The sequence below is a fragment of the Saccoglossus kowalevskii genome, chromosome 19, assembly GCF_978046115.1.
Source record: "Saccoglossus kowalevskii chromosome 19, keSacKowa6.1, whole genome shotgun sequence".
Taxonomy (NCBI): domain Eukaryota; kingdom Metazoa; phylum Hemichordata; class Enteropneusta; family Harrimaniidae; genus Saccoglossus; species Saccoglossus kowalevskii.
In genome coordinates, this window is record NC_140659.1 from 9509004 (window position 1) to 9653182 (window position 144179).

General features: G+C 35.6%; 3 protein-coding genes across 6 annotated transcripts in view; 2 read left to right on the plus strand and 1 right to left on the minus strand.

Moving 5' to 3' along the window:
* Positions 1-2924: 2924 nt before the first annotated feature.
* On the plus strand, positions 2925-17687 carry LOC100369181 (mitotic spindle assembly checkpoint protein MAD2A-like). The gene is made up of 5 exons (XM_002735380.4): positions 2925-3022; positions 10210-10356; positions 11292-11412; positions 13857-13960; positions 15904-17687. The coding sequence occupies exons 1-5, from the start codon at positions 2947-2949 to the stop codon at positions 16068-16070; spliced, it is 615 nt and encodes a 204-aa protein (XP_002735426.1). The 5' UTR covers positions 2925-2946; the 3' UTR covers positions 16071-17687.
* A 2628-nt stretch (positions 17688-20315) lies between these two features.
* On the minus strand, positions 20316-66693 carry LOC100369718 (prolyl 4-hydroxylase subunit alpha-1). Of its 4 annotated transcripts, none has more exons than XM_085493818.1 (14): positions 66523-66693; positions 65718-65934; positions 56559-56710; positions 54358-54522; positions 53085-53239; positions 52524-52575; positions 49688-49887; positions 48479-48652; positions 36215-36385; positions 32278-32334; positions 25816-25881; positions 23635-23703; positions 23143-23239; positions 20316-21895 (listed from the first exon to the last, which is right to left on the minus strand). In XM_085493818.1, the coding sequence occupies exons 2-14, from the start codon at positions 65900-65902 to the stop codon at positions 21822-21824; spliced, it is 1617 nt and encodes a 538-aa protein (XP_085349944.1). In that variant the 5' UTR covers positions 65903-65934; positions 66523-66693; the 3' UTR covers positions 20316-21821. The 4 variants fall into 4 exon arrangements, with proteins under 4 accessions (XP_085349944.1, XP_085349946.1, XP_085349945.1 ...); XM_085493820.1 differs by lacking the exon at positions 32278-32334 and adding an exon at positions 32395-32448; XM_085493819.1 differs by having other exon boundaries at positions 66532-66663.
* A 73676-nt stretch (positions 66694-140369) lies between these two features.
* LOC100369870 (RYamide receptor-like) overlaps positions 140370-144179 on the plus strand; it is a 9070-nt gene continuing 5260 nt past the window's right edge. Inside the window, exon 1 of the mRNA XM_078009841.2 lies at positions 140370-140714. Within this exon, the coding sequence (XP_077865967.2) occupies positions 140370-140714 (345 nt within the window). The remainder of the gene's footprint in view (positions 140715-144179) is intronic.

Consider the following 144179-nt stretch of genomic DNA (forward strand, 5'->3'; position numbering starts at 1 on the left):
CAGGGCTCCTCTCCTGCACAGAAATGACGTAGACTACTAGATGGCTAGATACAGTGCCACCCACACGCCAGGGCGTTTTGTAAAAGAATATGAAACCTATAACCTTGAAAAATATCAATCAATGTTGTAATTCTGCATACATTCATGGTCTTAATATGTATCTCTATGAAAACTAATAATCAATAATGATAAAGGTCAGTATTCAGGATAAATATATATTATTAAATGAACCAGTTACGTGAACTTGAAAGAAGTTGTTATTGGAACTCATCGGAAATAGGACTTGTTTAATTTGCGGGTCAATGTAGTCACAAATTTGAATTTCCGACGTCCATTTCTTATGTGAAAATGTCACAGTGTTTCATCATATATTTCGGGTATGCATTGACGAAATATGCCAAAATTATACAGTTACACAATGTAGTAATGCTTGTTCAATACGAATTGTGTATCTGTAGTCATGCATGCGTTTTAGCTTTACCGATTGCCGTCGAATGGGGCTCTTGAATAACACAGAGCGATCGCATCATTCATATAACGCAGAATTAAAACCGTAAAAATGTATTTGGTTCGAAATTTGGATAAATATGAATTAATATAAATAATATGAATTTGAAACCTCGTACAATTGTAAAATACGGCCGCGATGACATTGGCGTGTGTAAATGATATAGCATGCATTGAGGTACGAAGACACGCAGTCAAGACTTATGGAGGGTGGTAGGTCAGGTGGGGGTTGGAAATAAATACACACACATTGTTGATATTTATACATTTATTATTGTCATTATCATGGAGATACGAGCATAATACGTACCTCAACCGTTTTCACGTGTTACAGACGCAGGAAACTGGAGTAGCAGAAAGTGGTAGTGAAAAGGGGCGTTGTCTCAACCTACAAGAATCAACCGCACAGGTAGTAGCCGTGTGTTCACTCATCCATAAACACAAGACAACTGCTTACTATTATGCAAATCTCGTATTGTTCAACAAGACATCAACAAATAAGATATGTCTACAACTTAACATATGAACAACTTGATAAAACTCAACCTACTTTCCAAACGCACTTCATTCCCGACATCACGTGACTCGCACAACGCTACACGATTGGTACGTTTAGATATGAGGCTCCAGCAGAAATACTATTAGACAGCCTGATTTCCGTGGTTGAGACGTAAACAAAAGTCACACAATGCAATGCTCTAAAACGAAGGTCATATCACGACCTTTCTACAAAATACAATTAGTACGTACACACCGCCGATACGTCTTAAAACTCTGCTGCGTCACGTGTTTATGTCCCGAAATCCACCACGATATACAAGATAGCCAAGGTGTATATACTGGATATCCTTGTAACTATCACTTGTCTAGCGCGGTGGCTCCCGGGATCGAATACCCATCCTCAAAGCACTGCCGAGCAGTGATAGCGAGGTCGCTATAGAGTTATTCGCCCCTAGAACCGGTAGTGAGTTCGTAATGGCGAAACATTACGAGTTTACGAAGTAAGCGTTACCTGAAGGGCGGATTTTTGTTAAGATGAGACAACACCCATTTCCAGTCTGCCATTTCTACAAATGTAACACACTGAAAACAGGCCGAGAATGAGACCGCTCGAAGCTCGAAGAGATCTGATTGTTGTGCGACAACATCGTATATTTATATCTGCCATGACGTCATCCGTTGCTATAAATACAAAAACGACGTCATCAGCAGGAGCTCTGATTGGTTAATAGAAATTGCTGACTCAATCGTAGGAAATCGTCTCGGGAGATCACGATTCTGCTTCTTGTGGCCAACAAAAATAAAAGATTGGCCAAAACAGCACTATACAGAGCACAGATGAAACAAACATACGTAGAATAATGTGCTGAAATATAATTAAGGATACGGTCTCTTTATAGCAACTGTGATAGCGGCGAAAATAACTTCGGTCTAAAAAGATTGTCAACTGAATGTTTAACAAAAGTCTATACAACAAAAAATATATTTCTAAACAATCAAAAATAACCAACTTCGGTTTCAAATACTGTGAAAATCACTATTTTGATATTGTGTAGATCATATATCACTGGGTTTGACACTCACTGATGTATCAGTGCTGACGGAATTTAGCAACAAATCAGCGAATAATCAATGCGCTAAAACAGTTGGACCATTTCATATTTAAAAACGCAGTTTCTATTTGCACGCCGCGAGCAAATAGCCAACTTGTCAAAATGAACGAACAGACTTTTAAACTATAAATGCATCATGACTTCCGTCGTCGGACAACAAAACTGAAGCAACCAGTCACTAGAGGGCGATGTGCGTTGAAATTTCACAGAGGCGGCGGCTGGAAATTTTGCATGGGGGTGGGGGGGGTCTGCTGTCCAACCTTGGGCCAAATCTTGGCCAAAAGCACGACCTTACTAGGGGGTCCGGGGCATGCCCCTCTTGAAAATTTGGAAATCTCGACCCTCTGAAACGCTATCTCCTGCATTTTGTTTTGAGGGGCAAATTTTGTGGACACAAGGGGCTTCAGCTTGATTTTGGACGCCCCCGCAACTGATTCATCGTCCCGCTACGCGCCATGAGGAAAGAAAACAATTCTATCTAGCAACCCCTCACCCCATCAGAACTGAAATATAACCAGTAAAATCTCAAATGTAAATATAAAGAGAAGTTGACTCAAAAATGCCGTTTTCAAAACACCAATACAGTTGCGATGAAAAAATATTGTTAATAAATATTATAACATTATTATTATTTTACGCGGTCGTAGTTTATGAAGACCGTATCCTGGTAATGTATATCATAATAGTTACAATGCACAACAATCAGCCCTGCTTGAATTGAAAAGCATGCTAACCAATGGAGTCACCCGTAATGAAAACAGCGCCAGAGTGAGTCCAACTACCAATCAAAATAGCTGTTACAAACCGTTGACACAAATACAAAAAAATGGCGGCTACGAAACAGGCAACAAAAAACAGCATCACGCTAAAAGGTTCGGCCGAAATGGTCACGGAGTTTTTCAGTAAGTATATGCAGCACATGTGAGACGAGTCTCCACATAGATGTTTTAATATAATTGATTTTTGTGCCAGTTGTCAAGCTCGGCATCATCTGTGCAGGAGAATGAAGCCGGTCAGCGACGGGGGTTGGGGGTCATTCCAGTTTTTATCCACCCCCTCCCCTACGGATGGATATTAAGGTTATGACACCCTATGGATTCAAACCCACTATTTAGGTGTCGGATTTTTGTTAACTAACACACCCCCTGGAAACTACTGATTTGACGTATACGGATGGGTATGTGAACAAATTATACCCCTCGGATACACACAAAAACAGAACCCCTCGGAAAAAAGCAGTGTGACTTGCAAGTGGCCTACTTGGGTCTTCTAATTATAAAAAAGAAATTGATGAATTGGGATGGTACCTGTATGTTGCGAAGAGCAGTGCAGTTGGAAGGAGTCAATCATTTTTTTGGAGGGGGGGGGGGGTGCACAACTAGAGTGATGTCATAATATTATGACGTCATCTTGAGGGATGTGTGTGTCCCACATTGTTTTGTGCACCTGATTTGCAAATTGTCCCGAAAATTAGTTGAATGACTTTTGTCATTGGTGTTGATTTTTTTTATTGTGATATGTCTCTACTAATTGCAATGTAGAAGTACGTTCAACTGAATGGTCAGGTAATTTGCAGACTGATTCACAAATCATATGTATGAAGCAATATGGTGCTCAGTGTAAATGCAAAAATATACATCTAGAATGCATATATACATGTAGTGTTATATAATAACATTTTTTTATTGCTCACAATTTGTTTTATACATAAAAGCAAGCAAGGTCTAATGACTATTGGTAAAACTTTAATACACACAGGTTTACTGCTTTGGATTTAATGTCACAAAAACATTAATTTAAAGTTGTATATATTATGTTTTATATTTAGTTGAAAGCCCTTTGTAAATAAGTTAATTTGACCCCTTAACTGAATCCAAAAACAAAATCCAGGACAACATCTATGGGTTTTGCCTGAAAAATTTATTTAAGTTAGGAAAACAACTTAAATCCCATGATGCAACAGTGAGTAACTTACCAACATTGGCCTGTGGAGTCTGGCTGCACATTAAAAGCGTAAACTAAGCGAAACTTAGCGAAAAAGTTTTGTGATAACAGTAGAACATGCCAGCAGTACAAAATTTAATAGTTTATTTACAATGTTGAATTGAGACTCCCTAAGTTGTTGAAAACTCGAACCAACTGGTTCCAGGCCTTATAATGTATGCTGTATAGTAAAACATATTTCTGAAAAGAGGAAATGATCAATTTTCAACAAAAATTAAAATATAATACAACTTTAAAACCTAAATGTTCATATGATATGTCAAAAGTTTGATAATTATAATTGTGAACAGTCCTCAATACTTTTGCCCTGAAATATTGCACCATTTTGGTGTGACAAAAGACACAAGTTAACCAATTAATACATAATGTATGTATTGTCAACTTCAGCTAAGGGTAGGCGTGGGTAGACACACTATGAACGCATGCGTATATGACAATTCTCCCTCTTTAAATGTCAGTGCATGAACTCTGGAGGTCATTGCCCATCGTTGCATGTAATTCAAACATGTGGTTATCAGTTGAAATGTACATGAATAATGTAATCGAAGTGCGATGCCCAGAGTTTATTTTATTATAGAAAATTTAAACATTGCGCATGATATGGTATGTTATTGTATGGTTTAAATTGCATATTCACTTCATTTTGAATAAAATAATTCACAATAGGAACATCGATGAAGTATTTAAAATATTTTCCCCGACATTCAGTAGACACCTGACTACTATCTTTTTCAATGATTTAAATGTGCACATGTGTAAGTTTGCGTAATTATTACGAAAGCAACATTATCAAGTCGGTAATATTGAGATACTCACAGACCCAATACCCCGGGTCAGTGCCCTAACAATTGTAAAAATAACTTGAGTTTGCGTAATTATTATGAAAGCAATTACAATGTTGAAATATTCAGAGCCGGTACAATATTGTAAACAAAATTGCGTAATTAGAAAAGCCAGTACAGAGTTGTGTACAAGTTGCATAATTACAGTACCGTCGGATATCATATCAATTTTACTAGAACGACACATGAGGCAAGAACGAAAGGGGTTGCTAAGGTAACGTGCCAAACTTTGGTCAATATACACTTGATGTCAGCATCGCAGCGCAGCAAGTTTGGCAAAGAAGTACTTGAATTCAATTGCGCCCCAAAATGATGTCGCTGATCACTCAGTTGTCGCAGCGTATGTTGTACCAAATTTTGACTTCGGCTTTTTTTTCTAAATGCATGTTCTTGTTCACGTAAAATGCGACCTCTCATCAATGTATTAAAACACTTTGAATTTATACTTTGCTTGATTATACGCAGAACATTAAAATTTCTAAACATTATCTGAGACCATGCATGATGTATATTCACAAAATCATATTTTATATTATGTACGTCTTTCATTCCAAGGCTCAGGCAAATAAAACAAATATTCTTCGGCCAACTATTATAGACTAGTTTCCAAGCTTTTGACTAAGCCAAATTTATTTAATTTTCCATTGGAAATTTTTGTGATCCTTGTAATTTCCCAGTCTTTTGTGTTCATTCATGGTCTTGACAATAAATGTGAATTGCCGTGCGAGCCTACCATACACGACTGCATATGTAAGGGTGCCTCTACAGGGTAGTTGCCTATGGAAAAGGTGAAATGCAGTTTTGTATATATGCCACTTGCGCGTACGCCGGCCAAATCAGACTTGTGCATGGCATTCTAATGATAACCTGCGCGCAAACCAGACTTGCGCGTGTGAATAAAATAGAGTTGGAATAATGGGAATGAAGGCGAAGCTTTCTAATTATGCCAGCCAGTAAAATACAGAGATTTCAAATATTATAAATAAAATGTATACAAGTGTTGTAATGTCCGATGTAATAGCCACATGTCGAGTTGAGTTTATTTTAATTTATAATGTGAACTATTCCAGTTCATGGATGCCAATGAAATTTGAGAACAACTGAAATGTACAAGTAAGTCAGACTCTTTTAAATGAATGTATCAAGTATACACATGAATTATTTGCCCCAACACATTGGTTTATTCTTTATTCTAAGTTGCGACTGATATGTTTGTGTGGGCTTGATCGGCACAGTCGTAGAATAATAAATAGATTTTCTTGGGTTAAAACAGTTTGCGAGCAGGGGTACAGCCACATATCAAAAATATGACCCCCCTCGGAATTAAATCATCTGTAGGGGTGTGGATATAGAGAAAAAAATGGTCAAAAAATTGGACCGGAAAATCGGAATTGGACCATCCATACTTTTTGTAGAAATATGACCCCTCAGATTTAACCCATCCATAGGGGGGGGGGGGGGGTGGACAAAAACTGGAATGACCCTTGGTCACTGTAGTGGTCGAAAAAGTAAACTAACTTAATTGACTTACCTGATTAACATGTGTTGCATTGAGGTGATTGCCGTGATATGACCGCAGTAACACATAATAATAAAATTAACGTTCTTATTTTGAATCGTGAACTACCGGTATGTTTTAATCTTGTGTCTCAGGGATTGACCATTGCAAACTCGTGGGGGGTGGGAAAACATTTTTTTTTGTCAAGTCAGGAAAATCCAACTACCAAGTCTACTGTTTTGTTTTTTAATTTACTTATTTATTTATTTGCATGCTATTAATTTCCTGAAGGTATTATTTTATTTTATGGACATTAATTAATAGAACATTTACACCAGAAGATGTTACGCAAATTAATTAACATTCAAATCCAAAGATGCTTCCATTGGTTGCAGAAGTTATTTGGTAATGCCCATTACCCATAATTCTTTGCAGGTTTCTCTGAGTCATTGGTCGATTCACAGTCATGCATCCTCACTAAACTGATTGGTCTATTTTTGTAAACATTTATAAATTTATAATATGTTTATAGAAAAACAAATTCGAAAAGAGTTTCTTAAGGCCTCTAACCCATAACCTGAACCCGAACCCTAACACCCCCCCCCCCAATGTAATTCAATTTGTCTCTCCAAATAATTATAAGTGATCCAAAGAGTGGCATATACAATTGAAATGGAGGAGGAGTACTGGAGGGGTTAGGATTAGAGTTATGGGTGAGGGGGCCCTAAGGAACTCTTACCACAAATTCATACCTTCATGAAATGCACAGTGTGCTTACTTAATAGAATATACAATTAATAAACACAAGATGGTCTTAAGACTACACAATACAATCATTGAATGAACTTTGTCCCACAAATAAAAATTTTGATTCACAAATATTACAGTTTTCTTTGTTCATATATTGGTTTAATAAGTTACTAGCGAATTTACAAACATTGCCGTGATTGTTATCAGTTTTGAACCAAAAAACTATATTAGTCAAAGAAAGCATATATTGTACATTGAAAAGTGTTTCAACACTAGGAACTCATTGTAAAATATGCATGTAAAATTATTAAAACCTTCATTAACATATTTACAAAAAGAAATGTCACTTTATCTTCACAGTTTTAATTAATAAAAAAGTCTATCCTATTCTGTAGTCACCGAAATAGACATCAGATACCAGTGTGTTTAGGCGTTGGTTAATGAATCTGCATAAAATAAAACAACTGTATGATATCAAGAATTTAGAAAAAATTAAGAAAGACCAGTTTAAACAAAAAGTGAATGAATATTACAATTATAAATGGAACCAAGATAATCAAAGACCAGATTCAAAACTAATAACTTATACATTACTGAAGAAAAATATAAATACTGAACCATACATTAAAATCCTTGATAATAAAGAAACATTGGTCTATTAGGAAAATTGAAACTGAGTGCCCATAAACTAATGGGAAGATGGGAAGGCACAAAAGACCAAAAATAAAAACAGAAGACAGAAAATGTACTAAATGCAACCTACTTGAGGATGAAATTAATAACATCACAAAATGTAAACTTTACACAGATGAAAGAGAGCTGTTCACATTTTTCAAAGAAAATTAACAATTTTCAACACTGTACAAACAAAGAAAAATTCATTCATATATTGAATACAAACAACAAATATTTACTAACAGAGCTCATCATATTTATAAAAACAGCAAATAACATTAGAGAAAACCACCTAATGGGTCATTAATATTATTTTTTTTACATTATTCCATGTAACTGTATTGTAGTAGATTTTAAATATCTAACTTTATATGTTTATTTTAACACCTTTATTACATTTGATAAACTACAGGTGTCATAATTCAATCGACCTGAAACATGGAGGGATATTTATTTAAAATGAAATTCATGTATTACTCAGCAGGGGTTTTTCTAAGAAAAAAAAGCGCAAGAGGGAGCACTGCAATTCAGTGGTGCCACCAAGTGGGGAAGATAGGGTTCTCCCTACCAGGGTGTGGAGTTTTTGATAATTCTAAGTTAAAATGGAGCATTCTATGGCTTCCTTGGAGCCAAAATTACTATCAGACAGACAGGTCACAGTTGAAGACTGTGGCCACATGTGATCCCTGGTCAATCAGAATTTTATGGTTGACAGAGGATCTGCTCCCCAGGGTAAGGGGATGCATGACCATGGCATGAGGGTGCTATGTCCCTGTTCTCTTGTTTAAAAAAATCTCTGACAGAATAGTACTCTTGTTTGTGAATCATTTCCCGGATTGCAGGCTTAGCGAAGTGACCATGGTGAAATCCCTGTTGTCAAAGACAACATAATCTTCCTCCACCAAAATTAGTTTTCTAAAATCAAGAGCACTGAGTGCTTCAATAAAAAATAACATTTCTAAAAAATTTGAGGGACTGTTAAACTATATCTACTTAATCCCGGAAGCACTGAACAACAGGTTGACTTGCAATCTCAATGTCATGATCCCTTGGATGAGACATACAAACTGCATCTTTTCCGAACACCATAGCAATTTTGCAACATTTAAATAATAGTGCGTACAAAAAAGTACACCGCAAGTGTTTTAAAGGGATCCCGGTGAATTATTCGTAAAGAAACTTGGTCATTCCTTTATATATCAATAAAAGTAAACTAAATTAGAGTAACTGCTTTTTGTCACCAGTGAATTATTTACATACTAGTAGTATTTATGATCATTACAAGCTTGTGAATCCTAATGTAATCATTTTCATAAATTGTAACTTAAAAACAAACAATCAAAACGACCTGTGTTTATACTTAGTCAGTGTACCCTAGGTGTGTCAATTCTATCACTTCCTGATATTAAAGCGAGAGAATCGTTGCCTGCGCATACGTTGGAATTGAGTCCCAAGTGACAATAACAACACATGCTAAAAACACAAAGGCTCATGAGTCATGGACAGACGCTTGTTTGTAAACAATGACACGCTATGGCCATCTGATGTATGCGCAGGTGACGACTCCCCTGCTTTAACTGATGCAGAAAAACTCGCTAACTTGCAAATGTCACCTTCTGTCTGCCTGTCATTTATTTATTTATTTATTATCTTGTGTATCTGACTGACATGGTTTGTAAACATTAATGTCTGATTATCACCATGATACTTTCAATGTATATGATTAGTGTAGAGTAAAATCCTCTGCTATTCTGTACTGTTAAAAACAAATACTATTTGTGTAATATTTACTCTATTAGAGGTGTACACTTATATGGTCATATAGATGATTAAAAAAAAAAATAGATCATAAAGCAGCTATCAATTTACGGTTGTATAACATTCAAACATATAATGTTTTCTGCTTTCAAATGTACTTCCAGGGCTCGAAATTGACTCATAGAATAGCTTAAATTGACTTGTAGAAATCACAAAAAACTTTGTAGATCTTATAAACTTATCTATGTCCTACATGTATTGAGTAATGTTATTATTTATTTGTGTTCATATTTCTGTGCTTGGACTCCCCGTATTTTAAAAACTACTGTAAAATACTTTATTTTTGCTTGGTATTACCAGTAATTTTTGCTATTTTCGCTGAAGGAATGATTCAATGAAAATAAAATCCAACGAATATACCTTTTTTCCTGCATTTTACATTCAACTAAAAAATCAGTGAAAATAAATTCCATACAAAAAGACCCGAAAAGTCTTTTCAGCGAAAATAAATTCCAGCTAAAATAAAGTCTTTTACAGTAACATTTATGTTGTCTTTCTTCAGAATATGGGATTAATAGTATACTGTATCAGCGAGGTATTTACCCGGCAGAAACTTTCACCAGAGAATCCAAGTATGGGTTAACAGTGCTAGTAACAACTGATGAACTGTTGAATACCTATTTATCAGGCGTACTCAAACAATTACGAGGTAGGAATGTGATCTCATGGCGTGTTTTAGTGCCAATCTTTTGTGCTGCCATTCATGAAACTTATTCGACAATCATGTTTTTGACTCTGCAAAGGTCTGGCTTGGACTGTACAAGTCCAAGCAGTGAAATTCATATGGGTTCCTTGCAATATGATCCTGGGTACCCGACTACTGTCCCACTATTTAGAAACTTTCCACTAACATCTGCTGCAAAGATTTGGCATCTACAGTCATTGGGTGTTCATGATGTTGATGGCTGATGAATAAGGCTTGCTGCGAATCTACGCTACCAATGAATGACTGTTCTATGTTTTCCCAAAATGCTATATCAACTGTTAGTCGCCAACGCAATGAAAGTGTGACTGCCCCATTCAGTTTCCCAGAGAGCATACAGGGTAGCAACGGGTATATTTGTAAAAATTAATTCTTCATCAGGCTGAAACTCGGTTAAGCCATCCACGATAAAACTTGATAAAATTAAATCACTGCTCTGGAATTTATTCAACTTGTCTATAAGGATACATTGTAATAATACAAATGTTCACTCTAGGTGGACATACAGTTTTAGAGACCCTCAGAAACTGTATGTCCACCTCTGTTTTGCTGAACATATGTGTCCTCGCGCAAGCAGAACATTCACCTTCGCGTTGGGCAATTGATCTTCTGTGCTCTGACACAAACACCCTTGTTAGTCTGTCCTCCACATCAGTTGACTCTCACCATCTTCATGCATAACACACAGATTCTCAGGATTCTCAGATTCCCACGGATGGTTGGCTTTCTCAAAACTATGCGAAACAAACAATGCCTTAACCATTGTTAATCAATATTTTTAAGATTGTTTACATTGCCGGTGCGCATTGAATTTGGAACACAACTTAATCCAAAACCGTTTTCTTTTTTTCTGGGCCTAATTTATTATCTTTTCCTTTCAGATTGGTTACTCGGAAAGACAGTTCAAAAATTAGTATTAGTGGTAACTGATATTGATACCAATGAAGTGCTTGAAAGATGGCAGTTTAATATTGAATGTGATAAAACAATGACAGAAGATAGGTAATTAAGGGGAGAGTAGGAAATCAAACGGGCGATGCACCGCGGTCATTACCGCGGTGGTGGTGGGTGCTCGCCGGTCGACCGCATTATATGCAAATTTATGCATAGATTCCATTACGCCGACTGAATGCGGTCTTCCGCGGTGGGCTCGCACAGCAATTCACACTTATTGTCAAAACCATTAATGAACACAAAGAACTGGGAAATTGAAAGGATCACAAAGTTCTAATGAAAAATTAAACCAATTTGGCTGAGCCAAAAGCTAGGAAACTAGTCTATAATAGTTGACATTATTTTATTTGCCTGAGCCTTGGAATAAAATCACAAAACGGCTCAGAAAGACGTAGAGATCAACATAATATAAAATATGATCGCATTATTTTGTGAATATATATCATGCATGGTCTCAGAAAATGTTTAGAAAGATCAATATTTCGCGTAGACCAAATATAATCACGCATAAGTATAAATTCTCAAAGTGTTTTAATACATTGGTGAGAGGTCGCATTTACGTGAACAAGATTATGCACTAAGAAGGAAAAGCAAGCCAAAGTCGAAACAGGGTGTATCATGGACTTGGTACAACATGCGCTGCGACAATTGAATGATCGTCGACATCATTTTGGGGCACAATTGAACTTCAAATACGTTGCAAAACTTGCTACGCGGCGATGCTGACATCAAGTGTGTGTTGACCGAAGTTTGACCCCAAGTCACGCACTGAACTGGCGCGTTGCCTTAGCAACCCTTTTCTTTCTTGGTCCGCGCTTCGATCTCGTAAATTTGTTATTATATCCTGCAGTACTGTAATAACACAACTTGTATCCAACTCTGTATTGGCTTTGAATATTTCCACATCGTTTACTTAGTGTGCTGCTTTTCTAATAACGCAAATATGTTTACAGTATTGCACGGGCTCTAAGTATTTCAACTTTGCAATGTATTGCTTTTATAGTAATTACGCAAACTAAGTTATTTTTATTATTGTTTAGGACACTAACCCGGGCTATTAGGTCTGTGAATATTTCAATATTACCGACTTGATAATGCGTTGCATTCGTAATTATTACGCAAATATAAACATGGACGCATTTAAATCATTGAAAAAGATAGTCAGGTCCCGGAGTCAGGTGTCTAACGAAAGTCGAGAAAATATTTTAAATACTTACGACTCATCGGTGAATTATTTTATTCAAAATAAAGTGAATATGTAATATTAACCATACAATAACATACAATATCATGCGTAATGTTAAATTTTTCTATAATAAACTCGGAGCGCACTTCGATCGCATTATTCGCGTACATTTCGACTGAACTCTAATAACCACATGTTTGAATTACATGCGGTAATGGGCAATGACCTCAATGAGTTCACGCACTGACATTTAAATTCGGGCCACCCAGTTTGACGCAAAATGATATAGTTACTTAACATTTGTTCAAAAAAATCGGTAAACTCTCGCGAAGAGTTAACTGAAAGGCAACGTCGTTTTTGACGCCCAAAAAAAACATGTCAATACAAGATTATGTGTGCGAGGTTAGATTTATAGAACGTACATGACCGCTTAACTCAGTTTTTTTTTAATAATCATGTCGCACGTGAAACACAAGAGACATTTTAGTTCGTCCATTTCTTGTTTACCGATCTTGAACTTTTTGTCTGGAATGCGATACAGGCAAAGAATAAACATTAATGATACCCACCGTTGTCAAATCAACAAGAGGCTCGAATCAGGAAGGCTCGGCTATTTAAAACTTTGTAAATAACATTCTTTTCATGTGGTAGACTTTATTCAAGTGTAACAAACGTAAGTGAAATGTATGGACGAGTCATAATACTCGTACCTTCAAAAGTTACGACTTTTACTCTTGGAATTGGTGATAAATACATTGTTTCATGCAACAACAATTCGTATACAGCATTGGACTTATGGATTTTTATATTAATAAAATACGTGGGCCGATATTACCATATGCTTAGTATTTCCATGCCAGCGATGCTCGTAACCTGGTCGATTTAAAAACAGCTATTTGAAACAAAGACTCAAGGAATCACAAAGGAAACTGTTAAGTACGTATTTCACACCTTTCCTAGACCGCGGCTGCAACCGGTACCGATGGCCACCGCGGTAGAGACCCCTAATTATAAGCAGTCCGCGGCTCTGCTCGGTGTACCGCATAGAGCCGCGGTGAACCACCCGTTTGATTTCCTACTCTCCCCTAATTAAGATGTTGTTTCATTGCAATTATTTATTCCTTCATGAGCAGTAAATAAATAAAAACTGAAAAGAAACTATCATTATTTATAGATTGCCTCCTGATCAAGATCAATATTTGTCTTCCAATCTGTTTAATTCTCTAAATTTGGAGTTTCTATTTTGTGGAATAGTGTCTTGCTATCAACATTTTATGTACATGTATAAAACATCTTATTATTACAGTAAACCGAGGAAAGCTGTTGAAGAAGATATTATAAAAGGAATAAAAGCGGTTATCAGACAGATTACAGCGTCGGTTACATTCTTACCATTGTTAGAAGGAGCAAGTAAGTTTTACTCATAACCGATCACTGGTAGCATTCATAGTGGTTGTACCTAGTTTAAAGCTGTATCATAATCTTTATTTTTATTAGAAGCCTTTAAACAAACATGTTTCAATTAATAAATGCAACAGTAGTGTATTCACAGTTTTCTGAGTTAGTTGTGATGCATGACAAAATATATTGTAGTGAATAGCAAAATATGCCCGTTTTTTTTTATCAGGATATGGTATTTTGCGAAAGCTGTATCTTTCTGATTTGCATTGTCTCACTTTATTCAAAATGTTGCTGGCATTACAATTTGAAGAGTCAATCGGCGTGTGCCGAATTCGGTATGGGTCCCATGCAAACGTATACATGTGAAAACTACATTGTTTTTTAATACATAGTTTAAACATGTGCTGTGAATTTATAAATGCTACTCAATTTGTGAATTGAATATCTAAATCACAACAATTGGTACTTCCACTGCTGGAATATTTACAGTTTTCACCATATTCTGTCACTAATCGATAGCAGCAATGACAGCAGTACTCATGGCTCATAATCCTTGTATTTGCATATTGACAAAATCCAACACAATGCATACCCATATCCCAATCAATCAGATCAATCAATCAGATCAATCAGAGCACATCTTGTTTGTGTAAGGGCAACTGAAAAAAATCAAGTTTGGCTTATAAAAAAAACGAATACTGTAAATATCTTTAATTTTTGTGATAAGTAAATGCCTTGGGTTTTGTTCCTGATTTAAAAATATCCTTGCAAGAATGTGCATTTGGTAAAATCACAGCTGTGAATATTCATGTTCTTAAAGTTGTGTCAGCAAAACATAGTTAAAGGCCTTTTCAATTTCAAGTAACATGAACAAAAATCTGAGAGTGCTTGTTTGCAAGTTATACTGGCTGAAACCTGACATTTTTTGCAACAGTGTTAGACGTTTACGACCATCTGGCATCCTCGACACAGAGTCTACAGAGACACCAAGTATGAGCGCAAACTCATTAGCTCTTGCGTCATGGTCCCTCATGCATGTACTGAGGGCAGGCTTCTGGAGAACGCAAAACATCCTTATCGATTATTACCTAAGAGACACAACCCATTGAGGAAGGTCTTTTAGGGTGGGTCCAGTCGTAGTGGGTCAGACTTGGTTTACTGACCTTGCCCAGACAGCCACAGGAATCCCTGCATATAGGTGATAGAGCAGTCTCTGCTACAGATTTGTGCGGAGAAGTTTCTCCCATCAGCGCTCCTTGGAAGTGTCCAGGTCTTGCTTACAGCTCATGCAGAACTGTTTCGACCTCTTTTCTTTTTTTTTGCAATGCTAGTTACCCCCAAATTGGGTTTGGGTCTAGTGTCCTCATGCAATGCCGACTCCGTCACCCCATCAGCAGTATGCTTTAAGTATGGGGACGACATTGGCAAGGTAAGACACCGTTTGTCCCTGGTCTTAGCTAGATGGGAGTCATAAGTTTTGTCCTGGGAGGGGACACCACTTTATTTCGAGCATTCCTTTGTGTTTGTTTTGCTTGAAACCCACCACATTTCATCATCTGACTCTGCCTACAGTTCAAAATAGTCATTCTGACTGACCAGAGTTTATGGTGTGTAATTGAATGTAGTGAATTTAGGCAACCCACCTATTCACATAGTTCATACCCACCATATACTCCAGTTTGCCTAAATCGGATAATGTTAAAAAGTGCAATGTTGCGCTTTCTTTGAAAATGAATCACATTAAATATTGATTTCATATTATATTGTATTCTTCAATTATTAGCTGAGAATCCTGTGTGTGATTCGGTGACAATTCAACTTTAAAAAACAACGAGTGTCTTTTGCGAGGTATTATCTTCACCAACTCCTTGTAAATTCTGCTTTAAACACTTTACAGTATGTTTTTATAATAATAAAAAGTTGTTGTTCAATTATTTATTTTTAATTTTCAGCTGTGTTTGATTTACTGATCTATACTGACAGAGATGCTGAAACACCTTTAGAGTGGGAAGAGTCTGGACCACAGCTCATACCGCAGGGACGAGAAGTTAGACTGAGATCGTTTAGTACTACGATACACAAAGTAGATGCCATGGTCGCTTACAAAGGGGACCAGTAATACACACTGTTGAAATTTACCAAATGTAAATAATAGAATTCTTCTACTGCCAATTTAAATATTAAGATAAATCTAATAACAATTTAAAACTTAATACAATACAAATTTATTAAGTACATAAGAAACTTAAATAAATCAGACTCCTCATACAGGTTTATTTTAATTATAAAAAAAAATTGTCAAAATAAATCAGTCTTCCTGTCGAAAACTCGGCACCCGGCCGTTCATCAAAGCTTCTTTGTGCCCAAGTTCAAATTTTAAACAAACTGCATGAACTATTATTGGTTGAACTATTATTAATGATAGTGATGATCTAAAAATTAGAAAAAATAAATAAATTAACTAAATATCTGTTTAAACTGAACCCTTATTACCACTGTGAGTCAGTGAAATCATTCATATTGTTTTTGTTTTAGGTGTTCAGTTTGAACTTTAATTTTAATCTGTAATGCTATACTATTCAGAGAGGCGCATCTCTGGCGGCCAGTCTTGATGTGTTCTACAGTCGTCGCACTGAATCATGGGAAGATACATAGCTATGTATACCGGTATAATGTGTAAAACCATATTATTTGTTTACACAAAGTTCGTATGGGTGCTGCTCGACGACTGCAGCACCTTAATTGTTTGTGCATCTGTGTCGATTACGATTGACAGATGATGAACAGTCAGCCTCAATTTCTGAAATAAAATATACTTCACTGCCCGATTGGTTTCATATATTTTACAAAGAGCATTGTTTCAAAGACAGAGTTTTTTTCTTCAAACTGGGTCTTTAATATATACTCAAACTAGTACATTGTAATTCTATTCTATTTACATTTCTGTGCAGGGTTGTAATGTAACGACGTCTTCACTGCTTTTTCATGAATGATTGTATATAAGTGTATAGAAGCCTGGCTTAGATAATTTGAGAAGTTTTCTTAACCTCTGTTACTTCAAACTTGTGATCAAAATCCACATTATGCTCCACACCTAATGTAGCTTGTCAAACCAATATATGAACTACTGACCCTATGACCACAGATACTGTATTTATTCTCTTTTCCATTATAGTTTATACTAGTCTGGAACGTATAGTTGTGTTCCACTCATTCTCTTGATCCACTGACACTCAGGTACAATGCTAATATCTCATTATTTAGCCTTGTATCTGTGTTGCACTTGCTTTGCACAATTCTTCTAATGCCTAGGTACAGTGCTAGTAATATCTTTATAGCATAGAATCTATGCAGTGTTCCACTTAGTATACCTAATTACCATTTTAGTAATACATGTATCTACTTTGTCAGTCATACTGTGCATATATATCTGCATGGGTCAATGATGCGTTAGTGGAATGGCGTATAGCAAATACAACACCGCATAGATTCTAGTCATTAGCGTTTGTAATACTGCAAAGATTCTATGTGTTACTGGATTGGTGCTGAGCGAAAGAAATACTGCATGATGTTTATACAAATTCTGCATAGCCAAATGCTGGGAAATGTGGTTATTTGTGCTGAATCTTTCAACTCACTGACACAAAATTATATTTCCTTCTTAGTGTTTTTGTACTGTTGAACAATTTTCTTTTTGTTACTTTTGATATGGATAATAAATGATTCTTTTCGTATACAGTTTGTCTCTCAGTATGGTACCTATATCACAGTCGCTTAGCAACCTATATCACAGTCGCTACTGTTCATTGCCAGCAATTGGAATTGGCTCAATTAGTACTAAAAATGGATTGATAATGTATATATCTTCAACGGATTATGTTCGAAGTTGTTACAAAGACAAAACATAATGGTAAACATGTGCACATTGATTTGTTATTTAGCTCCGCTGCCATGTCATTGTAGATGACAGAGCAGAGCTGTTTATATAGGTGATTGTCCGTCGTTTGTCCATCAACAATTACATTTCCATCTTCAGTAGGCGTGATTAACTGGTATAGTGATATGTATCTATCAATTCATGCAATGAAAGAACAAAAACATGTTTTGTTGTCGGAATTCATGCCCATTAATCAAATAAGTTGTTTTAAAAATAAACGGGTTATTTCAAAAGCGACATGTATGTGAATCAAAAGAAACTCGTACTATAATTTTTCTATTAGTTGCGCATGCATGTAAATTTGTTTCTATTGAGTATAATGCAACATATGCGATAAGGTAAATATGGTCATTTTACCGAGTGAAATACATACTTCACAAATTGATTGAAAATTCGACCTTGACCCGCCCCCAAATTTGGAAATAACTTTACTTTAGAATAATTGCATTGCCAGTATATAAAGGTAAATCGAAGTGCTCACATCGTCCGCCAGCACAGTGTTGTTTTGTTCGGACATTTCTCCCTGCTTCGCCGAACATTCACCATAAAAATTCAAGATGGAGTGCCCCAAAAACTAGAGCCTTCAAGTTGACATGGCTTCCTAGCTCATCAGTTCAAATTTTACAGAAGCCCTGGGGGCTGAAGAGACTAGGACGAAGTGACGGAAGGCAGATGGTCCAAAATTGGTCGATTTCACAACGAAAACCGTGTGAAATGGGAAAACTATGACGCATCGTGGCGTCACGATAACTTATTCAAGATGGTGGCAAACACGGGGATTTCGCAGTAGTTTTTCGCCGTTTTCATCTTGAAATCGACCAATATTCATACATGTTATCACACAGAGTGATCGGAAAATGAAAGAGCTGGTATTTTGCTCCTCCTTTGGTCAGATGCAAGGGAGAGCAGGAAATTTTTTTTATAAGGTTAAACATTCAAGTGTTGCTGAGTTTAGTTACTTAAGAATATAGTGTCAGTGAAAGTTTACTCTCACTCATATTATGCATCTCGAGAGGAAATCCGAATTCATTTGCAACCAGACTCACTTATGTTATTCTAAATGATCTTATGTAAAAAAAAAAAAAAATATTTGTAATTTTCATTTTTCGACATTTAATACAATTTTTGGAAGATATTCCTACGAATAAACATATGCATGTATTATAATAAAAATATGAGGTTGTAGATGGGTATTAGTGATATACTTGTATGGCTAAAAAGGAAGATTACTAACAGTAGACCATCTTTGATCCGATCATGGAACGATTTATCGTGCACATGTACATGCACAAGCCAGACGGCGCGGCCATCTTTAATCAAAACGCCAAATGAACATGCATCCATTTGTGGCACGTGCTAAATATCAATTAAAACAGTACATATGTGAAATATTTTAAATCTGATTGTAAAACAAATCGTCATGGAAATGTATTCAAACATGGATAATATATTAACCAACAAAAACTGACAAAGCACGTCTAATATACCACATTTGAAAATGTGGTAAAAATCTCCCTGATCAGTCTTTATGGTAAGTTTTATGGTTGGGTGGTCAATCTGGCAATCTTGTAAATAGCTTTGCAATGACCCTGAGATTTTGGGTTATATTCATGGGGTCAGCTGTCAAATCTGCAGTGAATAATACTTTGCAGGTGTTTCACTTTTCTCACCAACTCAGGAACATGCTTGCTTCCTTCTTGCTACCTTATCAAGCATGAACAATTATGTCACGAGATGTCTCTTGAACTCCAGAGGGCGCTATGCACCTGAATGGAACATGAAGTTTATTGAATACAGACTTCCTTACAGTGATTCACAGGCTACATTTACTTTTTTTTTTTTCTCCTCTCAAATTGAACTAAATTTTCAAGTAAATCTGAGACTCATTCAGGTATTCATTATAAATATTACTTGCAATCTGCACAATAACATTCAAAGTTGTATATTACCAAGAAAGCTAATGTTTTCAATTTCCTAAATATAGAACTATACGGGACGTGAGCTGAATATTGACATAACGGTCGCCTTTTTTTTCCTAGGTTCATTATACAGTTAGTCAGGAGGATAACTAATCAATTACAAAATTAGATTGTCTGGATAGGAAACAAACCCTGTATGAATTGTATGTCATAATGCCAGAGGTATAAACAGTTTGTGCTACCTGCCAGATGAGATTGTAAAGCAGACGCTTTGATTTCATTTGAGATTTTGTGTATTGCTAATAATAATGAACAACTAACACAACCAGATCATGTAGTACTGAATGACACCGATTTCACTAATCCCCATAATCGCTGCTAGAGAGCGCCACATTCCGAATATTCGCACGAGGTAAATATTTCAAGTGTTTTACAGAGCGCCCTCTGTAGGTTGAGTGTCAGATGGCAGAACAGTCTTACCTGCTCCATCTCATGACAGACACACACATATTGTAAAAAATGTTTTTTAATGAGTATAAAAAGAACTGAAAAATGACAAGATACAACCAAAACAAGAACTGTCTTATTTACATCTATAATGCTATTATTCATAGACAAACAAAACATGTCTTGTGTACATTGTAGTTTGTACATGAATTCATATATTATTGCTAGAGGGAAATTACATCATAAAATACTGATTTCCTTGAAACATACAAAAAAATTTTGTCTATTGAAAATCTCATGCACTTTTACCGTAATATACATGGAAAATGGCTCAGCGACAAATTGAAACAGAAAATTAAAACTTTTCAATTACAATTTCAATTAATGTAACTGCCTTTACCAAAAGACAACAAATATAGGATCATTTCCATGCAGACTAATCCCATGGAAACATTAATTCACAAATTATGCCGTATTTTTGACTGTGATATTCGAAGTTTCTTTAAAAATAGATAAATTTGAAATTAAAATTACAGAATTCAATCTACAATGTGTGTACAGATTTGATAAAAACAATGATTTTAAGAATTAGGATTATTCAGTCACCCCGAGGGATGCCAAAACAGAATATTCTCATAAACAATAGAAACTTGTTAATTTCAACACAATTTTATGGTGTAAAAGTTCAGATATTGGAATCATCCCCTCCCCCTAATCAAATCATGATTTCTGAACTTATGGAACAATTTGAGACAGACCCTTAATATTCCACCCATGTGAAATTAATTCTATTTAAACAAACAATTTTTTTGGTTAGATAATGAGAAAGCATGAATTGTTTTATCAAGACAGTACCATAAGCAACCACCTCATATAGTGAGAATAAAATAATAGTTGCTCTTTTGGGTCACTGTTTATTTATAGTAGTACCACAATTTGGGCAAAAAAAAAAAGAATAATTTTCTGATTTACTAGTGGTACAACTTCTTTGTTGTCTTCAGTTTCTAAATTAGGCACTATTGATGATTTTTCTCATAAGAAATTAGGTGGAAAATCAGAAATTATTACATGATCATTTTGAAAACTGAAAATAACGAATAAATATTTTTGCAGATAAAAATAGCACCATAGTATAAATCCAAATTTGTGAAAATTCTGTTTTTTTAAGTAGCATGATTAGTATGTGCTATAATAAAACATAGCACATTTTTGAAGAATAGAAAAAACTATTATTCTTGATTTTGCACGAAACACAAATCTTATGTAAATTGCTGTAAGTATATTTGTTCTTATTTTTCTTTTTAAAAACAAATCTTATACGTCACATTTTTATCAGATTGACTGTCACTAATACACTGATTTCTGCGAAAACTAATTTCCATTTTTTTGATAATGTTCTTGACAGCAATGTTTTTTTTGTTTTTTTTTTAGGTTGCAATGTTCTTGTAAGAAATATAGAAAGAATACAACGGTTTGTGTGGAAGACAAATTGGAACTGAAATTGTGTATGTCGATGATAAATCACAGATGGATACAGAGATCATTATTCCCGAGCTGACGACTTCATCTACACTTCCTCTTCTGTAGCTCCACACTTGTGTCGAAATTCCTGACCCCTTTCATGGATCCATTTATTTGAAACTTGAAATTAAAAAAAAAAAAAAAAAAAAACATAACTATTACAATCTTGCCACTGCTTTAAAATATGGGAACAATACTGACTGTATACCATGATAATTGGTTAATGCATTGCCAGAAAGGGCACTCTTCCCAAAACAGATAAAGCCATACTATAACTAGTTTCTTTAACATACCATAGTGCTGCTTTTAAGAAATAAACGTGGCTACTTGATTGGTTGAAATATTAATTTCCTCAGCATTATTCAACATGCTTGTTCGTTTGAATGGGATATAGCAAATATGATCAGTGTTTTGAATAAGTGATTTTCTGTTCAACTGCAAGATCGTGCGAGATGTGTGAAAGACTAGCACTGAACTTCTGCCACAAAAATAAAACAGTTTCTTTATTTTGTAGCTCACATCAAAAGGTTGATATTTGCATGGAGAACATTGCGTTTGATTACCCTTACTTGATCGAAATTGACCATCATCAAATGTGTACAGCACATTATTAAACATGGAACTATTTCCCAAAATACTTCAGTGTTTGTCAAAACCCATGCGATGTTTGTCGTCACTATGACACTATGACCTTTGTTTGTCCTGTTTTTAGGCTTGATCTCGCATAACGCGGGATCTTGCGTGAGCGGAAAATGGTCTATTAAAGGTGGCATGCCTGTGACTTTACTATAATGCACCTAGTCTCTGGATAAAGGAGAAATTTGCAACATTACTTGAATATACGTGGTGCTGATGGTTGTGTTAAAAATGAAACAGAGTATCCCGCATGTATGAACAACAATGACATTTAACTTGCCATATTCCAAATACGGTCACCTAATTATTCACTAATCTATTGTGAGTAGAATGCAGTGTGCTCTTTAAAGAGCAGTAGTCGTCACGTCATGCATGCGAGAGATATATGGGTCTCATATATACAAAGATGGCGACTTTGACTGTTGCGCAGATTAACGAGTACAAACCGATACGTTCCTAAGCTTTAATTAGGTAATTTTTAGGTGATTGGAAAGGTATCGAAAGGAGTTACCAGTGATAAAATCAATGTTTATCAACACAAATGTCGCACATGCGCAGCGCTATGACCTCCGCCTTTTAAGCCATTATGATACACAGATTATTGAGGAGGCAACTTAAGTAAGCCCAGACGGTGTTTGTACTTTTTCTATATTCTCTTGCAAGTGACACCTGCAGAAATTATTCAGCATTTGAATTAGAGGACTTCGTGTCTGTCCACAACTTCAACTTACCCCATTTAGATCCAACCAGTACAGGGCACGCTGCGTGTCGAGTAGAGTAATCACCTTCGCCATTTTTTAATAAGTTATACCAAAATGCAGCAGAACCCTAGAAATAAAAAAAACATACATATTACTTAATCAGCGAAACCTACACAGTGACGGTAGATATGAACATACAACTTTTACTACTGACTGTTTTATTTAAAACTGTTAAAAACGAGGAATGAGGATAATTTTCTGACCAAACTAATACACATACATCAACCATTAATGTACTAATCAGAATTAAAAGGATACTAGCAGCCTATAAAAATAAAATAATAAATGACTGTTTTTGAACATAAATGAATTGTCAGAAACATATTATAATATATTGGTAACCACATGTGTTCTCCCCATATTCAAGTATTCTGAGAGTGCTTTATTCATATTCAGTTTACAGCAAATGTTTAATATTTAATATTTTCGTAGAAATAGACTTATAAAGATGCACCAACTTACTTTTTCTGGTATAAGCCTCGCACCGACCTGTGGAAATACGGTCGCTCCTCCAGCTTCCACATCACTCATCTACTCGAAGAGAAACACATATTATCAATAAAGACAACAAGTCATTGAAAATGACACAGTCCCCGTTAAATTTTTGAAAGTTCTCTTTGTGCTCGTCATATTAAAGCGGAGGGGTTGTCGCGAGTGTGTCCTTGAAACTTGAGTTCCAAGTGGCGTATACAACAGATTGTTTATTTACATCAAAACACGTATTCCGTGTAGTAGTAATATGGCTAAAAAAACAAACAACCGTTATTCAGCCATCTTTGATCTGATTATGAAATACACTGATATGTATGATGTATGTGCCAAATACGAATGAAAATGGTACATAAATTGTGGAAATATAGTAGTAAGGCCAAAAAGTAGGGTGGCTGTCAATCGGCCATCCTTGCCCAGATTTTGAAACAAATTGTCATGGACATGCATCCTAACATGTATACCGTAAAGTACATGTATGTGCCAAATTTGAATGAAAACTGACAGAGCACGCGTCCAAGATACCGCATAAAAAAAACAACAAGATGCCTGCCAGTCGACCATCTTTGATCCAATTGCGAAATAAATCGTATTGGACATGTATCCTAACATGTATAATCTATGAACCAAGTTTGAATGACAACTGACAAAGCATGTCCAAAATACAACATTTTCAAAAAACAAGATGGCTGCCAGTCGGCCATTTTGAATCGAATCACTAAACCACTGCATGTGCATATGTCCCACATAAAGTACTAGGCACATGCAAAGAATGAACAGAATTGATCCAAGGGATTCTGAGATATGACTCTGGACAGGCGCACGGAGACCGAATTATAAGTCCCCGTTTTCGGACTTTGTATGAACGGGGACTGATAAAGAGCACATTACAAAGCAGTGTTTCCTTGATCTCATCAAGATGCACAGTGACATTTTCTCAACTCTACACTCATGTTAATGTTATACATTAATATTTTAATTTTCTCAGCTCACTGACAAATTTGCACAGAGGAATACTGATCACAAGTCCTAAAATACCAATTTACCATGCAGATGTCAAAATTTTTGAAAAAAATTACACAGGTTTTTTATTTTGAAAATGCTATTCAAATTATTTATCAGTAATTTTAAACCTAATTAATCTTTGCATGCTACTGGTATAATTGACATAGTCGTCAGATTTCAGTTTATAATACAGCATATTGTCAGATTTTAGTTTATAATACAGCATATTGTCAGATTTTAGTTTATAATACAGCATATTGTCAGATTTCAGTTTATAATACAGCATATTGTCAGATTTCAGTTTATAATACAGCATATTGTCAGATTTCAGTTTATAATACAGCATATTGTCAGATTTCAGTTTATAATACAGCATATTGTCAGATTTCAGTTTATAATACAGCATATTGTCAGATTTCAGTTTATAATACAGCATATTGTCAGATTTCAGTTTATAATACAGCATATTGTCAGATTGACAAATGAAAATAGAGAATGGACGGGGCAAATCCATACATTGTGCCAAAATGAGATGTTAAAAACGTATTCCTAGGCATACATGGAGTACTACAAACAAACATGAAATACTCAACAGATTTGGGTAGCCTAACACCAAATTGGTTGATAAGAGCTAAAGGGAAGGTTCAAGACTCTTGTTATTGCTCTATTAGTTGAACCATCTGATGTTTATTAAAACTATATACAAGTTTCTATGTTTCACATTTTTTCTGATTGAACTGACTTCCACTGAAATCTTTCATTCTACAGATATTTAAACCCCCCCACTCCCAACTACTCAAAAAATATATTTAATTTAAATTCTAATAATTAAACCACCTCAAAAGATAATTATATAATAATAATTATTTATTCATGATTCAGTCAACACTCATATTATTTAAATTACAGCAGCTATAACCATTCCTCTGTGCAGGTCAGAAGCCACATCTAATTTTATGCTCTGCTGCCCTCTACAGTCTGAAACGGTAAATTACGGAACAAATTGAGCACTGAGGGCGCTCTTCCTAACACACGCCACTTGTGATCTCAGGAAGGTTAAAGTTGGGAACTGTCTAGACAACGCCTACAACAAAGACACAGAAACAAGATAAGAAACCGTATAAATAATGAAAAAGAATATTAACTTACATAAAATAAAAATGTGGCAATCCTGTTTCCAGTATTTAAACTTTTGAAGGCATTTATCTCTTCTTTCTGTGAAAGTAAGTAGTCATGATACAGAGTGAAAATATACTGAAGGTCAGTGACCCTTGGAGAAGGCGAATGGAGCACATGTTTAGCATTAACTGCTATGGTACAAACAGCAGCAGTTATGAATAAAACTGTATACTGATCCCACGAGATTGATACAACATACACGTATATACACACAGGGCAGCAACCCTTTAACCTGTCTGCACACTTTTACAAGCATTCTCTATGGTTGTCGGCAAACCCCTACAATATAGGTTTCACACCACAATAATAAAATGCAATGTAAAGCTGTCTAATGTGAACAGTGTGTAAACCTGTCCAATGTGAACAGCGTGTAAACGTGTCTAATGTGAACAGTGTAAACGTGTCTAATGTGAACAGTGTAAACGTGTGTAATGTGAACAGTGTAAACCTGTCTAATGTGAACAGTGTAAACGTGTTTAATGTGAACAGTGTAAACATGTTTAATGTGAACAGTGTAAACCTGTCTAATGTGAACTGTGTAAACCTGTTTAATGTGAACAGTGTAAACCTGTTTAATGTGAACAGTGTAAACCTGTCCAATGTGAGCAGTGTAAACCTGTCCAATGTGAGCAGTGTAAACCTGTCCAATGTGAGCAGTGTAAACCTGTCCAATGTTAACAGTGTAAACGTGTTTAATGTTAACAGTGTAAACATGTCTAATGTGAACAGTGTAAACGTGTCTAATGTGAACAGTGTAAACGTGTCCAATGTGAACAGTGTAAACGTGTCCAATGTGAGCAGTGTAAACGTGTCTAATGTTAACAGTGTAAACATGTTTAATGTGAACAGTGTAAACGTGTTTAATGTTAACAGTGTAAACATGTCCAATGTGAACAGTGTAAACATGTCCAATGTGAGCATACTGTAAACCTGTCCAATGAGAGCATACTGTAAACTTGTCTAATGTGAACAGTGTAAACCTGTCTAATGTGAACAGTGTAAACCTGTCTAATGTGAACAGTGTAAACCTGTCTAATGTGAACATACAGAAAACCTAGCTATTTTTATACATTTCAACGGCAGTTGAATACAACCTGCCAGTCAACGGTGCAGCATACAACAACAACATCATTTGAAAACGATAAGACCCTATCATCTCAGTATGGGCCAATATTTATGATCAACTGTGAATTTGAATTTTTCAAAAGTGACATACTAAAATTTCTTTATCTCTTGTACTAAACTCACAATGCCTACATCTACTACCAGCATTTTTGTTAAATACAGTTTACATAGCAATATACCCAATCAATATTTACTGAACAAGATCTATGAAATGTTACAGGTACCAGTGTTTGTACTATTTACTATATGAATGCAGCTAGCATAACAATATTCTCCTTGTCTTGTATGCAGCATGTGACAACTTTCAACAACAAATTTGCTATTCAAAAATACCAAATGCACCTTGTTTTGTTGATGTGTAGAAATTGAGGGAAAGTAATACAGGATACATAAAGTTGTTTTATACTTTCTTATTTTTTAAAATTTTGTTAATTATTATTCTAGTGAGGGCTGTTCTTCATTTGATGCAAATGATGTCTGTATGCACAGTCAGTTGGCGCACAAGTGATAATAAAATAAATGCAATATTTAATATATGGGGGCCGCCATCTTGAATCTTAGGTAATATTGAGCCAACCGCTAACAAATTACGACCGAATTCGTCATTTTTGTGTGGAAAATCCCTTAAATACAAACACCTAATTACAAGATTAACATAGAACAGTTTCCTGGGGTATTTGAAACCAAAAAATGTCAATCCAACTCAGCAGCCAATCAGTGATGGCCTTACAGTTAGATGACAATTTTAATTCTTCGTGTAATTAGGTGTTCGTACGCAAAGGAACAAGCCTCAAACATTTAAGATGCAAACTATATATCTAATGAAACACGCAATGTAGTATTATAGAAATGCATAGCAACTAGTAAATTTGGAACAAATCTAATATTGACACTTGTTATGAGTTAGTAATTGTTCAACAAACTGACAGATCCATAATTTTTAGATCAGTTTGGATGGCGCCGGACAGAATTATGTACTAATAATTTTTGAGTTAGTTTGTCATAAATCACATGACAAAGTTTATTGGTTCACAATCATGAAGATTGATCACCATGGTAACCTGTAAAAACACTTTTTGTGTGTTACAGTACTACTGTAGAATACTTTATTTTCGCTTGGAATTTATTTTCGCTAAAGGGATGATTCCGTGAAAATAAAATCCAGCGAATATACTTTTTTTCCTATATTTCACATTCAACTCATCAAAAATCAGTGAAAATAAATTCCATAAAGAATGCCTAAAAAGCCTTTTCAGCGAAAATTAATTCCAGCGAAAATAAAGTATTCCACAGTATATTTTCAGAATAATGGTTTGATATTTGTCAAACATCCATAATTTCATAAAATGCAATATTAAAGAAATAGTTATAGTTTTAGTAAATTCTTGAAACCTATATTTTTGAAATAATGCAGAATAACATGAATTAGCTATCAATCATAATGTATGATCACAATTTATGCCATGCCACCTGTGAATAATTAGAAATAAAGCATCATCATTACCATGGGAACCAATGGTAAAAACGTTATAAAATCTACACTGACACAATGGCCACTTTTCGTATTGACTGAAAGTACAATTCATTGCAAAATTTATGAATAGGTTTCTACCTTAAAAATATTGTTCCTGGTCACCATGCTATGCTAATGTTATGGCCAAAATAAGCTGCATCTCAAAAGATTTCCCATTGAAATTAGAAAATAGAACTTTACAGTTGACATTAATCACACATTGCTGTATCAGTTTTGAAAACAATTCTATCAGATACTTATTGTTAGAGGCCTCAGGTTCAAATGTCAGTACTCTTTTTGAAACGGGTGACTTGTGTTTTGTGTGTGCTTTCATTCTTGCCATCCAGCGTTTTACAAACATTGCACCCATTGCATTCATCGAGGTGTGAACATATTCCAACAATGAAAACAACTATTTCTATAGAAAGCATGTGGGTTGGAGCTATTAGGACAGCCATTTGGTTCAAGAGATATTTTTAAAAGTAGAGGAATTCAACAAAGCGTTACACTGTTATTTATAGGTTCCACACTACAATTAGATTATTCTTGGACTACAATAAACAGCTGAGCAGAATTGAATCTCTAGTTTTTATTCAACCATCTTTTTTTTGATACAAATTTTTGCACAATGTTCTGCATATTTTTCTGTAGTGACTTTGTTAATTTTGAACCGAATATAATTAGATTGTATACAATATCATCACATCAGAGTTTCCTGAATAAATCACCCACATACGGTAATAGACTTCAACTTTGAAAACGTTGCTCACTATTGGTGACGTGGTTGACTGTTTCTAAAATAAATTGTCTTGTAATCCTGCTAAAACATGTGTAGGCCTTAGTTAGAACAGTCTTAACATGTACCATATAAAAAAATTAAATTAGTGGGCTTTTCTTGTCTTGATACAAGTTAAAATTGTAACATGAAACAAATCATCTTTAACTTCTTGGCTTACATTAGGTTAGGCAATAAAGTTTTCATTTTATTTGCGATACTCTCATGACAAGCGTAGATACTAATAGCTGATATCATTTTTACTATGAATACCTCCCACCATGGGGTGCCAAGCTGCGCACATATGAAAACTGAAGACAATCAATTGCTATTCTACTTGTGAGAAATCAGTATACGTCCCGGCGAGTCTCAGTCACACGTCATAGTTCAATAAGCTACACACCCAAAAATGTAATAACATAATATCAATATTGACCAGCTGCAGTCCGGTAATAATTTTGATTGATAGTCTATATCTCCATATCAGCATCAAAATTGTTAAAGACAGCTAATACATAACTTTTGACCCTCGCCATACCTTGTCCTTCCCTCATTAACGTCACTGACGTGCCTATAAAACTAGACAAGTAAATCATTTCAGAGCACATAACACACCCAATATTTCATATTACTGTATTCATTCATCAGTCCATCGCATAGTTTTCATCTTACACACCTTTTTTTAAAGCGGGGAGTCGTCACCTGCGCATGCGTTAGATGGCCATAGCGTGTCATTATTTACAAACAAGTGTCTACTCATGAGCCTTTGCGTTTTTAGCGTGTGTTGTCGACCCTCCCGCTTTAATGAAAAAACTTGTGCAACTATAAATCCCAATATAGGTAATATTCAAATAGGCAAAAATGCAATTTTTAGCTGATTTAAATTTAAAAACTGGCACCTGGTATTATTTTACATATAAACAATGTAGCATCTCCTGCAAAGTGATTAAAGACAATTTTCAAACCTCTAGGCTACAGGAGTAATTGCGAGTAATACATGACAGTATACATAGATGCTAGAAAAAACAGGGATGTGCAACTGTGGTATTTTATTTTCTGTCTGGGCAAAATTTATTATCTTATATATAAACCTACATTTGATTTGTCAGACATTTTTAAACACGCACACTTGCATGGCATGAATTGACAAATACACGATGCTTGCAACAAGAATCCTTGAAAGCCATCACTTTCCCCGCCAAAATGTTGGTGCTACATTCTGTCAAATTTTATGTAATATTTTTAATTTCTTCAATAATTTTGGTTCAAGTGGACATCTTTTCCTATTGTCTGGGAAAAATACAGAAAACTTTATTCAGGTTTGATTTGTGAAAAAATACAAAAGTTAACTTGAATAAAAAAGATAAAATTTGGGCAATACACTGTTTTAAATTCCTATAAATATTTTCAATGTAACATTTGGCATAAACTTCTTTATTCTCAATAAACAAGCAGCCTATCGGCTGAGATAGCTCCGCTGTTAGCAATGCACATTTCAATTAAAGAACTGGAGACATCATTAGAAAATGAACAATATGAATAGTATTAAAGCAATCAGACTTACAGTTTTTAACAAGAAGTCGAAAATATCACTTTTTACCAAAAATTACAAAAATATTCACCAAAATAAATTAATTAGAGAATTGAAGATATCATCACAAAATAAACAAATCTGAGAGAGTTCCACATGTAGTACCTATATATGTAATATCAAAGCAATCGGACTTGCGGTTTTTAACAAGAAGTCGAAAATATCACTTTTTACCAAAAATTACAAAAATATTCACCAAAATAAATTAATTAGAGAATTGAAGATATCATCACAAAATAAACAAATCTGAGAGAGTTCCACATGTAGTACCTATATATGTAATATCAAAGCAATCGGACTTGCGGTTTTTAACAAGAAGTCGAAAATATCACTTTTTACCAAAAATGGCAAAAATATTCACCAAAATTAGAGAACTGAAGATATCATCACAAAATGAACAAATCTGAGAAAGGTCTACATGTAGTATCTATATATGTAATATCAAAGCAATTGAACTATTGATTTTTAACAAGAAGTCAAAAATATCACTTTTTACCAAAAATTACAAAAATATTCACCAAAATTAGAGAATTGAAAATATCATCACAAAATGAACAAATCTGAGAAAGGTCCACATGTAGTACCTATATATGTAATATCAAAGCAATCGGACTTGCGGTTTTTAACAAGAAGTCGAAAATATCACTTTTTACCAAAAATGACAAAAATATTCACCAAAATTAGAGAATTGAAGATATCATCACGAAATGAACAAATCTGAGAGAGGTCCACATGTAGTACCTATATATGTAGTATCAAAGCAATTGGACTTGCGGTTTTTAACAAGAAGTCGAAAATATCACTTTTTACCAAAAATGACAAAAATACATGTATTCACCAAAATTAGAGAATTAAAGATATCATTACAAAATGAACAAATCTGAGAGAGGTCCACATGTAGTACATATATATGTAATATCAAAGTAATTGCACTTGCGGTTTTTAACAAGAAGTCGAAAATATCACTTTTTACCAAAAATGACAAAAATATTCACCAAAATTAGAGAATTGAAGATATCAACATGAAATGAACAAACCTAAGAGAGGTCTACCCAAGGTACATATACACCAAGTATCAAAGCATTCAGGCTTGAAGTTTTCAAGAAGAAGTCGAAAAAGTAAAACATTGACACGGACGACGACGACGCACAAACACTCATATGATAAGCTCCGCTCGACAAAGTCGACAGCGGAGCTAAAAAAGCCTGAAATTTTATTAATAAGATCCTGATTATATTGTAATGTTATGTTACAATTACTAAGACACAAAGCCATGTTGGAACGGTTGCATAGATCGAACACAGGTGTTGCACATCACATGTGATCACAAGTCTGTCTATCTACCAGTACTTTAAGGTTTGCCACAGTTGCAGGTCCCTGTTTTATCTAGTTTCTATGGCAACAAATACCTTGATTTACCAAACTTACCCTGCGAGAGAAATCAAAGTGTGGTTCATAATGACCACCGATGCCGTAATTGGCAACCTGAAAGAAACATCATATAAAATATCGAGTTAACAATACTGACCTGACAGCGTAACTTACCCTCGCAAAATCAAAGTGTGGCTCATAATGACCACCCAGACCATAATTGGCGACCTGAGGGGGTTTAATGAGAAAAATTGGTCAGTTTCTAACACAAATTTGCATATAATTACTATATCGTTCTATATTCTCAGTACCTCTAATACTCAAAATGCAGCATTTACACGACTTTTGAATGATGTTTGAAGTTCTACAATATAAAATGCACCCTGTTTTTTTGGAAAAAGTGTGTGAAATTACAGGGAATGTAATATTCAGCCACAATAAAAGTGGAGTTATGTCTGCCATTTATTATACTGTAAAATACTTTATTTTAGCTGGAATTAATTTTCGCTGAAAAGGTTTTGTGGGTGTTTTGTTGTATATGGAATTTATTTTCACTTATTTTTGACAAACAGAATGTAAAACAAGCCATGCATGGCACAGTCCCAGTTAGTTAGTTATCGAATTTAAGATATATAGTTTTGTTTATAGTAATATAGCTGGAATATAAACATGTCAGGAATATGATTATGATGATTGTTTAACATTTAAATGATTGACATTTGTATCTCATCGTCCAACAAGTATTGAGAGATATTGCTCGGGGACAGCATTAATTAAAACAAAATCAGCCATTTTGAATACATGTATAATGAATATATAAAATGTGAACATAATCAATCAAAGCATGTCAGAGATATGGCTCTAGAAGCCCGTTCATTAAAACAAAATGGCCACTAGTCAGCCATTCTAAATCAGATCTAAAAAATAAAATAACGTGCATCAGGAACCCGTAATGTCTAATGTATGTACCAAGTTTGAACAAAATCCATCCAGAAATGCTTGATATTTGATGATTTTTTAGCACAAAAATGGCCATTTCTAATAGGATTGTCAAACCAATATATCTGTATATCTATGACATGATGTATAATGAATATTTAAAATTTGAACATAATCAGTCAGAGATATAGCACTAGAACCACATTCATTAAAACAAAATGGCTGCCAGTCGGCCATTTTGACTATTATCTGAAAAAAAATGTTGTGCACACCAAGTTTGAACAAAATCCATCAGTAAACAGCCGAGAAATGTTTGATTTTGATGATTTTTAGAACAAAAATGGCCGCCATTCGGCCATCTTGAATCAGATCGTGAAACAAATTGATGTGCATATGTATAATATCATGTATGATGTAAGTGTGAAGGTTGATTGTGATTGGTCCAGGCATTTCTAAGATACAGGTCCGGACACATGCACGGACGTCAAAACAAGTCCCCGTTTTCGGACTGCGTCCGAACAGGGACTAAATATAGAGAAAAAGATATATGTGCTAGATTTTATTTTCACTGAATCATTTTTTTAACGAAAATTAATTCCAAGCAAAAATTAATTTTGTTGTCAAATGTTGTTGTTTTTTCCATGATGCAATAGCTAAAAGTATTTAAAATTGCACATGCTTGTATTTGAGGCACTAAGAATTGCAGGACGGCTGCTGAAGAAACTGGAATACCATTATTTATACTATAATCCCAGAATTTGTGATCATGAATTTTTAGCCATGAACTGGATGCTTATAGAATATTTGGTAAGAGTTGAAAGAGAGAATGGCTCATATTGGTAGTTAATGTTATTATCACTGATAATGCTCATAATTACTAAGTACCATAATAAACATGCTTCAGAAAAAAAAAAATGCTCTTTTCACTGACCCCTAGTTATCCTACATGAGCAGTATTTGTTGAAAGTATTGAACTTAAATTTGTTGTAAGTGTTGAACCGGAATTTATAATATTGTTGAACAGAATTTGTTGAAAGTTAGAGCTGAATTTACTGATATTGTTCAACAGAATCAAAATGTTTTTTTTGAATTGTTGATTTGAATTTAGTGAAGTTTGTCAAAGTGTTGAACATAATTTGTTGAAAGTGTTGGGCAAAATTTGAGTGTTAAGTCAATTTTGTATCAGTACTGGTACTGAATTTGCTGCAAATGTTGAGCACAATATGTAGAAAGTGTTAAGTCAATTTTGTACAAAATGTTGAGCAAAATTTAAGTGTTGAGACAAGCTTGTGTAAGTACTGAACTTAATTTGTTGAAAGTGTTTAAATGAATTTGTTGTCAAGGTTTTACTAGCATTTGTTTATTTATGTGTAAGAGTGTTGTATGAAAAAAAAGTCAATGAGTATGTCCATATATAATATGTACTTAATATACCTCAATTTCAAATTGTCATCAAGATGCTGCTGAGAGTGAGAAATTCAATCACCAAACTCATGAAAATTTTAAGTAATTTACAGTAGTATTTATCTACAGTAATGATAGATATATACCTGCATCTACAGTAATGATAGATGTATACCTGCATCTACAGTAATGATAGATGTATACCTGCATCTACAGTAATGATAGATATATACCTGCATCTACAGTAATGATAGATATATACCTGCATCTACAGTAATGATTGATATATACCTGCATCTACAGTAATGATTGATATATACCTGCATCTACAGTAATGATAGATATATACCTGCATCTGCCGTAATGATAGATATATACCTGCATCTGCCGTAATGATAGATATATACCTGCATCTGCAGTAATGATAGATATATACCTGCATCTGCCATAATGATAGATATATACCTGCATCTGCCGTAATGATAGATATATACCTGTATCTACACTAATGATAGATATATACCTGCATCTGCAGTAGTGATCGATATATAGCTGCATCTGCAGTAATGATCCATATATACCTGCATCTACAGTAGTGATCGATATATACCTGCATCTACAGTAGTGATCAATATATACCTGCATCTGCAGTAGTTATCGATATATACCTGCATTTACAGTAGTGATCGATATATACCTGCATTTACAGTAGTGATCGTTGTATATACTTGCATCTACAGTAGTGATCGATATATACCTGCATCTACAGTAATGATCGATATACACCTTCACCTGCAGTAGTGATCGATATATACCTGCATTTACAGTAGTGATCGATATATACCTGCATTTACAGTAGTGATCGTTATATACCTGCATCTACAGAAGTGATCATTATATATACTTGCATCTACAGTAGTGATCAATATATACCTGCATCTACAGTAGTGATCGATATAGGCCAGCATCTACAGTAATGATCGATATACACTTTCACCTACAGTAGTGATCGATATACACCTTCACCTACAGTAGTGATCGATATACACCTTCACCTGCAGTAGTGATCAATATACATGTATACCTGCATCTACAGTAGTGATCGATATATACCTGCATCTGCAGTAGTGATTGATATATACCTGCATCTGCAGTAGTGATTGATATATACCTGCATCTGCAGTAGTGATTGATATATACCTGCATCTACAGTAGTGATTGATATATACCTGCATCTACAGTAGTGATTGATATATACCTGCATCTGCAGTAGTGATTGATATATACCTGCATCTGCAGTAGTGATTGATATATACCTGCATCTGCAGTAGTGATTGATATATACCTGCATCTACAGTAGTGATCGATATATACCTGCATCTGCAGTAGTGATTGACATGCAGCAACAGGTACTTTAATGTTAGCTACCTGCAGTTACAGTAATAGTAGGTACCTGTACTTGCATAGTAACAGCAGGTATGTGTAGTTACATGGTTACGGTAGGTACCTGAAGTTACAGTAATGACTGCTACATGTAGTAACAGTAAAACCTACAGTAACCCAAAGTACAAGTATCTACAATAACACTACTAATGTAGCTCCTAGATGCCAGTTAAATCCAAGATGCAAAGGTTATTCAATGTATCCTCACCTGTAACTCCTCTGCAGTATCCATGGTTAATCCTGTGTATTGCTCAATGCGGTGGTTTAATCTATGCACCACATCGCCGTCATCTTCACTTAACCAAGCACTTTTACTTATGCGGTATTCAGCGAATTCAAGATTGCCTGTCACTGAATTCTGAATGGTGGCCCGCCTCAACTAGAACAAGAAACACACACACTTACAGATTTCTATACAGGGTGCTTTTTAAGGAGTGTGGTGGGTTGAATCTCTTTTAGTAACCTTGATGGCACAACAGCCCTAATAACATGGCAAGATTAAGCATTAATATCAACTGAGCTATGCATTTAATGCATTAAATATTTTGAATTGATTGTCAATGAATTCTCGAGTTACGAATTAAAAAAAACAAGGATATTGTTTGGCTTTGACATTTTCCTTTGAAATTACATTTGAAATAAAAAAAAAAATCTTTTCGTAAAACCAATATGAACTGAAACTATTTAGACAAAACAAATTCTTATTATTGGTACAGAATGGTATACTATACTGGTCACAATTATACTACAATGATTTTGTTTAAACATAGTTTCTGACTAATAATCAAATATGGACAAAGCTTGCAGGATAGTACTTACTTATATCAAGAATTCTAATAAAAAGAGTGACTCTGCACCACATGTTATTATGGGAATTGCAACTTTAATTACATTCATCACATTAATGCCAGTCAAGTTTTAAGTTAATCATTGTTCTGCATTATTCTGTAGCAGAGCTTCAGTTTTGAGGATGGTTTAGTGTCAAATATATTTGAACCACCAGGTTCTAGAAGCATTTGCAAGCATGCCCTTTTCTCCTGCATTATTATCAGGTATGTAATTTTGGGTCACATGGACCAATGAATGGACAGGAAAAGTCCTTAGTTTACAGGCTAAGATGCTATAGTGTAGTTTACTTTATTTTCATTCTTTATCTTTTAGAAGAACATTTATTTTGGGTGAGTTCATAGTGCATTGACTTCACTTCCATTTTTTAGTTTGTGCCTCGCTGTCTGCACATGGTTGCTGTCAGTGTAATGTGCATTTTTAAAGTTGGAAGTTCACTCTAATTCAGCTAGTTCAAGATTTTCTTTTTTTGCCGACTCTTTCAGTTTGTGCACTCTTATTTTACATGTTTTGCACATAGTACTGTATGCCATCCCTCTTGTTTACTGACACCTATGATGTGACGTTTTGGGACTACTTTATTACATGCGTCAAATTACATACTTTTTTAATGGCGTTCTATGTCACCTGATCACCCAAGTGTATTGATATATAAAAAGTAGTGCCATGAGTGTAACTGAAAATGGCGGAATAAACAAGAAGTTAAACTTGAAAGCTTTCTGGTTTTTTTGATATCTTGTGGTAATGTGCATACCTGGAATAGAGGTTGAATGTGAGCTTCAAGAGAAGCAAGCAGGCTTGTTTTGAAGCTAGAAAACTTTTTTTCACATGTGTTCAAACCTGGAATTGTCCTGTATCTTTATAATGGGAAATTTCGATGACTTTTTGTATTGCTACCAAGAAAAACCTCACACATCAAATAATGTATCAAATAGTAACATATGGGCCAAGTTGTCACAGCTATTGTCTTTGGATCATTGAGTGCTAACTTCCTGCCAGCTATAGGGCTGTTCAATTTTGGGTTAGATAGATGTGTCTTGACGTTGTAGATTGATCGTCACATGTTAGTTCAGGGTTCTGATGCCTTGGATGTGGTCTTGTTTTGCTAGTTCATTCAGTTCATCTCCAGATTGAACAGAACAATGCCCATGTAAACGTACACATCCGACTGAAATCAGGTATTGCAGACTTTCACACTAGCACTTCAATAGTGGGTATGTACATATGCTTTGCAAACTACTCATGATCCTTGCAGGCTCTATGTTGTGTTCCATACAATTGTAGGTACTCCATGAGGACTACATTCATAGCGTGGGGTTCGTATGCATTTATATAGTCCATGTGAACAGATTCCAATGGGTTCTTTGTGACTTCTGATTGAGCTTACAACCTGTATAGAGTATGGGTTCTGGTATTCTGATACAGATCCTGTATGGGCAGTGATTTGTATATGCTTCAGTACAGATTCTGAATGACCAGTGGAATGATTCTTTTTTTATGTGAAGTGGAAAGATCAGTATTTCTGTAGTTATATGTTGCATAATTTGTTATGGTTTATGTATGACCCTTTTCCAATCCAATAGTTTTTCGGAATTTGTGAGACAATTTTATGGCAGCTTTTGGTGTACATTATAACACACACCATATAAGAATGTACCCAGTTATAGTCTTGTTAGCAGATCTTTGGGTTTCCAGAGTCAATCTTTGGCTAGGATTCTGTATTATCTTATTTCTGGAAGCTAGCCATGAACAAAAGGTCTAGCAATAATAACTACACCAAAAAGGTACTGGAAGCTAGGAGTGAGCAAAGAAGCTAGCACTAACAACTACCCCAGAAGGTACTGGGAGCTAGTAGTGAACAAAGTGGCTAGCACTAACATTTTCTCCAAATAGGTACAGGGAGCTAGCAGTGAACATAGAGACTAGCACTAACATCTTCTCCAGATAGGTACAGGGAGCTAGCAGTGAACATAGAGACTAGCACTAACATCTTCTCCAGATAGGTACAGGGAGCTAGCAGTGAACATAGAGACTAGCACTAACATCTTCTCCAGATAGGTAATGGGAGCTAGCAGTGAACATAGAGACTAGCACTAACATCTTCTCCAGATAGGTACTGGGAGCTAGCAGTGAACAAAGAGACTAGCACTAACATCTTCTCCAGATAGGTACAGGGAGCTATCAGTGAACATAGAGACTAGCACTAACATCTTCTCCAGATAGGTACAGGGAGCTAGCAGTGAACATAGAGACTAGCACTAACATCTTCTCCAGATAGGTACAGGGAGCTAGCAGTGAACATAGAGACTAGCACTAACAACTTTCCAGACAGGTACTGGGAGCTAGCAGTGAACATAGAGGCTAGCACTAACAACTTTCCAGACAGGTACTGGGAGCTAGCAGTGAACAAAGAGACTAGCACTAACATCTTCTCCAGATAGGTACAGGGAGCTAGCAGTGAACATAGAGACTAGCACTAACATCTTCTCCAGATAGGTACAGGGAGCTAGCAGTGAACATAGAGACTAGCACTAACAACTTTCCAGATAGGTACTGGGAGCTAGCAGTGAACAAAGAGACTAGCACTAACATCTTCTCCAGATAGGTACAGGGAGCTAGCAGTGAACATAGAGACTAGCACTAACAACTTTCCAGACAGGTACAGGGAGCTAGCAGTGAACATAGAGGCTAGCACTAACAACTTTCCAGACAGGTACTGGGAGCTAGCAGTGAACAAAGAGACTAGCACTAACATCTTCTCCAGATAGGTACAGGGAGCTAGCAGTGAACATAGAGACTAGCACTAACATCTTCTCCAGATAGGTACAGGGAGCTAGCAGTGAACATAGAGACTAGCACTAACAACTTTCCAGATAGGTACTGGGAGCTAGCAGTGAACAAAGAGACTAGCACTAACATCTTTTCCAGATAGGTACAGGGAGCTAGCAGTGAACATAGAGACTAGCACTAACATCTTCCCCAGATAGGTACAGGGAGCTAGCAGTGAACATAGAGACTAGCACTAACATCTTCTCCAGATAGGTACAGGGAGCTAGCAGTGAACAAAGAGACTAGCACTAACATCTTTCCAGACAGGTACTGGAAGCTAGGAGTGAGCGAAGAAGCTAGCACTAACAACAACCCCAGATAGGTACTGGGAGCTAGCAGTGAACATAGAGACTAGCACTAACATCTTCTCCAGATAGGTACTGGGAGCTAGCAGTGAACAAAGAGACTAGCACTAACATCTTCTCCAGATAGGTACTGGGAGCTATCAGTGAACATAGAGACTAGCACTAACATCTTCTCCAGATAGGTACAGGGAGCTATCAGTGAACATAGAGACTAGCACTAACATCTTCTCCAGATAGGTACTGGGAGCTAGCAGTGAACATAGAGACTAGCACTAACATCTTCTCCAGATAGGTACAGGGAGCTATCAGTGAACATAGAGACTAGCACTAACATCTTCTCCAGATAGGTACAGGAAGCTATCAGTGAACATAGAGACTAGCACTAACATCTTCTCCAGATAGGTACTGGGAGCTAGCAGTGAACAAAGAGACTAGCACTGACATCTTCTCCAAATAGGTACAGGGAGCTAGCAGTGAACATAGAGACTAGCACTAACATCTTCTCCAGATAGGTACAGGAAGCTATCAGTGAACATAGAGACTAGCACTAACAGCTTCTCCAGATAGGTACAGGGAGCTATCAGTGAACATAGAGACTAGCACTAACATCTTCTCCAGATAGGTACAGGGAGCTAGCAGTGAACAAAGATACTAGCACTAACATCTTCTCCAGATAGGTACAGGGAGCTAGCAGTGAACATAGAGACTAGCACTAACATCATCTCCAGACAGGTACAGGGAGCTAGCAGTGAACAACGAGGCTAGCACTAACATCTTCTCCAGATAGGTACTGGGAGCTAGCAGTGAACATAGAGACTAGCACTAACAGCTTCTCCAGACAGGTACAGGGAGCTAGCAGTGAACAAAGATACTAGCACTAACATCTTCCCCAGATAGGTACAGGGAGCTATCAGTGAACATAGAGACTAGCACTAACATTTTCTCCAGATAGGTACTGGGAGCTAGCAGTGAACATAGAGGCTAGCACTAACATCTTCACAAGATAGGTACTGGGAGCTAGCAGTGAACATAGAGACTAGCACTAACATCTTCTCCAGATAGGTACAGGGAGCTAGCAGTGAACATAGAGACTAGCACTAACATCTTCCCCAGATAGGTACAGGGAGCTAGCAGTGAACAAAGAGACTAGCACTAACATCTTCTCCAGATAGGTACAGGGAGCTATCAGTGAACATAGAGACTAGCACTAACATCTTCTCCAGATAGGTACAGGGAGCTAGCAGTGAACATAGAGACTAGCACTAACATCTTCTCCAGATAGGTACAGGGAGCTAGCAGTGAACATAGAGACTAGCACTAACATCTTCACAAGATAGGTACTGGGAGCTAGCAGTGAACATAGAGACTAGCACTAACATCTTCTCCAGATAGGTACAGGGAGCTAGCAGTGAACATAGAGACTAGCACTAACATCTTCTCCAGATAGGTACAGGGAGCTAGCAGTGAACATAGAGACTAGCACTAACATCTTCTCCAGATAGGTACTGGGAGCTATCAGTGAACATAGAGACTAGCACTAACATCTTCTCCAGATAGGTAATGGGAGCTAGCAGTGAACATAGAGACTAGCACTAACATCTTCTCCAGATAGGTACAGGGAGCTATCAGTGAACAAAGAGACTAGCACTAACATCTTCACAAGATAGGTACTGGGAGCTAGCAGTGAACATAGAGACTAGCACTAACATCTTCTCCAGATAGGTACAGGGAGCTAGCAGTGAACATAGAGACTAGCACTAACATCTTCTCCAGATAGGTACAGGGAGCTAGCAGTGAACATAGAGACTAGCACTAACATCTTCTCCAGATAGGTACTGGGAGCTATCAGTGAACATAGAGACTAGCACTAACATCTTCTCCAGATAGGTAATGGGAGCTAGCAGTGAACATAGAGACTAGCACTAACATCTTCTCCAGATAGGTACAGGGAGCTAGCAGTGAACATAGAGACTAGCACTAACATCTTCTCCAGATAGGTACAGGGAGCTAGCAGTGAACATAGAGACTAGCACTAACATCTTCTCCAGATAGGTACTGGGAGCTATCAGTGAACATAGAGACTAGCACTAACATCTTCTCCAGATAGGTAATGGGAGCTAGCAGTGAACAAAGAGACTAGCACTAACATCTTCTCCAGATAGGTACAGGGAGCTAGCAGTGAACATAGAGACTAGCACTAACATCTTCTCCAGATAGGTACAGGGAGCTATCAGTGAACATAGAGACTAGCACTAACATCATCTCCAGATAGGTACAGGGAGCTAGCAGTGAACATAGAGACTAGCACTAACATCTTCTCCAGATAGGTACTGGGAGCTATCAGTGAACATAGAGACTAGCACTAACATCTTCTCCAGATAGGTACAGGAAGCTATCAGTGAACATAGAGACTAGCACTAACATCTTCTCCAGATAGGTACAGGAAGCTATCAGTGAACATAGAGACTAGCACTAACATCTTCTCCAGATAGGTACAGGGAGCTAGCAGTGAACAAAGAGACTAGCACTAACATCTTCTCCAGATAGGTACTGGGAGCTATCAGTGAACATAGAGACTAGCACTAACATCTTCTCCAGATAGGTACAGGGAGCTATCAGTGAACATAGAGACTAGCACTAACATCTTCTCCAAATAGGTACAGGGAGCTAGCAGTGAACATAGAGACTAGCACTAACATCTTCTCCAGATAGGTACAGGGAGCTATCAGTGAACATAGAGACTAGCACTAACATCTTCACAAGAAAGGTACTGGGAACTATCAGTGAACAAACATCTTCTCCAAATAGGTACTGGGAGCTAGCAGTGAATGAAGAGGCTAGCACTAACATCTTCACCAGATAGATACTGCTTGGCTGGCATAGTCATGTGTATGTCAATGCCCTGTCCTCACTGTAGGTTTGAACATGCATACACCTCATGCCATTGCAAGTCCTTACAGCACCTTGTAACCTTGTGGTTTCTTCCTAAAACCTTACATCCATATCACATATACCAATAGTGATCCATTCAGCAGTCAAATTCACATGTGTAGGAGTATGAATATCGCATACATTTCAATGGGCAATAATCAGTGCTATTCAGACCATTACCAAGGGACCTGGCATAGGCAAAGGTCATCTGGAGAGTTAGTGACCTTGTTTGGCGAAGAACGAAATCACCATATGCCCAGCAACCCCATCCACTCATTTTGGTTCTAAAGGAGTCAATTTGAGGTCATTCAGGTCGGTCATCCCACACTGTAACAATGTTTAGGCCAGCTTTTGATTTGACAGATGCATTCTTATCCATCCTAGAAGTCAACCTCCAGCAAAAAATGGCAAACAATTTCAAGCACTCCTGTTCGGTCTCTGCTTGGGTCTCCAGGTTTTGATTCAGTTAGGCATGGCAGTAGTCAGTTGACTTCACACCAGTAACACTCATTCACTGTCAGAGCTTCTTCAGTTTAAACTTCTCTCCTGAGGTCTCTTAGCTGTGTTCTCCACATAGAGATATCTCAGTTACAAATGAATTGACTCAACATATATGGAGGGTAAGGAACTCGCAAAGGTGTCAGACAAATACAACAACAGTTTAAGACAGTACAATTCTGTCTTGTTTCAGCAAAACTCCACATATACACAAGATCATTTGTATGTTGGAGGGGAGGGCATCTTTTGAGAGTTCTGGTTCTAACAAAACACTGCTGCACTCAAGAACTCTCCAGCACTGCAATTGGTTGCAGAGGCTCCTGAGGTGAAGGTTTTCATGCAGAAAATGCCTCCTCTCCAGTGTACTTTTTACCAACCAGGTGCCAAGAGTCCAAACTGTGTGAAATATCCCTGATCATTTGTTGATCATGGTTTCCCTCATTCCACCCTGCTGACAGTCATGATCTTTCAGATGCATCGGGACCGAGGTGGACAGCTTGTATGATGAATCAGCAGACACAATATCTCTATAATGCCTCAAAGTGAAATGCAGGAGCCTTTTCTGTCAAAAATCGATTTCAGTGAGAAATGACTGTTACATATCTCAACAAAAGGTCACCATCTTACAACAACATTGCAGTAACCATTCTATCCTGGTGCATTCAATAAGCTCTACCAGGACTAGTCACACAATTCTGGTCTGTCATTCTTGTCAGGGTCTCTTAACCGTGTCCTCTATGAGCAGCACTATGCAGCATCACTTGTCCACTTTGTTTTTAGCTTCTTTTACATCAGGCAGAAAATGCAGTGAATTGCAAGCTCTAGCTTTTAAGCTGACCCACAAGGGAGGGGAGCTTTCCATCTGTGCACACTCTGCAATCATTGTTGATGAACCCTGGTTCTTGGGATTAATCAATCTCATATGTTCATTTGCTTTTTCAGTTTAGTTGTGTTATGACTTTCAGGGGCGGATCTAGGATTCTGGAAATGGGGGGGGGGGATAAGTTGGCCGAAGGCCAAGTTCACGAGTGCCGATGACGCAAAGCCCTGTTGGTTGTTAAAAATAGGAAGGCCGCGGCCCCTCTCTAAATCCGCCCATGACATTTAGTTGGGACTCAGTTAGACTTGCTCTTAACAATGGCCCTGACTATTATGAAATCCTGTCACTTATGAATGGAAGAAGCACACATGATTTTGACAAGAAATTTCCTGTGACCGGTTATTTGAAGTCAGAAAAATACACTTAGGTACCCAAAGCATTTTTTTGAATTACGAGCCTCAGATGTAAGGATTGTAACTAATTAATAATTCAATCTCGTCCACATCACTTTTTGCATAATTTGCATAAAAAGTCTTTTACCCTACACTTTGGAACCAAAAAGGTCATTCTGGTTTATTCCGGGGTAAAAATTTTTAAATAAATTTGGGAAAATCACAGCCCTATAATATTTCCCTATTATTAAATCTTGCCATGTTCTTATAGACTTTTCCATTTACAACATCTGAAAGAGAATACACCAACCACAGCAAAAACACAGATCATCCCTATATTTCTCTGTATAATGGTATAATCCTGGTGTCTCTTCCTGTTGGGTCATACCACTATGCAGATAAATTGGGGAATAGGAAATGATCTACACAGGGAATGGGCAAAAAAAAATCTCACTCCCAGAATTCATCTGAACTTTTGAAACCATTACAAATTTGGAATTAGAACATTTGGTACATAAACGTGTTCTAAATTGAAAAGCAGGTTGCGATACCAAAGTGAAAATTACACATTTCCGGGGCATTTTGACCAATTTCAGGGTCTTTTTATGATGATATATATGAATGTCCCCAAAATGCATCAAACAATTAAATTATATTAATGACCCAGATTGCGAGAGAGTGAATTCTGGGAAGAAATTAATACCCAAGGGAAAAACAGATAAAGCATCAAATGTGCAAAGAAATGTGCACAAAAATACTGGCCTCTTATCACCATTTTTGGATGAATTTTTAGAAAACTTTAATTTCCATTATATTTTCCTAACTTTTTACCAAATACAGATCGATTTTGATTAACATAAATGGCACGGCGGCTTTCACCCTTTGTTTAAATCATGATTGTAAATAAAAAGGTTGATCAGGATTTGAATTTTTTGATCAAAAAACCTGTGGTTCAACATTAGTGAAAAAATTAGTATTTGCACTAACATTTTGCCATTTTATGCCATTCAAAAAGTTGGATAGCAAATAAAGAAATAATCAGCAATGATGGTTGAAGACTAAGAATTCAAGTGAAAATGATGAAAAAAAGAGATATTTTATCTAAAAAGATCATGCAATTAATAAAGGTGATTGGAATAAAAAAGGCATCAATAATATGACAACACCTGTGAAGTAAATAGTGTGAAACAGTTGCAAGAAATGCCATGGCTGCGGGTTGAGAAAACAAACCACAGACACAGCGGCAAATGCATATTATTAAAGAATATAATACAGGGTACACACATACATTTGTAGTTTGAAAGGCAGATCAAAGCAATGCATTATGGGTACATGATCAAACACTGTCAAAAGCAAAGCAATTACCATATTCATAGTCATTACAGGAATGTTTGTTATAATGTATTCATACAGTGAAGGCAAAAAAGTGGTTCAAATAGCCTTGGAAAGTGAAGAACCTAACACTATTACCGATTATGTCCAAAATATGATAAACATTGTTAATATTGCAAGACACATTTTTTTATAAAATTGCAAAGATCAGAGACAATTTTGTAGCAGTGAATATTTCACCTGTATTCTAAATAGGACGAAGTGGCAGTTACAATATGCCAAATTTTACAAGTTCACAATTACCTGTTTTAGATTTAAAAATACATTTTTACTATCCTAATAAATTGAGAGTCAAAGAAAATTTTGAAATTCGTGTTCAGTCAGTGAAAATATAATAACGTTTTCAGTCAAATTTTGAAAATCAAGTCTGGTCAGTTTGAAATTAAAACATACAAAACACGACTTTATTTCAAAAATGATTTTAAAAATATTTGTTTCCCTAAATTTCGAAATTACAATGTTCTTCACATTCCATGAACTATACAGCGCATATTGCTATCATTAAAATTTATAAAAGCAGATATCATCATTAAAACTATCAAGTGCATCATCTTGAAACTGTCCAGGTGCTTTTCTACGACAAAAAAAAAAAAGAATCCTCTCCCAACAAGAAAGTACTGTTTTGTTATAATTTATGGTGAGAAACAATTTATTTAATTATACATTAAAATTAATTATTAATATCGAAAGAAAAAAAAATCCAAATTAATTATTATTATTCCTTTAAATAAATATTATTAGTTAAGTACAAAATATCACCTAAAAACCCATAAATAATATTTGACATTTTTATTACGTAATAATAGAAATCAAAATTTAGTCAAAAAGTGTAAATTCACATTCCTTACTGCACTGATAAAAATATAACTTTGATAAGATCATTTACCGATTAGTAAATGTTAATTTGTTAGGAAATTATTTTATATGTTATCAGTTAAAAAAATAAATTATAATATAAATATTAACAGCAAACACAGATAAAACACAGAGACACAAACGAATGGCCAATTATTGGGGGTGAGTTTTGGGTCATATGATTGTGAGGTACGGTAGTCCAAAATGGTGAAATCAGCTGGCCGGAGACTGGACAAAAAACAAACAGACAACAGCAACAAGAAAACAAACAGACAACAATGTGGCTCTGATAAATGTACACATCGTTTTAGAGTTTAAAACACCCGTAACTGCAGCCAAAATGGGTGTAACTTCTCATCCAAAAACATTACCAATTATAGAAGTTATCGGTTATACTTAAACTCTAACCCATACAGAACACAAAAATCTGCTTTTGTAAGAATGCTTACGAAAACTTGCTACCCACGACCATGCACCGCATCCATAAAATTAATATTTTAGCTGAAATTGTTGAAAATGGACATATGGAGGGAGTGCTCATCCTTAACAAGGTCACCTTGATTAACAAAATACGTAGATATGTTTTTTGTTCACTCCTGAAATTGATAGGAACTGAGCTTATAAGATAGAGCAGAAGCAGCGGCCAGGATAGAAATTCTTGCTTTGTTATTTATTTGTCACAAATATGCCAATCATAGAAGAAATTTTATGAGCCAATACAACAATTAAAACAAAACAAAAAACAGGATAACAAAAGCAAACACAGCCAACAAGAGTGAGATATTCGGAAAGCAATTGTCACAGGGGCCGGGAAGTCACAGGAGGTCACAACAGGTAGCAGTTGATGACAAACACCGTTCGGGACGTAGTGACAGGCAACCTTGTGTTGAGAAAAGCACTAGCTGGAGAGAATCCATCGGCATGAACATTATCACATAACAACGAATGGAATAATAAGTATATGCAGCAAAGCGAGAAACAAACGTGATAGAAAGCTTTTGTCTGAACTTGTTATGATTCGTAAACTGGTCCTGTACATTACCATGAACATGTTAAAGTAATACAATGCAGTGGTGAATCATGTTTTAAATTTGAACGATGTCTTTCTAAATAAAAATCTCCAGAATAAAATTCAATACACAACACACCATGAAATTTGGAATAATACATTCAGGACCCCGATGAACTTGTAATTTCTTGGCGAGTACAATTATTTTTTGTTAGATATGCAAATGAGACACCACTGCTATATGTTGAAAGAGCCTGAACATTCACATGAATATTCATCGGCTTCTTTGAGTCATAAAATATTCATAAATTTTTCCAAAATCGCAAAGATTTATATTTCCCCACATTATCTACTATTTAATCTTGAACAGACTATGTCTGTATACCTAAACCATGCACCATACTGACTTATTATTACACAATATTACCATGAACAGTAATTTGAATAAAAAAATTTGTTGAGACAAACAGACAAAAGCTTTCAATCACATGACCCTAGCATCAATTTAAACTTTATAGATTATGACAGCCAACCTGAGCATGCTCAGAACAATTAATGAATAATTAATTAATGAATATTCATGAGTTTGACTTACCCGAGGTGAAGCTAATGCTTTGACTTTTCTGATTTCATTGGTGAGTATAGCATCATGAAAGATTATGAGCTTAGGTTTATCAAACACAACTTCTTCCTTCGCTGGTTGCAGTATTAAAAACGGGCGATTATAATCTCGCAGTCTACATTTCAGTTTTTTTTGCCTTTGTGGTGACTGTAAAATACAAAATACATGCAAGTGTGGAAACTGATATACATTGTTACGTATTGGAAAATAGAAAAGAGTTACTAAGGCTAAATTCAAATTTTGCACTACTGAGCATGTTACTGCACATATATGCAATGAATTATGGGAGACAACTTCATAGTTTGCACTACTGAGCATGTTACTGCACATATATGCACAATGAATTATGGGAGACAACTTCATATTTTGCACTACTGAGCATGTTACTGCACATATATGCAATGCATTATGGGAGACAACTTATTTTGCACTACAGAGCATGTTACTGCACATATATACAATGCATTATGGGAGAAAACTTATTTTGCACTACTGAGCATGTTACTGCACCTATATACAATGCATTCATGTTGGTTACAATATATGACTTTTTCACCTCATGTCAAACAAAATTTTGAGATATGAAGAAATAACCTCACCATAGAAACCAGTAACAATTCCAGTTTTGACCATTTTTCATGATATATCAGACCAGAGGTACATTACTTGGGGTTTGCAACTACGGTGACATGATACTAAGATCCAGTTACAATCACGCTCTCGCAATAGCGTTCCAACTTAGAAAAATGCGCATGCCCGAGGTAATTAGGATACTGGGATGTCCAGATGGGTCAAAATAGCTGCTCACGATATGACAGATTACGATAACTATATTTTCTGTACATTTTCAATGTATTACATTTTTTCACTATGAATGTGGTAATACATGTTTTATTGTTTTATTACAAACCGCCTATGTCATGTCAGAAGGTAGTAGCATCAGTCTCGCTATCTACGAGATGAGACTTGAATGGGATCTTGGCATGATGTCACCATACAGTAACAATGTGCGTTGCAAACCCCAAGTAATGTACCTCTGATTAGACTTTTATTTTGTAAATTGATGATTTTCGATCAAATCGACATAATTACCTACTTGCTTTTGAAAAATTGTGAAAAAAATTATATAGGTTTGAAATGTGTGTTCATGGTGACAAAAGTTGACACTGGCAGCCAACATACCATTTTGACTTGCTCTCCTCGACACAATGCTTCATATGCTTCTCTTTCTGGTAGGTAATCATTTAGGGGTTTGTGACTTTCTAGAAATTCTTTTTCTTCTTCTCCGGGTACGTCTGCATCATCACCTCTTTGTCTGTTATACTTAGCTAATTCTTGCTCAAAATATGCTTTGTTTCCGAGTCCCCTAACATGCTCTGGATCTAATAAGAATACAATGTTTGAACCAATTAGAATGGCTAAAATGGTAAAACATCACAGAAAGATCATTCTTTACAATGTTTGCTCTATCATTATCAAATGTGCTTATGAAAATAATAGAGTTGTGTCTACGATCAAAATAATATTATACTTAGACACCAGTAGTACATAATTTCAAAACAGTATAGTTTTGTTATCTTTAAACTTTTAGTTAAGCTAAAACAATACTATTGTTCTATGGTCAATGTAATCATCAAAACAATACTATTATTTTATGGTCAATATCATCATCAAAACAATACCATTATTCTACGGTCAATATCATCATCATCAAAACAATACCATTATTCTACGGTCAATATCATCATCAAAACAATACCATTATTCTACGGTCAATATCATCATCAAAACAATACCATTATTCTATGGTCAATATCATCATCAAAACAATACTATTATTCTACAGTCAATATCATCATCAAAACAATACCATTATTCTATGGTCAATATCATCATCAAAACAATACCATTATTCTACAGTCAATATCATCATCAAAACAATACTATTATTCTATGGTCAATATCATCATCAAAACAATACCATTATTCTACTGTCAATATCATCATCAAAACAATACCATTATTCTATGGTCAATATCATCATCAAAACAATACCATTATTCTATGGTCAATATCATCATCAAAACAATACCATTATTCTACAGTCAATATCATCATCAAAACAATACTATTATTCTATGGTCAATATCATCATCAAAACAATACCATTATTCTATGGTCAATATCATCATCAAAACAATACTATTATTCTACAGTCAATATCATCATCAAAACAATACCATTATTCTATGGTCAATATCATCATCAAAACAATACCATTATTCTACAGTCAATATCATCATCAAAACAATACTATTATTCTATGGTCAATATCATCATCAAAACAATACCATTATTCTACTGTCAATATCATCATCAAAACAATACCATTATTCTATGGTCAATATCATCAAAACAATACCATTATTCTATGGTCAATATCATCATCAAAACAATACCATTATTCTACAGTCAATATCATCATCAAAACAATACCATTATTCTATGGTCAATATCATCATCAAAACAATACCATTATTCTATGGTCAATATCATCATCAAAACAATACCATTATTCTATGGTCAATATCATCATCAAAACAATACCATTATTCTATGGTCAATATCATCATCAAAACAATACCATTATTCCATGGTCAATATCATCATCAAAACAATACCATTATTCTATGGTCAATATCATCATCAAAACAATACCATTATTCTATGGTCAATATCATCATCAAAACAATACCATTATTCTATGGTCAATATCATCATCAAAACAATACCATTATTCTATGGTCAATATCATCATCAAAACAATACTATTATTATATGGTCAATATCATCATCAAAACAATACCATTATTCTATGGTCAATATCATCATCAAAACAATACTATTATTATATGGTCAATATCATCATCAAAACAATACCATTATTCTATGGTCAATATCATCATCAAAACAATACCATTATTCTATGGTCAATATCATCATCAAAACAATACCATTATTCTATGGTCAATATCATCATCAAAACAATAGCATTATTCTATGGTCAATATCATCATCAAAACAATACCATTATTCTACAGTCAATATCATCATCAAAACAATACCATTATTCTATGGTCAATATCATCATCAAAACAATACTATTATTCTACAGTCAATATCATCATCAAAACAATACCATTATTCTACGGTCAATATCATCATCAAAACAATACCATTATTCTACAGTCAATATCATCATCAAAACAATACCATTATTCTACAGTCAATATCATCATCAAAACAATACCATTATTCTATGGTCAATATCATCATCAAAACAATACCATTATTCTATGGTCAATATCATCATCAAAACAATACCATTATTCTACAGTCAATATCATCATCAAAACAATACCATTATTCTACAGTCAATATCATCATCAAAACAATACCATTATTCTATGGTCAATATCATCATCAAAACAATACCATTATTCTATGGTCAATATCATCAAAACAATACCATTATTCTATGGTCAATATCATCATCAAAACAATACCATTATTCTATGGTCAATATCATCATCAAAACAATACCATTATTCTATGGTCAATATCATCATCAAAACAATACCATTATTCTACAGTCAATATCATCATCAAAACAATACCATTATTCTATGGTCAATATCATCATCAAAACAATACTATTATTCTACAGTCAATATCATCATCAAAACAATACTATTATTCTACAGTCAATATCATCATCAAAACAATACTATTATTCTATGGTCAATATCATCATCAAAACAATACTATTATTCTACAGTCAATATCATCATCAAAACAATACCATTATTCTATGGTCAATATCATCATCAAAACAATACCATTATTCTATGGTCAATATCATCATCAAAACAATACTATTGCTCTAAGGTCAATAGAGTTATCAAAACAAAACTAAAATTGTCCTATCACAATTCTATTGACCACATCACGTACTTACCAATTGCAAGTAAACTATTCGTAAGACGAAGAGCCTCCTTGATATTGCCGATCTAAAAGTAAAAAAATATTCCAGAATTAAATTGTATCAGTCATAAAGGTCTGTCACTTACCAATCATTATTCTTATACCCCAGTAAGTACAAACAGTGTATTGTTCATTATAGGTACTTGATGAAACTAAATTTTAAATATTTAAGTTCAGTAATGTGAGTACACTGTATTTTCAATGGGTGTGTATTTTGGGTGAATGTTGTTGTTTTTCAAGTATTTACATCCAAATCAACAATGTTTTGTATGTTGAAGACTTAGTTCAATCTAAAATGGGTTATATATTTGGGTTTTCATCTTGCCAAGCACCAAAAACAAAACACTGGCTAGAAAGCAGATTGAAATGGGGTTTGGAAATGGCATCATGTATGGCTGTAAACCTTGTATCAAATTTCAAAGAATGTAACAATCCCTGGGACATGCTATAGATGAATACAGCATTGGCAGTGATACACACAGTATCACGATGCTACTCAAAAGTTCAAGTCCAAGTCCATAAAACTATTGCCTACCATGTAGGTAGAATACGATAGGTAATCTAGTATAGTGGCTTCATCAGAAGAATTGTTTGTTGTTAACTGTCGTAACGCTTCCTTCATCCATATTACAGTATGGTAGTTATCGCCGGCCACGTATGCAACACGACCCAACTCAAAACATTCTTGGGCTGAAAGAGAAATTCAAAACTAATTGTTAATAAAGTTGATTTGTGAGGTAAAACCCATGACCAGTATGTACACTACCAAATATTGATACTATCAAAGAGTAATTAGAAATTGGGAGCAAAATTTGAATTAAGGCAGGCCTCCTAAAATAAATAAACAATAGACACTCACTGAGTTAGAAGGCTTTGTTTGTCTGTGAGGGTCATTTACATTGTAGGTACGTTTGTCCAAGAGATGAGAGCCTCCAGTACTCTCGAAACGAAATGTGTGGAAATGTCATAGCATGATATCTACTTCAAATATTCCATGTTTTTTTAAGTTTAAACAGTATCATTTTAATGTATTTTTTGTTTATATGGAAGTTTTTTATGGATTGCTAACTCGTACATTTGACATACTGGTAATTTTAGTCCATAATATAATGCCATGTTAGTGTTGCAATCTAGAATCAGAATCAAATAACTTTGACATAAGAAAACTAAAAATTGTTTTATTAAAGAAATGCTAATTATTATTTTTGTGGTTGCTCATACGATTACATGTATGTCCTAGAAATGTCTGAAAGTAGCCACTATAGGCATATGTTTGAGCTCTTTGTGTTGAGTCAGAGGCAGGGATTGAGTTTACCCACCATTCTGCTTCCTGGCCACTTTATACCAGAGAAGGTCCCTTATTTTTGTACAAGAAGGAGATAGTCTCATTTATAACAAAGACGCACAACATATATTGTTAAATTATTTTTTTTTTCGCACTGGGAGTTACTTACAAGATTGTGCCTGATTGGCTACCCTTACTGACCAATCAGTGAACAGCTTGTTTTGTTGACAGGTTTCTGCATTGTATGTATGCCTCGATTCAAAATGCTAACATAAACACTGGTCGGAGGATAAAATTTTGTGCTGAAATTTCAGATTTTAAAAACCTCACTTATTTCAGACTTTTTCAAGGTTTTAGAAAAGACAAACCTTTTTAGGACTTTTAGGATCTGACATCAAAAATATTGCTGATTGAAACCCACAATAACATTGAACTTGTAAAAGAAAACATCACATTTTGGTCAAAATTGACAAAACGTTTGGAAGATGTTTCTTGATAGAATAAAAGCTACAGTGCTACTCACCGTTGAGTGTGGGACTATCGGTCGCCCCGATGATTCGTCCCTCTGCAATATCAGACGAATCCAGTTTATACGTGTCCTGAAGTCGGAAGAGTGCATTCACTGCACCTGTTAGATCTTCAGTGCCTGGAAACCATTCTTGATGGTCGGATATATTACGTACATATTCTAAAAAAAATAAAAATATGTAATGTTTATTAATAACATTGAATAGCAATCTCACAATGTATTTTTACTTCATAAATGAACATGCATGCTTTGAAAGAGACAGACATTTGTAAATTTCACAGTCTGTAAAAATCATGAAGTTTTGTAGCAGAGAAAATTCTACAACATTAAGTGTCAGTGACTAGAGCAAAATTTTGTCCTCATGAATGCCATAAACTCCTCAAATCCTGAAAATCTCTAGAATAAAAAATAAATTGTTTACAATATACATACAATGTATAACAATTAATAATTTATGAATGTTTTCCAGGCATTGTTTTAACAGTAACCCAAACACTGTGTCACCACTGATCTCCAAAAGTTTTTTTTAATAGTTCTTTGTGCCAGGCAAAAATTCCGGACATTGAATGTCACTGTTGTCTCTCCTGACTTTATTTTGGTGTAAATTGTGTAAATTGCAAGTGCTAGTGCTGACACAAAAAAGTCATATTCATGTTTGGGACTACATGACAGGGTCGTGTGACCATCTCTCTATCAACTGAGAATTTAAATGCACTATCCTGGAGTCAACCAGGCTTGGTCGAACACAAACACCTGCGGACCTTAACCAAGGTTCCCCCAAAATCGCATTAGTTAGTGAATGAATCTCGGCCAGTGGAATTGGCCTTCTCATTGAGTCTGTGGAACACTCACCCAGGGTAGGGGTCGACCCTTTTGATGTTCAGCCTAAGGTAGGATTTGAACTTGGGTCTACCAGTCATGAGTCTGATGCGACAAACACTAGGCTACCAGAGACCGGTATGACCTCCAATGGTTATTGTACTTTACACTGTAATTATTTATATTTGCATGATTTTATGTTGGGCAGTCACCTCCCATTTACGAAAAATGTAAACTCAATTTGTTTCTATAGTAACACTATTTTCATAAGTTGATATAGAAAGAATATGTCAGTGTTTCGACCGGCGATCTTCATAATGTTTCACATGCGCATGGAAAGTTAAGCACAAACTAGTCATACACACTCAGAGACAATATAATAGCATTGATGGCTTTTAAATATACCTTATGCAAAACAATGTCACAGCAGATTGAGAGATAGAACTGATCAGGGGGAAGATATTTATTAGACATTTTCATGCTGGTTTTGCGAAATGTAAACAAATAATGCTGTCACAGAGGGCCTGGCCTACGTGTATAAACCACCTCCACTGATTTTAGCCATTAATTCCAAACATTGCAAAAACAGTATACCGGTTAGTCATGGCCAGAGATTTCCAAGTGCAGTCTATATGAATGCACTTCATTTTTAGTCAACTTAATTAGTTGGCTACTCTGTGTGGATATGACAAGATATCTGACTGGCACAGTCATACAGCTAACTGAGAATTTCAAGTCAATACAATTTCATAGTGCTTAAACAGAATAATATCAGACAGATGCATTGATTACATGTTCATGCTGCTATAAAACGTCTTTAAATCACAGTCAGCTGACATACAAGTGATAATGAAATAAGTGCAATTACCCTACAGATAGATATTTACTGTAAGGGGGTAGCAATCTTTAATGCAACAATAATGTTACCAGTGACTGAATAGTGCTCATAGAAAATAATTTCAACTTTTCTTTTAACAATCCTTCCAAATATAATTATTTTGTTAATGGTCCAATTACTAGATTGATTATGGTAACAATATTGATTGTAATGGCTATGTCATTTTTAATAAGTTTTAATACGCTACTATGGTAATTTACCCAAGTTACACTTTCTTTAATTCAAGATGAAATTTATTCTCATGATAAAGAAGTCATAACATTTGATAATGTGGCACTTATCTATTCCAACAAGTTTTACCATATTCATCGCGAGAGAGACTGTTGAGAAACTGTTCAAATTTTATTTTCGCTGCTAAAATGGACGATTTATTTAATAAAGTTTTTGTGAAAAAGTCACTGTGACTGTAGTGAATTTACGACGCCAGTGAAATTGATAATTTTCACTGACCTGTAAATCGGTTTAATCGCGTACTCACCGTCTGCATGACTATACTTTACGGTCTCTTCTATTGTATTCCAATCGCTTAAAAGTCGCTTAACAAGTAAGAACGCATTGACGGGGTGATGAAGGTATTCCTCAGGATCCTTACTTGCTTTCAGTGACATAACTTCTAATTCACTCGCCATTCTGGAAATGAAGAAAGAGAGAAATTCGGTAAACATTATCAATCAACGACACAGAAGTCGGCAACTCCAACATTTTAGTGTTTATTTCTTAACATACAGCTTCTAAAATAAAAAAAAAACTATTTATGCTAATGAATTATAATTATCTCAGGTATATGTATAATGAACTATTTCTTGTTTTCAATTTTCTTTTTCTGGATGCATTTGTTTAAATATTTTTAGATACGACTCCGGAAAGACCTATATTTGTAAATGCATATTTAAGTTAAAATTTTGCATGTATTTGCATATATTCATGTTAAACAATTTTATTATGTTTTGTCACAAAACTACTAAACACTAGTTACCAACAGAACATACAAGCACCATATTTGTTCTATTAGTACAGCATAAGCTTACATAAAAGACAGATGTGTGCAAAGTCAAAATAAGTCATAATCCAGCATATAATACAATGTAAATGCATTTTTGGCTTAGGTATACACTTCTAATAAAAGAGGCACACCTAATAAAGACAAGCAGCCTATCGGCTGAGATAGCTCCGCTGTTAGCAATGCACATTTCAATTAAAGAACTGAAGACATCATTAGAAAATGAACAATATGTATAGTATCAAAGCAATCTGACTTACAGTTTTTAACAAGAAGTCGAAAATATCACTTTTTACCAAAAATGACAAAAATATTCACCAAAATTAGAGAACTGAAGATATCATCACAAAATGAACAAATCTGTGAAAGGTCTACATGTAGTATCTATATATGTAATATTAAAGCAATTGATCTATTGGTTTTTAACAAGAAGTCGACAATATCACTTTTTACCAAAAATTACAAAAATATTCACCAAAATTAGATAATTGAAGATATCATCACGAAATGAACAAACCTGAGAGAGGTCCACATGTAGTACCAATATATATAATATCAAAGCAATTGGGACTTGCGGTTTTTAACAAGAAGTTGAAAATATCACTTTTTACCAAAAATGACAAAAATATTCACCAAAATTAGAGAATTGAAGATATCATCATGAAATGAACAAATCTGAGAGAGATCTACCCAAGGTACATATACACAAAGTATCAAAGCATTCAGGCTTGTAGTTTTCAAGAAGAAATCGAAGAAGTAAAACATTGACACGGACGACACCGGACAATCACTCATATGATAAGCTCCGCTTGACAAAGTCGTCAGCGGAGCTAAAAAGTTAACACGGGCGACAACGGACGCCAACAGACAATCACTCAAATTGTTGTCAATAGTCAGTATGGGCAAAAATGCCAAAGTTATCTATCAGGTTTACAAACATATGTACAGTATATACACTTCTGTATTCATCTACAGTTAAGCCTGTGTTGAGTAGGGTGTACAGTATAGTAGCATTCTTAGTAACTTGTAGAAAATGTCTGAATCACAGATAAATTTTCAACATATTTTTTTTTCCTTTGTTGCTACCTTGAATAAGTATTCATTTTAGACAAGATTCACTGGACTGACTCCAGACAGCTGTTATGCCTCATCTAAACCTAAGGAACCAACAGTTGACACCAACAGGGACCAACTATGCCTGCTGTTTACAAGTAATGTAAATTGGGTCACATCTGACTGAACATACCATTTATACCATAGTTAAACTGCCTTCAGGCAGGACAGCAGCCATCCTTATCAAAGTTGATTGAGACCACAATTTTTTAAATGAATGAATGATTATTTGCGCAAGAGGAGGGTACATTTTTTTCTGGTCAATGGATTTAAGACAATTACGTCCAAGGCCAGTAAAGCTATGTCTGCTGAATTTGTAATACATGGATACAAGTTTCAAGTTCATTGACATGCTACTGATTGCTTACAGACAGTTACTGAGCAAACTCCCAACAAAAAAGACAAGGTTGATTTTATAACTGATTTGCCAGTTTCTCACAAGTTGTATAGACTTGTTAGTATTTTTATCTCCAAATATTTCAAAAATCACAAAATGTCATGAATTATATTTTTTGTTCAACCTCATTGAGTGTATATGATCGAAAAACATGGTTTCTATATTTTCCACAAAAAAAAAATCATCAATTTTCAAAGTTAAACGTGAAAGCGTACAAAACAGAATCAAAAAGTTTGAAACAAAACTGAAGTTACTACAGCAAATAACTGCCTAATACTTTTTTTATGCTGATTGCTATAAATCTATGTCAGTTCGACCCTACTTCCAAGCACATGGTACTGGTAGTAGCAACCACAGAAACTCGTATATTGATGTGATTGGCTCATTAAAAGTCCTAACAGAACAGAACACCAAAACAACAACAGTAACGTGTTTACAACACCAGTTGTTGTGCAGCACCGGATTTTGAATGTAAACAAAGATGTAATTCACACATGTATTTCACATAGAAGCCATTTCAAACACGCAGCGGGACATGATACTTACATATTTATTGGTCTTTTGAAATGGGTATGTGACATAAATAAAAGGAAAGTTTGTCAGTTATGTACGTCATCCAATGCCAAACTAGAATGTTATAGTTGATAAGACACCAATATTCAGTGTCAAATTTGGACTTTGCATTATAGGAATTACATAGGGAATACATGAATGAAAAAACACCAAGATAAACTTGATGGCCAGCAGGGTAATTGTCTTCAATACCTCCGTTTCGCTAAAGCCCTGTAAATGGTTGGTATTGATACAATATCCATTGGTTAATCAGACACTGTACACCATCAAATACTTCAAATATTTTCAGCAAACCGTCTTCAGCCACTGTAGTGTATTCAATTTTGCATGCCTGTACTAGTTTACGTAGTTTTAACATTAAACTAAAATATTGTAGACCTTATATTTTTGATAATAAAAATATTTGTTTTGTACTTTAAAACCATTTATTTTCATTTAATTTCACTATGTTGATGCTTTTTGAATAATTTTACTGGGTTTTTTAGTATATAAACTTAAAACAATGAGTTCTATTGTTATTGTGTTCATACGAATTTATTTAGCAAATTTTACTGTGTCCATTGTGACAAAATTTTACAAAAGTCTTTTCCTGAAAACCCTAATGTAATCTACACTTCAATGTTTCGTGACTTTCCTAAACTCACAAAATTAAAGAGGTTTACACTATTATATCAGTGTAAACTCATGCCCAAACTAATTGTTAGAGTAATAATTGTTGGGACTATAAAGGTGTTAGTTGATAAAGTCATTTAGGGAATTTGAAATACTGTATTTGTTCTATTAGTAGTGCATGTAATTATGTAAAAGAAAGGTTTATGTCTATGGTTGAAATATATCATATTATATAATGATTTAGCACACAGTATATGAAATGTTTGGTGTATGTACGCTTCTAATAGATCAAATACAATACGTAGTGACTTTTACAAGGCACCTAAACTGTAGCAGTGCTCGAAGTTCTCACCTAGTCTAGGCTGACGTCATTCATGGTAACCATTACAAACTACTCATTGTTTCTAGACTATAGGCATGTACGTGTATGCCATCACTGGTTCGCCATTGTCCGGTTTTACTGTTTTTTGTTGTTACTTGCCAGAATGATTTCTTATGCAGAGAAAAGTTCAAAATATTTTTTCCCATTGGTTTTGTCACAGTACCTGGTATCTATGTTATAAGTAGTTACCAAACCAACCTTATTACATGTATAAAGACAGCAATGCAGTCTGACTTACTCAACATGTACACAGCTTTAAAGCAATTTATAGCAGCCATTACAACTACTACATTTTGAATGCCAGGATTTGTTTTCGCTTAAAAGTGCAGTATTTTCAACCAAATGTTTCTATGAAATCGCATTTATATTCAAATAGTTATATCGCCACAATGAAGCAAGGTTTTACTGCAACCTTTCAGCACAGTTGGACTACAAGTAGTACCTTCTGGTGCTCATATCCTGGACAGCAATTTTGAATCCAATACAAAAAATAAAATGGTTTCATTATGTTCTAAGCACCATGTTTGAACAAAATCCGCACACGCATGATTGAGATCCATTTGGGAAAGTTGAATATGTGTGATTTTGATACATTTTTGGCCTTATAAAAATAGTTTCCATCATTCAAACATCTTGAATTGGATCATGAAACAAAAGCATGTGCATATACTGTGGAATACTTTATTTTTGCTTGAATTAATTTTCGCTGAAAAGGCTTTTGGGGTGTTTTGTATGTAATTTATTTTCCCTGATTTTTGATGAGTTGAATGTGAAATATAGGAAAAAAAAGTATATTCGTTGGATTTTATTTTCACGAAATCATCCCTTCAGCGAAAATAAATTCCAAGCGAAAATAATGTATTCTACAGTATCTGATATGATGCAAGACAGAGAAGTGAGAAGAATGTTGTACAGTAGCGTTTTTTTTTTTCAAAGTTGCTAAAAATAGAAATTCACATACTTTTACAACTTGATCAAGATTAAGGTAATGGGACACAAGAATTTTAGCTAAAAAAACATGGAGTTCAAAAGTTTCAACATTGTATTAGGACATGCCATTTGAGGATAGCCATACATCCTTTCTCCTATCACTCTCACAAATAAAGACCCATCAGAGCTAATGAACTCCACTGTAGAACATTTGTATAAATTTTAATAGCATAGCTCGCATAATGACTCATTGTGGGACCCATTTTTAAATCTCGCCAACCATTTTCAAAAGACAAGGCCTGCTGTATGATGCGTCTCACTGTCAATTTTACAACCGAAATGTTGACTGATATGAGGAAGTAAAACAGTCAGGATCCAGTCTGTAGTGATAACAGAAATCATTTATAAGTTTATAAACAACCACATGTACATAGCTGTGGCATGTGCAGTGAACTGAACACAGAACATGCTACATTAGCAAATTACCGATCTCGCAGCACAGTGGGGATGGTCATCAAGCTACATACCACTAGAATTAAAAGCCAAATGCAGGTTTTCCAGTGAGAGAAAATTTTGCCTACTGTAGAATGCTTTATTTTTGCTTGGAATTTATTTTCGCTATTTTCGCTGAAGGGATGTTTCAGTGAAAATAAAATCCAGCAAATATACTTTTTTTCCTATATTTCACATTCAACTCATCAAAAATCAGTGAAAATATAATTCCAAACAAAACACCCAAAAAGCCCTTTCAGGGGAAATTAATTCGAGCTAAAATAAAGTATTCTACAGTATATTGAAGATGACTTGACAGCGTTCAACGCGAGTTGGCACTTGTGTATATTTTAGTTGTATGACGTGTTTGGATGCTAGGTCACTTCAAAACAGAAGGTCATCTGGAAAGTTTTTTACTTTACTAGTAATTGAATGAATGCCATTGATCAGTGTCAAGAAGAGTCATATTGATACATTAGGTACACTGAGTAAAGGCAGGCATCACAGGCTTCAGTGTTTTCCATACAAAAGAAATGCATCTACAATTTTCTTTGATTATTCCACTCCGTGAACCGTATACCATTATGTTTGGTCGTCTGCGTTCTCATACAAGTGGCCATGTTTTTCCTCACTTTCCAGTCACATGGTAGTAAAACTATACATGCATGCTAATATACCAGTACTGTTAAAGTTCTCTTTTATGGCCAAGCACATAATTTTAGCTAGAGTGCATTACCGCTACACAAATAAGTAGCTAATCATCAAAAATTGTTTTGTTGGTCAAAAGCCAAATTGATGTTCTTCAATCTAATAATTATAAAATGTGTTTTACTGTAGCATACAGTATTTCGATCAACTTGCAACATACATCTGAAAAATAACAATCATTTTATCCACTGGTACTTCCTGTTTGTTAGCCCAGTGGCTGTACAGGTTGATATCTAACAAAACAACATAGTACTGGGTATTAGTGTAAGACAACATGGCTAGACAACTATTTTACCCTTGTGCATTAGCCCAGACATTCAAAAAAAACCAAGAATAAACAGAACTACTAGCAATTCAATAAACAAGTTCACATGCACAAGTTCTTGTTCACTCAGCAGGATCTCGTTATCTTTAATTGAGGTTAAAGACAGCAAAGCAACCACATATGGCCATTTTCCCCTTGTGGGGTACAGGTCAAAGGTCATTAAGGAAGGAGAAAAGTTGGCATTGAAGTATGTATTAATACTGGGTCCTGGGGCCAATCCACAACTACTGTTGAGAAGACTGGAAGCAGAATTAATTTTGTGTTGTGTGTCAGACACATTTTTTTCAGGGAATCTGGTTGCTGTAAATATTTTATTGTGGTTTTTAAGACACAGGGAATCAAAATTAACTTCATGCATACATAACATTTTCAAAATAAGCACTGAGGAAGACTCAAGTTTAATTGTGTGTGTTAACCTGTGAAATCATCATTTCAATTGGCATACACACTTCTGTTTACTACTATAATTTGATTTAATTGATTTTAGATATATTGAAACAAATATTTCTTAGTTTTATTTCTTTAAATAAATCACAAACTGTATTAATCATCCAGGTTCTGATATTAAAGTCCCATGTGTCAATTGAAAATGTGGAGATTTGTACTAGATTACAAACTGTCTACAGTCTGTTTTAAATTACTGTAATTCATTATGGCAAATGATACATGCAATAATGGGATCTGATAGCTACATAACATTTTTAATTATGTTAGGTCTGAGGAGGGATAAACTGATTGCAGAGGGTCTTGATAACCAAACCTAACAACGTTATTTAATTAAATTTAGTTTCTGCACAATGAAGGTTCCAGCAAAAAAAAAACTCTCCAATTCATAAACCAGAGCCATTCAGCACATCTAAGTTGACTGTTTGAGGAGAAGTACACTTTTATAATCCATCCTCTCAAATATGATACAGTTATAACCATGGTTACTAAACTGTAATACATATAACTAATTCGTTGATCCATTTTTTTTAAATTTTAAAACGAGTCTTAAAGCTAAAATATAACCATAGATAGTATAGTAGGATACTGTCTATGACTTAACTAACCTGATTTTTATGTGAGAATACTAAATTACTTTTAAAGCCATTCACTATGCTGGAAGTGAACCAGCAAGTTTAAAGAAAAGACCAGGGCATGGTCAAAGAAACTCCCCGGAACCTGATCCACTGGTGAACAAAACTAACACTGACCAGAGAAATGTGTTGTTCCATCAGCTTAGCTTACAATTGCAATTCGATCCCAATTCCTTTATAACACAAGGACATTTACTTATAATTTATGCACTTCTTGAAGCCAGGACTGTGCCTCTGTTGATGTCAACATCAGTTTACAAAATGATTAGAAGGCGTTCCAATTATTTTCGGAATTGCTTTTCTGAAACAAGATACTGAAATTATTGTTTACATACAATTCATTGGGTTGAAAGGTTGGAAACTGGAAATGGAAGACTTGGATCCAATGACAACATTCTGCCACATGGGACAAGAATTGTAGTTCAGTGAAAAAATGGGTCAATTAAGGCTCAATAACGTGTCCAACCTTATTGAGCCATAATTGACCTTATTTTTTTAGTGTGTGAGAAAAAGACTAAACATAACAATACACACAATTATGTTATTATAATATTTATATTAATATTACAAACTAGTGTTGCTGACTTTCAGATATACTGCAAAATACTTTATTTTTGCTTGGAATTATTTTTCGCTAATGAAATGATTCAGTGAAGAAAATAAAATCCAGCGAATATACCTTTTTCCTATCATTTTACATTCAACTCGTCAAAAACCAGTGAAAATAAATTCCATACAAAACATTCAAAAAGTCTTTTCAGTGAAAATTAATTCTAGCTAAAAGTAAAAGTATTTTACAGTACTTTAATTTGTAAATATTATTTTCACACAAGAATTGGAACTGTTGACGAGTATTTGTTTACAGTGCCTTAGTATTTATCTTTATTTTTTTATCAATGAATATTTCGGAAAGCCGCATTTCATCAGAAAAGGTTTTTTTACGGATTTCAAGACAAAAATACTGCAAACCGTTAAATTGTTGTTGGTGTGGAGAAATTTTGCAAAGTGAAAATAAATTTCAAAATTTCCCAAAATTACCTTGTTACAGTAACAGCCATAGTTTTTCTATAATTTGAGATTAAATGTACATTACTGCCTATTGCTCTTGACTAAAAGTTAGAAAAAGTATGAAGAAAATGAAAATGATGTGACTCGTTTCATGAGAGGTGACAAAAGTGTTGATGGAAAAGTAAATAGTTAACTATAACTTCTGACTAAATGGTGACTGTTTGAAATTCAAATTGACAGGAACAAGACTTCGAAGGCCAGTAAACATGCACACCTGAGCAATTAATGAACAGGTTTACACACATGTGTCAGTGAAAAAAAAAACCTACCATGCAAAACTGAAAAGTACACAACAAACAAATGTTACATTTCAATTTTGATTTATGACTTAATTCAGCTAAGGGCCAACCCAAAAAATCTTGCTCCGTAGATTTATCAAGATTTTTTTTTTAAGTCATAGTCAAATAAAGATTTTTTTGAATAATGCTTTAAAAACTTCAGCTGTTACTGCTCCTAATGTAATTTTAACAACAAATCTTTAAAAACAACATGTACAATAAAATCAAATGAGAAAATCCAGCTCTGTAAAAGAACTGCATATACTCAAATCTTATATTACTGCATCTCCCAACAGCACCACTATGACCAGATGTTAGCAGAATGCTGGCCCATGATCTCAGTTGTGAGTCCAAATAACTCCAAAAGATTGTTCCTAACTGGCTAAACAACCCTGACAGTCAAGCCAATCAAAACACAGCTTGTTTTCTGACAGATTCTGTCAACAAATCAAATATCTCTTGTATAAAAGTTTCAACTCAAAAATTTCATTAATTCTAATTTTCTATTTCATTCATAATGCAGATTTTCTGTTTTGATTGTTACAATAAAGGCTGGTAGATATATTCACCAGATAATTTAATGCAATCTGGGTGGTCATAATCAGTTGTACTGTACTGTATACATCAAGATATTTTACCATGTTGTAAATAATGTGCTACTGCTAGTATATTCTCCATACCTGTTTAATTCATCCAGCTTTGCCTGTTCCATTAGAATATACTGTTTTAATGACTGAACCATCTCGGATTCTTTGTGTACAAGCCGTTCCAAGTCAGACAGAGCGGTGAAAAACTCGCAACACCCGACAGAAAAGCACAGCAGCAGAACACTGCATGCGAGAATCCCTTTACTAGTCGATGCCATCTTTGTGACTTCCTACGTGCACTAGTTCAGTCCTACGGGAGGAAGTCAGCACGACACAGTTATGTGACGTTAATCGAGATGTAAACAATACATTTCAGAAGTGGGTTTTAATACAATCATTGAATGGATAAGAACGCGGCGAGGAGTCGCTTAGAAATGTTATATTATTTCAATTCTAGACACTTCCCGTGTGCCAGACATCATTTGAGTGGGTGTCTCAAGTTCAATTGTGTCGCAGGTAGCGTGTATCGTACAACACTGACTTTGCATATAATATAATCAGCACACAAAGTCCGCGTAGGGTCAACGTAGCGACAGTTTCCGACAAAGTTAAGTAGCGACACCGTGAGGGACGGTGGTAGCGATCACAGAACAACAACATACCTCAAACCAATAATTATTTTATGATATTAGTGAAACACCAATCACAACTACGTGGAATACGTGTCCGGTGATTTGTGCCAAGACCTTGAAGTGGTCATTGAAGTCGGCAATGAAATGGACACCACATCGCGGTCATCTTGACGAAAGAGAAATACAATCAGCTGATCAAATTGTAAGATGTGGCAGTTCGCCATCTACATCGTGACGCCATCGCGCATGTTCTTTAATAAACTTACCACTTTTACCTTGTCAAATTCCACACGACTGACAGTCCACTATCCACTTTGTCGTAACACACGGTCATACACGACAGACAGCACTGGGTAGAGCGACCGGAAATGATGTGCCTTCCACAAGCGTTCGTTCAGAAATGGGGTACTTCGAGAAGTCTCGATTATGAAGTCTCGCCAAGTTTAAACTGTTGTCGACAGAGGGCGGCATGACACAGAAAACGAAAACTGCGGGAAGCGTTTCCTGCAACTTAATAATATTGTAATTCACGCGTCATTGAATGCATACGAGACAAACATAATTTATTTAAGCTTCAATGTGGATACTATTCCTGAGCATGCTTGTTCGCGATGTTATATTTATTTATCGCCATTTTCAGTGACAAGAAGCGTTCTACAAGAGCTGTCACTGTAGTGTTGTTTACATGCGGTTGACAAGAAAATATACATGTATACGGTATTAAGCCGCGCAATACGCAGGAAGTAAATCTTCAATGTAATCATCATCCAGTGAAATTAAGAAATATTCCTCAAATATTTGTATACATACCTAATTTTAATGAATACATCGTAAACAAATCTGTAACAAGTTCTGTCAAAGCATGGCGGCATAATAAAATCTGTTTATACCCCGATGGTCAAAATGACTGTATTTTTACGCTTTCTGTGTTTCTTTGGTGGTAGCATTTGGATAGTATATCGCGCCATGACGTACTGGTGCAATCCCTGGGATTGCGGAAACGCGCTTTAAGTAATTGTTTTGATACAATGTCAAAGTTATGCATCAGAGTGGTCCCTAAATACAACCACCAACAACATTAACAATGGAATATACATAATTCGTAAAATATTTTATAAGGTTAGAGTCTGAAGCATTTAAGGATGTAGTAGACTTTCGTTGGGTAAAACAGAAAAAGCTTGATACAAATAATAAAAATTAATGACTACCAATTTTTACATGTTATTGCAGCCCTTGCAAAACTCTATCCAAAAAATATGATAACACTAATGTTAACGTTAATTACGTCACATGACTGCTAAATAAACAAAATCGGATGTTCTGCTATTTTTACTGTTACTAGAAAACGAAAACAGTTAGCCAACATATTTTTATGAGAAAAGGAAGACTACAATGTTCTCAACAATAATGTAAAGGAGATAGTTTCTGAATTGTTTGGTTCTTTTACAAAGTGGTGGAGAAGAATTCTGTAATAAATTAGAGTGCTCTGTTTTCACAGGTCAATTAGTAATGAAATATTACTGATACTTGACAAAGAGTTTACATTTTGTTTTCAATTGATCTTGAGTTCAATCTCTGAAAAAGTCAATGAAATCGGACAAGAACTGTTCGTGTAATCGCGATTTTTGTGGTTTTAGACACGTTACTTTTCAAATGCCTGAAAAGACAAAAGTAGCACAATCGAGAGGATATTTTCTGCTCAGCGCATCGTATTCAGTTATTTGTTGATGTTTAAGATAGCTATTGTGTTTGGTTTTGTAATGGCCGGTAAAGTTATGAAAAAATCGATAATTTGAAAAAAAACAACAACGTGAAAACGAAGTATGGTCGCCCTTGAATAAACAGTGTAATCACGTTATTTGCTTGACAAGCTTAGTTTCGAATGTTATCCCATATCACAACAAAATGTACAAAACGTGATATGTGACCGTTAAACTTGAACACTGTCGTGTCTACGCTCTTCTCGCCACTTTCTCGTAAGCCACGACACCAAGCGAAAATGTCATCAGAGCAGAACTACATAATGAGATGCGAGTACTCGGTTAAGCTACGCTTTTTTTATTTTTACTAAATACCGGCGATGAAAGTTTTGTTGTTGAATATTAATTACAAATCGGGCCTACTATTTGCTGACTAAATCCGCTTGAAAGCAAGTCAGTCAAGCTTGCCGACAGCACTGTCGTAAATTACAGGTCGTCGTTTTTGCTCTATAACTCGTTACAATCGAAGCTTCGTTTAGTTTATTTGTTTGTCGACTTGCAGTACGATTGCTATGCAATTATTACTGGCACAAAACAGTTTTTATTTCCAAAAGCTACGAATGTACCTGTAACTGCAGTGACAGTATAGAGGTGGCATCATAATACATACATTTATCAAATAATAGACTTATTTATTTTATTGGTGTTTTTTTTCTTCTTCAATACAATAATATATCTTGGGAGTGTGTAAATGGCAAAAGCCGGGTTACCGCGAACATTTTAAGAGTCGGTGTGTGACAATCGTCGCCAGTGTTTTTCAACCCTCGTCGACCCGATGTCTTCGACATTTAACACGCGTTGTTCAGTCAGTTACTCTTTAACGGCTGGTTAAATATATGGTACAACGAGTTTTTGTTATTTAGTCGCATCTGTGCTTCATTGTATTTATTCAAATTCGATTTATCGCCCATTTATCAATAAACGACAAAGTTAAAGTTTGTGTTTGTTTCGTTTTTCAAATATAAAAATGACGTTCTAATTTGTTGGGGCCGCCCGTCGGATATCAAGTTCTCCTCAGGAGTGTCCAACATCTCGCACTCCAGTCACGTAACTGACGTGATTATTGAAGATGCATCCATACGTCGTGTTTCAGGGGGATAGAAGGACACATTTCAATGGTTAATAATGGATTTATAATCAACAAATGTGACAAACGCTACACCAATGATCAAATAATTAGTAAAATCACCTCAACGTTGAGGGTCGGTGGTAAAATGATGGAATACCTAAAGCGGGAGGGTCGTCACCTGCGCACGCATATTTGAGCGACAATTGTCCGGTCTGTCTGTTCTCGATTTTTTGCTTGGACCCCGACACCCGCGACGTAACAAGGGGTGACCATATGTCAATACCGTAATGCGATGTATCCCATTCAAGGCACACATATTTACTCAGATCACAGTGATGCAAAAACTCAAGCAAAATAATTCAATAACTCGTATGGATTCTTGAAGGCACTAACAATTTTGTTGTCAGTTCAGTATAAATGAAGGAGGGTTTTGCACGATAGACAGGTTACCTTCAACACGACCATAGTAACTGAGCATACCGAACTATGAGTGTAATCAGTCCCGTAACACAATGTGGAATCTGTCCTTCCCTCAATGCTGCATCTACGGTATCCTACTTCTCGAACGTGAGAAACAGTTTGTTCCTTTCTTGCTTGTATATCTTCTTCAGACAGCTTACACATACATATTTCTAAATTCTAGTTTCTGCCCGTATAATCAGGTTATTATCAATGTATACAAAAACACGTGGTATACCTTAATGACTGTCCATATTGTTTGCCATATTACAGGTGATGATGAAACTCCTATTGAATGACAATTTTACTAGAAGAGATCATGGTGTGTATTTATTGGGATATATTTCTTAGAATGTCCATCCAATGGCAGATGAAAGGTAGGTACTGTTTACATCAAGCTTGGTAAAACTTTGTCCTCCTGATAATGTAGCATATCAATCTTAATGAGTATACTGGCTCTTAACATGTGGTGTATTGTTACCTAGCAACCCCCGCAAATAAATACATTTCCATTAACAGGAACAGTAGATGTGACCGGGGTCTGAGAACTCTACTGGCTCAATGATACAATCACTGAGAAGTCTCCACAACTCCACACCCACCTTTGCCTTTATTATATATTTTACTTGGCGAGGCTTGACGAATTTTGGTTGAGCATTTGGGTCTACATTTGCATATTTGCCAACCAGTGAGCCTGTAAACCTATGATTTGACAAATCTCGGGCCACTTTAATTAAACTATATTTAACCAATTGCTATCTATTATATTATATCCATATCCTCCAACCATTAGAAGTGGAACATTAACACTCTGTCTAATATGTCTCAGCACGTACATGCATTTTACCCAATATATTGATTTCCCCGCCAGTATATGAGCACAGACGTAGACTTACTTATAATTTTTCTGAAAATCAGCCTTTAGATGGCGCACTGTCTCGCGGCATTGAGACGACTATCAAGCGTCATGTTGTGAATACATTTAGCTCAGTCACGTTGTCGGGCTTATCTCTGAACGTTGGAAAAATAGAGGGCCTTTGGATTGGGCCACGTCACAAACGACCCGATGATTTTGCTTGTTTAAGATGTCAATAACATCTCTAGGCACCTTTTTCTCTTATGACACTCGTGAGGGTATTTTTCTCTCGCTCTAAACAAAAAAGTGAACGCCATACATCATATCCTATCTCTATGGTCACACTGAAATATCACTTAATATGGTAAAATTGTTGTAATTAAGTCACTGGCGTCTGCGAAAATAGCCTACCTTCTTAATGTTTGTATCGTGCCAGATTTTTGTAAGTGATGTCATTGATGACCATGGTAATGTAAATTAAACCTACTGCGAAATTTAAAATGTAAAAGAAACTGGGTGAAAGAAACATTCATGTTAATCAATGCGTTGCCGAACCACTGGGAAACCGAATGTCAGATACTTCGAGGCAAACTTCGGTTTCTGTAATGTTAAACAATCACAACAATCTGAAAGATGTTCATCTCGTAACTACACGGGACTCTTATTGGTCATTTGTGAGCGTGGAATTTGGCACACCTTGGATAACAAATAAATGTGACAGGATTTTTGGTATCACAGAAAGTAATTGGTCAAAATTATGGCTAAGTCGAACTATTAAACTTACTTCAGAAAGAAAATTGTGCAGTTTTATGCATAAATTTCATACAAGAGGAAAATAAATGATGACAAATTTGTGTTCGTTATGTAATGTAAACAATGATGGTGAACATCTCTTCATTAATTGGGAAAGAGTAAAAAGTTTCTGGAAGCAAATAGAAACTTGTGTGACAATAACTATGCCGACACTTATATATGGAATGAATGGTTACATTCAGCGTGAACATATGTTGATTGTAATTGCAATGTTCACAATGTATAAGTCATGGATGCTTCACAAGGGTAGTGAAAATTTCAATACAGTCAATTTGTACCAAATGTTTTTTTCTGAGCTCAAATTGAGATCGTAACAAAAAACAAAAATGTGAAATGTATTTTTTTTTACCTTGTGTTTTTTTCTCTCTCAGTAATGTAAACACGTATATGAAAAAATAATATATATTGTAAAAAAGAAACCAAGAATTTCTCATCCTTCGAATTGCACGGTTTCGCTGAAGCCGAAAAAATGGTCCTTGGCAGGCGACGATGAGAGTTTCTAAACTGATGTCACGTTGTAAGAGATTTGTTCCACGTTGACCCTCCTTACACGTCCATGTTTATTAACTACGCTGTTTACTCCTACGTAGCAATATGTCTTGTCATGTTACATCTTCTGATCGACACATACCTTGTGAATTGCATTTCCCTAGACATTGATAACATGGTTTTGTATTACTATATCTGTAACCACTGTGGTTGTCATGACTACTAGAATCCCTCTGTTAATTCTGATATTTTTCTTTGGTTAAACCTCAAGAACTATTTTGACGGTTTTAGACAATGCTTGTGTTAGCGTGAGTTGGCGGCGTTTGTTTGACATGATACAAGTATATACCGTAGGAAGATTTTATCTAACGATAGTTTAACGCGAGTAATTGACCTCATGCGAACCTAACCGAATGTAAGTATTTGAGCAAATGGTTACCATTAAGGTAGCGAGAAGGTTTTGTGACGTTTTTAAATAAAACATTCTCTGTCTGTTGTCTCGTTCAGAACAGTAATTTAGATTATATATATATCAAAAGACTAAGTATAGAGGTGCAAGTTCGCACAAACTGGACAGACATTGTTTACATAATTATCACGTGACATCAAAAATGGCGAACCTTGTAAAAATGACTAAGTACGCGATTGCGAGAGCACACTGCGGAATTTCCTGGTGAAATTTAAGTTATGCATTGTCCGTAATCAAGTCCATTGAAATGCGTCTCCGATAATCAAAAGACCTATTATTCCGATTTCTATGCAGGTTTGTTTTAGGTCCCCAAATTATTTCATACTTGGCACCTTTAACAGACTATTATTCTGTGACAAAGCATTTTCTTTAAAAACCCAGACATATTTCGCACCATCATTATCTTTTGAACGATAACTGCGAGTTTGAATGTCCTAGTCCGAACGCACTTGATTTGGCGGCGGTCCCAATGAGTCATTCTCGATCAAAACTTCAACTCGAGAAAAACGCGAAAAACAGTTTTGGTTAATAAAACACTGTAGATTTGCTGCATTATTATAAATATACACTGAAATGGCCAAACATATTAACCACTGATATCATAGAACTCATAAAGAGTGTCAGATAATGAATAATTTCAAGCTCGAGCGTGAAAAATGAAGAAAACTGCTGGCATTTGAGTCCGTACTCCAGGAACGTTCGGGTTTTCCATTGTTATGCAAACGAACAACGAGGGATAATCCTCTGACAAACATTACTGTCCCACTGTACACGCTGACAGTTTACAAACAAGCTAATCCTTCAAGTGTCTCAGATAAGACATCTAATAAAACGGTTTCATGGTGAAACAAAATGGCCGATGTTTGAAAAAAAATTGCTGTGTCAGAGTGCGACACTGAGTGGCAGATTTTTCTTTGCCTCGTCTGTCAACGCTTTCTTTCTTTTCTTCGCCATTGCGTTAGAAAAAAAATGTATTAGTCAAATAGAATATTGACTTGGAAAATAAAACGATTTAAAAGAAAGTTGTGCAAAGTTACAGTACTCCTTTCGCACAACTTCCCGCCCGCTTCCGCTTTCCAATCACCTTTTTCTCTCGCTTTTGCGACCGCTTGTTGAATTCAACCGGACAATTTCCGCTTTTTTTTCGACCGCGCAAACCCCGAAATATCACCGCCCACCTGCTCGCTCGCGCGCATTTAAAATTCGGACTAACAGAATAATTTCCGAGGTTCACATTGTCCTTTAATTGTCTTTCTGGTTTTTATAGATGTTGAGCAGCTGACAAAAGTTCAAATACTTTTTGTTTTAACTGTATACAATTATATGCACGCAATCTGACCCTTTGACCTCGATTTGGCGTGGACTGAATATTTTATTTTAAACAATATTCTGACGTGAAATACAAAATGTAATTTTGACATATTGAATTCGGAAAGTGACCTCCAGAGGTCGCCGTTGATAGGTGCAAACAAATACATTCGTTCGCCACGTCAGTTGCACAAATCCGGTGACGTCATTTAATAATGTCAACGGAAGCGACAGCAATGATTCAATAGTGCAACTTTAGAGGGCAGGGTTTATGTCAGAATCTTCTAGGAATTATAACGTTATGTGTTATTGTTGCGGTGTTGTTGAATAAAGGGGGAGAGTTTGCGACGGGCGTTGCTGGGAGATTCGGTTCATAGCTCTGCCCGGAGCAGGCATTGGACTTAACCTATTGCGTTGCGTGTGGCTGCTGGAATAAGCTGGTTGTTATGCTTCTTTATAACGTGATCAGCGATAGGTTTTTAAATCTGGTGTTGAACTTACATCGTTGAATAATGGGCGATGGCCTCGGGTGATAATATTCTTGCATTAACGCACACAATTCAGTGTACGTCTTTTCAGACGCTTTGCCAGACTTCATCGAGGTACACATTAAACAATACGTGTTAGCTCCACGGACACCCAACACATTGAATACGTTTTTCACACGTATACTAGTACATTGTGTATACTAGTACTTGAAAACGACACAATGTATACATTTTTGGAATACATGTGTTTTTTTGTATTCATCAAATCCACACGCCGGGTATTTTAGTCGCTCCAAGCAATTGAAGCAAATGTACATCGTCGCTTGATACACCATGTTTGTAATCTTGATGTATAGACGAATCATACAATACACGTATACACTAGTACCAGTATGATACACGTAGATTTCATTGTAAGTAATTGACCAATACCATACTAGAAACATGTCAGAAATGTAGCTTCTCATCAGCTCTACTTAGACTAATTTGCATATATAGAAAATATTAAAATATTTATTTATTGTTTGGCTTCAAATTGAAATGCAAAGTGATATGTCATATATTTATTTCATAAATTATAGCAACATAATGAAAGACAATATTATTTGTGCAACTTGTAAATTCCAGCACAGTTTGTACTATATTAAAAAATAAATTAGGAAATAGTATAATTCTCTGACCACAACCTAATTAGTTTTACATTTATATTTATTTATTTATTTATTTATTTATTTATTTATTTATTTATTTATTTATTTATTTATTTATTTATTTATTTATTTATTTATTTATTTATTTATTTATTTATTTATTCATTTATTTATTTATTTATTTATTTATTTATTTATTTATTTGAGATACCAATAGGTTTCCCCAATTACAGGCACTCAGCTCAAATACAAAAATATTTACAAAAATAATATAAAATAAAATGAAAGACCCAAAGCTCAACTTATGACATTAAAACAGATGTCTTAAAAGACGACAGACTCGTAAAAATGTCTACTGGACCATCAATATAAATACAATTTAAAAAGTCAAGACATCAAGAGATAAAAGAATATTTTCTGACATTACTGTGACAAAGAGGTTGTTTGAAGGGATATACGAAGCGGAGATTTCAGGAGGGAGCATGAAAAGGAATGTTGGAAATAGTGTAGGGAGAATCAAAAATATTATTAAGACATTTATACAAAAAAGACGGAGTCAAGGAAATTTCTACGATTCTCAAGTGACAATAAATTAAAACGAAGGCATAGTTCATGATACTGTGATGATCCAAATGGGCGAGAAGTAAGATAACATAAGTGTTTGACAAACTTTTGTTGAACCCGCTCAACTTTACCAACCAGGTATTTTTGATGTGGTGACCATATTTGAGTACAGTATTCAAGACGACTTCTAGTTAGCGAAATATACAAACTGCGGAGATATGTAAACCATCTAAAACCATCTATCTTACAATTGTGATAGAGAGTCGAGCGTTTCTAAGTGAACGAGATAACGTTACACTTCTGGGGTTTTAGCTTGAGAAACCAAGCCTTACACCAATCATGGAGCCTATTTAAATCATTATGGAGGGTGAAACAGTCTGCAATATTTATGATTGATTTATAAAGTTTTGTATCATCGGCATAGGCTGAGCAGTGTGATGAACTTACGTGATCGGGGAGTTGGTTCACATACATAATAGACAGTACTGGTCCCAAAATGGAGCCCTGTGGTACTCCAGATGTAATACCTGCCCAGGCAGCTGATTGCGCGCCTCCAATAACAACACGCGCTGTATACGGTAACATAAATATGAGCATATCCAATTGTGAATTGGTCCACTGATATCATAATATTACAATTTGTACGTCAGCAATGAATGGTTAATACTGTTGAATGCCTTGGAAAAATCGACATAGACAGAACCTGTCTACCATAATCGATTTCCTTGGTGGTATAGTCGACTTACTCAACCAAATTCGTTGCAGTCGAACGGCTAGTATTTATAGTGTTTTCATGTAACCATGCAGTGTGTTGTATACTATTTTCTCAAAAACTTTGCTGACAAGTGACATCAAACATATTGGTCGACAGTTGCATACATCAGTTTGTCATCCCGACTTAAAAACGGGAACAACGTGTGCTCTCTTAACAATAGAAGGAAACTGTCCTGTACTGACAGAAAAAGTAAATAAAATTGACAATGGAGCACATAATTCAATGGCGCATTTGATAAGAATAGACCAAGATATGCCATCTGGACTAGACGCCTTACATGGGTCAATGCTATAAATAGCTTTTAACACTTGATCACTCGTTATTGTTAGTGTTCAAAACATTGTCAGTAAATAATCGGCATTTGGGGAAATGTTGGACACTGTAATTTGTAAATGTACTTTGGAAAAACCTATTAAATAAATTGGCAATGCCATCAGAGGAGTCGGCCATGTGATCAAGGTATGAGACGCTACTAGGAAAGCTACGATTATTATTTTTACTGTTAACATATGTCCTCAAACGTTTAGTATTCGTATGTATAACTTCTTGAATTTTTACAATATAGTCTTCAAATACCTTTTTTTGCGGAGATTTAAATTCAGCACTAAGACTGGAGTACTCGGTGTAGTCAGCTACACTACCAGAAATACAATAACTACGTCCTGCTTGTTCGTTTAAAGTTAATAATACCACCATACAGTACTATACATGGTACTTACGCTTCTTTACCTTTACTTTCGGTATACTGTCGTTGATGGCGCCAAATAACAAATCATAAAATAAATCTGCACACTCATCAACGTCAGATGCATTTGGGAGTATATTCCATGGCAACACACTTAATTGCTTATTCAGGTGTGCAAAGTCGGCACGTTTAAAGTTATAAACAAATGTTTCCTGCATAATTACACATTTGTCAACTGAGTGGGCCAGGCAACATTCCAACGCTGAGTGGACACACATGAATCCACCTGACACACTGACATTCCAATATCATTACGGCAAATAAGATCCAATGTTTTGAAATTGCAGGTTTTAAAAATATTAAATTGAAATAAATAGTGTTCTGACAGGATTTCAATAAAGCGGTCCGACTTGGTGGAGTTCCATCCTGTAGGTTTAGGGATCGAATTCTTTTCCGGACAATACCAAGTTAAATCTGGAAGGTTGAAATCGCCACACATTAAAATAACATCACCAATATTGGTAGCGGCAGATACCCGATCAAGAGAATTACAGTCTCGTACTTACAATTGGTTCACAATGTACAATCCAACGAGCGACAACAACTTTGCAACAGCGATTTTCAAGTCAATAATTAAATAATAACACATGCTTGTGAGGGTAATATCACGATTTGTTGCCTGCCCAAGGGATGATGGTCATGACCATAATATTGATGATGCCAGAGCCGAATGATATTGCCCGAATAACCATGTGTTATTTATTTTATCACATCGAACAGACATCCACCATGACAATCACAGCTACCATAGATCACTCACACCCGCTCTCCAAAAAAATAACAACACTTATATTAAAGTATGCAATATTTTATTTTATCTATTATAACAAGTTTCACATTACTCAATAACATACATACATTGTTTGCTGAAAAACAACGAAATACACTCAGTAAATGTTATTTTCAGCCATGGATAGTCTTTTTATTTGAACCGTGTTTCAGCAGTGTGGATCACTCAAGAATTACATTTTTGAAATGAATTGAGAAATTCTTAAACGCAAGTTATTTGATCACTCTACAGATAAAAATGTCAGAGTGCCGTGGAAGTGACTGAAATTACTTTCTCACTAACGTACCACACCTATTCACAAGCCACACAGCTTTGTTTAGAGCGTTTTCGGTTAGCAACGGCGTGGAACGCGTAGAAATGCTCACAGCGTAGAACGCGCTGCAGCGACCCCGGCTGCGACCTTTCAGTGGCGGCTTTGCCGTACATTTTTGCCCCATATAAAAAATACCCTATACATCAAAACAGAGTATCTTACTTAATATCCATTCTGGCACGTTCACTGTCTATTTCGGATGGCTAAAGTTCCTTCAAAACCCTAAAAGCAACCCCGAAAGCAACAGCGGCCAGAGCAGCACCAGTGCGGCGAACGACAATTTGTTATGCGCAGTATCGTTGCGCAGTAGTTTCAGTGACGTCATCCATGTGATATACCCATGTAAAATCCACTTGGCGGGCAATATACCATGTAATATCCATTTTTATTCCATGTCATGTGACCGAGTCTCAACCAATCATAGCATGCGTAACAGCAGTGAGATGTGATAAACTACAATATTCTACAGTTAGAAAATATGAAAAGATCGATGATTTAAAACTCTGAAGCATTATACAATATAAAAATAGACGATATAAAAACAAAGTCATGAAATACATGTGTACTCGTGAACGCAAGGAATATATTGTAAAGATGTTTATATGTTATATACAATAGAAAATCAATATATTGACATTTCTATAAATTGATGAAGTCGCCTCTAGGGCATGTCGCTGCTTGATATATATATATATATATATATATATATATATATATATATATATATATATATATATATATATATATATATATATATATATATATATATATTCACTGGTATAACATCCATGTATACATAAAGCCTACCTTGTATATAATGTGTGTGGTATTAACGTATACATCGTGTACTGTATATGTACGGTCATTTTAGAAGGGGTAGTGACATTTTCTTCGTCTTCAACATTGAACATGAAACGAGTCTTTGAGTGATTGCAAGTTTTCTTCGTCAAGTGATTTATTCATACAATTGCTACCAGTGAGGCAGAAACAGCTTTTTTCACTCTCACGAGGCGATTCTTACAGGTCACCATTATACTAAAAATAGCATATATCACATGTTAGAGACTATCTCCAGTGACCTACAAGTTAGGGGCAAGTCATAAAGCAATTACCAACGTGCCAGAACGTCATCGAGGGATTATGAATGACGACCTGTTCAATACCTGCTACTCAACTCTTGTGAATATGGTTGACATTAAATGACATTACTAAAATTATTAAATCAACTTGGGGATTTACCTTTAACCCTACCTTTGACTCACTCAAAATACGAAGTTTATTTCATTTGACGGATTCCTTATCTGGCACCAGTATGAGAGCAATGTTAACAGATTTTAAAGGGCGGTGGTCGTCGCGCCGAGCCCGTTTCAATATGGCACTTATAGCGACGTATCCTCCTGGCGGACATCCGGGCATTTTCACCGCATGGCAACCGGCATCACGGTGAAAACAAAGGTCAAAAACTCGCAGAAAACGGTACTTTGGGATGGTTGTTGAGACTCCCCTGAACAGTGTAACAAGATTAGCCCTGCGTATGTAACGCATAAAAATTTGATTGTTCAGGATTACTTCAAAGTTGAGTTCCCGGAAGTGTTGTTTTCTCCAGTTTTCACCGGCTCTTCGCTCGGCGTTCCACGTTCCTCAGCAGCGCGCCCAGAGTCCGTAGAAATACGTGGTACAGTGGTGCGCGTCTTAACAACGTGGAACGTCGTGTGACGTAGCTCCGCCTCGAGGATACGATGCTAGTAAGATACATTGTTTACATGAACTTCGAACACGCGCTTCGTGACGACTGTAGCACTTTTTATCTGTACATGTATATATTAATCTGAACTACAGATACAACAAGACCACATGAACTGACTTCCGGTACAATAATTCAACTGTTGCTTCATTTCGTTGTCCGTCACCGTAGCTCTAATTTGTTAATCTATGTAATTTTCAAAGTTACTTCCGGAGTACTAAATGGGTAAATACGCGTAACATGCCGTATATGTGTATGATAGTAGCCTAGGCAATGTCTCATTTACCAACTGTCTAGGTGTTGTTTACATATGCATTGCCTGAACATCCTTGCATTTTATCTTAATTTACATTGTCAGGCTGCCCAATTTACGTCATCTCGATTGACATGTATATTTTATCGAGTCTACATCCCCTGATTGAACTTCTGGTTTCAACCGACATCCTCAGTAAATCATACGCAATGCAATTGCTGGAACTTCCCGTTTTCTCTATCTATCACCATGACAACAAAATTCCCTGATTAATAACTTTGCCACATTGTGATATGATTATCTGCAAATTGTGTAGGGTCATGGTCAATCTCATAAAAATCCAAACATTTTGTAATTTCCTTTTTTTTTTGTTTACGTATATCTTATTTTGTATAGTCATATTCGAGATTACCAAAACTTTTAAAAAACAGCCAGCAAATAAGTAATATCATAAAATAAAATAGATTAAAGTATATGAACAATTAGATAATTAATTGTATATTAAAAAAAATCTAAACTAGGATCTTAGTTTAATCAGATTGGATCAAGGTTATTAAACCGGAGATTCATTAGTCCAAATTCTGAACTAAGCTTGTTAAAAAGATTCGTTCGGTAACTAGATTTATACACTGGTTATTGGCAGTGCGAGTAGTCGAATCGGCGACAGCGTTGTAGCTGACAATTTCCCCCAGTAATAGTGGACAAGTCATGGTTTCAAGAACCATAATTCGCCACTCCAAACTTTAAGCAGGTGGTCCAAAGGTTCCAATGTTGTTGTTGAGGGGGTGGAGATATTTAAAGCGGGAGGATCGTCACCTGCGCACGCGCGATAATTGAGTCCCACGCGACAAAACAACACACGCTAAAAACGCAAAGGCTCATGGGTAGACACTTGTTTGTAAACAATGACACGCTATGGCAATCTGACGAATGCGCAAGTGACAACCCCCCCCCCCCCCCGCTTTAAGGCAGTGAAGTAACGAAACAAGTGTGTCTAGGGTCTAGGCTGTTGAGTGGTCAGTATCAACAGGTGGTAGAAAGTGTTTGGGATGTAAATAGAAGTATTATTTTGTTCCATCTACTTCATTAATAAGTTACAGATGTGCTTTGTGGCTAGAGGGCGTCACTCATTGGGATAGGCGTATTGGAACTGTACTTGCAATACTATTTACTAGTTACATGTATACGTCACAGATGCGTACAGTGTTCGGCATCGCATGCCGATATAAACACTCGACCATGATTGGCCTTGAACTAAAGAGGGGAGCAGGGTGGGTTCTAGACTGGCAAAGTCGGGACTTCTTTTTTGTTTTACTAAAAAAATATAATTGTCAATTTATCTTTTTTAACGTGATCGCGAAAACTAGCTATTTCTTTAGCGGTCAGGCTAGTTTTCGCGATCACGCTAAAGGGACTAAAAGATACTTATTTCTTTTTGTAAAACAAAAAAAGAAGTCCCGACTTTGCCAGTCTAGGTGGGTTCTTTTACTGGAAAGCTATACAAACGTGTCTGGAATGAGTACAATCTCTTGGGTCAAATTATCTGGAAAGGATTCAGCAGTTTCATGATTAGTTCAGAACTGTTGAAATCGTTTTTTTCTTCCACACAAATCGCTTAAATGTATTGTTCAATACTAAAAAAAAAACGTGAATACATGCTGTTGCCCACAATACAAAGGTAAAACTATTTAAACAAATATGGTCATCGAAATATCTTTGCATAGAAATGGACATCTACGGAATCTGCGATTTTTAACCTAGTTTGAACTGACCCAGTAGTAAAATCGCCTCATCATATTCAAACATTTTGTTTGGTAACATATGGCGAAAATTTGCATTTGTTCAAATGTACACTAAAAGATAGCAGATACTCTATGTCCCATCATGCAGTGCATCGAACCTTGAGAGAGTGTGACGATACATTTCCATACATATGAATCGCAAAACGACGAAAGCGTATTGATTTGGTGGTTAATACGCCACGATGTGTTATTACACATAGGAGTGAAATTTGAGTACTTTTCTAGTCACTTGCCATAGTATAATAATTGCCTCGAATCATTGTAGATTATAATTGAGACTCAGCAACATGCGTTGCATATGAATTGTCTGTTTTTGTTGATCATAAAAACAAACAAACATTGGAACAATCATATTAGACACAGCGCACACCACTGCAGTGTACAAATAAACTATTAGTATAACCGGTAACATATTATTGATCATGTCCTTCTCAATCGAACAAAACAGCTGTGTTCGGAAATGACAATGTGACGATTTAATATACCAGATTTATTTGCACGGTCTCAAAATTCTGAATAGGAAATCAGAATCCTCAGTCTTCGTCCCCGTTATTATTGCTATGTGAACATATATATTACATATAATATTTTTATTAAAATGAAATAAAATTGCAAAGGCATACATAGATAGTGACCATCATCAATTCACACTCATATCACGTGCCACAACTATGCAGGGAAATCTCGCACTAGTACATTTCAGCGCTGAATGAATGACACATTTCATTCGAATGTACTGCAAGAACCTTCGATGTATTGGATTAAAATGTTACTGCACTGCGATGGCAATATAATGTTGGCAGGCCACAACTGTTCACCATGTCAAACATTATTCAGCAATATTTCATGTGCCTTATCTTTTTTTGGAGTGAATCATATCTGTGCATCGGCGAATCCATACATTCGTTTGTTTCCACTTCTGTTCTTTGGTCTTTGAATAATGTGATATATGAAGGGTGTTATTGTTTATCCTGATACCCTCTATTCTCTGTAATCTTCAGTCAGTATGGTATATATGCGATGCACAATTCACCTTACTGACATTTAATAACTGTTAAATAGTGCATGTGAAAATAGATATGATTGAACATTTTTAAATTAATGATCTGTTTGTCATTAATTATAAATGTGCAAAAAATGCGACACAGCACTCATCTAATCACCTTTCCCCTCCTTCCCTCACACCCCCCATCTCCCCCTCTTGCGTTTAATCGTACATATCACGAGCGATATCACCTCGTTCTGTCACCCCATCCCTCTGTTGTCCCTTTATCGCGTAGTTTAATAATGTTAATCAGTACGCGGTGTATATGTACGTGGGTATCAGGTGTGCGTACACGATGATTACTCTACAAAACCTGATCACATAAATCAACCGATTACATCGACCTAATCGAACACATTAGGGGATATTGATGTAGATTTATCGTTTTATTAACTTTAACAATTTATTAGCTCCTTCGGCACAAATGTACCAGAAGTGTTCATCATTTGCATATACGTTCACACATGTGTACAGTGACAAAGGACTTCATTAAAACTGTATAAACAGGTGGTATTTATACTAAGGTTGGATTGTGTTTTTTTTGGGCGGGGGGGTCACCAATTCATACATTTGACATAATACACAGTGTGAATTTGAAGAAAGTAGTAAAATTAAGAACATAAGCAGAGCATAGTGGGTATTTCCTAGTTAATTGCTTACAAACTAGAAAAAGACGAATAGCTTTGTTACATTGAAAGCCCCTTTCATCCAGCCTCCAGCGCAATACTATTTATAGCACACGTAATGCCAAGTACATATGTTCCATCACAAATCTCAGTATTTATTCCATTACAAAGAAGTTATAGCTGGATTGTTTTTGAAAACTGAAATTTGTAGTTTTCACGATATCAAGATATAGTAGAATTAGTTGTCAGGACTACGCTTATACCCCAGACTCATCGGGGTTATAGTTGAATTGTACTTATCCGATTCAATTGGATGCAATGCTTCGATTGTGATTTATGGTACTTGTATTGACATGCTGTAATTATGTTAATTTACCTTACAATAAACCTTTGTTGTGAAAACTTCAAACGGTAATTGACGTACTGAAAACAAATCCCATTTCTCAATGTATAAAAAAAAACAGTGTCCGACTGAATTCGTGTATAAGACACATCCTTGTGGTGACCCGACTTCAGATCTTTCGATGTCAAATGGCATTTTTTTTATTCTTTCCTTTCTGTCAAGATAAGGATAAGAGTCATTGTTCATCCTACATAGCCGTGAAACTGTACTTATCAACCGTGTGACGAAAGTAATGCTATGTAATAGAGTATAATATATAGACCAGGAAATTGTCACACCCTTAAACCACCATTTATGCGCATGTATTTACAAGGCACATATACTCAGAACGCCTGGGTTTGGAGAACACATACGCATATTATTTTCTCAGCCGATTTTCTCAGAATCGCATCGATATGTGTGAAACAAAAAGACAATCCACAGGACACTCAAATGATTATAATACTATAAGGAAGTAACAGATTACCACTCAATATTATGGTGCCTACATTCTTCTTGAAATTTGAAATCGTGAAAGTTTACAATATTCTTTTAAAATGTTTTCAAAAACACAAAACTATAGACACTGTAACACTGGGAATAGATTTGCTAGATTATAATTTTTCAAAAAAAACATTAAATCAACATTCCAGCAATATTCAGTGTGTACACATCGTGTTTGGACACATGCAGTAAAGCACAATAAACATCACCCGTTGCATAATCCTTTCAGTTTTGCGTAAATTAAAGACAGAAACATTACCGACGCACATAAGCTGATAACTGTTATGTAATAAAACTCTATTTCGCAGGTAGTTACTGTTTTATTTTTAAGAATGCATCAATACAGCATCGTGCTCACATTATAAACACGCAAATCTGAAAAGAAAACTGAACCAAATACGCAACATATTATGTTGCACGAATTTATAAATCATACATATAATTATATCATTTTATTCTGTTATTATAATTGTGTAAATAATTATTATAACACAATAAGATAAATTCATCTTGTTGATCATAGACGCCTTTTGATGTATCTCAGTATATACGAGCATCATCCGCATTTTGACAGCCCTCAACTGTTTATTTAATCCATTAACTCATTCCCGTGGGCTCTCATTAATGAAAAAAGCTGAACAAAATGTAAAATGATATACTTGAAGCGTACTAAGCTCGCAAATATGAGATTGTTAATAGCTTTGTCGATTACAATATTACGATTTATATCCAAATCGTCTGTAATTCTGGTCTACGTATCTGCGGGGTTATTAACAATTTGCCAGTCCCACTGTACGCATGCGCCGCACCTGTCCGCTATAGGCGTGACGCCTACATTTGCGGTATACAACAATAAGGAACATGACATGAATATGTATATTATAACATAACATAATTCAAAATGTCTAAATATGTTCCATCTTGACATGCCCTACCATACCACATCAACAAACAAATTTCTACGGATATCCGTATTGTAATTAGCGTAATACCACGAATAGAATTACCACAGGCGACAGTGCTTGGCTATAGTTCGAAAATCAACTATCGTTGAGTTAAATGGCCACTGGTCGCGTGTAGTCTAGTTATTTATTTTCTGTCGCACACGAGCTAAAAACCAAAATGGTCCACAGTACTGTTCTGACGAAATTCAAAGATGGCTGCCGCTGCATTACGAAGGCGGACACAGGAAGGTGAAAAATAGAAGAAGAAAACTTCGCAAAAAAAAAAAACACACTTGTTGAGTTAACCGAAACTACTTTTGACGGTGACCGGAACTGAAATTGATTAGTGGCCTCGTTCCAGTTCTATGACTCGCTACGTATCTATTAGTGATACGTCGATACGTTGCCTATGACAACACAGGCCACCGACAACATTGTCCAACATTGAATAAGTGTTCTCACATTATTCTATTTTTTGGACAAAGATACAATCATAAATTAATGTTCCAACAATGTTTGCTCGTCAATGCGCCGCTGAATAACAGAATATGTGGGTGATAACGTCTAAATACTGTATTAGTAATGAATGAAATGACAGCGTGAAGTAGATAGCGTGTGTTTTTATGAACATGTTATATGTCATATTTTTTTTTACAAATTCAGACAGATTGGATAGCAATCGATCGGACAAACATGCTACACATCCACGCACGTATATATTTACGTACATGAGGGTCGCCAATGTCAATATTTTAGTACGAAGAAAAATAATATTAATTATGAAAATGGATCTGAAATTTGAAGAAAAAAAACACACACACATACAGATTAGTTATCACCCCAAGTGACAGGGGACTATTATTTATGGCTTTCATACAGATAGTCGAGGATCCTTCAAACGATTTAATTATATTTTAACGAGCGAATAGCGCAAAGAACACACATTGCATGTAGATATTATATTTCCACCGAAGCAATCAATATACTATAAACAATAATTCCAGCGTCTTTTCATCGAACGCACCTGGAAATAGATGCAAAACTATCTATTGCCCGAATATGTCAATGTGGGTTTTATTTCAGTCTGTGGCTCATGAATATCGCTGCATGTATCGATGGGGTTTATGGCCTATGAGCCGAAACTTTGTGGTTCATGAACCACAACAGTGGGTTAGGAGTTTGACAGTTTAAGGGTGCGTCTATAATGGAACACTCATTGAAGACAATTTATCCCCACCTTGCATTATAATTATAATAAATTGATAAGATAAATATTTGAGATTAAACAGAGACTTAAAGCGTCCTCACAATAACTATATTAATGTATTATTATCAATAATTCATTACCATTACACTAATGCATGGCTAATGCCCTCTGGAAAAATAATTCACTATGGCCGGCTTTATTTGTACTATTTTTACGATTGCTAAATGCGTACTAATCAACCGCCTTGTTCCTCAAAGGAAGACGACTGTCTCGGTAAAATGGTAATATTTGTTCACGTCAAACAGTAACGCACTAACCTTGTATTACGTAATTGGCAGTATCCTGGTTACTGGATTGTCTAGATTTAAAACATGCTTCGCTCTCTATGTTTTGAAATGAGAAGCTTATTTGATTAAACTGTTACTTTGAAAACAATTCCGTTTTTAGAGGAAGCGGCTGTCAAATTGTGATAACAAGAATATATCCCATTAATCAATGTATAAATGAGAGAGATTCGTTTTTACATCGCAACACCACGCGTAATTATATATATTCTGAAGGGCGCAACACTCCCACACATTTTCTGAAGAATGCAGTCAAAAAACGGCGACAGTATGAAACGGACACTACTAAAACGAAGAATATTCGCATTATTTTTTTTTCTCGAATTTTAAGAACATAACGCGCATGATATTGTATTATAACGCACAAATAAATACACCTATCTATTCACTCGTTCAAAATACCATCATCATGGAAAAAGCACTTAGTCGCTAGACTTGCTGTGATTACGACTCGCACCGTGCGAAAATTGCCAACGCGCACCAAAGCACGTATATTGAGACACATTAAAGAAAATAGTAACAACATCCATTTCATGCAGTTACTTTTTATTGAGTGTAAATCTCGAGCTCAGCGTATTCTAGATTCATTTCATAATACAATTAAAGTATTGAGGAAAGACTGTTGCCTTTACTTGTCATCTGTCTAAAATTACGGAGATGAACTGGTCAAGAAGCGGCCAACACCGTAATGCTGTTAGTGTGCGCGGGATATGATTGGTTTAAAATGAGTCAACCTCGTCACCGACGTTTGCAGATATAATGACGGGTGGTGTATTTGAGGTATATGAATCATTTTCACATTCACAAAAAAGAACGGACCAGTTGATGCTTCAATACCTACAATTTAGTTCAACTATTCTTATCTATTTGAATATCTACCATTCCAGCTGAAACCACCATTATAAAGTGACTATATGGTTCATAGTATACGAGGAGATACATGTGAATGAATTGTTTGCCTTCGACACCCGAGAGTGAAAAATATTTCCAACGAGTCGGCCTTTTTCAAAAACAAAACTCGCCGAAAAGTATCTGCTGTACTTAAACTATTGCAGATTAATCGATAAATTAATCTTCTGTTTGATACACAATTCATATAAATGATTGGTTCATGTAGTATTATAAAACATGCCATCGCTCAATAAGAGCGACATATTCGGAATGCTAGCATAATATAAATAATAATAGATATATTACGTCATAACGTTCAGTAGGTTTACATATATTAGGTTACCTGACATGGCTGGTTATGTTTTTAAATACGTGCTGCACGTGACTGTAAGTTGCTACCGCAATATAATGACATTAGTGCAATGGCATATATAGAAAAACAGATTCAACCTGTTCAGTTTATGATATACACACATTTCAGACAGGAAACGCACAATTGAGCAGCACATGGCAAATCTCACACAATTAACAGTCAATCTGACTGTGTTACGTAAGTTACTTCTGAAACATGGGGATTAGTGCGGTTCATATACACTATATTCAACATGTTCCAGTTATGATTGTTAACAAACGGACATGCAATTGGAGAATGTTAGGAAATACACATTCAAGCTAAAACATTGTGTGATTCAGATACTTTAATCGAGAATGGCAAACCCTTCTGTTGTGAACCTTCTTGTACAACTTTGGTTTTTTTGTAACCTTTTTGTCCTTGGGTTTCCTGTCTTTCAGTGGTGGCTTCTTGGTCGACGTTTTCTTTGGTACAGCTTTCCTCGTTACTGCCTTCTTTTTTAGCTTCTCTGGGAGCTTGCCGATTCTGAGACGACCATTTACGCCATTAGCATTAGCATCTTTGGGACGAACTAACAACCCAGATTCGATGCCGGATTTAAATTGCACGGCATAGACTGGATGTGATATGAGCCGGGCTGACATTAGAATGTCAAAATGTAAGATTTGATTGCTTGTACTGATGTCTTTTTCCGGTCTTTTAGTGCCTGAATAGCTTCAACTATCATATCCATTGTCTTGGGATGACTAGCTATAACATTCGTCTTCCTCAAAGACTTGTCTGAAGTTCATTCAACCGTGGTGCAGGTTTAAGAATCTTTGCTATTGACGAGATACAAGCAGAATACGAAAACAGAGTGACGAGAATTGTCTTTTAATACAGCGCCGATAGCAATCAAACGTCAGAGGGAACTTCTTGAATGAAGCGTAGACATGTTTTATGTATAATATCGCAATTATGAAAAATAAGATTGATGTACAAGGTTTTTACACAATCATACTATTAGGAAAAAAACATCAAAATAGACAAGACAAGAGTGCATGATGATTCCGCTGCAATGACTGATATGTAAAATTAATCAACCATATAGTCTACTGATACCTTCACAAACCAGTGCATTTAAAATCTAGTAATCATCCCCGCAACAGCAAATCCTCTAGAAAATAAACCCAGTGAACATCTCTCTTGGTACAGTGTCACCACTTTCCTAATGAAACTCGACAACACGGAAGTAGGACCGTGGTTCATTTCACTTATTATTCATTAATATTCCTGTCGTGAAAGGAAATGGAATAGCGCACTGTTAGATTAACAATGTGCCGTCCCTCTATCCAGGAAAATAGTGCCTATATCGTTTGTTCGGGTAAAATGAACCATAAAACACAGAACTTCATAAATAAAGTAGTGACATTTGGATTGATTTCCTTCAAATTACAGTTACCTTTACCCTTCAAATACTGCAATGTTTTCTTCTAGCGGAAGGTTTCACATATACTTGCTGTTAGATAATGTTTATTTTAAACATCATTATTCAATGACTACTCTAAGACTGCAATACATAAATATTAGAAAATTACACTTTTCTCTTAAGACATAAATAAGTATAGGACGGAGCATACAATATATGCTGACTGTTTTCCGAGATGTTAAGACAACTGTATTATGGTCAACAATTTTAATTACATTATTAACAGATATGTTTATTGGCATGTGACGTTATAAGTGCTGCACCACGTGACCGTTCTACAGGTGAGTAGCATAGCGAGCTATTGAATCAGTAAGGCCACCAATATCTAGGCACCGACGTGTACGAAATACGGAACGTACAGAGGTACTAAAAGAGCAAGAATTATTCATTGGTTTGTGGTGCATATAAGCTTCTGCTCGAGTGTGATAGCAACCTGTGGGCTTGTAGGTACGCTAAACCTCCAGTTCATGCATAGACCTTGGAAATAGAGTTCTATATGGTTCATGCATATCCAAATTTGCCTCAAGGGATTACTTTTCTTCCTCAACATTTCGCGTTACTTCAAATTGAACATGTTGTGGTGACATAGATATTTGTTTTCATTATAACACAGTTCGTGAACAAAATGTTGAATTGCATTGGTTGGTTGGCAGGTTATTCTAAAAATATTGTACAGTTAAAACACCCTATTACGTGGAAAATGTTGTCCTCTGCTGTCTACTTAAAATCTGTTAATTTGTTAATCCTATTATAGTCCACCACCCACCCATTTACATCAGTTTCCCTATTTATTGCACTAAACATGCATTTAAAATAATACACAATGCAGTCAATTCCGAATAGTACGAGTTCATATGTAAGGCTAAAATGTTACCGTAACAACGTATACATTAAGGACGATATTCCATAAATTAAGTGTTTCCTATATATGAAAAGAAAACTGCACGTTCAAATAAGTTCCCTCAGATTATACAGTCTTTAGACTGTCAACAACAATGCATCTAAACAGCAAATAACTTTAAAGCGCGGTGGTTGTCGCGCAGCGCGTGTTCGAATTTCATGTAAATAAACAATGTATTTTACACGCGTTGTATACGTCGCTATGAGTCCCATATCGAACAGGACGCGACACGACGACTACTGCCCTTTAAACATGAATAAACCCAAAAGGATGCGTTAATAAGGGATGCAGTAATAATAAATAATCTTTTACAAGAAAAAGATATTACACTATATCAACGACATAACAATGCGTTACAATGGCAAACTTAGATACGGATGGTATATTTGACCAAATAGCATTAGCCCACAAATATTTTAACATTAACCATTCGTCAGTATTTGAAGATTTAATATAGAATCATATTCTGACTCCAAAAGTAAACCAACGTTTTTAAGTTATTATTTTCTGTCCTTTTCCAAGAACTAATTATTAAGTAATGTCACCAAATCTCATAAAATAAATTAATGTAGTCATTATTAATAACAAGAGTCTATTAGTATTTCGTTAAATTGTTAAACACCAAGCGAAATATGATGTCACTTTGTCAGTTTCGATATACATAGAAAGGTAAGCTGCATTTACATAATACTATTTTCTAAAATAATATATTGCCAGTTCTCACAAAACAATCAGTCATATTAATCACACAAACATGGTTGCCATGGAAATTATCAGTAACAGTTTTGTTCTTTTAAATACATCGACGTCCATCATAAAACATAATAGCGCACATCTCGAGTTATAGCAGTTCAAGACACATAACACTTTGATTTTTGTTCACAATTTGTCATGAACCTTTGCTTCGTGGGGAATACTGCAATTACAACTCGCTGTAAGTAGCACGGCTGTATTCTCCAGCGTGGTTATTGTCTGATGACGAAAAGCGCAACAAAGTATCACGTTATTCAAATATGCGTCCCGTATTCGGCTGTGCTAACGTTACCCAATGAGTCTATAATGATTTCTTCTAATTCGGTGAACCCTCCAGGAGATGAAAACCTGAGCAGTAATCATAGATGAAGAATCCCAGTTATCGATTAGTGAAGATTATTATCGCGCCATAATTACTTCGAACGTGTTTATTTCCTCGCGACGGCAACTTTGAAGTTTAATACTTGGCTGAAGCAGGTACCGTAACCACGTCTACATACGCCATTTGTAAGAACATAGCGTGGAGAGTGACTCTGTCGTAGCCAAGCAACAAACAACAAGCTTTACTAGTATAATTAAAGAAATGTAAGTGCATCTCAACAAATTTTGCCAACTCTTAAATCCATTGGATTCGCGTTCGTTGTTATGACAATTAATATCGCTGAGAAGTGTAAACACTTAACATTCAGTTTCTTCGGAATCCATGGTTTCATCTGCAATACTGCGCACAGTACTCTCTGCAGGATGTCAGCGTTGTCGAGCATTCTGGAAGCCGACAATAACCACAGTTCGGAAATAATACTTTCTCCCTTTTCTGCGTACCATTTACATCCGGTTTCATATTGAATAATGCGTTATTTTTTACTCCAACGTCTGGCACAACCGATCGACGGATTGAACGATGAGAGGAATTCTGGAACGTGATTGCCAAAAGACCAAATATTGCAATAACTGCTGCCACCAATGTGACAATGGACCGATGACGAACCATCCTGTCATATGAAATGAAATGCAATCATTGGAAAGCAGAACAACAAATGATATGAGTTGTCGCAATTCAAATATATTGCAAAAAAAAACAGTATTTAGCCCTGGGCCTCACTAACCTGTTAGCGACTGCTAGTTGTCGTAGTCCTGCCTCGTACGACGTATACCTTATAATTTGAACGTCGAGACAATATATTTAGTGAGTACAATAATCGTACATTAGTTAACATCGGAAGACTGTGCTATTGCATAATCAAGCTGAGGCAAGAACACAGTCTAGCACTTCGTACAAAATGAATACTCAGACTGGGAGACTCTTTGTAGATATCTTGACAGTTGAGTGGTTCATTACGAGCGTATCTCTCAATTACGGCAGCTTATTCGTGCGAGCCAAGATGTCAGGTTATGTTGAAGTTATCAAATTATAATTATTTCATCATCTCAGTGGTTACTGCCGCAAGTAATGATCCTAATTTGCATATAGCTATGGCGGCTGCGAGATTCTCTCGGGATTACACGTCTAGTATCAATTGCTGTATACGCACATGTCGTTATATGTATCCTCATTAGATGCGACTCGGTGGCGATTAGAAGCTTAAATTAGAAAATACTCGCCAGTATAGCGGAACTCATAAACTAGTGCAAACGTTTCTTTCCGGTTCATGTGACGATAATGATAAAATACAGCGCAACTACACGTTCTCGTCGCCATAACATAAGTCGATTTAAGAGTAGTGAATTTCGGGTACGGGGTATGTTGAATACAGTATTCTGACATGTTTACGCTTACGCATTTGTGACTTTAGTGTAAATTGCAAAAATTACTTCCTGACTCACCTCATCCATCCGTGTTGCTACCGGCTCGCACTCGCTTCCTAGCCTATGTATAATGTTTCGGTTAACTGTCGCTATATTGAGAGAGGGGTGAATGGGTATGAAACCGTGCGAGCGGACGATTTCATCGAGTATTCTGAAGCACAGCTGTATATTTGTAGTATGGTTGGTATGACTCGAAGTAGTTTTGCACCAATCAGTTGCAACCCAAGCGGGAATAGTGCACAAAACCGCCTTACAATCTCAACAGTTCTAAAGGAAGCGACTAAGCGAAACTATTACATAATATATAAGTGTCTAACATTCTCATTCCTATGTGCAAACAACGATGTCGTTTTCCGCTGTATGTCGCTGAGGTGTGCAAACCTGTAATACCCATTACAGTAATGCAACATGTACTATCCTTATGACAGACCGGCACGATAAAAGAAAAGTGCTGGGCTTGGAGATGACTGGAGAATTATTCCGATTGGAGAACAGGAACCTAAAGAAACTTACATGTATTCGTCAATGTCGGATCAACGCATGCTGCGGTCATGCAATTGTTTCCACGGCAAATCTATTTATTACGGTTCCACGAACAGTTGAAAGAGCGTGTGTTTTTTTGAAGCCTAGCAATATTTTCGAACGGGTGCTGCCAAAGAAGGTTATACATTACTGCATTAAATTTCTGTTATTGCCGCCCTTATTGTGGCCTTAAATATGGTTACATCTGTTATGAATTGCTCATTTGGCTCAAATTAAATCGAATTTGAATATGGATACAGTGGAGCAACTGGTTGTGTCTCAAGATCTCACTGGTATGAACCCGGTCTATTGTCAACACTTGGGCTTACATTGGGTGAAGCCACGGTCATTTTACAGACATCGTATTGTGGTATGACTTATGGAAAATATTTGAGACTACCCAATAGTGGATCACCTAATATGGAGACAGCTGTTAAGGTGACATAATCAGAACAACGTAACATCAATATAGCCGAATAATAACCCGGTAATCTTGAAATAATGGTCAAACAACTGAACGATAATGTAATATTAACGACGTAATATCCAAATTATACCATAATAATATTGATCTAACATTCACTCTCCATTAATTGTTCTTCTCATACGCTTTTAACAACGAAATACAGAAAATGTAATAGTTGTATGTTCAACCATATAACCTTTTGGAAGTATATCTCAAGAGGGAATCAAATTGCACGAATAAACATAATTCATCTTTGATTGGAAACCTTGCAAGACATCCTTGTAGTGTAATCCCAGTATGATATATTACGAATTCACTGTGATGACGTCAATAGCGCATTCATTATGTCATGTCTGACTTAATAATTATCAAGATGAAATTGATTAGTGAGACGGAAATGAACAACACCCTCACATTTATAGATGCATATGCTTCATATTATTTAACTTACCTAATTAAACTATTAATACAACTTTATTTAGTTCTAAAGTCATCTTGTATGCATATATGCGGAATATTAGCATTACTGCAAATTGAATAGGTTCTTCTGCTGTATTAATAAAAAAATAATCTGATTTATAATAATCATTTTTGTTTCCTTTTTTCACTTTAATTTAGCGATATTACAAAAAATTAACAAAACCAATACATGTGCCAAGCATGTAGTTACAATACGTAATATAAGTTATTAAGTAATATAAAAAAAAAACGGCAATATACAAACAAAAAATCACACATATTCTGTTCAATGCGGAATTCATACAAACTGACCAGACAATAAAATAAATAATGACCAAGTCGTTAGATTACAACTTACGTTTTATTATTATCCATTGTATATAAAGAAAACAAACTCCACTGGTACAGGTAAAGATGATCTTTGAAGCCTGTAATTATTGCAGAATATTTTAGGTTATTACTTGACAATCCTGTGACATCGCGTCGTATTTACATGTGATCTTGTTTTGTTTTTTTAACAAACGACTTTTTAAAATACCAGTATCACAAAAATAATACTTTATCATGCATTGTTTTTTTAAGATGTGTATCGGATGTGGAACAAATACAGAATCGCAGTAAATATTGTTATTTACACTGAACGTATGTGTACATGTGATAGTTTGCGCAGTTCAGATTTCAAACCTTGAAAACTGCCTAGATTTCTGTTCGATTACTCGTTCTCAACCTTGGGACGCCAGCTAGAATATTCCAATAGAGAAACATAAAAAGTGGTAATAAACAAATGTAAAAACAACACTGACGTGCTACATGCAGTAAATAACAAACTAATAGTTCGTAGAATATAAGTAAATACATTGCACTAACTGTTTGATTTAATGAACCATACAATATATTATAATTATCGGATATTCAGTAATTTGATCTGCCTAGCTCTTCCTTGATATTGCAGCATGGTAATCATTTGCAGTATTTACATTTTCTCTAAATCGTATTTGTCAAATGAGAATGATCTGGATTTTATATTAGAGCAGTGAATTAAGACTATACAATTTTATTGAAGAAGAGTTGATCTTAAACATAGATTCCATCATTAGTAGTTTTAGCTCAGTAAAGTATACTGTAAAGTATATAACTCGTATATATATATCGAATAGCACTGATATTTTTACCGTGTACTTGATTAGAGTATTGTGTTCCTGAAATCCGTATTTATGATTCTCTAGGAATTTACTCGCAAAAAATCGGATAACGTATATTCTTTGTAAATTATAATAAACAGGATACGCGATGTAATCGACCAAGGAAACTGCGTAATTCCCTGATTGAAATTTATATCTCTGTGTCTGTACTTTGATTTGGTTATTGTCCCCGTTAACGGAGTATATGGAAATAGAAACAAGACGATCAGTGTATCCATGGCAACCGTCCACGTTGCAGCCATGAGTAGTAACCATCAAATAAAAGTATGTTACATTTTTGATTTTTTATCCTAAAAAAACACAGCCGAAGAACCATGTGAATAGGTTTACCAGTAAAACTTGGTTAATGTTTTCATCATATTTGCTTTCTTCATGTGGTTGCAATCAACGCGATATTTAGCTATGCGAGAACTAAACTGCGTCAATTCCAAAACATAATAAAATCAGAATATATTCAATCTCTGTACGAATCTAATAAAAGGAAGCTTCGGGACTACAGTTGCAAGGCAATGATTGAATAATTTGAGATGTGGGTGTAAGGAGGGCTTACGTAATTATTCAAATATGAATTTATTTGTTAGATTGGCAATTATTAGAATTAATCATTTAAAATTTGTAAAGATCTAAGGGTTACGTGTATATACATTTGTAAATGCGAGAAATCAAAATTACTGGCACACTAAGACGGCTAATTACTGTTATCAATATCAGACAAGTTAATCTGATATGAACAGAATTATTAATGATAATTTGTTTACTCTCAAGTGAAATCAGAACATTAGGATCATTGCATGATATTTGGCTGTCGTAGCGTCAAGATTTAATTTATACGAAACGAATTACGTGTTGTACATGAGAGATTTAATTATGTCTTTATTTATTATAACGAATTACGTGTTGTATACGAGAGATTTATTTTATGTATTAAACTATTATAATCTAAACTTATAACAGCTAACATTCGGAGGTAGGATTTATAGCCCAGAGTTAGGCGCAATTGACATGACAAGTACAAGTGGTATATAATATCATATGCTCTATTATCACGGTTGAATAAAATAAGTCTATGCACGCCAGGATCCAATCCCGGCATGTAGACACATTTTATGTAACATCATTTTCAGCAATGAATTTGATTTCCGGTTATTAGTTCCCAAATTGAATGCGATCATTTCACAAGCGAGGTACATATCTGTCATTACATTAACAAGTGTCTAAGACGGGCTCGCATATACACATGCATAGTAGGGGGGCATGACTGAGCCGGAACTTCACACACAAACAAATAGACGATAATTCACACAATCATAGATTGACAACACTAATACGCACTCTTTATTGAAATTGAATACTATTATTGTCAAGCTTCGAGATCTGTCAGTAGCTTGTGAATTTGGGTTCGTCGGATGCATACAACTTAATTAGTAAGTATTCTTTCAACCGGATTAACAACTTATATGAATTGTGTGTGCTGGATTTATGTATCACCAGTCTCAACGTCAGTCGTGAGTTTGGGGCTTGTATGTTCGATGCGGAAATCAGATCCAATTTTAGTTATCAAGCCTAAAACCAACAAGACTGCGCCGCATATATTAATCACAGAATCGTCAATTCTGTGTTGAATCTCAACCTTCGTTATAGACGCATCTGTGCGCCCTCTTACGCCAGCTACACCCTCACGCAGGGTGGTAGACGGAAGGTGGAAACTAGAATCAAACCAGTGTTTCCAGTTTGGTGTAAGTATAACAACTAAACATTTAATTTTTTAAAAGATGTTTTTTTTTTCCAAATGTTTTTAATTTCAAATTCATTAAATTTGTTTTTAACATCTTTTTTTATAAAATCCACTTTGTTTTTAAAAATCAGTTTTAAAAATCTTATTTAAAAAAGTCAATATTCAAACTTTATCATCTATATAACCTTTACCCTTATCAATCTATATATTTTTTCGAAATTGTTGTTTGTTGTTATTCTTTTCAGGATAACATTGAGAAATCACAGCGCCTCATACGGTGACTCTGACGTATGCCTCGTATTTAACCCTTCAAACTTCATACGTATATATGTTATTTTGACTTTGAAGTCAATTTTGACTGATTAATCTCTAATTTTTCTATGTTAATCGATGGAATTCCCATTTAATTCTAATGTGTTGATCAAATTTTCTGTCTTCAATTCCAAAACCATTTCACTTTATGACTCATATCGACTGCGTTATAAGACACAGGTAATATCCATAGACGACGTACTAAGATTGTTAATATGACCATATCGATATAATGTCGCATTCGAACATGCTGGAAGATCTAATAACAAGCTGCCTTGAGCTTAATAGTGTTGTCAGTCATGAGATGTACATTGCCTACACCCGATGATATTACTACTAGAGGTTCTAGTAGTAATTCAAAATTCAACTGTTTTAACCTCTTTTGAAAAAAACAGTAACGTTAGTTGTAAGTTTAGGAAAAAATGACAGAAACAACGTGCAACAAAATCGCCCATTGTATCTGTATTACACACAGTTATTATATACTTGTTTTCTTTTGCGTTTTTTGGCTTAGACCATTAGCGTATATGCCATCGCCAAACTCAGTACAAGCACTGGAAATCGACGGAATACACTGAGAACCCAATGAGGCCTATTTCACAACCACACACCATCGATTTATCCACATTTCTTTTATTGAATGCAGTATAATAAATATTTTAAAATACAAGTTTAAAATAAATTTTAATATAAAGAAGCGATTTTGGTTTTCAAAACGAAATATATATTCTTATGGTGATAATGAAATGACACTGTCATACATCGTATTGTGGAAAGACGGGTATGACGGATCTTAGAGTGAGTAAAACACGAACCACACTTGATAATACTCAGTATCATCTCAGTGGAATGGTAACATTTTCTGTGCTTTCATGTTTTATTATATTTTATGAAGAACAGCCCAAATAAGGAGATATAAAATGACTATAATAAATACTATAGCATTTTACTGTAAAAGTGGTCAGCTTGACTAGATTGCCTAGTATAAGAAATGCATTAGATTGCATTTCGCTCAGACAACCAAACACGTTTGTGTGTGTGTGTGTGTGTGTGTGTGTGTGTGTGTGTGTGTGTGTGTGTGTGTGTGTGTGTGTGTGTGTGTGTGTGTGTGTGTGTGTGTGTGTGTGTGTGTTCTGGTGGTTGGTGTTTGTGGGCGGAAATTTGTCGATTGGGGATAACAACAACTCGGATGTGGTGTGTCAGTGCATGTTGAATACCACCATGTACCACCACCAGCGTCAACACCAGCATCACCACTGCGACTACCGCCGCCATCACCACCACGAGCGCCATCGCCAATACCACCGCCACCACTGTGACTACCGCCGCCACTTCCACCGCCGCCACCAACACGCCGTCGCCAATACCACCAACACCACTGCAACTACTGCCACCACTTCCACCACCACCAGCGCCATCGCCAACACCACTGCCACCACTGCGACTACTTCCGCTACTTCCACCACCGCCACTACTACCAGCGCCATTGCCAACACCAGAACCACTGCAACTACTGCCGCCACTTCCACCACCACCAGTGCCATTGCCAACACCACCGCCACCCTTGCCACTGCCGCTGCCACTTCCACCACCACCACCACTACCAGCACCATCGCCAATACCACCGCCACCACTACGACTACTGCCGCCACTTCCAAAAACACCGCTATCGCCAACACCACCACCACCACTGCAACTACTGCCGCCACTTCCACCAACAACACCATCAGCACTATCGCCAACACCACCGCCACCACTGCGACTACTTCCACTGCCACCACCGCCATCGCCAACACTACTGCCACCACTGTAACTATTGCCACCACCATCAGCGCCATCACCAACACCACCACCACCACTGCGACTACTGCCACCATTCCAACGCCATCGCCAACACCACTGTGACTACCGCCACCATTTCCACTGCCACCACCATCGGCACCATCGTCAACACCACCGCCACCACTGCAACCACTTCCACCACCGCCACCACCAGCGGATTTGTGCTGGATGTTTGGCATAGAAAGATTACTCTCATTATAAGCCCCTGTGAACGGTAGATTAACTTCAATTGGGTTCTTTGCTTCATAAATCTTCTCACCGTGTCTACATTTGGTTATAACGGCTACTAAAACCCGTTGTTTATGAAATGCAAAATTGGCTTTATTGATATATTTGATCTATAGCTAATCAATACTTTTCCCAAACTCACCATTACCCAACTACCAGTCCTAGTTGAACACAAACGGAATGATGGCTGAGAAGTAGATGACAATATTAGTTTACAATCAATATTCTTGCGTATAGTCTCTCTGTTTAAATCGATATGAGTCGTTAGGTGGCGCTATTTTATGACACATTATTTATTTCAATCATTGATACAGGATAATGAGGAGTACTATTTGTGTGTTTGGTAACAATATGAGATCTTTACAAATCGGATAACATTATCAGCGAAGTCATTATTCTCATTCTACCTTGTTGCCATGACAACTATATTTCCTGATTATTCAAGGTAGAAAATGTAAACACAATTAGTCCTGACATGTCAAAGATACGACAGAACAAACGTAGTCAGGCCATGCATGCCTACAATCGTATTTAAGAAAGGAAATGATGATGTAAATCTGGAGATATCTACTAGTATGTCCGTCTGAGTAAGGCATACACCTTTGCCGAGCTGGTAAATTATATCAAATGTGCAGCAGAAGCAGAAGGTGTATAATTATTGTTCTTGTTTCAAATATATCTGACCCAGGGAATATTATTGAAGGTCTTAAATCAGCAATAGGTGTAATTATTTTTTTACATTTGTAATAAAATATTTCCTGTGAAGTGTATAGAGGGCGCCTTTCAATGAAATATACAGGGATACATATAATGACAACTTACCGCGGTCCTGGAAGAAATGGCCACATTGATTTCCAATAATGGTGTACGTCTCAATTTCCCACAGTCGTCGTCACGTGACTGTTTTCAACTAAATAGTGACTACTCGACATTTAGTTTCGCATCGGATTTTATGTGATTGTAGCCTTGTGTAGAGTTACTTTTCTCACGAAACTGGGGCATATTTTTGGAATTATATTTGAACAACACAATTTTTAAAATCACACCTTTTGTCGCTTTAATAGATACGTTAATACAAACAGTGGAATACAGAACAATTATTCTTGGTTGCCGTGTCTGCAAAATGTTTCAGAGGATGATTATTTGTCTTTCATTGTATCTCGGTCTACAAATACGTGGAGAACTTTTTAGACAACTTCCTACCTGATTTTCATAATAACCACACTGTACCATTGAAAACTTCATTGCATTCTTCGCTACTTGACAGCAGACATACACTGAACTGAACTGATCATTAAAGCGTGGGAATCGCCACCTGCGCACGCATCAGATGGCTATAGCGTGTCATTGTTTACAAATAAGCGTCTACCCACGATTCTTTGCGTTTTAAGCGTGTATTGTTGTTATTGTCGCTTGAGACTCAATTCCCGCGCATGCGCAGGTGACGACCCTCCCGCTTTAACCAGTTTGTGCCATTTTTGCTTTGGGTATACTTAGCCGTATTCTTAGTGATTCTGATTCCACGTATATTTACGGAGAGTTTTATCTAGTTGCAATCAAGTAATCTGGAACTAGTTTTATCTACGTATCTTTAGCATATATTTGAAATTAACAGTTAGTTGCAAAAATATTCACAGAAAAAGTATTTCAATAGTTTTAATAAACGTCTATGTATTATAGTCACTCTCACTTGTGTACTATCGTTAGCGTGTTCTTGAGATCATCCACTGTATACATGTATATGTATTGGCAAAGACTGGAGAGAGGATCGGGGGTCATCGATTGTTGTACATTTATTGTAGATTCAATTTGTTGATAATTATATTCAAATGAATTTGAGATACTAACACATTCAAGTTGTCCCCATTGACTTTTCTTAATAATAACAAATGTTACATTCTTATAAAGAAAAAAGAACGTTTGTATATGGTCAATACCACTTTAAGATTCCCCATCTGAGATTATGTTTTACCAACTAAATGAAGTCAACATCGTTCACAACTTGCTTCAGTTTTTAAAAAGACAAGTCGTTATACCAATTAAATGAAAAGAAGATGATCGATTCAAAATATTTTAAAATAAAAAAGAACAAACGAATAATCTTATTTATGGCGAGTGCTTGCAATACATTCAAATCCACGCAAACACTAGTAGCGACTGTACGTCTGTGAGTGCATTTACAGTTTAGAAGTACAAGACTTGTAAATTGTGCATTTTTTCCCTTTCTTCAATTTCCTACAACAAAGTTTATGCAAATATTTATTATGTTTTATATTAATGAAATCCGAGAATGTGGAGTTGCGACACAGACGCATTATTCGGCAACAGATCTAATGAGAGCCTGGAACAATATACAGCAACTCAACTCAACTCAACGTGTTTCTTAATTTTACTTAGTACGTTGAACACAAACTGAGCTAGGCGGACATAACCACGTCAATCATCTACAAAAAAATAATTCGTCCTTCAATGTATCTTTCAATATTCCACAGCTTCCATAATAAACATATTTGTATCTGTAACTTGCTGTCACTTACATAGTATAAAAACATATAAAGTCGTCTTATCACTTAGCATCCGGCCTTTCCCGAAACTACATGGTAATCACCGGACACGTGTCTCAATTTAGATGTGAAACGAAGACCCCGTGCCACCTGTAGCTATATAGACCCCAATTATTCGGGATTTATCGACTGTAAGCCATGATTGCCGCGTATACACGTCACACCTGCGCTTTAATGAACACTCGTCTTCGTATATTTGTCGTTGGCTGCATATCGTGGAAACATTAATGCGCACGCCAAATGGACCCAGCTGTCAGGATGTGTACTTCCTTCTTGAACAAAACTATATATATATATATAGGTATGTTCGATATTCTACACATATTTTGTATTGTAATTTCTCATAAACTAATATTTTGTTTTGTTTTACTATCTGTATGATAACTACAGAATTGAAGAACTACGTAAATACGCATGCGCGTTGGATTACTGGTACGTAGCATGAATTCAAAAATGTCCATTTGCTTGAATAATTGTTATATATGTTTTTACTTCACCATAAATCATAATTTAATGTGGACAGCAAAATTAAATATAGAAAATAATGTTACCCTCAATGTCAATTGATTATACAAGCGGCGCCACTCAGGTATGAATTTTCGAACACAGCCACATACAATTAAAGCGTGGTAGTCGTTGCGCTGCGCATGTTCGACATTTGTGTTGATAAACATTGATTTTCCCACAATCCAATGCGCTCTTCAAATAGAAATCACAAGTATGAGGTTTGACCTAGGCGCGACTTGCACTTATTACCGCCGGAGACTCCTTCGATACCTTCCAATCACATGAAAATTACCTAATTAAAGCTTAGAAACGTCAGTTCGTACTCGTTGATCTGCGCAACAGTCAAAGTCGCCATCTTTGTTTATATGAGACCGATATATCTCGCACATGCGCAGCGCGATGACTACCGCGCTTTAAGTTGAACGCGCCGAGCAAAGAACCAATCAAAGGCTCTCACAATTTTTAGGCAAAATCGACATTACTCTAGACCGTTTACTAGTACAAAGTGTACTGACATTTTGCTTACATTAGATAGGACCGGTAGAGAATACCAAAATGGAAACCCGTTAAATGACGACCGTCGTTCTCTTTCTGTCGAAAGTATAAATAGAGCAGGGAGTGATGAAATATGTGGCCAAACTCAGCGTAGAGTCTTCGCTTTGGTTAGTCAAAGTTCAAACTGCGACTTCAAACACTTTGGAACATTTGGCGGCACTACGTAGAAAGTGGCCCAGTGAAGCGCCGAACACATACTATGTACACACATGTCTACAAAGATTCTATGTATAATGCTGGTTCAAGGCGCCGAAAGTTCATTTCTGAGCCATCCATCGTACGGCCATTCTCTGGTAGGAACGCGAGGCATTCAACTCTGAATTTTCACTATAAATAAACCCACTTCCTAGTATAAAATCTTTAGTCCGCTTGTACAGATATATCTTGTTTATAATGAACGCGCAGTGTACTCCTGTACTGTACAACTTGAGACGCGGTGCTTTTGATTGTTGTCAGTTTTTCAAAACGTTACTCCGGTAGTAAATTCAGAACTAGCAACCTTTATTTTAACCCAAACTAGTTGCTGTATATTTACATGCGGACCCCAGGCACGTCCGTTGCATCATATGACCACAGCATGGAGCTCCAGAAAGCATTTTATTTTGAGTACGTCTAACCCATAGACGAGACTTCGGCCGGCGTGAAACGAATAAATATCCAAAATAGGATATATCTCAATTTTCTATAACGCAGTATCTCCTACAATTGGTATAAATGAACATCATCGAATGGGAAATGCTATTATTTACAACTAGTACTAGTATGGGATGAGATCGCGTGGAGAGGGGGGGGGGTTGTCTCGTATGACAAATATCTAAATATCCACAAAATGTATTTAGTATGCGAATTCGTACTGAGATGATTGTATTGATCACGTATAACGCGTATATTTTAATACAGTTTAACATCAATGTACATGATATGGTTCTGTGTAATAACAACTTTAAATTGTAACACGTGACTTTATGATATGACCCGAGGTCTACATAAAATGATGTTGAGCATTACTCGGCAATCAACCAAACGCAATGGGTATTCGAAGTACATATGTCTCAACCGATGATAAATTTTATATATTATAAACAGTTTGAGTAAATGTATAAAACAATGACAGGCGTACAGAGAAATGGCCGAAATAGGCTTGCCAATAACTATTTTAATTAAAAACTTGTGCTTCATACAGCGATATAGTCCTTGCCCTTGTAACTGATGTATATTAGAGTAGTTGGAATAGGTTCCACTTTAATTAAATATAAAATACGACGCACATCATGCAATAACTAATTTGATGTGTGTATTCGCTGGGTACGTGGTGGAACTATCTACACGTGCGCAGTGTAAATTATCTGATCAGCAAACGTTGTAGTGAATTACAGTGACCGTTGCTGGTTGGTAAGTACTCCGGAACATTCATTTAGTGCTCTTGGAAATGTTCATTTCTTCATTATGAATATGGACTGGATGTGATGTGATTTATGTTTCCATTTATGTTAAGTTTCCAAGTTGCTATTTTATATACGATCTTTATTTAATAGTTAACTAATACAAAACTGTTATAATTGTAGTAAGTTAGTTGTACTACAACTGTATAATGGTAAAACACTAGTCTCTTCCAAAAATTGCAATTAACGCCACCATGAAATTTAAATGTCGTACCTTACGTTTCGTTTCGTTTCGTTTCGTACCATTTCCATATTCACAACGTACCATAATTAGATTTACTTTCCAGGTTAATGGTTTATAGTAATAAAAAAAAAACTCAGATCCCGGCGGAATGACTTTTGCATAAATATTGATGTATTTAGCTATGTACATGCATTTCTGTAATTTAATTCTGATTTATGTTGACATTGTGATTTACCTTGGTACACAGGCATATCCCTGTATTTCGGTATTTGGACCATAATGTGTATCAACTTTATTACTATTTACACTATGTGTAAATAACTTTGAAGACAGACGCGAATAGGTAGGATATCTATTCCGTAAACAGAAGATTCAATGACGTGAATGTTAAACATATTTTCAATTGTCGTTCAATGCTACTGGTGATTAATGTAAACTGTTTTTTTTTAATTATTTTAATTATTTAAATGTTATGGATGAATGAGCATTTTGTCTAACAATATGTCCTCCACAGTGTTTATTTAATGTTCTATTGCGTGTGTGAACCATTCCGCTTGACTGGCGTCGGACAGCTGCAAGGATACCATCGCACTCTCAAGGGTCGTGGTAAGTAATGTCATGTGCGTTAGTCTCCATTTGATAATGATCCGTGCCCATGTGTATTCATGTATGAATTTTCGCGATGTTTATCGTGTTTTACCATTATTTAATCTGTGTTAGTGCTGAATTATTTCAATATCAGACAGCTGTTTGGTAGAGAGTCTCGCATACAAATTACGATAAGTATCTTCACCGAATGGATCTGTCTTTCAAAGATGTTTTCATCACATTTTTGTCATTAGGGATTCAAGCACAGAACGCGAGGATCTTATGAGATTTTCCGCCACAGTTTGCACGCTAAGCATCATTTGAACCGTTTTTGTATCAAACTGCCTACTATAATTATATTCTCACTTTTCTTGAAGAAGTTGAAATGAAGAAGGTTAGAAGATGTCCCACATTTTAAGTCAAATTAAGATTTGTTTTGGGAGAAAAAGAATAAAATATTCTACAATGTAAACAATATAAATTATACATTATGACCTGAATTTATTATTAATGCAGTATGTTTTAGTAGAATATATCAACGAGCAGAAATTATATTTAATATTTTTTCCAAACAATAGACGCGTTTTAACATCCATTTGGAATTCCTGACCAACTACAAGCAACATTTTACCACATTTGCCAAAAAAATACCAATTATCTTGCAATATATCAGTGAATAAGTTGCAATAAGCTGTGATAATCAACTCGTCACATTAAATTCAAACCCGAATATATGCAGTGTGGTCTAGTCTAATAGTTGATAACAGTATAATAGTGCCGTAGACAATAATGTAGCTCGTAAAAAAATAATTATCACCGTTAAGCTATTATCTTATGTTTTAGAATTCGTATTCCCATCGATTCACTCTTTTTCGTCTTTCGATGTATTGCTTTCTTTCAATTCAATGGCGATACATACGTTTGCTATTCTCCAATGATGTACGTCCCATCAATGTGTACGATTTCACACCATCAATTTTCCATACATTGACAGCAGTACCCCTCACTCGGTATGCCCGGGCCTGTATAGTATATGCAGATCTAATTTTTTCTTTAATGTATTACAACAATGTTTTTGCAGAGAACAACAGATATAATGACAGTGTAGTTAAATAGATAACAACCTATCCCAAATTGCATTAATACCACTTATTTGGTTGTACCCCTAAAGTTTGTTTCTAAGAGAAATTATTTGATTATTTCTCAAAGTTGATCGAAGTTCTCATTATTTTTTCGAAACATCTGACATCAACTCTTGGTTTTGTTGATTTGCTCTTTAAAATCGTTACAGTCAAAGCATGGTCTAGCCAAAAAGAGCAGTATGGTTTTCAGAAAATTAAATGGTACAATGAATTGTTCAATGCTGATTTAAGCATACATGTACATGTGTCATTCAGTCTGTGAATGCGAATCTTTCTTATAATCTGCATTCAGATCAGCGAATGTTAATACGTCTCAAGTATTGTTAAATATTAGCAAGTGGCTCGCCAAATCGAGAATTATAAGATCTGATGAGTACTTTCATTGTACAATCACACAGAACGAATAAATAATAATAGAAGGACGAATAGAAGAATAATTTATCTTTTATCACGTAACAAAAATTGTTTGACTGAGACAACGAATGATCAGTCTAGCAATGATGAGCTTTTTTGCTACTTATCGACCATCAGTCACCATGTCGGAATAGTCAACGAAAACCTGAAGAACCCCACTCGAGCGGAGCGTAATGTTAGACAGCTATAAGAGCATTGATGGAAATCACGGAAATCGTGAGAAATCAATTGACGGTGGTTATATTTACTGCATATATGCTCCTCAACAAATATTCCATTTCCCGTCAATTTATGACTCATTTGAGGACATTGCTCTAAATATTCCGTGCGAAATATTTATAACTAATCCCTCTATCAAACATCGATTTGTTGTTTACTAAATAGAAAGACAATGATTACTGTTTGTATATCATATAGGTAAAAACAACACCCATGTTTCCCCCACTCTTTGAGAGCGCGGCGTTAATTAAACTATTCCCGATAATTCGTGAACATGTAGCTCTAGAGATGTATACACTTTATAAAGAAATAGAAATAGGGTAATAGGAATGTGAATACTTGGAATTATTATCTTTGCAAGCATTTTGTTATGTTATGGATAACAACCGCCAAATCGGAGGTCGTTTCACGGGATTGTTATGTCTTTTATTCATTCAGCCCACATGATCGAAATTTCTATAGTTTTTTTTTGCAATACAGGGAGACAATGATTTATGTCGGTGATTGTTAACTGTCGGAAATTGTGCAGACTCTACACAATGTGCGTGGTTCTTATGCCTCAAACAGTGTAATTTAGCGTCACTGGTCTGAAGGTTTCCAATCTCATTCGTTTTTCCCTGTGACATAACAACTTTACAAAACAAGTATGGTTAATATTATACCCAGTGTTATTCCATGCGTTATAATTGTCATTTTAACGATAGTCGCTTTAGGCCGCAGGAATAATGAATTTTTGTATTGCTTCAATAATCTATATCTTAGATTTAGATTACGATTTCATCGGAGAACGTTTTACATGTTTTCACTAAACATTATAATGCATTCTCGTTGAACTTGATTACTTGCTAGTTCGAAGTACATCCACAAATAGGATTGATGTTGTACTTTACTAACTGAACACAATCATCACACGAGTACATTGTCAAGTACATTGTCTCCTGGTGATCATATCTACAAAAACAATTACACGCATAAGATACTAGATTCAATTCCTTTTGTTTCTGTCGCCTCTTTAAAACTCTACACCGACTTATGTCTTTAGTCTATTTCAGTTTAGACTAACGTAAAATAAAAGTCGCATACAAAAATGATTATGAGACGAAATGAGAAAATTTTAGGTATCAATGCCGCATTTAAATGTAAACACGCCAATTACGACTCTTATAATTTGACGACAGGTTCTGCTTACCAAAATCAAAACACTAATAATTGTCAGTCACTTTTATTATGTTAGTCCATTCAAGAGTAATGTGCGTGCAATGGATCAGGCATTCGAAATGTCAACATAATAAATGAAATGCTCGCAGGTGTTACTTAGCATTGTACAGTCATTCAACAGTGTTCATGCACGGTCGATAATACTGCTGAAGATTAGGGTTTATCAGTTGTAATATAGTTTTACAATTGTGATAAGAAGTTGCCTTTTATGACAACAACACATCTGGACAAAATATCTGTTTTGCAAGAAACTAATCAATTGCACTTCATTGCCATTTTCAATGAATGGATTTCATTTCCTGGATTGCTGATGGCTTATGTACCTTGCAATCAGGTACTGGCAATACGATCCTTGTGTACACACATCTAATATAATGTATTTTTTAGTAAAGTATTGTAAATTCGTGGTAGAAAAATTGCAATACTTGCTAAGCAGATATTCGTTCAATATAGTTAACCTCACAATCAAGGTACAAAAGATGGGAAAACTGAGAATCGTCCATTCATGTTTTAATAACTGGCAATAGACCCCAATGCTAGACATGTAGTCCCTAACGAGACTGCTCTAAGAGGAAATCACTACCAACGCCTACCCTTGAAGAGTTGGGTAATAGGTGGGACTAGGATTGACATTGGCTGATTTATACATATCGTAGTAAGTGATTATCCAAAAATCATTTTTAAGTTGGGAATTATGAATGGCGTGAGTATACTAAGTATAGTGCCCAGCTCTCACCAACAATGGAACATTTTTTAGAGAAAACCTTGCTCAAGCAGAGCTAGAAGATATATAGAGACTGACGCAGAAAGTTCACATTACAGATTGGGTTGGATATATATGACTATGACTGATACTAGAAGTGTGCCTATACAGGTAGCAAATTTCATTTACTCTGACGTGTAATGAGCACTTTGCACCAAAGTGGGATTTGCCAAGTTTGTTTATTGAAAGTCACGCATTAGATTCTATGCTGCAAATGTAAATAAAATGTAGAAGACTGAAACACCAGGAAGTGATGTCACAGCTCGGTTTGTGCGAGGATGTGTGTAATTATGTAGTTGTCTAGTGTTTTGAGAAGAAGAACATGCAACAAAACACAAACAAAAATTTATTCTTTATTCATTTATATCATTGAGATTGAATTTTTTGTCTGAAACTTCTGATTAAATTGAATAATTGCAATATATATCAACTCCTTTTTTACATTAAAATGAATTTGGGTGACAAACTTCTAATTATCAATTTCTATTTTTGAACTATTATATTTCACATTACTCTGTTAATTCGCATTCCAAATGGTGTAAATGTTGTAATATTTATAGTTACAATTTTATATTTAGATATCTATATAATGCATATATATATATATAATCTCTATAGTATTGATATTTTTGACGATATATATATATTGAAAAAAATGTAATATTGACATTATTGCGAGGTATCTATCAGCAAAAAAAAATTGAATCATATGTATACACAAACATGTATTTGTAATTAAACACATATGTCACGTGATATGTAAACCTCTGCTAATCCAAAAGACAGTCAGGCACAGGCATAATGAACAAATGTCTGTGAAAGATGTTGAACTTGTCATTAAACCCTCTGTCAATTCAATCTGATGCCTTATCCATTGCTATGGGGCTACTCAATAAATATACACTATTTTAAAAACATCCAAATACAGTGCACCTTTATGCAAAGTGGCATTCAAATAGTATTGCAGCCGAGGCTACCACCCCTTGAATTAAAATGGTGCTCAGCTATTTTGAAATTGAAGATAATTCAGATGACTTTGTTTAGATTCGAGTCAAACTTGTTGGCAACCGTTTCCACCATCATCAAGGCATTCGGTTAATCAGTTTACTTAGAGATTCAAAGATTACTAAAAAATGATCAATTATTATAAGTACGTTTTTCTACACCGCATCAGCTATTCTATCATTCGACCCACCAGTATGACGCTCATACAATCAATCACCATCTCAAACGAGATCTAAATCGTGTTTTTCCAACACCTCTGTTAAAACGATATTATTGTCAGGATTTTCAATCTTCCCATTAAACATGGAACTGTGATATCCATCACATGACCCAGAACAGCTCTAAAACTACAAATATTAGCTTCATCTCCATTATTCTCCAAAAATAATCTCACCAATCTCACTAACTAAACCTGTATATTCGATAAACAGCTTTACGATATTAAAACAATTTTCACACCTGCACTTGATGCAGCTAATGAATCATTCTCTTCTTTTTTATTTATCCGCTGTAATTTTTAAAATATTCACCGTAACATACTACTTGTTATACTGAACGCAATTGAGTCAGCTTCTAGGAATCGCCAATTCTCAATTGAAAGTAGCCTACCTGGCGTCAAGAATTGGACGACTTACCAAATTACGAATTACCTTTAAATAACGGCAATTTATTTTTCAATTAATGTTCTGCAGTTATTAACAGAGTTAAAAATGCCTGAAACATATTTCACAACACATTCTTTATACATATATCGCAACTGTATGTTGTTTATGATTAGTACCACTTAGTCTTACATTATCTACAGTCATAGCCAATCACTAATATTTTAAATACATAACAATATATATCTATCTATCTATATATATATATACATACGTGGACAGAGAAATTAAGTCACGACTACATGAGTAAAGTTGACTCTACAGTACTGTCGTAAGGTACATGGAGTACCTCACTCACCAGGAGACTTATATATATATATATATATACACACATTGGGATATTATAATACATGACGTAAGTATGGCATCACGCCACGTTTTTGGGTATAATACCTTCAATAATTAGCATTCCCTGCTATATTTGTTTTCAAAAATACACAATCATAATGAGTTTTCAAAGGTGATTTGGCGTATTATAAGAATAATAATAATGAGAATAATGGGTGGTGCAGTGTTGAACATTCACGCCAGCTAGATAACGAACATGTAACGACACGGAGTTTTACAACACTAAGAAGACGCGCCCTTGGGTTAAATGATATTGTATACACCTAGTTCTAGGATACATGTAGAATCACATTAACTTTAGACGTTTAATGATCAAAGTTGGATCATGAGTATTGTTATTTCATACACCTATCCCCGAGATGCATGTACTTTTTCCCACCAGGAATTGGATTGATTTCGTATAATGATGAAATTTCGATAGGAGTATTACTCAGTGTGATGAATATTAATTGTCTGCGTAAACTTCAAGTTCAATATTTGAAGGGGCGTAATATATTGCTAGCTATCTATTTTTCTCCGTGGATGTGCAAGATGTGTAAGAACAAAAAAATTCCCCTAAATTTTTTTATAAATATTTTGGTCACAGAAATATGGCGGTGACCGTCGCGCCGCGTCTTATTTGATCTGTGACTCAAAGCGCCGTATACAACGCGTGTAATATACATTGCTCATGTATATGAAATTCGATCACCGCACTTTAAATTAATTGTTGCGTTTGGGGAACATAGCATGGCATGGTGTAATTCAGGTCTTTCTAGATTAGGGTAATGGGTAGGTTTAATATACACTATTTTAATGGAGGAAAGTATCAAGTTATAACTACTAATGAGGCTCTCAATAAATAAATAAAGATAATAAGCGCGAAAGAATACCGAGTTCGACAAATCAGATGTAAACACAAAGCTCCTTGATTTTTATTAATGACAAAAATGTGTTATATCAACTCTATGAAGTAATTAAAACACGTTGAACATTCTATTTGATTTAGTATACCCTCCTCTAATCACTCTTATGTTTATTGAATAACCCTTTCCAGAGTGCCGATGTGTTTCCTGTATGTAACAAGATATACCTGATATTTCTCACATATAATAAAGCTATATACATTGAGTTCCGATGTCGCAATTCTTAGCTAGATTTGCAAAACTAGATAGGATGACAGCGCCAGGTCAAGCTACACGTTCATAGTGACGCGATACACACCGAGCATATTACAATTGCGTACTGAAGTATTCCGACAGATGTGACTAGGCGTAGAATAATTATTGATGAGACGCCGCGATCGTCCCAGGTGTTACTACATATAAATATATAGTTTATTACTGAGCGACAAAAATATGACATACTATTTTCTCTGTTAATGAGAAGGAAATTACTAAAAATGTGTCGGTCGGTTATGCGTAAACAACATCAATAATCTCAACCTACGCATTTTGACGTTTTTTGAAAGTCTAGCTCAATCTCAAATATCAATGTCTCTAAATTGTTGGTATAAAACGATACACTCTTTGCTCGCTATCGGCGCTCCACTTTCCCTACTATTCAATTAGATAGGCAGCTCAACATCGATGCTTCTGAAAGGATGTATGAACAGATGGTAATGCAGAAGATCAAAGTCATTATTCGAGAAGATAATCTCCCACAGGATGCAATTACCGAACCATATTGCTACAGATTTGACCAAGGTATTTATAGCTTGGCCTTAAATCTGTTGTACAACCTGTTCCAATTTGCTCATGGAGTATTCCATTTGAGAAATGTGACGTAAGGTTAGTTATTTCAACACAAGCAAAGTAATTCTGTAATGTATTTTTTTCTATGTACTGTTTATAAATTTCAATCCTTGACACGCATTATAAATACTATATGCAAAATCTCACTAAACGTGCTAGGTGTCCCGCCGCCTCATAACAAATTTACAAGCTGTCTGGGACTAAAACCTATATTTATTTCACACCATTCTAACTCAACTGGTAGACTTTTTTATCATACACCTACCTCAAGTTCAATCGTCTGTGCGTCTTTCATTCAACACTCCATATTCCGGTAATTGACATTCTACGCAGCATTCACCATTGATATTTTTCAATAACGTTAATCGTCTTATTTTGATTTTCGACGAGATTAGCATAATATCTTTTGTTAAGCTTATTGGTTATTGTTTTTCGATATGTTCATAGTGTATAGAAAGGATAGTTAAATCCAGAGCTTAGATTTCGATTAATATTTAGAAGTGTTTTTTGTATAAACCCCTTCTAATAAAGTATGTTACGGTGAATAGTTTAAAATCAAAACCAGATCCTACGATATTTCCGGATTCAACTCAATGTCAAGTTGGAAACGTACACATATGGCTATATATAAGATGTGTATGTGTTTGTTTGTGATGATAACAGATCATAACAGACTTTTTCTTACCGTATTAAAATATTCATCGCAGGTAACTGTTTATATTTGAGCATATATACTTTATTTCGATGTCTATAAGCGTTTATATGTAACGACATAAAGAAGCCGAGCCGACATGTTAGTTGGAATAGCAAACTGAGTTTATGCTACTTTTGTCGAGCTCTATGGCACGTATGTTCTTTCTCGTGCAAAACAATATATATAATCGAGATCATGTTCGAACTATCAACGATGCATGACATGTCCACAATTTGTACTTTCGTGCGAACAAGAGTTGCCCGAATTTATTTTACTATTATACAAAAATATTACATTGTTATCGAACAGGTCGAATTATGGCTATTTAGTCGTGGCTCTTACACACGCTTACGACAAACCGATGATGTATTCTGTGGGGTCTAATATAACCGTTTTTTTAATGTACCCGAAGATTGTACATATTTTGTGCTGCTTTCCGCGAGTTTTGAAGTAAACATTTAATTTGAATTACCAAATATTTGTCGGACTAGTGTCATGATGTATTATTGTTTCTGTGCGCTTGCAAAATTTGAGGGAAATACATCGTTTTTTGAGTGACTAAAATTACCTAGGGCTATTAGACGTATGTTATCGACTCATAACCAATCAATATGTGTTCATTGTTTAGCAGTTAATATAGCAGTATACACTTGAACTACGTATATGTAAATCATGAGCGCATGCGCATCTGTGTTTTTCAATGTTTCGTCGAACGGATATTATTGTGTTGCTGCTGCAAACGCAACCAAAATGTTACTACCAAGATTTACAATCAAGCAAAAATATTCAAACATTCGGAGGAATACTGAATTATATCCATATTGTCTTTTGAATGTTCATGGAAGAAACATGACATGACCTTCACGAATGTTATTCTCACACGCTGACATGAATAAATCATCAAAGTTACTGAAGCGCGCATCCTGAATATAATCGCTGCTTTCCGCAAACACGTCATCGTATGATTGAGTTGATATATATCTAAATATTGAGTGAATTGCAAAAGTTATAGTCGTTATTGTTTAGTAACATGCATAGGAAGCGAGTTCTAGCGTCACCACAACTAATGCGGATTTCGGTGAATGTCAAAGCTTCCTGTAAATTCCTGCCTTCTTGTAGATAATTACATTACCTGGAATTAGATGGAAACTCAAAGCTCGCGTTCTTGATGTTTATTATCCATACTAGTAACTTTGAAAAAGGTGTAGCCTACATAATTTATACATTATGTTGTTTTAACAAATAATCGTTCTCTGTAAAAGTACACACATTAAATATGTCGGTTGTATTGAATAACTATCGATGACTACGATAATTACTACCGTTTTTATCCATTTTATTCAACATAAGCTCTATGATACATATACATTTGTTTAATTGCATAGGTATAACACAATACAATGATCTACAATGAAACAATTTCCAGTCGAAGCTACACAACAATGCACATGATTCTATATCTTACTTACTCACATATATACGAGAGGCGTTCAATAAGTAATGCCTCTGACCCGTTTCCCATAGCAGGAGATCAATGAAACGTGGCACAGTTATTAATCTTGCTCTACATTTCTCCCATCGTTTGAAGCAGCTCTGGGCACCGTTTTTGTAGAACACCCCAGGTTGGTCCTCCAACCACGTCGTAACTTCAGAAATCAAGGCTGTATCATCTGTGAAACGCTTTCTTTTCAAAAACAACTTCATGGCTGGAAAGAGATGAAGTCAGAGGGTGCAAGGTCAGAAGAGTAAGGGAGATGGAGGAGGATTTCATAGCCTCACGCCCGTGATTCTGATCTGACGACATGCGAGTTGTGGACCGGAGCATTATCCTGCAGGAGGAGGATACCTTTGCTGATCTTGCCCCGCCTCTTGATTTTGATAGCTTCTCTTAATTTCATCAAAGTGAAGCGTAATATGCTTCTGTAATTGTGGTACCCTTTGCCAGGAAATCTGTCATCACTACTCCGTCCTGGTCCCAGAAGACTGTGAGCATGACATTGCCTTCTTTGGAGGTGGTGAGTCTAAGTGCTTCCACTGCATTGACTGGGCTTTGGTCTCTGGATCATAGTGATAACCCAAGTTTCATCCTGTGTAATCAGTCTTTTGAAAAAACTTTGACTCATCTTCGTGGCACATCTCCAAATTCATCCTCGAGCATTCGACGCGTTCTTGCTTCTGGAAAGGTGTGAGCAACCTAGAAATCCATCTGTCAGATACCTTATGCATATGCAAATGGTCGATCTTCCAAAATGGCTGCCTCAACTTGACGGACCTGGGAGCTGTTTCCACAGACTTCCGGCCATGTCTGAATTCACGATGCCAGCGTTTTACAAGGTCATATGATGGGGCATCATCACCATAAGTTTCTTTCATTTCATCAGAAGTTTCTTTTGGTGTGCGCCCTTTCAAATACAAAAAAAACCGGATAACTGCGCGACACTCAACTGGCTCCATTTCACACCTGCCTCAGTTCAAACACCTGTAAATCAGAAACTACAATTAGTTCAGAGCTGTTTTTGCAACATAACCCATTACACATGCAAAATTTCATCTAGATCAGACAACTGAAAGTGGGTCAGGTGTATTACTTATTGAACGCCCCTCGTATGAATGACTGAATCAATTAAATTTATTTCACAAAAGGTAAAGTAGTATAATTGCCTCACATATTCCACCAGATTTCTGCTTTCGTATAAAAAAACGTATCCCGACACTAATGGTAATTTTTGACATGTTAAACGTATAGTGTAGTGTTTATTTACAAATGATAATATAACATATTTGTGCTACAATGTGAATTAGTTATTACAAACAGACGCCCGGCAAAGCAATGGGTGATGGGTAATGGACATGGTTTCGTTTTTCTGTGTTATTGTGAACCTATAAGGTATTCTATACGAAATTGGTTATTCCACATTAATCTACGAATGTAGTATGATCTGCAGATTTCCGTTGCAAGTTCAATATCGCAATTACTTAATCCGTCGTGAACAACTCCTATACTACACGTATGAGTATAATCGTTCAGTTCCCTGTCTTCTTTAACGCACTGTTGCATCGACAAAGTAAACCATTTCTTAAATTCACTATAACACTATATTTAATGTCGCATATAGAATACGGTCATTAGTTCTCAACTTACAACATATTAATATGGCTTTTAGTAAATGACAAAACCTCTAGATAACACTTTGTAGATCTTTACGTTGTGACATTGCTTTGCCGAACGATCACTTGAAAAACAACATATATTCATTTCTTAGAGTGAAAAAATCGCCTCAAAGAAAACATGAATGTTTTCTTTGAGGCGATATCGTTATCCCAGCCTGATGGATTATGATAGAAGAATATCAAATGTATAAATACATACGGTGACAATTGAGACAGTTTTAAACATAAAGTAAAACAAATATAAATTATGTCGAAGTCACAGCTGGCCATTTAGGTTAACGAACTCTTTCATTAGACAATTTATCAAATGCAACTATACAGCTAATAGGGCATTGAGTAGAGACATTTTTATGATTTAATTATTAGGCTGTGTAATTCACTTCAAACTAGTTCCCATGGTTACTTGTCTCACATATTTTAATCACGAAAGAATGCAAGATGTACATTTTGTTCCAAATCGGGACATAAAATACCATATTTAGTTCTCATTAATGCGATATTTGGATACAGTCGGAATCACATGGACAATGTCTGCATATTTTTCATAATTATATATCACCTTGGAATTATATTCCTTTATGGCTGTTCTGTATCTTTCTCCTTCTATACTTCAGAATATCAAAATCTCTACCTTAACTGACAGAGAGTTAGATAGTGATTATAGGCCAAACGTTCCTTAGGGTCCTTTTACCCAAAACTCTAACCCTTTTTTCCAGTTCCCCTCTCCCATTTCAAATGTATATGCCCCTCTTATAGATGCATGTTATCTGAAGGGTCAAATACAATAACTTTTGGGGGATAAAGTGTTAGGATTCAGGTCAGGAGCCTCTATAAACTCTTTCCATTTATAAAACATAGATTGGATTTGAGTGGCGATTATGGTTTGTCCGTATATGTTGGCAGTGCTATTAATGACTGGATGGAAAGTGGTTACGTTTTTTGTAATATAATTTTCATCTCGTCAAAACGTACTCACTGAACGCAACAATTCAAATCATTTTTATTATTAGGTTCATTACTCGAAAAATATTCATTGTGTTTTGACTGTGCATGAACCCGTGTTACCTTGTGTCATATCTGTTTTTGGAAATTATCCAGTCACAGTTTTGTAGATATATATATTTTCTCCATATGAAAATCCTGGACTAGTGAGTAAACTAACCAGACGTGTATTAATAACGGCTCTCTTCCATGTGCAGCGCAAGCGAGTGCTTTAGGCAACGATCAGTCTTAGAGACTTCCCAATGCGGTTGCAGCTGGTTTGTATTTTCGCCTGGGGTTTACATTGATGTTCTTCTGACATGGTCGAAAGCAAACTGCTGTTCAATTTTATTCTGTATACTTATCCTTAGCATTCAGCAGTTTTGTTTCTCTGTGCCATCTTCTTAAGATTCAAGTGTGAAATTATCTTTCATGTTCGACTTCATTCTTGCCATAAGTATCACTACAAGATAACATGTATACTCAGAATAGAAACATTCCAACATAAATTCATTAACGTGTAGAACAATTTATCATCAACAGCGGTTATGACAACGTCTGCTTTTTCTACTTAAATACAGAGACAGTCATGTCAGTCACCTCTTCATTCTGTACGTTTTTTTCAAACGAGGAATTCGTATGAAGATAACCTTGGGGTCACTGTGTATAGATGTATAGATGTGCTGATCCAAACTTCGCGAATGTCGGATCCACCCACTGATGCGCGTGATCACGTATGTATAGATGACAGTTTTGTACGTGGAGGTAGTGTACATCTGAAATTGATTCTACTTTCGGTATCCAATGATGACATTCTCGTTAATACATTCAACTCTGCCATTTGAATTGTTAAATCGAATGTTAAAATAACGTTGGATCAGCGTCTTGGGACGCAACGTTCAAAAATAGCATCTACATAATGCATTTGATGTAATAAATATTCACATGTTTTTGTTCAAGAAGATATTGACGCTTGTAGATAAGCATGCATAACAACTTAGAATAACAACTAAAAGCAAAAAGAAATTAAGTGTTCGTAAGCATAAGATGAGTTGTATCAGATTGTATCACATATAAATTTGTTTCAGACACAGCCGACTAAAAGTGATATTATCACAATGCGTATTTGCATATAACTCGCTTCCTAAGTGTTGCTTGCAGATTCCTAATACAGTTCGATCACTTTGCCTAAATTAAATACAATCTTTCCCTGGTAATAAACTTGCATATAGATATACTTATGTACAAATACTTTATAGTTACATCGTTGCGTTGCCAATGGAATTTAACAATGATCTTGTAAGCATTTGTGCACCTCACCATGCCATACTAACCGTCGAACGAACACAGCCACGTCAATGCTGGTGTTATCATCCTTATATTTATTATTACAGTACTGTGCACATGGTGTATGAATATTGACACCTGGGATTATAATAGTCAGATTAGTATCAATTATGCCCGCAGCTCGATTGGATACCCCACTGTGATTGGTGTATTCTGCTTAACGAGTAAATGTTACAAAGACAAATACTAATATATAAATGTTGTTTTTTTTGCTTTCGGCATTGAAAGAAATCTCACTGTTCCATTGCATTAATATAATGTATATTAAAGATTGGCCAGACAGAAATGTCATTTAGCATGAAAGCAGTTGTCTTTATGAAATTCAGATTATATTTTACAGAGAGATTTATGGTGGGTTTATACTAATACGTACAAATATGCTGGCAGTGTTATTAATGTCTGGAAGGAAAGTGGTTATCCGGTCTACACGATGTCAAGAAAAAACAAACAGATGATATCTCAATTCGACATCACTGATGAGTATGAATCACAATTGTCCCAAAATAGATTAATGAATGTAGTATCTGTTGCTAATGCAGTTCCAACGTGCATTTCAAGTCAGTATTAGTGACGCTTAATCGAAGTCAGAGCAATACTCGCGAGTAATTCGATGCTTCTCCTGTTGTATAAGTATGAACTAGCCTGAGCAGCCAGACAGACCAAAAATCTATTATCGTATTTGTTCTAATGTGTGACTTTTCCTGCTAAATGTGGCATTTTTTCAGTGATGTTAATTAAGCCGTGTATTCCCACTTAAACATGTACTCAATCAAATCACGTCACATGGCATACTACGTCGTTACGCCTGATTCACCAAAGAAATATAGTAGAATTTATTGAATTCAAAGATTTCAACAGTGGGCGCTCAACCTCAAGATGTCTACTACCCATGAGCATTTCATCATCAACGCGACAGATCTCTCGGATGTTGAAAGATAGTAGTATGGGGTCCGATAAGCATGTATTAAATATTAAATATTGAAGTGTACAATTTGAACGCTCACATACCTGAACAGATAACACTATACTAGAACCATATCAACTTGTTTCCTGCAGAAAATATTTTGAAACTGTTCTGCTTGTCTAATTTGGTTTGGTGAAAAGGTAATCAGAAAATAGTTCAGGGCTAGTCTAGTCTAATTTTCCGTGAATCAATTCAGAGGGCAAATCGTGGGGTTTGTATCATAATTGTTACGAGAAGTAGTGGAAATCTGACCTCCTGGTGTTCTTTTAGCCACCAGGTATGATTTATACTAATTCGATTCTGTATGGCTTGAGCTAACACATAATAAATACAGTTAACAAAAAAATAAAAGGCAAACTCAATTGTCAATTATATTCTACCTGTTTTTTGCAATACTATTCTTATCACTCAAAGACGATACACTCAAAAGCACTTGTCACAAACCTGTCTGCCTTTTACACTTGAAAGCACATTCGATTCAGCCACCTTCCTTGTACGCGATTTGCATTCCAAACTAGCGAATGCTAATCAGAAAAAAAAACTCATTACCAATTATCTTGGTGTCACTATGATATGTAGGCTTGATAAGTGAAACTTAGTGAATATGGAACCCACCCACGAATTCGCGTATATTTAGTTGGAGTTGTATTATGTTATCATGAGTGAAGACATAAACAAAGATGACAGTTATAGGTAGGGTAGTGCATACCCAAAGGAAAAAATAAGTGCAGCATGTTTTGCTTCTACTTTAGGCAGCAAATAAGCCGATGATATAACATCCTCGCTAATACATTCAAGAAGTTGATATCTCTTTACATGCATTTGTAATGTTCTCATCATGTATCCAGCTGACGTTGCTATACTATGTTCAATAGTTTAGTATTGCCTCTAAAAACATATCAGCTTAAAAAACAGTTCCACAGCCAGGTTGCTGGGTGTATATTTACATTTATGCTCCAATCACTGTTTGTAGGTATATATACTGTAATATATATACCTCGTTGCGGTTTCTGACATAATTATTATGTATTATCGTGACATAAAGCCTCGTCATACTTTTTAACGATCAAAGAAAGGGTAATTTATGTCAGTGTCGAGTGTACGTTATTTGTATGATGGCTTGTATCAAATTGAAACTGGTTTATTCAGAGTATATGTATCTAAATGTTATCGTTATCATTAGTCTATGTGATACTGCTTCATGTTTCAAATTGTTAACTTTTGCTAATACATATAGATTATTACTATTATTTTAATATCATTGAAATATAACTTTTTGTCATACGGAGACTATGTTTCATCGACAGTGACTAGTCTCTGTTTTAGTCAGCACGTGTTCATACATAAGTAAACTTGTATATTCACGCATTTACCTTTTGTTATCGGTATAAATAATCGTTATCGTGAACAAGACTAAGAATCATAGTCAAATACTGACTGAATCTATTCTATTCACAATATTGTGCCACCTAATAGGGATCTTCTATACTTTGAGAAACACACACAAAGGAACTTTTTTGGCAGCGAAATTATGACACTAGTTGCGCGGTTACTTCTTGTCTGCATAATACATTGAAGCAGCTTAGGACAAATATTTAGCATGCAGATGAAGATGAAATATTATTGGCAATTGGTTTTCCATACAAAAATAATCGGATTTCAGAATTTCGTACGTTTACCCAATCAATTTTATTTCCAGAGTGTGACCAAGCGATAGACAGATAATTGCGAAATAAATTACATGAACCAGCACGTCAGATTATATCATTGATAAAACAGGCATCAACTACTTTAACTTGGGGCTATATGCAGTACAGAGAGAAAGGGTATTTCACGTGGATCATTTATTCCAGGTGATTTTATGGGTGGCTGAGATATGAACGATTCAAACATGGCTTAACAAGGATATCACATCGTCGTGTAAGGCAATCAACAATATTTATAATGGACTTTAAAGATGAGTTGAATAACTTGTGGGGAGGACATTTTGTTCGAATTGTAGTCATAGTCGCACGTATTCAGGCTAGCATTCTGTATATGTCATTGTTGTGTTACTGCTATTAACAATAGCGAAGTGAATTCGACATATAATCGACAAAGATGAATTTGAAACATACACCAGTGATTGTAGACATGATATATTCTTGTTATAAATGACATGACTTTCCGTGTTATATCCTATACACATTGATGTTGAAAAAGTTGTACTGTTATAATGTCCATTGTACTTTGATGCAATTCTTATACGACTATTGAGTTTAGATTAGAGTAGAGAATTGCTATGTAAATGCTTCTTTTTTAAATGAATATCACGATTGGCTGAGAACCTAATAGTTTCTTTTTTGTTGTTCCATGAATTACTTTTTTTTTTCAAAAAACAAAGTTGCGTCACATATAATTTATTCTCCAACATAGTATCATTTTATTCCTGCTGGAATCCTTGTTTTAACAGTTGTACTGTGTCATGATAATCGAATTTATTCTGGTTTCATCAAAATGCCAAATCATATTTTTTTTTCAGAATTCCCGGAATTGATCTGTAATATGATTGTTAGTACATATAATGGAAAAGCTGTATAGCATCCTCTTTCAAATACTCTTTTAAATACATTGTTGTAAGCAATGTTGTTACCTTGAAAATATAGACTTTTAGATTAAGATGGCCGGCGAGATCCCGTTGAGTGCGAGAGTGCCACGACACTTAGTTTCCTCTCAAACAGTGTTCCATTCCCTTCTGTCATTGCGTGCACTGTTCCAAATAACTTCGTTACATGAATCAGTGGGTGCCGTAGAGAAAGAGAAATGAACAATATTTGAATAGCAAAAACAAGTCTCATGGCTCCCTCGAGCGCAATAAGTTGTCCAATACAAAAGTGCTCTTGGTGAATAATCTACAAGGTTCAACTGCAACATGGGGGCAACTCACTGTGGTGGAACTTCATCAATAGTGGTGATATCTCGAGATGCACCAGGGGATTGCCGCCACATTTTAGGAATTCGTCAATAAAGTAGTGATATTTTGAGATGCACAATGGAAGTAACGCCATTATGTCGCAACTCATCGATAAAGCAGTCGTAGCTTGTGATCTACTCATGCCATTCTACAATGTTTTCTTTTTGTGTATTTCTAAATTAAAAATCGCCAAAGCGGGTGAAATCACCATCAATTTATGGCTAGTATTACACAATAAAAACATTGTATATCCATTGAAGTGAAACAAATTGAAAACAAAGTCAAATTTCACATCTCCACGACAACGAGTCAACCCATTATCCACGCATCTCTGACATCAATATATGATGTATATTGCATATATGATTTATATTGCATATATGATGTATATTGCATATATGATGTATATTGCATATATGATGTATATTGCATATATGATGTATATTGCATATACGTTTAATAGCGATTGCAATTGACACAACCTGTGTACTGGAATCCAACATGACATTACAGAACGTTATCGATTCCTATCAAGAATTAATTAATACCAAATTTAAATGCAGTCTCAAATAACTCAAATCTGTAAGAGAACCCAGCAACGTGCCAGCTATACACATTTAGTGTATGTAAATGAAGCATGACAAAGCCTCCAAAACTGTGATAATCCAAATACCCAACGTGTTTCCAAACATTCTTTTTACATTAGTTCTACCTGATAAGTTACTATGTGTATTGGTGCTGTGAATGTGCATACTTAATTTTGGTGCAATAATTGTGTATGAATATTTCAGTATTGCCTATCAACACGTCGTTTTGCACGAGAATTCCTGTTTTAAGTTTGTAAATATTCGTCTGGTGTAAAACAAAAAACCCAACTGTTTATAGAACCGACCTTCGCATTCACTATGATATTATCTGTTGTTATATATACATGAACTAGTCTATGGCGATTATCTCTTGTTTATTACAATCACAAATCTCACCTACACGCCATTAAAGTGGGCGGAAATACTTACCATATGTGTCGACCAGTATTTCCAATCCGAGAGTTCAAACAATTAACAAATTGTATTTTGTTATGTTAAAGAATACATTCATTGACATTACAGGAACATTTATACTAGGTGAACAATGTTGAATGGAATGTGCTTCGCGGATATCGTCGCATTTCAGGGATGAACGGTTATGTATATAGAAGAGCGTAAGTATGGAAGCTCTCATTTGCATACACAATTGTATGTATGTTAAATTATTCACGCTGTATTATTTTGTGACCTCTTACTATCTCATAGTTTTATGTTTCGGGGCAATTATTAGTCGAAGTTGCAATAGCTTCCATTATACTTATTGACACATGTCATTTATTTATTAAGCAGCCTGGATTACTTCGTTAAACTTCGTTAAGTGGGGTCATCCCTAGAGGACTCTTGTCAGCTCTACACAGTGTTAGTAAAATATATATCTATAGTGATCATGCTACGCTTCAAACCATATACATCTTACTAGTAATTTACATCTTACTTATGGGCAAATATAATGAAGCATAATACGGTTAGGAAAACAGCATGATCTAATTTCAGTATGGTCTCAAATTATATATAATAACTTAAATTGTTGAAATTTCGAAACCCATCTACAGCATATACTCATTAACATTAACCATGAAAATGTAAATGTAAGCGTTATGGCAACGTTATTATTTTCAAACACGATATTGTCGTCTAAAACCAAAGCTTTTGTAGAAAATGGCTGGCCTTAACATTTAAAAGGTTTGTTATAGTGATGTTATAATGAGTGTTTAAAAAATAACACTGTCAGATATATGATCTCAGATTTCACTTGTCGGAATGTAGATATCAGGTTTCATACTAACACCATTTGATAACAGGGTGTACTAGCTTCATGTATAGAGTTCATATGTCTTTCATTTACTGATTTGATGTTAATATACTGTAGTGTGCCATGGTTTTTGTTCCAGTTTATTAATAACACCTTCTAAATAGTATTATTCAGTACTTACAATAAATGTTTGTGTTTTATAGTCAGTATGAACTACAGACAACTCAAGGGTTGCATTACCTGAAACGGACTGCGACACACAAAATGTATCATTATACATAGCCCAAAGTACTCAAATATGTTGTCACACTGAAGACATTTTCACAGAAACGTGGTAGCATTTTCATTCATTTTTGTAGAGTTTTCGAGTTCATGTGAAACATAAAATAAACGAATCTATGCCGCTTTGCATTTTAGTGACGTCTTTGTATAAGAGCAAGATATATATAGAGAACCAAGACAATATTTCGTAGATAAACGCACCATCTATAATCAATTTAAATCTTTTAAACATGTGTAGCGTGATGCCGCGTAGACCACAAAATTTGGCATTGAGGGTTTATAAACATGCAATTATACCTCAAACTCCTATTACTTTTTTAGTTAACACTAACGAACACTTACATTGTACATACAATACAACCGCACATCTGTTTAAACATTAAAACATAGTATACAGTAATCCTGCAATCACGTGGTAATAAAGATTTTGGACAGAAAGATATTCTACAAATAATGATAGAGTTGTTGATTGGTGATATTATTGGAGGATAAACATTTCATTTAAGCTTCTTGTTGACCGATTTGTGTCTTTATTCGTAGAGGCAAACTTTTATTTAAAACAAAATGTAGAAGACAGATGAGTTGATGATGTGCTTTCCATGAAAAGAATCAAATGGTTTAATTGTTACCATTACATCAATACATGCACTATTTAACTCTATATATATATATATATATATATATATATATATATATATATATATATCTTACTAATCTTACTAAAATAATCACTGTCACTACTGTCTGACGTATACTAACATGTTAAAGCTGTATGATTCATTCAAGGAGTATAACAGAGCAAATATTACCTATATTGCCGTCATTTAGCTGTTCAGTTGCATCTATCTCAGCTGTGGCTATTCTCGCATGGGAATATTCAGTCAAATAATTAAATATAGATTGGTCTAGGTTCTAATGAATGAACAATCACCAGTCTGGGAGCACATATGTGTCAATTATATCAACTTAGATTCAACTGTCTCTGTTGACACATTAAGATCGGGGAAAAAGTTCATTCTCCGCACAGGATATGTTTGAAATAGCAACTTGATAAAGTAAAGCTTATCATAGCAAATTATGCTATGAGGAAGTCAAGTATGTGAATTAGTGAATAATTTATTTGATTATTCTTCACGTATGGTTGATTGCATTATTCATACAGTGAGTTCTGAACGTAGTTCCTGTTATTTAATCCCATGATCTGTTTGTTTTGTTTCACGTGCACTGAAATATTCATAAACAGGCTTCTTTCCGGCCATATTTCTACGACTGTTTTACAATGATGTTATATCAGCGTTTATAGAACGCCAATGAACTGTACATTTTAGTAATGTTTGACGTCAGCAGACACAAGTAAATACAGCAGGAGTGCGTAACATTGGCGAAAATTGATGTTTGTTACAAAAAATACGGGGTTTAGGTGCTCAGTATAGTATTTATGTCATTGGTGAAGGTTTATGACTAACATTTATTTGATGCAACTCTGCTTTGGGGGAAATCGGCAATAAGCTCTCCAAGGTTACTCATCCAAGATAAAGTAGGTAACAAAACCAACAAAAGTGACACATATAACAGAAATAAGGTAAAACGCATTCTGCGTGTTTCAATTTATGTCAATGTTTGCATAAATCAAAATCTGCTCATTTGTTCACGTAGTTCAACATTTTTTAATTTGGTCATTTTTTTTTCTAGTTTTATGTAATGTTTCAAATTTCTGTTGTTTTTTAAAATTTATTCATGACATCTGATTGATGTGTAATTGATTATAGTATTAACCAGTCTTGAATTGAAATAGTGAAATAAGATTATTCAACTATATGATGACACTGATTACAAAAAAAATAACTTTAGTGTTCATAATCTAGTAAAACAATAATTTTCAAACCATGATTTGCTTGATCCTGGATTTAGAAGTTTAGGCAAACATATAATAAATATCCTATCGATTCAGTCCTCAGGGGAAAACTTATCGAGATTGCAGTACAGAGAAAATGTATCGACTAAGATCGAAAAAGCAAAAAATTATACCATAAATATTCTGTTAAAAAGTGATACCGTTCTAGAAACAGTAATAACTTTCCTCGTAACGATTCTATTGAAATAGACAACTTTAAGGGGCGAACTATTCCACCTAGGGATGCAATAATATGAGGTTATTGCGAGGATACCGTAAAGTATGCACGAAGAAAGTACAGCAGGAGTATCGACCGAGGCGCAGCGGAGGTCTATGCGCGGCGTACTGTCTGAGTGCATACTTTGAGGTATTCTCGTAACAATCTTATTATTACACATCTTTTCCTCCCAATGATACATCATGGGAATCCCGAAATCCAAAAAGTTTAGAACAGAATCAGCGAACTTCTTTGTGTGGAGTCCGGTCAAACCCTGGTGGCAGACATGCTTGTTTTTATTATTAGAGGACGCTTACGAGCGTTATCGTTCCATATTTGGAATTCGCATATATGGTTGGGTGAAAATACCGCAAAATTACAGCACGCTATAATTAAGTATAATGATAAGTTAAATATTTATTACTCATTGAATTATAACATATTATGCAGTTATGAAATTAGAAATTTCTGCTCACCAACTATCAGTTTAGCTCGGTAAATATACCAAACATATCACATAACTTAACAAAAAGTATAAGTGGTATCGGGATGAATAACATTGTTTATTTAATTGCATTAAAACATGGTGTGAAAGCAATTGATAGTTTTAGTAATCAATATTAGATTTCACAAACTTATGCTACAATCGTGTCTCCAAATTTAAATGTTATTCATACATTTTATTATTTGTGTTTTCACAATTGCTGTCAATTTTATTACAAATAATAACGCATATGTGCTTGTGATTTCCATAACAAAAAATGTTTACAACTCTGGAAGGACAATTGGAATCTACCAGGTGTGCTGTTATTTGAATAAAAAAAAGATGTTTATGATCTGACTTGCCTACGTGAGACAGCTGTATTTCCTGTATTTCTTTGTTGTTGTGTCGCAGAAGCCATTGACTGTCATCCATTTCTACATCCTGGAACTGTGAGTAATCACCAATGCACACTTCCCTAGGCAATCCCCTATTTTGGTGACTTTATTCATTGTGTTTTTCTGTGCTTTATTTCTTGTAATTATTTTGAGACGTACTAAAGCCAGAAGCTTTAAGTTGACATTTTTGTGTATGTGTATTTCATTTCCAATACTATTGTCTTGTCTACCCACTTTCTTGCAGTGAAAGAACTCCCTGTTCAGTGTGAGTTCTGTGGGTGCCCTTCTCAATAACTATAAGCAGGCCTTGCACTGTGACAATTGAAACTCAATGGGCTACACGCGCGGTTGTATAGTATGCAGCGTGATTCCAAACCCAAATACGCGGGAAAATGTGTGAATGACGTCGTATCGGATTGGTACGGTAACAAACGTTCGTTTTTGGGCCCAACACCTGACCGCAGCGCCTGGTCGCTGCTTACTGTGACGTTAAAACTAACTTATATTATTCTTTCTGTCTAGTCTATGTGCCCATGTCTCTCTGCGTTTATTTGTTATTTTCAATACACTTCACCAGACTACAAATAAACAACACATATAGTAGGTGCGGTCGTCTGCTATCAATCGTTGGAAGGTCATGACAAACTGTGCATGCTCCATTACATGCACAAGGTGTGGTCGGTACTGTCTTTTGCAGGTTGGACAATTTTTATTGTATATGTATTTGGTCTAAACTTAAAAGAAAAGAAAGTATAGAAAAAACACACATAAAAGTGTACAGAACCTTAATAATGTTTGCAGGGAAAAATATGGCGTTCAATAAGCATATATATAAGTATAAGTATAGAAGATTCATTCACGTGACCTGAACTATGTGACTCCTTTGATTAAAATTTGTTAGAATGTGCGAGCACGTGTGATTATACCCAAGGGCAATACGGCAATGGTAAACAAATCTGTGTGTATTAAAGTAGTATGACATTTAAACAGACCATGGACTGCTTCAAAATCGCCGATTACACCGGAATGAAGAACAAGTTGGCTTCTTCAGTTTGATTATAAATGGAGATTAAATCAGTCTGATCTATACAAAAATTCGTAGTTATCATACGTATATACATGTGTAAACTGTACGTTCCCCGCAGTGATTCTAATCAAATATTCCTTTGCCCGTAGTCGAGTGACAGGCTATTAACTGTAGCTTATCAAGTTTACATGTCCCAAGAATCAGACGATGTGAAGCAGGTGGATAGTATTACGGTTTCCCAGTTCCCAGTGGCTCTTGAGAAACCGCGTAAATATAATGTCTTCTGCAGATCTTTACAATAGCTGCCCGAGAAAAATAATTACTAAACTTAATCTGTCTCTGGAATTGCTTTGGAATTTAGACGAATACGTTCAATTATTGATAAATGTTAGTAAATGTTGATCTCAACATTAGACTTATTTAGTTCGAACCTACCGACCAGTAGAGGCCCGTGATTCGAACCTACCGACCAGTAGAGGCGCGTGACGTAAGTCCTACTTGTTGAATTTAATACATAACATGTTTTTGTTTGAATCATTTAGTATCGAACTTAATTGCACTATACCATGTTGGTAAGAGTTGTACATTCATGAAAATGGGGTTGCTATGGTGATCTCCAGCTTACCATGTGCATATATATATACGCTTGACCATTTCGGCCGAATTCGTCGTTTCTGTGTGGAAAATCCCCTTGCATACGAACACCCAATTACACGAAGCACATTTTCCCGGAGTTTTTAACCGAAATTGTAATCCAAACTCAAGAGCCAATCAGCGACGGCTTCACAATTTTGTTAGCAGTTGGCTTAATATTGTCTAAACGAAAAGTTTGTCTGTGAAAATGTCTAGAAATTATGTTCATGCAGTATTCAAGATGGCGTCACCATAGAGAATATCGGTGATTTAATCGAATTTATTTTATTTACATGTGTATGCCAGTTGAGTGTGAACCCGTGTCATATGTATGAGTTAACATTCGAAAATCTATGTCACATAAGTTAGCATTTGAATACTTTTGCCATATCAGTTGATACAGTTTGAAGGTCTATGCCATATGAGTTAGCATTCGAAGACATATGCCATCTGAATTAGCATTCAAAAACCAGTACCATATGAGGTAGCATTCGTCGACCTGTGTCATGAGTTAGCATTCGAAGACCTATGCCATATGAGTTAGCATTCGAAAACCTATGCCATATGAGGTACCATTCGTCGACCTGTGCCATATAACTCAGTGTTCGAAAACCCATACCATACGAGTTAGCATTCGAAGACCCATGCCACATAAGTTAGCATTCGGAGGCCTATGCCATATGAGTTAGCATTCGGAGACCTATGCCATATGAGTTAGCATTCGGAGACCTATGCCATGAGTTAGCATTCGAAGACCCATGCCATATGAGTTAGCATTCGGAGGCCTATGCCATATGAGTTATCATTCGGAGACATATGCCATGAGTTAGCATTCGAAGACCTATGCCATATGAGTTAGCATTCGGAGACCTATGCCATGAGTTAGCATTCGAAGACCTATGCCATATGAGTTAGCATTCGAAGACCCATGCCATATGAGTTAGCATTCGGAGACCTATGCCATGAGTTAGCATTCGAAGACCTATGCCATATGAGTTAGCATTCGGAGACCTATGCCATGAGTTAGCATTCGAAGACCTATGCCATATGAGTTAGCATTCGAAGACCTATGCCATATGAGTTAGCATTCGAAGGCACATGCCATATGAGTTAGCATTCGAAGACCTATGCCATATGAGTTAGCATTCAAAGACTTATGCCATATGAGTTAGCATTCGAAGACCTATGCCATATGAGTTAGCATTCAAAGACCTATGCCATATGAGTTAGCATTCGAAGACCTATGCTATATGAGTTAGCATTCGGAGACCTACGCCATATGAGTTAGCATTTGAAGGCCTATACCATATGAGTTAGCATTCGGAGACCTACGCCATATGAGTTAGCATTAGAAGACCTATGCCATATGAGTTAGCATTCGAAGGCCCATGCCATATGAGTTAGCATTCAAAGGCCCATGCCATATGAGTTAGCATTCGGAGACCTATGCCATATGAGTTAGCATTCGAAGGCCTATGCCATATGAGTTAGCATTTGAAGGCCTATGCCATATGAGTTAGCATTCGAAGGCCTATGCCATATGAGTTAGCATTCGAAGACCTATGCCATATGAGTTAGCATTCGAAGGCCTATACCATATGAGTTAGCATTCGGAGGCCTATACCATATGAGTTAGCATTCGGAGACCTATGCCATATGAGTTAGCATTCGAAGACCTATACCATATGAGTTAGCATTCGAAGGCCCATGCCATATGAGTTAGCATTCGGAGGCCTATGCCATATGAGTTAGCATTCGAAGGCCTATGCCATATGAGTTAGCATTCGAAGGCCTATGCCATATGAGTTAGCATTCGAAGGCCCATGCCATATGAGTTAGCATTCGAAGGCCTATGCCGTATGAGTTAGCATTCGAAGGCCCATGCCATATGAGTTAGCATTTGAAAAAAAGGAAAGTTTTAGAAGGTTGATATATTGTAGAATTATTTCTGCTTTAGTTTCTACAATGTTTATTGAAAACAAATGTGAACATAGGGTTAGCATAATGTATCCTATGGGTGACATTTTTGTCATTCACAAGCCAGAATGCTCGTCTACTCGATACGAATACAAGAATAACTAGCTTTGGATTTCTAAGCTGATTCCCAGTACATGTTCTGTAATTTACTGTGATCAGTTATCAATTTAACAACATAGTTTTAGTCTAAATTCAGTGTTAATTAGCAGAAAGAAAGCATTAATAAAATGTCAACAGCAAACATGGCGAACTGAGGCAGATTTTAGTTGTTTTTAGATATTTTTGTGTCGCATATATACAATACAGTCGCAAAAGTCTTTGCATTGTTAAATTGCATCCATGCTCGTAAATGGTGGAAGTAGCTTAGTCTGTTGGCATAACAACCACTGTATATCAATCCAACGAAATTTGTCAATGCATAATTTGACGAAATTTGAAAAATATATCGACGCTACAGCAAACAGCGCATTCGATGCACCACAACTGGGTAACAATTTAATAAAATATAACAATCAGTCTTCAATTTAATGACATTTCGCCTATTGGGTACTAAGACTTCTAATCCCATCTGACCATGAATACAGTTTACTAGCGGCAACGAAGAGTTACATGCAATATCCGGAATGAGAACACGCGCTACTAAAATTCCCAAAACATAAAACAGGTTTACTCAGAAGATCCAGCTTTGATCACACCGCCAGAGTAAAATATCTGCGTTTATCGCGTTTATTGCTGTGTTTGCCGTCTCTTGAAATATCTCATTGGGTTTCCTTTAGTACACAATTCACATACATCAAGAATCAAGATACTCAATAAGCAGATACTTTATCACCGAATTATATCGCAATTAAATGACTTTATCACAGTTTCTAATATTTAGGTTTTACGTTTTAGGACGGTTTATCCTTGTTATATGGTTTGTGTTATAATATTAAATAATCTTTGAGGCTTGAAGTGTTAATGATAAAATTAAATTAATAATTCTTGTGCAAAAATTAGTATATTACTATTATTTATTCGGCTAAGTAAATGAAGCACGAATAGGCTAGGGTATCCTTGACCGAACCAAGTCGCTATAACTCCTAAGCCAGTACACCTATTCGCGGATGATTATTTACAGTTGTTTTAGTTCGGACATCCCGTGGGAATCCGTAAACTATTCCGTTGACAATGCTGCGTTATTTTACGTGCACTGGAATCACAAAGGATCGATAGTTTTTACGTCCCCGCTGACACGGGAGGCTATATTCCCAACAGAGAATGCGATGAGCCTGGCAAGTGGTCGATGTGTCCTCGTTTGTATCACTGCTGAGTGTGAAGCCTACCGCAACATCGAACCGCAGTCTGTTTGGCGGACGCACTAACCATTACACATCATATCGAGTAGTTCATATCGACACAACGAGTGTCTCACATCTTCTAATTCAACAGTAATTGTTTACACCCGCTGATTTAAAAAAAATCAGTATTCACAACAATGAATGTACACATGTATTGTAAACAATACAAATGTGTGTACACTGGTGAGAAATATGAGATTTTAAGAATTTAAGCTTCTAGCTTAATGTACCCACTTAAATATGGTCATCTCAAAAATATATACTAACTTAGGGGTATTAAAAGACTTAATCAGAACACACACGAGTTGAGTTTTCGGTCGTAGTTAATTTATCAGTAATTATATTTCCAATTTTCGTGATGAGCTAAACGAAAAATCACGAAAAAATGTCAATAACATTATTTGCAATACACGTATACTGTATTTTACCTAATTCAGTGAGGAATACGTGACAGATCAATCATTTCACGATATTGAACAAAGTAGTATCGTACTGACGTCAACTGTTAGTAATGGAGTTGTTATTACATTGTGATGTTGATATTTGACTTGTCATAACCACGATAAAATCAAAATACATACAATGTTATTTATGTAAGCTTAACCTAACTTGCATACTGTAGTATAGCTGACATAAGTTATACACAGCGCATGTAATATGCGAATGTCTATTTTTAGCCGATATACACAGGATAGTATAGATCAATGTTTGAATGTTCTAAGCTATATATTTTATTCGAATAAACTACAATATGATTTTATATTTGTCTGAAACAAACGCCATTTCAGCAGGTTTAGCACACAAACAAACTCACACATTTGTAGAATCAAAAGACAGTAAAATCAATTACACTACGTTTCCAGAAACCTGGTTAGTCTTCACGAGAATTATGAATGTTGTTGAAGATTACATTGCTTGATCAAGGGCATGTATCGATGGATCATTGTGATAGTGTGATTAGTTAGATTAAATAATCTGCTATCTGTACAATGTGCATTTCATTTCTCTGAGTGTTTGAGAGATCCGTCATAAGTCGTCAAATGCTAACTCATATGATGGCATAATTCGTAGATAGCTAATTCATATGGCTTTAGGGGTTGAATGCTAACTCATATGGCATATGTTATCGAATGCTAACTCATATGGCATATGTCATCGAATGCTAACTCATATGGCATATGTTATCGCATACTAACTCATATGGCATAAGCCATTCAATGCTAACTCATATTGCATATGTTATCGAATGCTAACGCATATGGCATATGTCATCGAATGCTAACTCATATGACATATGTTATTGAATGCTAACGCATATGGCATATGTATCGAATGCTAACTCATATGGCATATGTCATCGAATGGTAACTCATATGGCATATGTCATCGAATGCGAACTCATATGGCATATGCCATCGAATGCTAACTCATATGACGTATGTTATCGAATGCTAACTCGTACGACAAATGTTATTGACTGCTAGCTCATATGGCATATGTTATCGAATGTTAACTCATATGGCATTAGTTATCGAATGTTAACTCATATGGCATATGTCATCTAATGCTAGCTCATATGGCATATTTCATCGAATGCTAACTGATATGGCATAATTCGTAGATAACTAACTCATATGGCATATGTCATCGAATGCTAATTCCTATGGCATATGTTATCGAATGCTAACTCATATGGCATATGTCATCGAATGCTAACTCATATGGCATATTTTACCGAATGCTAACTCATATGGCATATGTTATCGAATGCTAACTCCTATGGCATATGTTATCGAATGCTAACTAATATGGCATATGTTATCGAATGCTAACCCATATAGCATATGTTATCGAATGCTAACTCATATGGCATATGTCATCGAATGCTAACTCATATGGCATATGCCATCGAATGCTAACTCATATGACATATGTTATCGAATGCTAACTCATATGGCATATGCTATCGAATGTTAACTCATATGGCATATGTCATCGGATACTAACTCATATGGCATTAGTTATCGAATGTTAACTCATATGGCATATGTCATCAAATGCTAACTGATATGGCATAATTCGTAGATAACTAACTCATATGGCATATGTCATCGAATGCTAATTCATATCTCATATGTTATCGAATGCTAACTCATATGGCATTAGTTATCGAATGCTAACTCATATGGCATATGTCATCGAATGCTAATTCATATCTCATATGTTATTGAATGCTAATTCATATGGCATATGTCATCGAATGGTAACTCATATGGCATATTTTTCCGAATGCTAACTCATATGGCATATGTCATCGGATACTAACTCATATGGCATTAGTTATCGAATGTTAACTCATATGGCATATGTCATCAAATGCTAACTGATATGGCATAATTCGTAGATAACTAACTCATATGGCATATGTCATCGAGTGCTAATTCATATCTCATATGTTATCGAATGCTAACTCATATGGCATTAGTTATCGAATGCTAACTCATATGGCATATGTCATCGAATGCTAATTCATATCTCATATGTTATCGAATGTTAACTCATATGGCATATGTCATCAAATGCTAACTGATATGGCATAATTCGTAGATAACTAACTCATATGGCATATGTCATCGAATGCTAATTCATATCTCATATGTTATTGAATGCTAACTCATATGGCATTAGTTATCGAATGTTAACTCATATGGCATATGTCATCAAATGCTAACTGATATGGCATAATTCGTAGATAACTAACTCATATGGCATATGTCATCGAATGCTAATTCATATCTCATATGTTATCGAATGCTAACTGATATGGCATAATTCATAGATAACTAACTCATATGGCATATGTCATCGAATGCTAATTCATATCTCATATGTTATTGAATGCTAACTCATATGGCATATGTCATCGAATGGTAACTCATATGGCATATTTTTCCGAATGCTAACTCATATGGCATAATTCGTAGATAACTAACTCATATGGCATATGCCATCGAATGCTAACTCATATGACACATGTTATCGAATGCTAACTCATATGACATATGTTATCGAATGCAACTCATATGACATATGTCATCGAATGCTAACTCATATGACATATGTCATCGAATGCTAACTCATATGGCATATGTTATCGAATGCTAACTCATACGGCATATGTTATCGAATGCTACCTCATATGGCATATGTCATCAAATGCTAACTGATATGGCATAATTCGTAGATAACTAACTCATATGGCATATGTCATCGAATGCTAATTCATATCTCATATGTTATCGAATGGTAACTCATATGACATATGTCATCGAATGGTAACTCATATGGCATATTTTTCCGAATGCTAACTCATGGCATATGTTATCGAATGCTAACTCATATTGCATATGTTATCAAATGCTACCTCATATGGCATATGTCATCAAATGCTAACTGATATGGCATAATTCGTAGATAACTAACTCATATGGCATATGTCATCGAATGCTAATTCATATCTCATATGTTATCGAATGGTAACTCATATGACATATGTCATCGAATGGTAACTCATATGGCATATTTTTCCGAATGCTAACTCATGGCATATGTTATCGAATGCTAACTCATATTGCATATGTTATCAAATGCTAGCTCATATGGCATATGTCATCGAATGCTAACTCATATGACGTATGGTATCAAATGCTTACTCATGTGGATGTTTGTTAGTTTTCTCATTACTCTTACATGTATTCTAGAAAGAAAGAAAGAATTATACAGTGTGGTTCGGCGTTGTTTACGCCACTGAAGCGGTATACTATAATATTAATTTCAGTGATGTCAAATTTTATTTCAGTTTGTCCCAAACAATCAGATCAACAATGATGAAGGGAGAACATGTAGTAACCACATATTCGTATAACAGATTAAGGGCTGGGGTCATGGATTAGACAGTGGTGATTTAAGTCGTAATGTTCACAATAAATAAAATTGAAGGGAAGCAAACACAAAAAAGATTGTATTTATTCCGATTATTTTATTTCATTTTGTTTTGTGTTCAATTTATATTTCTGATCCCACAGGCTCCATGACGATCTGGCGAACTCAATATAAAATATAAACTCGATAAAATACGTTTTATATTAAATTGCATGTGTGTGCACATAGTGTGATAAATACAGCATGACTAAGACACTAATAAACTTAAAACAATAACACGGGTTATTTTGAATAAACATGAAAACATTGTCTTACCGTGCATATACAAAGAATTTTAAAACGTAAGGCGGCTTAGAGAGATGTTGTTCGTTCTACGTACACATTTGCATAAACAACTCTTACGTAATGAACGGACTCGGATGTTGTAGTTCGTAGTCTGTGAACACATGTTCTAATGACAGGAATCGTGATGCGATGCATCCTTACTGTATTAAATTGGTAGCACATGAAAATAACGAGACGAGGTTATGCTTTTATATAAGTTGTTTCACCGGCGTGCCTAATTGGTTTATTCAGAGATACAAATCTCTTCTGCAAATGATACGCTGTTTTTATGGTGATAGTAAACTTTTCATTAAGTCCGGCATTAACAACGATGTGCGTCATGGGTAATAACATGTACGACGTGACTGGCGCCATTGTCCTTGCTCAGAACTGTCTGACACAATGTTATGCGGCTGAAACTGTTTACGTTGGATATGGAAAAATAGTTGCTGATACATAAACGACACGTTACATTTCTGCGTCGACAACTGTTTGCGCCACAACACACATAGTTACCGATTGATAAGTTAATACTAATTTGATTTATCTCTCAACATTTAATTTCTGGTCTGTATAGTTTGGTATTGTGCCGATTTTCAGATTGTCAGCTTCTGCTTTGCCAGTCACGCTGAACGTGGTATGCATGTTTCTTCCGCCTTGCAAGTCACATAATTATCAGTGATTATCGAATACAATTCGAACTTGCAGTGAAGTACGACACCTTTACATGACATTTATTGACTATCGGTGCGATGAGTGTACAGGACAATTGAAATTTATATACAAATCATCGATTTAGGGAAAGAAAAACACCTGCCCGCTTCGTCAATAAATTATCTAGTCGAACTTTGTCGTTGTGATGTTTCTTTCATGTAAATTTATTAGAACGTCACGGACGACCCTCAAATAACTAATCACGCTACACATCCTTTGAAACGTTTTAAGTGGGCGGCAAGGAGTTTCATATATAACGTTTTAAATAGATTAGAGTAAAACGTTAAACAATTTGTATTTGTTCAGGCATTGTTGTACGTTTATCGGTTTGCCCTTCAATTCAACACGCGTTCTTTGTTTACGCTTGCGTTAATTTGCAATAAACAACACAACCCCCATGATGATGAAAACGAAATACACCGACATTTTGTGCACGTTAACAACAGCATTGATGCAAGAAAAAATATGCACCGCGTGAAATTATGAATGCAGTATTACGAAGACCGTACACACGCAAACGCCGTCTTGATCAGGTGAAGACAATCACGGACACGTGATAACTGATTATGCCACGTGACATGCCAGAGTACCTGTAATTTTCCTGATGAAACATCAGTGATTGGTGCCGATGGTTAAATATCGATAAATATATTAGTGTTCTTGCGCCGATTTGAATGAGTACTATGATATTGCGAAATCTTTTTAGTACAATCCATACACATGGTCACTACTGGGATACTAATATTTTTTTACATTTTCTCCTAGGAGATATATGTTGGAACCACCGACCAACAATCAAACTGGCTACAAGCATATTTAAATTGTACGGCGATTGGTTTAACTATAAATCTAATTACCTAGGCTATATAAACCACTGACCCGTGATGCCATTTTTGTGCTAGCTGCCACTCTTGCTGTTTGTAAATATAAGCAAATTGTGTGGTAATCCCAACATAACCAGCCGAATGCGGGCATTGATCGCGTTTTACCAGAAATGGTATGTGGTAAATATGGATCGGGTTACCATGGTTAGATGGGTGAAGGAACAGTTACGCGTTGCTATGGAAGATTATTTGAGAGGCAAAAACAAGTCACGTGGCTGTTTCGCTTATGTCTCTAATCAGAAATGAAAACAAAAAAATTGTAGTTTTCATAGGATATAAATTCTTTAAAGGGTGATGGTTGTCGCGCAACGCGTGTTCGAATTTCATGTAAACGAACGATGTATTTTACACCCTTGTGTACGTCGCTAAGAGTCCCAAGCGGTGCGACGACCACCGCCTTTTAAACACATCACCTTGAATTGCGATTAGGTCACGGAAATCGCCCACACGAAAGGAATTTAACTTTAGTATTCAGAGATTAAGACGCCTAATCTGTAATCTGCAGTAAAATTAGTAGTAGGTGATTTGATATTTCCAAATGAAAAATACATGTTGGTCAGTATAGTATGTGTTTTTTTGTAGAAGTGATTTCTTGTGTGTCGCATTAGCAATACAAAGTGCATGTACACAATGTTACACAATTGTAAATAAATGCAAATTGAAAAAAGCGAAATTGTTTTTGAGATTGTACTCCAGATTTCATTCATATATAAAGATTGCACACCATACATAATTTCATTTGTTTAATTGTTTTGGAAAACATCGCATAAAAACGATATATGTATATATGTTGTAAACGTATTCCGTATCTGCCATGAGTTTATGGATGGTTTCGAATTGAATTGATTTTTTAAGCTTTCAAAAAAATATCATTGCCACGTGGGTGCCACGAGCACATAATCTTTTGCGATTTTAGAAAACGAAAGGGATATATGTATTGAAACATTGCTCAGTGACACGGGATATGAATTATTTATGAAATATTAGCATATTTTATATCACTGTCAATTAGATATAGTAGTGATGAAGCCTAATTGTTGAGCACACAACTGTTCCGTATATTATAAATATAGGATTGATTAAAAAAACCTATACAATCGCAAATACTTGACAACGACTGGTAACTTCCTACAACAAACATATGTACTACTAATTAAAGAACCATTGGATTAGTAGTAACGGCGACTGCTCAACCAATAGGTACGATAGGCAGTCTCCGCTATTAAATTTACCATCACGTGAACATGTGACGTTGGCAAGCCATATAAATGTAACGTCGGCTTCATACTCGCACAGTATAAATGCCAACGCTGAACTAGACTCTCGCTAACTGTTTCTCTCTCGCGTGCGTTGGAGAGAAACAACATCACAATGCCGTGGTGCGGGCTGGACCACAGCTACGATTATGGGGATCCAAACGCAACAAACCAAACATACGAGTATTTGGATATAGCTCTACCGGTCGACTGCCAGACACTCATGATTTGCGCGTTCACTTTGAATATGCTTCTGTCGATTGTCGGCAACGTGCTGGTGCTTATTGTCCTCATCTGGAGGAAATCAACCAGATCGGATCTGAATCCATTTCTTGTGAACCTCTCCGTTGCTGATCTGATGATGGCTGTTTTCTGTATGCCGTTCACATTCCCCACGATAATGTTAGGAGAATGGGTGTTTGGACGTGTTATGTGTCCCGTGCTCATATTTATGCAGCAGGTAAGCATTTTTGATATACTATTGTAGACTAATTTTATTAGCGGAAAGTTTAGAGGAACGAATAAGGTTTTCTAATATTTTCGAGACAGCTTAAGTTTTATTGCTGTGATATATTGATATTGTAATTAAGCATCCGTTTTGGGGACCCCTGCTGACCGAGTGAAAACCGCGCTGTGTTACCTAGCTAGACGGGCTGGTGCCGCCCGTTTGCGTCTTTTCGAGTCACGCACCTAGTACGTGTTTACATTTTAATAACGTTACATCTTGTTTCGTTTATGACAGCTTAACCTTGTTCGTATTTCGCTATTTGATTGTACGCGAACCAAACTGTTCATATTTTCTAAATCGCGTTAAATAAAAGGGCCGTATAATTCTGGGCAACTGTTCATTAAGATTATAAATTGAATATGAAAATCAAAACCGATTTCTGGCTGATGTTAGATATAATAAAGTATATGGCAATTACTTAAGTATTTTATTGAGAAATTTGTATTTGTGAAATTTACGACCAAAATCCGGCTAGCTTTTAGCGCGTTGGCCAATAGTTTTCACCTTCAAGAATAATCAGTGTTTTTGATCTAATTGATCAATGTAAGATATTTAAAACGCGACTGAACGTTGTATAAGTTCAGTTAAAGACATTCTATCGATGATCAGAATAGCTTGATTCACCGTCGCGCTTTCTTCTATGAATTCAACACGGACGATTACCGACGTGACACGTAGCACGTTGTGGATTCGGATTTGTATTCATATCTGATCGTTTATATCAATCATTTTATATATGTGCATATGAGCATAGAATGTGTTAGACAGTGTATATGTTAGTATGATACGATTTATGGGGCCAAAACCTTATTATCAAAAGTATCACCTTGGAGATCTTAAGTCAAAGTGGTTGTAAAACGTGTTATTAGCGGCAATCGCGGCTTTTATGTAGCACCGTGTTGCGCAAATGCGTCTCGAAGTGAGTGTGTCTTGTTCTAAGTCCATTTACATTTATTGAACTATTTTTTTGATTACGTGACGATGCGAGCCGCAGTGTCCACGCGATCTGATATCTTACACAATCGTTCCAAAACACGCAATTTAGAATTAACAAGATACTGATGCTAAAATCTTAAAAAATTATAAATGGGAAAAAAAAACACATTTGTTAAATCACGTACTACACCGTCTGTTATAATCAATGTATTTATTAGCAAGTATTGACCTCTCATGACCCATGATCATAGTTATAATACTCTCACAATCGCCAAGATTAGTTAGATTTTTAACAAGCATGTTTTAATAAGCCTGGAGGAAATTAATCATATCGGGGGTTTCAAACAACACAATCTTAACATTACTTAACGGATTTTCACTCCCAAGATTAAGGCGGCCACGGGTGAGATTCGAGCCCATTAATTATAGATCAAAAACGTTAATAACACTAGTTTCAGTGCATTTCGATGATTCCACGAGATTTCATAGCAGTGTTATTGTGTGACATACATACTCCCATGACAATCCGAACGACCAGCGATTGCCATGACCCTGGTAACCCGGTATACCCCGGAGAAGAAAGAAGATAAAACCCACTGACCCCGGAGAAAAAGAATGATAAGAGCGGCCTACTTCGGGAAAAACGAATAATAACAACTTATGTAATTTGAGATGTTACTTTGAGTAGTTAAATTGTTTATTAAGTACACGGTAAATTATCCTGGGTGAAAGTGCCATTATTTACTGTATTCTGCAGTGACGTAAAACTAAAATACATTTATATATTTTTAAATCGATTTAAAACAAAATCCCAATCGTCTTTTAATCTTTTCATGTGTGACAATGGTAATTTATTCAATAATACTTGGTGAATGTAGTTATGCGATGGTAACAAATTTGTCCTAATTGAGTTGAGGCATATGTACAATGCAGAAAGTAATATGTTAAAACAACCTGTCAACAATCAACTCTCTCTGATTGGTCTGTCACGTGCTAGGATGAGGTAGCCAATCAGGCACAGTTTTGTAAGAGGCTTCGCATTGATTCAATGCATGCGATGTGTATTGTAAAGTGATAAACTAAATTACATACACGAGCTTCAATGATAAAACTCACATACTGTTGCTTGTAGCTGTGAGGGACTAATAGTATGTTTTGAATAAAACAGGATAATCCTAATTTATTCAACCTTACGCTAATTTGCATGAAATGCCATAGTTACCATGCCTATACTCCGGGGTATACGGGGAATTTTTCTCTGACATACGCGTAATGTACGTTACAAAACAGAGATGTAATAGCCAATGTGTGGTGTCGTGATTTGCCAAATACCTGTCTAGTTACCTATGCACGGTTTGATTCAATTTGTTAGAGGGTGATTAGCCTAAAACCATCGACCCTCTAAAAAGAAAAAATACTAGTTTTTTTGACGAGCATGTACATCGTTTCTAGGGTATGTTACTTAATTGCCGGATTCTCGCCTTAAAACCATATCGATATTGTAAATGCAACATACAATGAAACGTGATTATTTAGGTTTTAGAATTGTATACAACGTTTCTTTTGATTGTCACGAATGTTTGAGATTTTTAGTCAGATTCCACCAATCGTTGTTAACTTTTATACAATCCGGTGATGAGTCTGTTGACTCAGTCGGATGGAAAAAAAAATCAATTTCAGCGATCTGTGACAGTAAAAATTGTGGTCGTTATTTTCCGTCACCTCGGTTCTAGAGAACGGATTCTCATATGTCAAACGCCTTGGCGACATTTCTTTTGGAAAAGGCTCGTTATTTCAATCAGTTTCACAGGTTCAATTTAATATCGTCTAAAAGCAGAACGTTGATTGAAGCCACCGTCAAATCAAAACAAACTCTAACTTGTATTCGACGTCTCGGCGAAAGCATATAAAGCGTCACATTTGGAAGTCTGTGACGTAAACCTCGCCCTAACATTTAACCAATCACGAACACTTAACACGGGGGTTGTCATTCTGAATGATATATGGACTTGTTATTTGGATATAGCCTTGCAACTTCTTGCTTGTTCGAGAACTGCGATATCTATACGGTTCAACTAACGCAAGGAGTGGCATCTTTTAGTACTGAGCATTATGACCATTATGACTCCGTCGGGGGCAACACTTGTTCCAACTACCGACCATCAAGTCATGTTTGAAAATGCGTTGTGTAATGCTTCGACCATTTTCAAGTGCATGTCTGCGCAATTACCAGTTTCCACTGTCACTGCCCGTCTATTTTTCAATTATCTACTTAACTTAATTTAACACTTTATTACTTATTAGACGACATTATTTTATTTTTTAACACTGACTCTCTATTTCTGAATACTCTATTTGTGTCAACTTGAAACAGTCACTAGTAAACAGATTAGTAACTAGACAGTATGCAATCAATCATACTCTGGCGAGTCTCATGAACGACTTTAAAGCGCTATAAAAGTGCCTCTTAACTCAGTATAT

Excerpts from the sequence above, each read along its gene's own strand:
- LOC100369718 (XM_085493818.1), bottom strand. The coding sequence starts at position 65,902 with ATGGCATCGACTAGTAAAGGGATTCTCGCATGCAGTGTTCTGCTGCTG. Across the intron at positions 54,523-56,558 it reads AAAGTATAGTCATGCAGACG|AATATGTACGTAATATATCC; the intron begins GTGAGTACGCGA and ends TATTTTTTTTAG. Across the intron at positions 23,704-25,815 it reads TTGCCACATTTTTATTTTAT|ATGAGTGATGTGGAAGCTGG; the intron begins GTAAGTTAATAT and ends CTCTTCGAGTAG.
- LOC100369181 (XM_002735380.4), top strand. The coding sequence starts at position 2,947 with ATGGCGGCTACGAAACAGGCAACAAAAAACAGCATCACGCTAAAAGGT. Across the intron at positions 11,413-13,856 it reads AAAACAATGACAGAAGATAG|TAAACCGAGGAAAGCTGTTG; the intron begins GTAATTAAGGGG and ends TTATTATTACAG. Across the intron at positions 13,961-15,903 it reads ACCATTGTTAGAAGGAGCAA|CTGTGTTTGATTTACTGATC; the intron begins GTAAGTTTTACT and ends TTTAATTTTCAG.